A 121896-nucleotide genomic window follows, 5' to 3' on the forward strand; every position below is an offset into this window, starting at 1 on the left:
AGGAGATCAAGAGGGAAGATAATAATAGAGAACACCTTAAGGAGTTCGGGTATAGTCTTCATTAATAATAATAATAATAATTTTTATTTATATAGCGCCAACATATTCCACAGCACTTTACAATTATTAGGGTCATGTACAGACAATAAAAACAATACAATGTAACACATAGTGCAATAGTTACAGGAGGAGTGAGGGCACTGTTCACAAGCTGACAATCTATAAGGAAATATTGGGACACAATAGGTGGAACGTGCTGTTATGTACGGTCCAGCCATCATTATAATAAATAAGGGGTATTCATATAACATTTAAACTGAGGTTATTGTATTGTAGGAAATTCTATCTATCATCTATCTATTCTATCTATCTCTACCTCTAACTATCTCATACCTAGAGGCCTACATATAATTGGTTCCCCTTTCTACCTTCTACCGATCCAAAAAATATTAGTCGCTGATGGGTGTATCATTAAAGACAGAGAGAGGGAAATGTGTTGCGGCGCTTACAAAGTAATTTTGCCCTATTAAAGCTCCTTAGTGTTTCGCTCACTACAATAACCCTTATATAAATAATAATAAATAACCCCATAAAGTATGATGCCAACAAAAATGCCTGCCTCCAGGCATAGTATGATACCCCCACAGTGAATTCCTCCACAATATCCTCCATAAGTATAGTATGATGGTCCCCAGCGTCCCACAACACATTATCATGGCCCCCACAGTCCCATAACATAGTATGATAGCCCCAAAGCTCTCCACACAGTATGATGGCCCCCACAGCTCTCCACAAAGTATGATGCCCCCCCCCCCAAGTTATGATAGCCTTCATACAGCCCTCCACACAATATAATGGCCCCATATAGCCCTCCACACAGTATAATGGTCTTACACAGCCCTCCACTCAGAATAATGGCCCCCACAGCCTTCCACACAGTATAATGGCCCCACATAGCCCTCCACACAGTATAATGGTCTCACACAGCCCTCCACACAGTATAACGGTCCCACACAGCCCTCCACACAGTATAATGGCCCCACATAGCCCTCCTCACAGTATAATGGTCGAACACTGCCTTCCACACAGTATAATGGGCCCCACATAGCCTTCCACACAGTATAATGGTCCCACACAGCCCTCCACACAGTATAATGGGCCCCACATAGCCTTCCACACAGTATAATGGTCCCACACAGCCCTCCACAAAGAATAATGGCCCTCTCAGGCATTAACACTGTATAAGGCTCCCACACAGTAAAATGGCCCCCCACATACAGCATGATGCCTGCACACAGCCCTCTTCACAATATCATACTGTCCATACAGTTTGATAACCTATACACACAGATGATGGCACCCAAAGCTCTCCAAACTTTATGATGGCACTGAGACATCAGAGCTGAGACGAATAGGGAGAATGATGGAAGAGGGAGTTGATGGCTCCCTGCTGCATCATTGCTTTCAATTGTGTCTGTATACAGATACAATTGAAAGCAATGTATCTATCTATCTATTTACAAACCAGAGAAACCTGACCAGCACCTCCTAGTATGAACTGGTGCCAGCTGCCGTAACTATAAAATATATCAAAAGAATGCAGCAGCACTCCATATGGCCAAGATACGTCTTAACAATGAAAATAATGAAAATATTAGATCTAAACTGTTTTGCTTAGCAACAAGTACTTACAAACAATGAAGGTTTTTAGCGCATAAATTGGCCAATTCATGTGTGCCCATCAACCACGGCAAGGTAACCTCCCCCTGATGGGTAACTACTCTTCCTAACATGCCACTTTTGGGCTACAAGCCTATAACTAAACGGACAAACATGTCTTCTTCATAATAAATAACCCTATAAAGTATGATGCCAACAAAAACGCCTCCCCCCAAACACAGTATGATACCCCCACAGTGAATTCCTCCACAATACCCTCCATAAGTATAGTATGATGGTCCCCAGCGTCCCACAACACATTATCATGGCCCCCACAGTCCCATAACATAGTATGATAGCTCCAAAGCACTCCACACAGTATGATGGCCCCCACAGCTCTCCACAAAGTATGATGGCCCACCACAAATTATGATGGCCTTCATACAGCCGTCCACATAATATAATGGCCCCACATAGCCCTCCACACAGTATAATGGTCCTACACAGCCCTCCACTCAGAATAATGGCCCCCACAGCCCTCCACACAGTATAATGGCCCCACACAACCTCCACACAGTATAATGGTCTCACACAGCCCTTCGCACAGTATAATGGTCCCACACAGCCCTCCACACAGTATAATGGGCCCCACATAGCCCTCCACACAGTATAATGGGCCCCACACAGCCCTCCACTTAGAATAATGGCCCTCTCAGTCATTCACACAGTATAAGGCTCCCACACAAACCTCAACACAGTAAAATGGCCCCCCACATACAGCATGATGCCTGCACACAGCCCTCTTCACAATATCATACTGTCCATACAGTTTGATAACCTATACACACAGATGATGGCACCCAAAGCTCTCCAAACTTTATGATGGCACTGAGACATCAGAGCTGAGACGAATAGGGAGAATGATGGAAGAGGGAGTTAATGGCTCCCTGCGGCATCATTGCTTTCAATTGTGTCTGTATACAGATACAATTGAAAGCAATGTATCTATCTATCTATCTATCTATCTATCTATCTATCTATCTATCTATCTAGATAGTTTAAAAAGAAGGCAGCACTCCAAAACACACAAAATTTGGAAAAAAAGTCCACTTTATTAAGCCAAAATGGCAAAGTTTTGGTTCATAGAACCTTTCTCAAGCCTTGCCTTCTTTTTATACATATCTATCATGGGACACATTGGACAATTGTTTGGAGGCCTGGCACCTACTGTGAGTAAATTCTTAATGGTGCTGTTCCATAACTTTTATCTATCTATCTATCTATCTATCTATCTATCTATCTATCTATCTATCTATTATCTATCTATCTATCTATCTATCTATCTATCTATCTATTATCTATCTATCTATCTATCTATATATTTCATTTGTATCTATGTAGAAAGGAGGAACGTAATTTAAACCTATAAAAACGGTTTTCTAACCAGGTCCACCGTCCACCTTCTCTAACCCCCGACTATGATCAGTTATTGTTGTAGGAAGCTTTCAAATCCATGTAGGTATTATATGGACGTGATGGGTTCATCACAGCAGGGACTAATCTAACAGGGTACATAGAGTAGGTCTTGAGCAGGGGTCCATATACCCTAATAACATTTTAAATTGCTAACATTTTTTTTAACAAAGAGTAAAATGTAGAAAAAATACATAAAAAAATAGAATAGCTAGACCTCTTGTTTTTTTTTAAGCTGTCATGGTTCTGTGCCTATGCCATAGAAATTTCTGGCAGGGTCTGACAACAATCACATGTGTCTGCTGCTTGTCAAGCGTCCATGGCCCTCACTCTCAAGGGAAAGAAATAGATTGTTTGGGTTGGATCATTTTGCTCTGGCTGATTCCTCCCAGCATATGGGGTGCGGGAGACATCTTGCATTCATTCACTCATTTATAGGCAAGCAGGACTTGTGTCTATACACTCCACATATCTTATATCACCCCTAAACCAGAATATTCATTTCCTATCGCAATCTATAACCTATCTGTATCTATCTATAACCTATACCGTATATCTATCTATTTATCTAAAAAGGAAGAACCTCACTGGCAAGGACCAGACAATCCAGATAAACAGCAATAACTGAAGGTACAACTCCGAAATTATATGGGTCATCTGAAGAAGGTTTGAAGAAGGTTCACACATCTGAACCGAAACGTCGCCACTATGGGCTAAAAAAAACACTCTTTTTGCCACTAACTTTAGAGTGCTGCCTTCACTTGTTGCTATCTATCTACCTGCACATTCAATTCCAAAAAATTGGGGACACTATGTAAAATATAAAGAAAACAAAAATGCGATGATTTGGAAATCTCTTATAGCAGGGATGAGGAACCTTCTTTCTGCCAAGGGCCATTTGGAAATTCAAGCCATCCTTCGGGGGCAGTACAAATTGTGCGGTAACTCCACCCACAAAGTACCTCCTGACGCTGGCGCTGGTGTCAGGACGTAATCTTTCATTGCACGCCCCTCAGCGTTCAGTAGTGAAGACTATGTACGTGTGCTCACAGAGCAAGAAGAAATTAAAAAGCCTGTGGCCATCAAAACACGGCTGCCGTCCCAAGCACTGTGGTCCCCAGGAATCTGACCAGGCGGCTGGAGAAAAGGTCATCAAAGGCTGTAAATGGCCTGAGGTTCCCCATCCCTGTCTCAAAGGAATCTGTCAGCTTCCCCATATCCCCCAAACTGCCCCAAGGTCTTCATTCCACTTTTAATATAGTTTCAAATAAGCCCCTTCTCGTGGCGTCTTGCTTTGTCTATCATCCTAAAATAGTTTTGATAAGTTGGCCATTGATGTGCTAATTTGTGGGTGATTAGTCAAGGAGCGTTTTTCTCCAATGGGCTAATTGTCCCACTTATCATTTTATCATGTCCATGTGAGCGTGAGTAACATGTTTTTCAAAAGCGGCATCACCTCCGACTCTCTTCAAATCTCGTACATGCACGCAATGTTCATCCTCCTTGACAATAAACCTTCTTCTGGAATCCTTATACGTGCCTGTACAGTCGAGTTAAGCTATCTGATGAAATCACTTTGTGTGAGTACTGGTCAATACAGACATCCATAGAAATGGTGTCTCAACACCCCTACACTCGCAGCCTAGTATAGGAGTCAGAATACTAAGTATTCCTGAGCTAATTCAGTGATATGCACGACCGACAACTTACTGATTGCTGAAGGTCTGATGGTTTAGATCCCCAGTGATCCCTAGATTGAGGCTCTGGAATCCAGGAATCTGGCTCTACATAGTCCTGTCTTGAATGGTGCAGACGTGTGCATAGGTGACCTCCGCACCTTTTACTGTCAATGGGTCTACTGGAAATAGCCAAGTACTGTGCTTGGTTTTCTCTGGGGAATAGCCCTTCTTATGTTGGGAATAACCCTTCAAGGTGATGTCATTGTTCCTGTCCAGACACCTGTCTTACATACCATCCATCCAAAAGCAATAATATCGCTGAAGCAATAAGCCATCTACATATAGTAGGGCACAGTGTCAGACTGAAGAACATTGGGCCCACCAGAGGATTTGATTCTGAGGACCCACCTTTCTACTTGCTCAAGAGCCCCATACCAGCTGCAAGGTTTGCACAATGAACTCTCCTGAAAAAGAAGCCAGGGCCCACCGGAGATTCTCCGGTTCTCTGGTGGGCCAGTCCAACCCTGGTAGGGCAGCATGGCTGATTATATTGGATATACAGTACAGACCAAAAGTTTGGACACACGTTCTCATTTAAAGATTTTTCTATATTTTCATGACTATGAAAATTGTACATTCACACTGAAGGCATCAAAACTATGAATTAACACATGTGGAATTATATACTTAACAAAAAAGTGTGAAACAACTGAAAATATGTCTTATATTCTAGGTTCTTCAAAGTAGCCACCTTTTGCTTTGATGACTGCTTTGCACACTCTTGGCATTCTCTTGATGAGCTTCAAGAGGTAGTCACCTGAAATGGTCTTCCAACAGTCTTGAGGGAATTCCCAGAGATGCTTAGCACTTGTTGGCCCTTTTGCCTTCACTCTGCGGTCCAGCTCACCCCAAGCCATCTCGATTGGGTTCAGGTCTGGTGACTGTGGAGGCCTGGTCATCTGGCGTAGACCCCATCACTCTCCTTCTTGGTCAAATAGCCCTTACACAGCCTGGAGGTGTGTTTGGGGTCATTGTCCTCTTGAAAAATAAATGATAGTCCAACTAAACGCAAACCGGATGGAATAGCATGCCACTGCAAGATGCTGTGGTAGCCATGCTGGTTCAGTATGCCTTCAATTTTGAATAAATCACCAACAGTGTCACCAGCAAAGCACCCCACACCATCACACCTCCTCCTCCATGATTCACGGTGGAAACCAGGCATGTAGAGTCCATCCGTTCACCTTTTATGCGTCGCACAAAGACACGGTGGTTGGAACCAAAGATCTCAAATTTGGACTCATCAGACCAAAGCACAGATTTCCACTGGTTTAATGTCCATTCCTTGTGTTCTTTAGCCCAAACAAGTCTCTTCTGCTTGTTGCCTGTCCTTAGCAGTGGTTTCCTAGCAGCTATTTTACCATGAAGGCCTGCTGCACAAAGTCTCCTCTTAACAGTTGTTGAAGAGATGTGTCTGCTGCTAGAACTCTGTGTGGCATTGACCCGGTCTCTAATCTTAGCTGCTGTTAACCTGCGATTTCTGAGGCTGGTGACTCGGATAAACTTATCCTCAGAAGCAGAGGTGACTCTTGGGTCTTCCTTTCCTGGGGTGGTCCTCATTTGAGCCAGTTTCTTTGTAGCGCTTGATAGTTTTTGCAACTGCACTTGGGGACACTTTCAAAGTTTGCCCAATTTTTCAGACTGACTGACCTTCATTTCTTAAAGTAATGATGGCTACTCGTTTTTCTTTACTTAGCTGCTTTTTTCTTGCCATAATACAAATTCTAACAGTCTATTCAGTAGGACTATCAGCTGTGTATCCACCAGACTTCTGCACAACACAACTGATGGTCCCAACCCCATTTATAAGGCCAGAAATCCCACTTATTAAACCTGAGAGGGCACACCTGTGAAGTGAAAACCATTTCCGGTGACTACCTCTTGAAGCTAATCAAGAGAATGCCAAGAGTGTGCAAAGCAGTCATCAAAGCAAAAGGTGGCTACTTTCAAGAACCTAGAATATAAGACATATTTTCAGTTGTTTCACACTTTTTTGTTAAGTATATAATTCCACATGTGTTAATTCATAGTTTTGATGCCTTCAGTGTGAATGTACAATTTTCATAGTCATGAAAATACAGAAAAATCTTTAAATGAGAAGGTGTGTCCAAACTTTTGGTCTGTACTGTAGGTAGAAGAAATACTACACCCTCAATCCATAGCAGAAGTGATTTAGTAATTCCACGTCGATCAGGATTGGATATACCATTCGTGCAATCTGTGCAGTTGCATAGGGACCCAAGAGGTAAGGGGGCCATTATTACGTCCAAAGCAGGTGGAATTGTGCATTATGATGAGCTATTGGACTGAAAAGGGCCCACATATTTTTCTTGCACAGGGGCCCTTTCTCTCTGTGCCTTTGACATCAGGCAGGAGACTGGTACCTGGCCTGAGGCAACAAGGTGACAAGTGACGAGATTCCTACAGACAGGTGGGGTATTGGGACTTTCCTCGCTTCCTGTCAATGAATGTTACTATACACAATGGTCACTTTGTAGCAATCGGGAATGTTTTTGTACAGAACTGGGATTTTCTATAGAGCTTTCAGTCACTTTGCCACCTGCACATAAACACATAGTAAAGATAATGTCTGCATTTTGCATTAATGATATGCAAGAAGATAACATCCTAAAAGTGATCATTGCAGGTTCCAATTCCTGAAATTGCATCTACGAGTATAGATTACAAAGGGCTGAAGCATTGAAACTGTCACTGCATTGTAACAGGGAGGCAACATTTACAGGGAAGCTTTCAGGAAGTCTTTACTATTGAAAGTAGTGGTATTGGGATTGCATCAATGCGCTCTGATTGTATTGATGCACGCCCACAATGCACTTCCAGGCTAATTTACATATGACTTTAAAGCTGATTGTCCAACCCCTGTTATATGGGGATTTCTATAATGCCACACATGGGTGTCCTTCTGTATGGAATAAGCTCTAGAAGGAGCTATCTGACAGCATCTATCGCCGATGGATCACCTGCTAGGTCCACCACCATTGACAAGAACAGGAGGTTCCTGAGTACGGTGTGATAGGAGAGGTAGTGTGCCTGTGGGACCACTGCACCATTTACTTCTTGTGGTCTATGGAAGACGTAGTGTTCATGAAAGACATGTAGACAGAGAATGAAGTAGTGGTCACGCGAGGGAACAAAAGATCCCTGATCTCATCATTGGTGAGGGGCCAAGTGGTCGGACCAACCAGTGATCCTACATTTATCTTGTGGAGAGATAATGAACAATGTCTGTGGGACAAATCCCTTTAAAGCAAGCCTAAACCTAGAAATAAATTGGTGTCTTCACTAGGTAAATGTGAAATTGGCTATAATATGGTATTGCCCAATCAATGCTAAGCTTTCTTACAGGCACAGTGAGTGTTAAATTTTCATATTCAGTGGGGTAGCCTCATGAGACCTTTATGACAGCCACGTGCCCTAATACTCCATATGGGCAGAGGTTGTCAACATAGTGTTACACGCACGCCGCTAGGTTCAGATAGAGCAAGATGCGTTTCATGAATTCTTTAGAATCCTGGGGGAACCGTTACTCAGGGTGACCATAGACCATGTGCTGCAGCTTCTCTCAGGCACACAATAGATTCAGTTGCTGACCAGACACATCTGACAAGAGTCTTTTTCAACAGTTTAACAGTGGAATTTAATCTGAAGCACGGCCAGTGCAATTCACGGATGTTACAGCACAATCTTCATTACAGTACAGTCTGAGTTTCTTGAGCAACCGGCTTCAGTAACAATGCAGTAGTTTCTTCACAAGGCACAGTATTAAGTAGCATAATTCAGAATAGATTAGATCTCTTAGCAGCACACTTCTATGCATACACAACCACAGGCCTTTCCTTCACAAAGATGCAATAGTACACAGCATTCTTTATCCTGCATGGAGATGGAGGGGGGAGGGTTTGATGAGGGAGATGATCCCTGTGACACAATTCATTCCAGTCCTTATCTTCCTGCCTGATAATACTCTGCACTGCTAGTTCAGGGAGTTTATCCGAGCTGTGTTTAGTTTCTCTCCTGATCTGAATCCTGTTCAGTTGCTTTCTGTCAGATACAGATAACACACTACCTTTCTCTTCGGCTTCAGCCAGACTACAATAACAAGTTCTCCACAATCCCCCTGGGGCACTGATAAACACTCCCTGTCTCCTGTGACTGTGTTAACCCCTCTAGTTGCTGGATGCTTGCTTCTGAAGCACAACACTTCCTGTCTCCTGTGCATGTGTTATTTGTAATAGTTGCTAGATGCTTTTGAAGCAACAGCACTACTTCTGCATGACACACTCTTCCCTCCTTTTTGAATGTTGTCCTCGACATTCGTCTTAATTGGTCAATCTGAGAATTCTGAGACAGTGGTGAAAGTTGAGTAACTTTATATACAAATTGGCATTGTCAAATTGCAAAACATTTATAAACATTTATAGCAACCTATTCTACGACCTTTTTCTTGTAGTACTCCTGTAAGAAATAAACAATTAACACAATCAGCGTCTCTTCAGCTGGAGCTTTTCGTACGTCTTCAACCAGCTCTCACTCACTAGGCTTTAATAGTTCTTTGTTTCTACAAAGTCTTTTAAGGAAAATCAAAGCATGAAAACAAGTCTTTCCAGTAGGCAACATCTTCCATACTGGCTCTCGGTGGTGAATACCACTCCAGTGGGCTTACCTGGTCCGTAGGCAGAGATACCTGTTTCCAGTCGACAGTCCTTGGCACTTGACTTGGTTCACCAAGTGTCTCATACATCAACATCACGGGCCTCCTCACTTCTCGAGTCGACATCCTCCTGGTGGGTTGTTCCTCAGATACCACGGGTTCTTTGGTCATAGAAGTTTCTTCCGCCGCACTCATTTCCTATGCTTCCTCAGATGCTCTTGGAACTGCCTCTGTAAGTTCCTGTACTTCTCCTGAATCGCCCGTTTCCGCACGGTCTGGTAATTCCGCTCCTCCTGAGTGTCGATCGGTCTCTTCAGGGACCAGTGTTCGATCGTCAGATCTGAATTGGGCTTCATCTGTACTCCTTGGTACAAACTCTGGAGCCTCGGGACTTAGTTCACTCTCCTAATGATGGCACATCCCTCTCCTTGCCGGTCCGAGAAATACAACGGTGTGTTCTTCTTCATCGGAACTTTCAAGGTCACTATCCACCTCCGGAGCTTCAGTCTGTGGTGGTCACTTAGTCGATCTCGGCTGATGTCGGTCTACTTCTGGGAAGTCTTGTTGTGGTGGGAGATAATCACAGGGTAGTAGAAAATTCCAATGGGAATTTTCTTGTCTCCCGTTTCCAATCGAATTTCATGCACTGGGCTGTCATCAGCTTTCCTCCTTATGACCACATACACCTTGTCTTCCCAGTAGGTACAAAGTTTTCCTGGACCGTCTTTCTCACGTATGTTCTTGACTAGCAACCGGCTTCCCGATGCCAATTCTGCTCCATAACATTTTCGATCATAGTACGCTGTCCTTGCATAACCACTTTGTGTTGTATGCCTCTGCCATCCGTTCCTTCCATTTCCGAACGTACTCCGGATACGCTCTGTAAAAAGGGTTGTTGTCAGTGTACACCTCAAACTCTTTGCTGTAGTAGAGATAATCTCTAAATCGTTCACAGATAGCCCATTACAATGCCAGGAACTCCAATTTTCCAGAATGTAGATGGTAATTCTTCTCGGTGTCTGTGAACGTTCTAGAACCGTAACCGATGACTCTCAACTTTCCATCTTGATGCTGGTACAGGGCAGCTCCCAGTCCAACTTGAGAAGCGTCACAATGAAGAACAAATGGTAAGTTGAAATCAGGATATCCCAAGATGGGTGGTTTTACCAGGTAGTCTACTAGTGCTTCCAATACCTCCTGGTGGTCTGCTGTCCAGAGAATGGGCTGTTGGGACAAAATGGCGTTGTTTCTTTTAAGCCCGGTCCTACCCGCGTTCTTCTTTTTCTCTGTGGGTGTTGTTGACTCTGTCGTCCCCCCAAGATGAGGTATAGCGGGGCGGCGATCCTGGAGAAGTTCCGAACGTAAGTACGATAGTAGGAGACGAATCCTAAGATCTGCCTCAACTCCCCGACAGTAGAGGGCCGCTTGTCTTTTAAGGCCAGTACAGGAGCGATTTCTGCTGGGTCTATAGTATATCCTTCTCCGGACACAATTTTCCCAAGAAATCGGACATGCCTTTTGAACAGTTCACACTTCTTTGGGGTTAACTTAACTCCATGTTGTTGATACCGCTGTAATACGGTCCTCACGTGTTCAACATGCTCCTGGAAGGTTTTGCTGTGTACCACATTGTCATCCAAGTACGGCTGGCAGATATCGTCCCTCAATCCATCCAAACAGGTCTCCATGCTCCTCTGAAATTCTGCTGGAGCTGAACTGAGCCCAAACGGTGTGATGAATGCTTTCAAGGGTCTACTGGACTCTTCAACAAACCCTTGATGGTATGCTTTACACTGATCGAGGACAGAGAACCAGGTACTTCCTGATAGGCTATCCAGCATATCTTGAATCTTTGGTATCGGGTGTAGATCAGGTACCGACTTTCGGTTTAGTTCTTGGTAATCACAACAGAGTCTCAACGTACCGTCCTTCTTCCTAACACAAACAGTAGGAGAGGAATAAGACGACTGCGACTTTTGGACCCAACCTCCGTTGATTAGATCTTGTAAATACTCTTTCACTTCATGGTGTAATGGTTTCAGCACAGACATGTAACTTCTGGTTACCGGGGTCGTGTCTTTCAAATTGATTTTCAATTGCAACGACGGGATACAGCCTATATCAGAGTCATCTTTAGAGAATGAATGACACTCTTCTCTCAGCATCTGTTTTGCTATCGCTATATCTTCAGCACACAAGTGTTCCAGGGATACTCGGGGATCCCAGGACCCTGAGGTGGGTGGTGCAAATTTCCTCTCCTGGGCAACTCCTGTTTCTTGGTGGGGAGACTGAATTCACGGTAGACCCCTGGGCGGGTCTGACACTAGCTGGATATACCGTTTTAACGGTTTCAATGTGACCTAACACAGTCTTTGGATCCAGTCTAATTTTGTGTTTTGTAGTATTCATCACCGGTACTGTCATTTGAGCAAACCCACCAGTAGGAATCGTAAGCACAGTCTCACCTTGAACTAGGCCTTGCGGAAGTTCTGAGGAGTGTTTTGGCACGAACAGTCTTTTCTGGACTTTTCTTCCCGGTTCTACCCGGACTCCACACCTCACCCCCACCATTTGGTTTGCAGGGATGATGGTTGGGCGCCAGTTTACCTTGACATCTTTTAGGTTCATTGTATTCTGTGCGTTCTTTACTCTATGAATCACATTTTCTGCCACACCGTTGGGTATGGCAAGTGATGTGTCAATTGCATCCACCACCAGCGTCCCTGACTTGTGTTTCGTGATGACCTCACTGATTACATTATAACCCAGGATAGGATCCTCTGCCACGTTCTGATCACTTGTCACGAGAAAAGGTACCAAAAGCTCAATGGTGTTGCTGTTCTTCATGGCCCTCAGTTGGAAAGTCACTTCCACCCAACCTATGAAAGGGATTTCGGTCTGGTTCACAGCTTTGCCGTGGAGTTCTACTGGTCCTAAGACTTCTTTTAGCGACCGAAGGCAGGTATGTGGCAGGTAGCACCTTCTCCATTCTTCATTTAAAAGGCTCGCTTGGGCTCCTGTGTCCCACAGTGCTTTTACCACCAGTCCATGTAGCTGGCACTGTATAAAGCACCTTTCGCCGATTAGGCTGATGAGGCTATCTTTACTGACCGAGGAATCCTCCTCCCAGGAGTACATCGTTTGACCTCCGTACTGTGCATTAAGTAACAGATGCCCCTGTTGCCCTTGCAGCTGTCGTAGACGGGAACACACTTGGGGATAGTACTGACGCAGCAGTTTTACCTCATGTGCCGTTCTGGGGTTTGGTGAGATTTGGATTTGCTTCTGGGGCCTCCTCCGTGTCGCCCTGCACTGCCAACCTCCTGTCTTTTAACCCAAATGACCATGACGCTTCACAGGCCGGGTATCTTCTGTTTGGGAACCCACTCCTGGATCTGAGGGATGCAGGTTCTGGCCTGGAACAAATTAACTTTTTCACCTCAATCAACTCAGCTCGCAGTTCTCCTATTACTTCCTCCCAGTCAGCACTGGCGGTCCTCTCTTTTGTTGGTGATTTAAGGTTCCCTCTAGGAGGTGGCACTGGAGGGTCTCCAGAATGCCAGGATCTTCTAGGTACTGTTTCAGCTGCAACTTGATGTCTTTGCTGATTAACCCCGTTGCCAATGATCTCAAGAACTTCTTCTGGACTAGTCCAGCATCAAACTTCTCCTCCGCTTCTACATCTCTGGATGCAAACAACAGTCTTTATAGTGCCCTTTTAAAATCATCTACAGCTGTAGCAAGTTCAATTGACTCCTCCTTTCTGGCATACTGTGGAGGTTCAGTCCTGGGCTGATCGCTTTCACCACCCCCTCAACGATCTCATCTGGCTGGTAGCCTTTCTGTGAGCCTGCATTGATCTGGTGCAACAAGTTCATATAAGACAGTTTCTCTTTCTGTTCACATTCTCCAATCTGTCCCAGGATCTTGAATTCTTTCCTTATGGTGATTTGTGGTGTTAGAAAGGACTGTGTTCCTGATTTATCTAACCCGAGCATAGTAAAAGTTCTGTCTGAGTCTGTCACCTGTTCAGAGGTTTTGGTCGATTCCTGCAGAGCTGTTGTTATGACTTTGAATTGTTCTTTCAATCCCTGTAGTTCTGTCTGCGGACGGAGATTCCTGCTTTTGGTAATTGGTGCCGCCTCTCCATCCTCCAACTTCAACCTGGTTAGAAACTGTGTTAGCTCCTGGAGGAAAGTCCCCATGACGTCTTCAGCTTCTTTCTCCCCCAGCTCATCCATTTTAGCATTAATGGCAGCTAACAGTTGCCTGCGGTTGGGTGCTTTAGAAATCTGTACTTCTGACATCTTTATATGTTTTGCTACTGTTCTCAATTCTTCACAGGTTAACTGAAGAAGCAGCTCACTAATTCTGTCCATTTGTATTTCCACATCCATTGCGGCTATTGAGTTTTTTTTAGGGCTGGTCCTCTTTAACTGGTGTAGCAGAGTTGAATTGAGGTGCTGTGCTGCTGTGTTTTTCCGGACACTTTTCCTCTTCTCCCTCTACACGCTAATTCCCTCTCAGGATTCCCCGTATGGGCCACCAATGTTACATGCACACTGCTAGGTTCAGATAGGGCGAGATGGGTTTCATGAATTCTTTAGAATCCTGGGGGAACCGTTACTCAGGGCGACCATAGGCAGCAGCTTCTCTTAGGCACACAATAGATTCAATTACTGACCAGACACATCTGACAAGAGTCTTTTTCAACAGTTTAGCAGTGGAATTTAATCTGAAGCACGGCCAGTGCAATTCAGGGATATTACAGCACAATCTTCATTACAGTACAGTCTGAGTTTCTTGAGCAACCGGATTCAGTAACAATACAGTAGTTTTCCTTCACAAGGACATAATAGTACACAGCATTCTTTATCCTGCATGGAGATGGAAGGGGGGAGGGTTTGATGAGGGAGATGATCCCTGTGACACAATTCATTCCAGTCCTTATCTTCCTGCCCAGTAATACTCTGCACTGTTAGTTCAGGAAGTTTATCTGACCTATGTTTAGTTAGTTTCTCTCCTGATCTGAATCCTGTTCAGTTGCTTTCTGTCAGATACAGATAACACACTACCTTTCTCTTCGGCTTCAGCCAGACTACAATCACAAGTTCCCCACAATGCCCCTGGGGCTCTGATAAACACTCCTTGTCTCCTGTGACTGTGTTAACCCCTCTAGTTGCTGGATGCTTCTGAAGCATAACACTTCCTGTCTCCTGTTCTTGTGTTATTTGTAATAGCTTCTGGATGCTTTTGAAGCAACAGAACTACTTCTGCATGTCACAATAGGACAATCACTTTAAGAAAAGTAATGTACCTAGAGCTTCAGAAAGTACAAGCTGCTTTAATAAGGATGGGCAAGCATGTTTAAAAAACCCTTAATTTACCCAAGGGATTGACAGATAACTCAATAACTCACAAACTATCCTTTGCCTTGGCATTAAACTCGGCATGTTTGCATACTCTGCCAGTGAAGTAGATCACCTTTTGCCAAACTCTGTCAATCAGCTGTGATTTCCAGATTAAGGGAAACCGGTCACCTAGGTAAATGTTATTTACCTGCAGATATAGGGGTAATAATCAGCAGTTAAATAGTGTTTGAATGCTGCCCGACCGCCTTACTGAAAGTGTGGCTACTGGGGGAAAATTAACTTTTTTTTATCCCAGGGGCCGCCGGCTTTCAGTTATGGGGGCGTGACAGAGTGATTACAGTCATCACTCCAAGCACCTTCACTATACTGTGAGTGGTGCACATCTGTGCAGAGTGAGCTGTCAATCAAAGTGTCGGGGCATGTTTAGTATGCTTATAGTATGGTGAGCGGTGCTGTGAGCTGTGACTGCAGCCATGCTACATTCACGCTCCCGTGACTGAAAGCCGGCGGCAGATAAACCTTATATCTGCATTTTCCGAGGTGACAGGTTCCCTTTTTGTGATCGTGATGACATCACTGGTGCTTATTTGCAATTCACTGTTTCACCTTTTATCAAAGGCATCCACTAAGTGTCAGTGTCCACTTCTAATACAGCAGCACTGCTGTTAGCTCTTTATGATGATACAGTGCCGGCCTCTGCAGATGCTCTGCTAAAGTGTCTATATTAATTAACTCCCAATTTCCTCCCTTTTTCTTTATCTTTTTTAATTAGCATTTAGTCTTTCATGTGCTGGTCAGTTGAGGACTAAAGGTCAGATGGTCATCAGTCAATGGCCAAGACACAAGGACCTATTGATAGTTCTCTTCCATGGCTTCTAATGGGGCCAATTAACCTATTCACTGCCGGGGGCTATCAGTTTACTTAATCATAATACCTCAGAACATTGGATTTGGGGACTTTTGTTTTCACTTTCTTCCATGGACTTAAAGGGAAAAGTAAAAACATTTTTTCAGGAAATTATGATCAGATTGATTACTGCAACCAAATGGAGCGTGATATGGTTTATTATCAGCCAATTTGGGTCATTGACGTACATTATTGGCAATCAATGACAAACAGCAGTGGATTTATCTGTGACCTATACAATAGCTCGAGTGGAGATTGTGTTTCCTCCATTGCAGAGGTCTACTTAAAGACTTAAAAAAGTTATTTGGCTTCATATATGTATAGCGAAGCTGGGAAATAAGGAGATGGGATGTATCACATGTACAATATGTAGATTTGCTTCTGCGCTCTCAGGGGTCCCTGTAGTAGCAGCATGGGGTACCTGTAGAGCGTGCACCACCTGGGCATTAAACATCACTAGAATGTAGAGATGAGATAAGGAAACAACAAGAACCCAAGAGATGAGATAAGGGTACCACAAGATCCCAAGAGATGAGATAAGGAAACCACAAGAACCCAAGAGATGAGATAAGGAAACCACAAGAACCCAAGAGATGAGATAAGGAGACACAAGAACCCAAGAGATGAGTTAAGTAAACCACAGTAACCCAAGAGATGAGATAAGTAAACCACAAGAACCCAAGAGATGAGATAAGTAAACCACAAGAACCCAAGAGATGAGATAAGGAAACCACAAGAACCCAAGAAATGAGATACGGAAACCACAAGAACCCAAGAGATGAGATAAGGAAACCACAAGAACCAACACTTATTAAAGTGAAAGTATCACCAGGTTTTCCCCATATAAAGTCGGGCCAGCATCTTTCAGCCCTCTGTTAAAGTATTCTGGTATGCTGCATGTCTGTCCCCAATCCACTATACAAAGTGCAAAAAGTAGCTTTTATTATACTCGCAGACGTAACGGTTCAATCCGATCCAGCTCCTCCTCTCGTCTAGTGATCGCCGTCCTTCTTCCCTGCTTCTTGTGGATGACGCTTCCTGCTTAATCCACACAGTGCCCCCCATCGCGTTCCTGCTCAGGCGCACTTTTCTTTGCCCTGCCTTGGGCAGAAGAAAGCACTATAGTGCGCATGCGCCAGCTTCACCTACGGGTCATTGGCGGTCTTTGGCCTTTTCCGGCGCATGCGCATTACAATACTTTGCTCTACCACCAGCAGGGCAGAGAGAAGTGCCCTCGAACGATTTTTTACACGCCCGTTTAAACCTACCCTATAAGTAATAACTTGGAATTGAGAATATAGGTGATAATAGGAATTGAGTGGTGTGACATTACCTGCATTCAAAGAGGAGATGCAAGTACCCCATTCTGGAGATTGATGTGGATCTTACTACTTGGACTTTGACCAAGCTAGTAATTAACCCTGATCCTGTGGATAGGCAATAGCTAGTTAGAAGAAATTGAAAAAGTTGTAGAAATTCAAAAGAGCAGCAGTGCACATGCGAGACCATAGTTCCATTGAAACAATACCCAATTTGGTTAAACATTGGATGTCTAAGTGGTTGGACACCCACTAATCTGGTGGTGAACACCTGTCCTGTATATAGGTGACTTCTGGGCCTCCAGGGAGGTTGCAGATCTGGAATATGACAGCACTGGAGGATAATGTGTTCCCGGTCGCTTCACAGTTGATTCTTCTCAAATCTTTGGCTGTTCATGGGCATCTTTTTTTCTTAAGACATTTTTTGCGACCCCGCTGACTATTTGCAATAAAACTTCTGATGGTTCTGTGATCCAATATGTTAGCAATTTCAAGAGTGCTGCTCCCTCTGTAAAGGCTCATTTGGCATCCTTGTAAATCGGCCCAAGCACAGACCGCTAATGCACGGACTGACCATAGGTCTCCAGACCCGAGTGTGACAGCCACATAGAAATACACAAAGCTGTCATGCTCCGGCTGGGAAAGTTGCGGTCAGTCCTGGCATTGTGGTCCAGTCTCGGACCAATTTGCATGGATGCCTGCATGACCCCTAAGACTTGTCACAATTTTTGTCTTTTCAGAGTTGAGTAAGTTTCTTTTTGGCTCTTTTTTCCTGAGGAAAACAAGCTGCCTAATAATTCTGCACCCTGACAAAGGTGCGAGACACTGTGCATGCACCATACATAACTCTGTACACTGAACAGCTGTTGAAAGGCATATATATAGTAGACAGGACACATAGTGAGCTACAGCCCCCTGAGAAAGCCCTTGCAAAACGCGCGTTGGGGCTGCAGGCACAGCGGGTCCACACATGTTGAAAATGGGTAAGAGCATTTCCCCTAGCTATCCTTTGTTTTGACACTGAACAGTATTGTGGATACATTTACCTTTATGGTTAATGGGTGACTCTATACCAGTTGACTTCACTGGATAATATGAGTTTTATCAGTATGTGAATCTTAGTCCACGGCCCCACTATCAGTATTTGGTCAGTATTTGGTCAGTATTTTTTCTCAGGAGTGGGAGCCAAAACCAGGAGTGGGTGATAAATGCAGAATTGGTGACTTGTTTCTATTATACATTTTCTCTGATTGTTCCTCACCTGGTTTTGGCTCCCACTCCTGAGAAAAAATACTGACTGAATACTGACCAAATACTCATAGTGGAGCCGTGGCCTTCGGTTATGTTCCCACCATGAGTTTTTGATGAGTTTTTTTACACTGTGTATTTTTGAAAAAAAAAATGTAAGTAGCCTATTTTGCTTAATGAGTGCAGAAATGGTGCAGAAAATCTGCTACATCAAAAATTCATCAAAAGCTCATCGTGGGAACGTAGCCTAAGGCCACGGCCCCACTATCAGTATTCGGTCAGTATTTTTTCTCAGGAGTGGGAGCCAAAACCAGGTGAAGAACAATCAGAGAAAAGGTATAATAGAAACAAGTCACCAATTCCAGCTGTATATCCAACAGTATGGTAAAGACGTACCACCCGAGGCAGACCCTTCAGAGAAGTATAGTTGGCACATGTGAATATGTGCCACCAGCCCTTCTACTGTATTTACTATCTGCATGTCGTCCTTTTCTCTCGGCTGGAGATTTCTCATGCGTCTCCTAGTACCCAGTCTAGGAAAAACAGACAGCACACTAAAGCCACCTGTGTGATGACTGTATTTTACATGAACCCACTCCCTTCAATGGGACCAGAATACGATATGGCTCCATTTTTTATATATGGACCACCAGCCTACAGATAAGCAGACAGGTAATAGCCTCATAGAATAAATCGCAAATTTATCAAAACTCTCTTTGTTGCTCATGGCAACCAATCACAGCGCTGCTTTCATTTTATCAGAGCTGTTTTAAAGATGAAAGCTTAGCTCTGATTTGTTGCTATGTGCTACAAAGTCAGATTTTCTTTCAAATACATGAGGCCCATAATGTGTCTGCGGAAAAAACATGGATATGTGAATAAGGCCTTAGTCCAAGAATTATGGTGACCCCCGGGAAATCATAACAACATATAAATACCTTAAGCCACAACCAGAAGTGGGTAAAAAATACAGATGTGGTGACAAGTTTATATTATACTTATCCTCTGATTTCCTGGTTTTGGCTTCCAAATTCTGAGGTAAAAAACTCACCAAATATTTAATGTGTGCATGTGGTTTTAGGGTATGTGCCCACGATCAAGAATAGCAGCGTTTTGGACACAGCTCACCTATCCTGCGTCCAAAACGCTGTGTTGTACAGTACAAGTAGAGTGGATAGGATTTATAGAAATTCCATGCCCACTGTGCTTCCTTTTTTTAACGTTGTCTAAACTCACCCGCCGCGTGGGTTTATGAGCCGCAGCATGTCAATTTCTGCAGCGGAGACTTGACTGATTGAATGTCAGTACATGCGGTGGATCCGCATGTACTGACAAAACAAGTGCAGCATTAGAACGCAGCGCTTTGGACGCAACAAAAATATGCTGCGTCCAAAGCGCTGCTGGTTCCTGATCATGGGGACATGGCCTAAGGACTTCAATTTCTAGTTTATGACATTGGATATAGAAAAGACAAGAATCTGAAAATAATAGATTAAAGAATAATTAGGAGCAAAACCTAAAATTTGTGGTTTGCACAGACAATATTTTTTTTACCCATCTCACTACTTTACGCCGCCATCTTTATGCTGCCATTTCTCATCCTGAGATACACCAGGAGGACACAACCCAATTGTGCCTAACACAGTGCTGAAACATGTGGCATTTACTGCTTACCACACAGTATAAGGATTTGTTCACACTGAGGCCCCAATTCATTATTGCATTTGAGTCTCTTTTTTGTCTAGTTTTTTTTCATTTGCACCTAATTCTTCTTGCATTTTGCGCCTTTTTTTAAACTCTATTTTACATGTTTGCCTGCTATGTTCGCCATAATGGGCAGAGTTTGGGATTTCCAAATATCATTAGAATATATCAGAATCATAGCCTGATTCATCAATTGCAACTATTTAAAAAGTCACAAAATTTGGCTCAAATCTACTCTAGTCCTCCAGCCTCAAGTGATTTTATGCACTTCAAGAAAAAAAACAACAACCAAACAACAGCTGCAAAAAAAAAACAAAAACAAAACTTTTTGCGACCTTTTGAAAAAGATGCAACTTTTTGCAAAAATAGTTGATGACGGAAAAAAAGGCAATTTTTGACTTTGTGCGAAATCCATCAATTTGGTACAATAAAAGTCAGTGAATACTACAAGACAAAAAAAGAAAACTGATGTAAAAAAAAATGCAAATGATGAGTGTTTTTTGGTGGATTTGGAGCAAATTCTGCTTCAAAATACATATGAAAAACCACTCAATTATTCTATGATAAACTTCCTGTTCATTTCAATTATTATTATAGTGCCATTTATTCTATGGCGCTTTACATGTGCATTTTTTTCATGTGGAAAAAGTAGTACTATGTCAATTCTTGAGGCATTTTTGTGTAAAAAAAAAAAACGTATTAAAGGGATAGTCAACTTCTTGGACAATCCCTCCTTAAATGTTGTACTCCATAGTGTAAAATAAATAAAAACAAATACCTCTGGTACCAGCGCCATTCCAGCAATGTAGGTGCCAGATTTCCCAGGGCTAGATCACATTGTTATGCCATGTGAGCGCTGCAGCCAGTCAGCGGCTGAGGTTGTCACACTTTCCTTAGATGTTCGAGTTTCATCCAAGGGAAGTGTGAGCAAAGCAGCCAATTAACGTCAGCTGATTACCTACAACGCTCACGTGGCATAACGGCATAACACCAGCGCCAGCAGACTAGCCGTCAACATGGTTGGAATGGCGCAGGTGCGGAAAGTGAGTATAACATTTTTATTTTACATTGGGAAGAACTCCTTAAATCAATTGAAGCTGAGCAAAAAAAAGCCCCAACCCCAAAAAAGCACATAAAAAACAGCCAAAAACATATTTAAAAAAAAATAATTTTTTAACATGGATTTCTCAGCCAGAGTAATTGATGTAAAAATTCTCAATGTAAAGATATCTGAACACTATAAGAGAAGCAAAAGTAAAAACGCTGCAGAAATGAAAGGATAAGACGTGGTGTTAAAGCCTTCAGAGGATGGAGCAGAAGAGAAAAAAACAGGAAAGATTTTTGGGATGGATTTTGAGTAGAATTTTGCTGGATTCGCACATTTATCACTGGTCTACTTTGAAACAAAAATATCTGCTGATCTAAATATTTTTGCTGATTTTACCCGAATGAAAGGTGCTGATTCTATATATCTAGTCAGAAAATTGAATTGTAATTGTTAGGCCACGTTCACACGTTCAGTATTTGGTCAGTATTTTACATCAGTATTTGTCAAAACCAGGTGTGGGTGAAAATTATACTTTTCCTCTGATTGTTCCTCTCCTGGTTTTGGCTTACAAATACTGATGTAAAATACTGACCAAATACTGAACATGTGAACGTGGCCTTAGGGAGAAATTTTCTCTTTTTGGATTCTCTGGAATAGTTATAATTAAATTAGGGTTGTCACGCTGTAAACCCCAGCAGTAGTCAGCCATCATGTTTATGCTTCATCTGCCTCCATATCTGTCTTCTATGGTCCTGATGTTTTGGTGAAAGTGTTCTCCTTGTTCTTGCTGCCACTTGTAAGCCTCTTGAACGATTGAATGCTGCCATCAGTTTTCACGCTGCTCATATAGCCATAAAATTGTGACGTCGGCAGTTTTTAACTTCTTATTAAGCAATCTTCCTATTAGCTATAGCGATTGCATATTCAGCATTTCTTTTTTGCGAATTCAGCATATCTAAATAATATAATTATATAATGTTACGTTATTACTGTGATAGTTCTGTAATAAACAGCATTTTTCAGTAAAAAATTGACATGACGGGAGGAAACGGATCTGCTTTTTGGATTCAGCACACCAAAATTCATAAAGATTACATATTATCTTGTAGTTAGCAAAATTGATGGGTGGGGAGGGGGTCTGCAGACCTGACCAAAGTATTTGCCTATGAGGCAGTTGGTTCTGATCAGGAGACCTGCAGTCGAGCCAAGTATTGCGGTGCAGGACTGGTCCATGGGATTACAGGAAAATCCTCCGGTGGGCCACCACCCTCTTATATGAGCAGTACTTGGCACATTATACTTAAATCACTATGTACAGACAAAGGCAGCATCTTATTCATCTAACAATCTACCCAGTTTATTGCTATAGAAATTTGTGAATGAGGGTAAAGTCATACTTGCATGGAGCTGAAGTTGATGTTACTGGTGGGCCTTTGGCATCCCAGTCCAACACTGGGTCCATACACAGACTGTGAAATACAATCTCAACCACTAAATATATAATACAATGCCTTTACAACAAATGGGAATGTGCAACAAAATATTAACACATGTGCTAATAATAAACCAGCACGAAGGACGCATTTACAGCGCCCCCTAGCTATTGGTGAGGCAATTATAAGCAATACAGGCCTTTGTCTGCTATCATTTCTTGTTTAGCAACATCATTGACTCCTTTTTTAATTTTATACTAGTTTCAGGAGGCAAATGAAAGGTAAAGCGAGCCATGTTTTGGATTTCACACAAGTAGAAAAAGTTTGAGAAACCCTGGAATCTGGAATGTGATCAGACTCTTTTATGTGTATTCTTACTGCCACCTAGTGGCAGCATGGAAGGATCACATGCACAAAACAAAAAATTGATACTGTAATCTGTGACGAAGTTAGGTATATACCTTTGCACTGACAAGGGGCAGTACCCCGAAATACAGTGTCTGCAAATTGAGTTTCTAGTTCTGGGTTATATCCTAAGTCATGTGATAAGGCTCGTTAAAGGGTCACTATTGACTTTTTTGATTGCTACTTCCTGTAGGTGGCACTAGAGTTCTGGTCCTCTTCCTCTCTGAAGAGATAATTCGCATATTTCCCAGAGGAGCATTGCGGCTTTAAAAGTCTCCTCATCGTGACATGCTTAACATGTCGATCTCCGCAAGGAGAAATGTTACTCCGTATATACCCTGGGCACAATTAGCAGGGAGGGAAGAAGGGGCACTGATCAGACAGTTTGGTTCACAACAAAAGATTGCTGCAGCTTCTTGACACACGGAGCGCCTATGTCAGCAGTAATCCACTGCTTTGTTCACCTGCTGTAGGTGCTTTGTGTATCTGGCGGACTGCAGAGACCAACATTTCAACCCTTACCAATCATGGCCCTCTCCGCTTGGCCCAATAACACACAAACTCTTATGTTGGACCTTGTCTGGGAGGGACGTGCAGATAAGGATGCTGAGACTTTGAGGCTGCCACCACCCCCAATGCATAGCTCCCAACCATCCCAGATTCAGCAGGACTATCCCGACATGAGGACTCAGTCCCACTGTCCCAGCACGTCAGGGCTTTGTCCCAACTTCCATTGCTCACTTCTCTCTCCACGTGACGTCTTCTCTCCTCATTACTCCGTTGCTCTTCCTCCTGGGGGGGGCAACATCTCGGCTCTGCACACAATTGAGATATGAGAAATGAGATAAATAAACAATTATATTCACTTTTTGTGATCTGGTCTCCTCAGGAATCAAACCCACAACCTGTACCATTACAGACAGCAGCTAAAGCCATGAGCAACACTGATGGAATAATGCTTATTACTGCATATATTGCATCAACGACTATTTACTACTGTTTAATAGTGCATGAGTTTCGGTCTCAAGCATTAGTGTTATATTGCCAATAATATATTGTAAAAAAACCCAACAAAATAAACATGATGTTCCTGTTCACTCAGTGTGTGTGTGTGTGTAGCTGGAGCACACTTTACTTTCACTTTGAAAGCTGACAGACAAGATGCTAAGATCCTAAGCTATAAGAAATACCAGTTGTAAGCTGTTATCTTTTTTCATGAATAAATATATATTCGCTGTTCAACGGCTGGACAGTACAGAGATTAATCTGCTGCCAACAGCTTATGGGCCTAGAAACCCAAAGACCCAGAGAACAGCCCAGAAGAGAGAGAACAACAGTGTGCTAAGAAGAAGAAGAAGAAGCATAGAGGGCCAACAGCAGCAACTCTGTGAAGTTCAGTGCCAAATCTGACTAACCAGAGCTAACAATCCTGGAAATTCAGTGTAAAGATGCTGCTGGTAAGAGAAGGTACGTGGAAATGCACACAGGAGTCTAGACCTCCACACTGCCAGAAGATTGGGTAGAGAAGGATCAAAAAGCACAAAGCACATCTCCCTCAGTAAAGATGATCAGATTGTGCATGTAAGTAAATGTGAAAATTAAAAACAAATGTTGGGACAGCTGCAGAAAGTGCATGAAAGGATAAATCTCAGCAATAAACTCTATTTAATGAGAAAACTGCACCACTCTAAACTAAATAAGAGCCAAAATATGTTGGATTACATAAAAAATGCTTCAGAAATTGTGGAGTGCCTGTGGGGCAATGGGGAATATCTAAAGGATTTCCACATTGCTGCACTACTACTAAGCGGTCTACCAGAAAGCTATGACCAGGGTCGGACTGGGGCACCGGGACACCGTAGAATTCTCCGGTGGGCCCGGGTCCTCAGAGGGCCCCCGAGCAGAATGCACAGGGGACCCGGTGGTTAACATGGCGCCGACCTATCAGTCACCGGCGGCTGACGCAGGGGTGGACATACTGTCGGAGCTGCTGCACCGGGACCTGGAGGTGCAGGGCGGCCCTAGTAGGGCGGCTAATAATGAGGGCAATCTGGCCCGCTTCTTGGGCCCCCGGGCTCCGGGGGGCCCATGGCCAGATTGCCCTCATCATATGCGGCAGGCAGGGAGCAATCCCTCCAGCTCAGCTGCTGACAGGAGGAAAATGGAAGTGGAGCTGAGGGATCTGTCTTCTGTGCTTCCTGCTTTCTCCCTGACACCGGCACATGTGCGGCTTGATGACGTCATCATGCAGCGCGAGACTGTGTCAGGGAGAAACTTGCTGGCAATGAGGATGCTGCGGTGGAACAGGCAGAGAGGTGAGTGTTGTTTTTGTTTTGTTTTTTAATAATACACTGAGGAGAGGAACAGGACAATGAGGGGTTGTGGGGGAGACAATGATGGGGATGGGGAGAGCAGTGATGGGGATGGGGAAAGCAATGATGAGGATGGGGAGAGCAATGATGAGGATGGAGAGAACAATGATGGGGATGGGGAGTGCAATGATGGGAATGGGGAGAGCAATAATGAGGATGGGGAGAACAATGATGAGGATGGAGAGAACAATGATGGGGATGGAGAGAACAATGATGGGGATGGGGAGAGCAATGATGAGGATGGGGAGAGCAATGATGAGGATGGAGAGAATAATGATGGGGATGGGGAGAGCAATGATGGGGATGGGGAGAGCAATGATGAGGATGGGGAGAGCAATGATGGGGATGGGGAGAGAAATGATGGGGATGAGGAGAGAAATGATGGGGATAACAATGATGAGGATGAGGAGAGCAATGTAGATGGGGAGAGCAATGATGAGGATGGGGTGAGCAATGATGGGGATGAGGTGAGCAATGATGGGGATGGGGTGAGCAATGATGGGGATGGGGGAGTGCAATGATGGTGGGGGAGAGCAATGATGGTAATGGGGAGAGCAGTGATGGAGGTGGGGGAGAGCAATGATGGAGGTAGGGGAGATATGACAATAATGGAGATGGGGAGAGCAGTGATGGAGGTAGGGGAGAGCAATGATTTGGATGGGGAAAACAATGATGGAGGTGGGGAGATATGACAATGACAGAGGTGGGGGAGATATGACAATGATAGAGGTGGGGGGAGAGGACAATGATGGAGGTGGGGGAGAGGACAATGCTGAATATATTTTAATTGGTGCATGGCTAATAGTATATTAATGGTGGGGTGCATATCTGTGTACAGTGGCGCAGTGCGGGTGAGACACATGTATATATACAATATATGTGACCTTGTTTTTTTTAGGGCTGCGGTGATCATCGTGACAAGACGAGTCGTGGCTGGGAGATGTCGATATGAAGGTCTGACCAGATGGATAAGAAGCAGCAGAAAACTACTCTAATCAGATGATACGTCAGCGGTAAGTGCCTGGATGTAAATATTATTCTGTATCTGCACTGTGTGACTTGCAGTGATATTGTTATATGTAAAATCCCTTAGGCTGCATGCTCACATTTGTATGAAATGTCCGTGTGCTGCCAGATTTTTTTATCGGACGGCACACGGACTCGTAGAGTTTTCTGGGTCTATTCACACATCCGTGAAAATTACGGATCTGAGAATGAGATCTGCGAGGGTCAGAGAATGTCCTGTTCTGATCCAATTTTTAGGATCAGAATAGGACATGCTCAATGCATCTGTAAAAGCGGGCAGCACACCGACACTGCACACAGATACAGGAATGTAGCCTTATTATGCATAGCACAGTCCCTTAGTATATAGTGTACTGACTTATTATGCATAACGCCATCCTTAGTTACATAGTTTCATCTTTTATTATGTTTAACACCCTCCCTTATTACGTACCATCCTCTCGTTATATATGGTGCCTGTAACGGGTCTGGGAGGCGGAACCTCTGAGCTACTATACAAGGGGGCAGTCCTTGTAAGGGAGCGGGTGGCGACCAGGGAAGACAGGCAGGAGGTCACAGCAGGTGACCGGGACAGTCTCTGAGTGAACGGGCTGGAGGTCACGGCAAGTGACCGGGGCAGTCTCTGGATGAACGGGCTGATGATCACGGCAAGTGACCGGGGCAGTCTCTGAATGAACGGGCAGATGGTCACGGCAAGTGACCAGGGCAGTCTCTGGATGAACGGGCAGATGGTCACGGCAAGTGACCGGGGCAGTCTCTAGGTAAAGGGTTGGTACGACCTGTGGCGGCTGATGATAGACGTGAGCTCCCAGGTGAGCAGGCGAGAGTCTCTGGATGAACGGGTGGTCACAGCACGTGACGGCGGAGCCTCCAGGAAGACCAGCAGACAGGCGGCAGATGAGCGCTCCCAGGTGAGCGAGCAGGAGTCACTGGACAGGCAGGTGGTCACAGCACGTGACGGCGGAGCCTCCAGGTAGACTAGCAGGCAGGTAGCAGGTGTGTGCTCCCAGGTGAGCGGGCAAGCTGGTCCATAGACAGACTGACAGGAGTTGGAAGGCAGACCGTCGGACCTCGGGCAAGCAGGCAGGTGGCTGATGTGCGCTCCCAGGTGAGCGGGCAGACTGGTCCTTAGACAGACTGACAGGAGTAGTAAGGCAGACCGTCGGACCTCAGACTAGCAGGCAGGTAGCGGATAATCAGGCAGGAATCTGGCAGGTAACTGGCAGGTAACTGGCAGGTAACTGGCAACGGGACCTGAGGGCTGAAGCAGAGTAGTAAACAGTGCAACAACATTGCTCGGGCACCTCCATTTTGGAGGAGGTGCCTTATATATGGTGAAGTCCTCCGGCCATTGGCCGGGGACTCCTTAGGATGGCGCGCGCGGCCCCTTTAAGAGGGAGGGAGAGCGCGCGCGCCCTAAGCACAGTGGACGGGAAGGGGCGCGCGCTGCCAGCAGAGCGGGAGGAGGACGCCGGGCACGGAGCAGGGAGGTGAGGGGAACAGCGTCCCTGCCTAGCAGAGGGCAGGGACGCCGGCGCTACAGTACCCCCCCCTTTAGGCCCCCCCTTTTTTAGGCCAGACAGAAATTTAGCTAGGATAAGAGGGGCATGGATGTTCTCCCGGGGCTCCCACGTTCTCTCCTCAGGACCAAACCCCCTCCAATCTACTAGAAAAAAGGTCTTTCCTCTTACCCTTTTGGTGGCAAGAATGTTCTCTACCTCAAACTCGTCCTCAGCAGAAACCGGAGCAGGAGGCGTACCTGTAGACTTGGAAAAAGAGTTAAGTACCACAGGTTTGAGGAGAGATACATGGAAGGAGTTAGGGATCCGTAAGTTGGCCGGGAGTTTTAATTTATAGGCCACCGGGTTGATCTGACTGATGACCTCCAGAGGACCGATGAACCGAGGCCCTAACTTGTAAGAAGGTATCTTGAGTCGGACATATTTAGACAAGAGCCAGACTTTATCTCCAGGACGAAATTGTGGAGGATCCAGGCGTTTTTTGTCAGCGTGTCTTTTTATCCGTTCGGACGACTGGAGGAGTGCGGATCGGGTACTCTCCCAAATGGAGGAAAATTTGCTAACGAGAGATTCCGCAGCCGGGTTGTCCACAGAGGTGGAGACAGGGAAAGGAATCCGAGGATGCTGACCGAAGACTACAAAAAACGGGGATTTGGAGGAGGATTCGCTCTCGTGATTGTTATAGGAGAACTCGGCCCATGGTAGGAGATCCACCCAGTCAGAATGATGGGTATTAACGAAGTGCCGGAGGAAACTGGTCAGGTTCTGATTGATCCGCTCCACTTGACCATTTGACTGTGGGTGGTAAGCGGAAGAGAAGTCCAGGGTGACGTCTAGCAGTTTACAAGTGGCTCTCCAGAAACGTGAGGTGAACTGTACCCCACGATCCGACACGATGTGGAGGGGCAGGCCATGAAGACGGAAGATGTGGCGGATAAAGTCTTTAGCCAGCTCGGGTGCAGACGGAAGGCCAGGCAGGGGAATAAAGTGAGCCATCTTGGAAAAGCGGTCAGCGACCACCCAAATGACCGTACAACCGGCAGAGACGGGGAGATCAGTTATGAAGTCCATAGCAATATGCTGCCAGGGGGCAGCAGGCACAGGAAGCGGAAGAAGGCGTCCGGCTGGCAGGTGTCTCGGGACCTTGTTGCGGGCGCAGGACACACAGGCAGAAACAAAGTCTATTACGTCCTTGTGCAGGGTAGGCCACCAGTAGTGCCGGGCAATAAGCTGGAGGGTCTTTTTCTGACCGGCGTGGCCAGCTAGTTTAGACGAGTGACCCCAGTGTAGGATCTTCTCCCGATCAGGTACTGATACGAACGTCTTACCGGGAGGGAGACGATTTAGGCTCACGGGAGCCACCTGCATTACTCTGGCGGGATCGATGATATGTTTAGGTTCTTCCTCGAGATCGGACACCAGAAAGGATCGGGACAAGGCATCTGCTTTGACGTTTTTGTCAGCCGGGCGAAAATGAAGAACAAAATCAAAGCGAGCAAAAAACAAGGACCACCGGGCTTGGCGCGGGTTAAGTCTCTGGGCATGCTGGAGGTAAGCCAAGTTCTTGTGGTCAGTGTAAATTATTACCGGGTGAAGAGCCCCCTCGAGTAGGTAACGCCACTCCTCCAATGCCAGTTTGATGGCCAATAACTCTCGGTCTCCTATGGAATAGTTGCGCTCAGAAGAGGAGAAGAGTTTGGAGAAGAAGCCACAAGTTACCATTCTCCCGGAAGATGATTTTTGAGTAAGTACCGCTCCGGCTCCAGAGGAGGAGGCGTCAACTTCCAGGAAGAACTGCTTGTTGCCGTCCGGGCGATGCAGCACCGGGGCGGAAGAGAAGGCCTGTTTTAGGGAAAGAAAGGCCTCCTCTGCTTCGGGCGGCCACTCTTTGGGATTAGTACCCTTACGGGTGAGCGCGGAAATTGGGGCAGTCCGGGAAGAGAAGTGTGGTATGAAGAGGCGGTAGTAGTTGGCGAAGCCCAGGAATCGCTGAATGGCCTTCAACCCCTCCGGTCGAGGCCATTTCTCGATGGCAGACAGTTTCTCTGGATCCATTCGTAGGCCGGTCTGAGAAATAATGTAGCCCAAAAACGGAAGCGAGGACTGCTCAAAGAGGCACTTCTCGTATTTAGCGAAGAGGTGATTCTGCCTGAGCAGGACCTGACGAACGTCCCTCCGGTGAGTCTGGAGATCCGGAGAGAAGACCAAGATGTCGTCCAGGTACACCACTACGCAGGAGTAGAGAAGGTCCCGGAAGATGTCATTGACCAACTCTTGAAAGACGGCAGGAGCGTTACAGAGACCAAAGGGCATTACCAGATATTCATAGTGGCCGTCCCGGGTGTTGAATGCCGTCTTCCATTCATCCCCCTGATGGATACGAACCAGGTTGTACGCCCCACGGAGGTCCAGTTTGGTGAAGATTCTAGCCCCCCTCAGACGATCAAATAACTCCGGAATGAGCGGAAGGGGGTACTTATTCTTCACCGTGATCTGGTTAAGGCCTCTATAGTCTATACAGGGACGGAGAGAGCCGTCCTTCTTTTTGACGAAAAAGAAGCCTGCTCCCGCCGGGGAGGTAGATTTCCGGATGAATCCCCTGGCCAGATTCTCCTCAATATATTCGGACATCGACCGGGTCTCAGCAGCGGATAAAGGATAAATACGCCCACGGGGAGGAGTAGTACCAGGTAACAGGTCGATAGGGCAGTCGTATGGTCTATGAGGAGGTAGTGTCTCTGCTTCCTTTTTATTAAAGACATCAGCATAAGACCAATAAGGAATCGGAAGTCCAGGTAGATTAGCTGGGGTAGGAGAAGGACGGACGGGATGGACGGGAACCAGACAGGTCTTATGGCAGTCCTGTCCCCAGCGAAGGACTTCTCCGGTCTGCCAGTCAAGCACGGGTGCATGTCTCTGGAGCCAAGGTAGGCCTAGCAAGAGGGCGTGAGAGAGTCCAGGCAGAACATGAAAGGAGATACTCTCAGAATGCAGCATTCCCACCTGCAGAGTAATGGATTCGGTGATGAGTTGGATGGGGCGTGGTAAGAGGCCCCCATCCACGGCAGCAACAGACAAGGGTACAGCCAGAGGTTTGGTGGGGATGCGGTATTTCTCTACCAGGGACTGTGAAATAAGATTCCCGGCTGCTCCAGAGTCAAGTTGGGCTAGTTCGAAATAACGGTTCTCCCCGCAGACGATTGAGACTGACAGCAGCAGAGATGGAGAGGATTTATTCTTGTCTAGGTTGACCTCTCTGAGCGAACCTAGACACAGGCGTTTCCCGACCTCTCCGGGCAGGCACGGATCCGGTGCTCCTTACTGCCACAGTAGAAGCAGCTCCCCTCGGCACGGCGTAAGTCCTGACGGGTTTTGACCATCTTGGTTTGGTCGACCTGCATAGACTCAGGAGAGTGTACCTGGGTAGAGACGGAGGGAGTGACGGGTTTCTGAAAAGTAGGAGCTAGACATGGTAACCTCCTCTCACGGGTGACCTCTTTGGCACGCTCCTGGAACCGTAGGTCAATCCGGGTGGCAAGAGTTATTAGGTCATCGAGAGTGGTAGGAATGTCCCGACCGGCAAGTTCATCTTTAATACGGCCGGACAGACCCTCCCAGAAGACGGATACCAGAGCGTCGTTATCCCAGGCCAGCTCCGAGGCAAGAGTACGGAACCGTATGGCATATTGGCCCACGGTGAGACTTCCCTCACGGAGGCGTAGCAGTGATGATGCGGATGAGGTCTTCCGTCCGGGTTCGTCGAAGACTTTCCGGAAAGCCGTGAGAAAAGCAGGCAAGTTGGACACCAGGGGGTCTCCTCTCTCCCATAGAGGATTTAGCCAGGCCAGGGCCTCCCCGGTGAGATGGGACATAATGAATGCAATTTTGGCCCGGTCGGAGTTAAACTGGTGGGACAATAGTTCAAAGTGCAGGGTGCACTGATTTATGAAGCCCCGAGCCTGGGCGGAGTCGCCTCCGAAGCGAGGAGGTGCAGAAAGCCGGGGTCCGGGGTAGGATACCATGGTATTAGTGGGCGGCGGAGCTGCCGGATTGCGAGACATGGCACTGGCGGAGGTTGCTGGTGGAGCAGTCAGAGTGTCCAGGCGAGTATTGACATTCCGCAGGTGACCCAGGATGGACTCCTGTTGGGACCTTTGACGGGACAGTTCATGACACAGGTCCGAGAGCGAGGGAGCTTGGGTGCCACCGGGTTCCATGGCCCGAGCAAACTGTAACGGGTCTGGGAGGCGGAACCTCTGAGCTACTATACAAGGGGGCAGTCCTTGTAAGGGAGCGGGTGGCGACCAGGGAAGACGGGCAGGAGGTCACAGCAGGTGACCGGGACAGTCTCTGAGTGAACGGGCTGGAGGTCACGGCAAGTGACCGGGGCAGTCTCTGGATGAACGGGCTGATGATCACGGCAAGTGACCGGGGCAGTCTCTGAATGAACGGGCAGATGGTCACGGCAAGTGACCAGGGCAGTCTCTGGATGAACGGGCAGATGGTCACGGCAAGTGACCGGGGCAGTCTCTAGGTAAAGGGTTGGTACGACCTGTGGCGGCTGATGATAGACGTGAGCTCCCAGGTGAGCAGGCGAGAGTCTCTGGATGAACGGGTGGTCACAGCACGTGACGGCGGAGCCTCCAGGAAGACAAGCAGACAGGCGGCAGATGAGCGCTCCCAGGTGAGCGGGCAGAAGTCTCTGGACAGGCGGGTGGTCACAGCACGTGACGGCGGAGGCTCCAGGTAAACTAGCAGGCAGGTAGCAGGTGTGTGCTCCCAGGTGAGCGGGCAAGCTGGTCCATAGACAGACTGACAGGAGTTGGAAGGCAGACCGTCGGACCTCGGGCAAGCAGGCAGGTGGCTGATGTGCGCTCCCAGGTGAGCGGGCAGACTGGTCCTTAGACAGACTGACAGGAGTAGTAAGGCAGACCGTCGGACCTCAGACTAGCAGGCAGGTAGCGGATAATCAGGCAGGAATCTGGCAGGTAACTGGCAGGTAACTGGCAACGGGACCTGAGGGCTGAAGCAGAGTAGTAAACAGTGCAACAACATTGCTCGGGCACCTCCATTTTGGAGGAGGTGCCTTATATATGGTGAAATCCTCCGGCCATTGGCCGGGGACTCCTTAGGACGGCGCGCGCGGCCCCTTTAAGAAGGAGGGAGAGCGCGCGCGCCCTAAGCACAGTGGGCGGGAAGGAGCGCGCGCTGCCAGCAGAGCGGGAGGAGGACGCCGGGCACGGAGCAGGGAGGTGAGGGGAACAGCGTCCCTGCCTAGCAGAGGGCAGGGACGCCGGCGCTACAGTGCCGTCTCTTATTATATAGCTTCCTCTGCTGTTATGCACAGTGCTGTTCCTAACATAGCAAATTCTTGTTATTTTTGTCAGAAACAGAGCCCTCTTTTACTACATAGTCGCCTCTTGTTAGATATAAAATGACTGCTGATGGAGGAGCTGGTGAGGCAACATCTGACCAGAAGACCAGTCCATCAGCTCCTCCATCAGAAAAGAAGCTTTCCTATGCTCCATCAGCCATCATTGCATTATACACTGCTCAAAAAAATAAAGGGAACACTTAAACAACAGAATATAACTCCAAGTAAATCAAACTTCTGTGAAATCAAACTGTCCACTTAGGAAGAAACACTGATTGACAATCAATTTCACATGCTGTTGTGCAAATGGAATAGACAATAGATGGAAATTATTGGCAATTATCAAGACACCCTCAATAAAGGAGTGGTTCTGCAGGTAGGGACCACAGACCACATCTCAGTACCAATGCTTTCTGGCTGATGTTTTGGTCACTTTTGAATGCTGGTTGTGCTTTCACACTCGTGGTAGCAAGAGATGGACTCTACAACCCACAGACGTGGCTCAGATAGTGCAGCTCATCCAAGATGGCACATCAATGCGAGCTGTGGCAAGAAGGTTTGCTGTGTCTGTCAGCGTAGTGTCCAGAGGCTGGAGGCACTACCAGGAGACAGGCCAGTACACCAGGAGACGTGGAGGGGGCAGTAGGAGGGCAACAACCCAGCAGCAAGACCGTTACCTCCACCTTTGTGCAAGGAGGAACAGGAGGAGCACTGCCAGAGCCCTGCAAAATGACCTCCAGCAGGCCACAAATGTGCATGTGTCTGTACAAATGGTTAGAAACCGACTCCATGAGGGTGGTATGAGTGCCCGACATTCACAGATGGGGGTTGTGCTCACAGCCCAACACCGTGCAGGACGCTTGGCATTTACCACAGAACACCAGGATTGGCAAAGTCGCCACTTGCGCCCTGTGCTCTTCACAGATGAAAGCAGGTTCACACTGAGCACATGTGACAGACATGACAGAGTCTGGAGACGCCGTGGAGAGCAATCTGCTGCCTGCAACATCCTTCAGCATAATCGGTTTGGCAGTGGGTCAGTAATGGTGTGGGTGGCATTTCTTTGGAGGGCCGCACAGCCCTCCATGTGCTCGCCAGAGGTAGCCTGACTGCCATTAGGTACCGAGATGAGATCCTCAGACCCCTTGTGAGACCATATGCTGGTGCGGTTGGCCCTGGGTTCCTCCTAATGCAGGACAATGCCAGACCTCATGTGGCTGGAGTGTGTCAGCAGTTCCTGCAAGATGAAGGCATTGAAGCTATGGACTGGCCCTCCCATTCCCCAGACCTGAATCCGATTCAGCATATCTGGGACATCATGTCTCCCTCCATCCACCAACGTCACATTACACCACAGACTGTCCAGGAGTTGGCGGATGCTTTAGTCCAGGTCTGGGAGGAGATCCCACAGGAGACCATCCGCAACCTCATCAGGAGCATGCCCAGGCATTGTAGGGAGGTCATACAGGCACGTGGAGGCCACACACAATACTGAGCCTCATTTTGACTTGTTTTAAGGACATTACATCAAAGTTGGATCAGCCTGTAGTGTGTTTTTCCACTTTAATTTTAAGGGTGACTCAAAATCCAGGCCTCCATTGGTTAATAAATTTGATTTCCATTGATGATTTTTGTGTGATTTTGTTGTCAGCACATTCAACTTTGTACAGAACAATGTATTCACTGAGAATATTTCATTCATTCAGATCTAGGATGTGTTATTTGAGTGTTCCCTTTATTTTTTTGAGCAGTGAATATCTAACAAAAGAGGACGCTATGTAATAAAAAACAGGGTGCCATGTTATCCAATATGTAAGGGATGGTGCTGTACATAACAAGAGAGGGCACTGTGTAATAAGGGGCGGCAATATACATAATAAAGGAAACTATGTAAGATACATATATATGTCAGTTCCTCCTGTGGGCCCCAGACACTCCAGTCCTAAACTGGCTATGACACACTTGTAACTGCACTAGATTCACGCCCAGATTATGAGCTTACATTGAAATATGTCAAAGGAAAGCTCGTAGATGAGTATAAGCGAAAGACAGAAAGTGTAAGCAGCAATGGGGTATCCAAAGCAGAATCTGCTTTAAAAACCAAAGATCTCACAAAAATAAAAGTCATTTGAAGGAAACACATGAGTGTTTGTCTGCAAGAAATCAGGCCACCTAAAGGCTGACTGCAGACAGAAAGCTACAATGAATCAGCTGAAAAAGCAGAATAATCATCAAAGGGTAAAAAGGGTCATATATTTAAGAATATGACACTTCAGGTACTGAAGCTGTGTTTACTGTTAATGCAAGTACATCAAAGCATGCATGGTGTTAATCTCACGCCCGGACTGACTGGCGTGAGCGTGATTAGTGATCCCACTGTACCATGAGTCGAGGAGTGCCTGGAGGGGCGTAACTAAGTATCAACCTGATCCGACCAAGGTCGCACGGCGGCTCAGTCGACTCCGTGAACCAAGGAGGAACCGAGCAGAGAGACCAGGTGCTACTCCAGGTCAGACCCCGGTAACAGCTGTTGACCCACACCGGGGAATGCAGGAACAGGCAGGTTAGACTGGCATACAGACAGGTGGGTATTGGCAGGCACGGCTGGTATGCAGACAGGTGGGTGCTGGCAAGCACGGCTGGTATGCAGACAGGTGGGTACTGACAAGCATGGCTGGCATGCAGACAGGTGGGTACGGGCAAGCACGGCTGGAGTGCAGACAGGGAGATACTGGCAATCACGGCTGGAGTGCAGACAGGCAGGTACTAGCAGGTTGGAGCGCAGGCTGGATAGGGTCCAGTAAAGACTGGGCGACAGGAACAGAGCCGCAGATGCGGTAGACAAGCAGAGTAAAGCAAAACCGCCGGAGCGGAGGACAAGGCAGAGCAGAGTGGAACCGCAGGTGCGGAGGACAAGGCAGAGCAGAGCGAAACCGCCAGAGCGGTGGACAAGGCAGAGCAGAGAGGAACCGCCGGAGCGGTGGACAAGGCAGAGCAGAGCGAAACCGCAGGTGCGGTGGACAAGGCAGAGCAGAGAGGAACCGCCGGAACAGTGGGAACGCAGAGCAGAGAGAAACCGCTGGCGTGGTGAGCAAGCAGAGCAGAACAAAACCACAGGTGCGGTGGACAAGGCAGAGCAGAGTGAAACCGCTGGAGCGGTGGACAAGGCAGAACAGAGAGGAACCGCCGGAGCAGTGGACAAGGCAGAGCAGAGCGAAACCGCAGGTGCGGTGGACAAGGCAGAGCAGAGAGGAACCGCCGGAGCGGTGGGCTAGGAGAGCAGAACAGGGCAGACGGTGCAGGCAGAGAGGACAGGGCTCTGTTCACATGGAACAGACTGGAAGATACAGGAAGATGGCTAGAACACAGGAGGTAGATACAGAGGAAGGGAAAAGGGACAAGCAGAACCAGATACACACAAGGTACTAACAAAGAAGTAGCGAGTGGACACAAAACTCACAAACAGAAGTACAGAGACAACGAGTTGGAGTTAGGTGCAGGTTCAGACACTTCAGGAAAAGGGAGGGTACAGACATAGAGATAAACAGGTAACAGACTAGGAGACAGTTCAGACAGGAACTGATACTGCATTGAGATACAGGAACGAGCCTAAGTATATGACTCGCCCCCTGGGCCGTGGGGCACCCGGAACCGGGCTTCAGTGCAATGTTGGTGGCAGTAGTGGCAACCCGATCCCGTGGCTCAGGGTGGTCAGACCAAATGCTGTGGCAGTTTATTTTTAGAGCTATGAAATGTCCGACTACGCCACCCATGGATTGCGGTCAGGGATAACCACCGCTGCAAGGCAGACCGCTGAGGCTGGTGTTGGTGTGCAGCAGAGGGATAGGACAACTCCCCACGGGAAGAGTATAGCCTCAGGGCAGTGTAAGTGGATGCTGGGGGTGATGGTGCAGGCGCAGCATAAATAACACAGAGTCCAATGATGCAGTCCAGGGTCTTTTACTCACAGTTGTTATCCATGTCACTGCCCAAGCCGTGCTGCATCCACCAGGTGAGGGGCTCGGTCAACCCCCAGGCAATTCAGGAGTATGGCACAGGACCCCCTTCTGTCCTTTCTCTGGCCTCTCGTGCCCCACCAGTGACCAAACTTCTGTCCAGCTGCCGCGGATCTTTGCGGGCAAACGTTGGCCCCCGTTTCCCGCTGTCCTATATGGTGCCTTCCTAGCAGGTTTGGCGGGGGGTCGCACCAATAGATGATCATGACCTCCGGTTATTGGCTGAGGGATAATTTACCTCCACCATCTTGGGAATCCGGTACCCTTCCACGACCTGACCCTTCACCCGATATCACGCGGGTTTGCAACGGTTACTGTCCGTTCTGCTCTCTCTTAGGGTCCCTTCTGCCTCCTTGTTTCTGGAGCCTTTCTACTCCTCTGTCTCTCCTCTTTCCTTCCTTCTCCTTCTTCTCTTGTCCTCTCTGGCTCCGGCCTTCACCCCAGGCCTGCCTTCTGAGCAGAGCTCCTACAGAGCCTCTGCTCCCTGTCACTTCTCCACTGTACTTAACCGACTCTCCTCAACTAAGATGGCTCCCACCTTTTATCTGTTTCTCTGTGTATGAGCTCAGGTGACCAGCACCCAATGAGCTCCTTCCTATGCTCCAGAAACCGTCCCCTCTGCTCCTACATCACTGGGTTCTCTCCCCCCTCCCCACTCCAGCCAGAGACATGGTCAGTTGTGCCTGCAATAAATGGGAGCACCGTCGAGCTGTCCCCCGGAATGGGGAGTGTGTGTGTGTATGCAGCTAACTGAGCCCTGGTCCAAACTCCATCCTTACCTGGGAGTGGAATATCACACCTCTGGTTGAGGTGCAATACCCCTGTAGCAACTGAACCCTCGGGGCGCTACATATACAGCCCCCAGGGTGGCGTAAATGGACTAGAAGTCACAGATAACAGGCCTGGTTATACAGCCCCCAGGGTGGCAGAAACAGACTGGAAGTCAGAGATAACAGGCCTGGGTATGCAGCCCGCAGGGTGGCAGAAACAGACTAGAAGTCAGAGATAACAGGCCTGGGTATGCAGACCCCAGGGTGGCAGAAACAGACTAGATACAGGATAAGACCTGGCAACTCAGAGGTAAGGAGCACACTGATAGATAGTGTTGCTCAGGCCCCTCCTTCTGGGTGGAGGGGGTTTAAATATCCAGCGACTCACAGCAATAGGCTGGAGATGCATTAGGGGTGTGCCCACAGCAGCTATAAGAATCAGAAAGTAACCAGGCTGACACCCTAAGCAGTCAGACAAGAGACATGCTCACAGCATGAACTGGAGCAAGGTTTGCAGGCTGGACTGATGGGTAAGATTGCGGTCTTGCATGGTGGGAGGTGGTGCACTATGCAAGCACGCCGCCAGGGATGTTACACATGGTGTATAGACTCTGGCGCAACTAGTGACTAATGACAGAAGCTTCTTCTCTAACCTCGACCAAAGTAAGTCAGAAAAAGTGATCCTGGCTAATGGTCAGTTTATGAATTTAGAGGGAATAGGAGATGGTTACATTAATTGTCAAATCTCCCTAACACTGAACAGAAAGATCCCAGTAAAGGTCATGTTCTATGTCCCTAGTCTTGAAAGCAATCTGTTATCTGTGAAGAAACTCACAAGACAAGGAAATGAAGTTACATTTAAAGATTGACAGCTGTATCATCTCAAAAGAAAGTCAGATACTAGTAGAAGGAAAAATCAAAGATAAGTTGTACCAGCTAAAATGCAAGGAAAGTGTATACACTGCTAAACATGAACAACACAAGAATTGTAACTATGTATGGCACAGGCGTCTTGCACATAGAGACCCAGAAGCAATAAGAAAGTTGATCTGTGTAATCAAACAATGAAATGTACTAGCTGTCTTAAAGTGAAAATGTCAAGAAAATCCTTTACTAAGAATAGTACTACAAAATCAGAACAGCTTCTTTACTTAATACACACAGATGTTTGTGGTCCAATGAGTACTCAAACTCACATTTATCGATGATTATTTAAGACATACAGTTGTCTATTTGCTTCACAGCAAAAATGCAGTTCCAGAGAAACTTGAAATATATCTCACTGAAGTTTATAACAAATTTGGGAGAATGACAAAAATTCTGCATTTGGATAATGGAACTGAATATACCAGTAATGAGACACCAAGCATTTAAAAGAAAAATTTAATTGTGCTTCAGACCGCTGTACCATACACCCTGAACAAAATGGTGTAGCCGAAAGAAGGAACCAGACACTTTGTGAAAGTGGAAGAAGTATGCTATTTGATGCAGATTTGCCAACAACATATTGGGGTGAAGCAATCCTGACAGCTTGCTATCTTCAAAACAGACTACACGGTAAAGCTACTAAGAAAACTCCATTTGAGCAATGGAACAGCAAGAAGCCTGAACTACAACACATAAAAATAATCGGAAGTGAAGTATTTGTACATATTTCCAAGGAAAGATGTAACAAGTGGGAATCTCGTGCAAAAGAGTGTATCCTGGTGGGCTACAGAGAAAGGGTATAGAGTCCTGCACAAAGAAACAAACAAGGTCACAATAAGAAGATGTATTGATTGATGAGAACTTTGTGTCGCTGAAGTTTCATGACATCATACCAGTAGTCCAGATGAAGAAAAACAATCTCAGATGAAAGCAAATTTTGCATTTCATTTGGAAATGAAGGTCCTAGAGTCTGGAGGAAGAGTGGAGGGGCCACAATCCAAGCTGCTGGAGGTCTAGTGTGAAGTTTCCACAATCAGTGATGGTTTGGGGAGCCATGTCATCTGCTGGTGTAGGTCCACTGTGTTTTATCAAGACCAAAGTCAGCGCAGCCGTCTACCAGGACATTTTAGAGCACTTCATGCTTCCCTCTGCCGACAAGCTTTCTGGAGATGGAAATGTCATTCTCCAGCAGGACTTGGCCCCTGTCCACACTGCCAAAAGTACCAATACCAGGTTTATAAACAACAGTATCACTGTGCTTGATTGACAGCAAACTCGCCTGACCTTAACCCCATAGAGAATCTATTATAGAGAATCTATGGAGTATTGTCAAGAGGAAGATGAGAGACACCAGACCCAACAATGCAGACGAGCTGAAGGCGGCTATCAAAGCAACCTGGGCTTCCATAACACCTCAGCAGTGCCACAGGCTGATCGCCTCCATGCCGCATTGCCGCATTGATGCAGTAATTGATGCAAAAGGAGCTCCGACCAAGTATTGAGTGCATTTACTGAACAGACATTTCAGTAGCCTAACATTTTGGATTTTAAAATCATTTTTCAAGCTGTTGTTACAAAGTATTCTAATTTACTGAGATAATGACTTTTGTGTTTTCATTGGCTGTAAGCCATAATCATCAACATTAACAGAAATAAACACATGAAATAGATCACTCTGTCTGTAATGACTCTATATAATATATCAGTTTCACTTTTTGTATTGAAGAACTGAAGTAAATTAACTTTTTGATGATATTCTAATTTTGTGAGAAGCACCTGTACCTTGGAGGAGATTATATACAGTAGATAGCGGACACAGAACTTGATGAATGTTTCAGCGTCAGTTCCTTTCTCTTTACTCACTTGTTCTCTCTCTTTAACGTTCCTTTCTACTTGACCACAGCCCAGCTCAGTACTACAGTCCAGTTACAAAAGTCCTATTCTCAACCCGCGGTTCTGCATCTTTTTTCTCCTCTAGGGAACTATATTGTCAGTATGGCCGCTACTTATCTTCTCTGTCTGTGACGCTCTGGAACTCCCACCTGGGGCACTCTCTTCATCTTACGTACTCTGTCACATCTAGAACTTTTTCCTTTTATTAACATGTTAGGCTAAGGGTTGAAGTAGATGGACTTAGTCTTCCTTCAACCTTAAAAACTATGTTACTATGTTACCTTTATGAGTTATAAACTTTGGGCCATACTGCTAGGTGACCTTACCCAGGACTTGTCTCTGATCGATCCCTCTGTTCTTTCGGTCACTTCTCTCTCTTACTCTTCGCTAGGATTTTGCTATCCTCTGGCTCTGTCTCCTCTCTCGTTAGGGACAACCACATCATGCGGCACTGCTCACATCAGACATTAGGTCTTCTTTCTATGCACTCTGGGCCCTTTCTGTCTTCCTGACAGGAAACAACCTCTGTCCCTTCAGCTTAGCCCCTCCCACACTGGGCTAGTCCCAACCATTAACTCTTACTTTCCCTAATGTCAAAAAACACACATCATTATCATCATTAACGCATAGCACAATTCATATTACACGACACAACAATATGCTTGTTCTTCAATGGGGAAATGTGGGTAATATGTCCATCTCCTTATAGGCACTTCTGTAGAGGGGATGTTTGGGTGCAGGTGCTGGAGCGCCCATGATGTTAGTGCAGTTGGAAAAACCATACATGTGTGAACTTGCAAACAAAGCACTTTTTTAGGGTATGTTCACACTAGGCGTTTTTTTCAATTCATTTTTTTTTATGCAAATTTTCAGCTGCATTTTACAGTACCAGCAAAGTCTATGAGATTTCAGAAATCTCATGCACACACATTGGTTTTTGTGTCATTAGTATTTTGTGCTTTGCATAGTTTTTTACACAATAGAGCTTGTCACTTCTTTCAGCGTTTTTTCAGCGTTTTCACCCATTGAAAATAACGGGTAGTGAAAAAACGCAGAAAAAATGATTAGTGTGAACATAGCCATCAGGTTTTGCTGCATTTTTAGTGAAGAAAAGCAAGTACTGCAGTATGTGAAACTCATTATTTTTGTGATTTTCCCAAGTTTATCATCTTGCCTAGGTTACCTGAGATGGCAGTTAGGATTAGAACAGTTTAATTAAATTAGTGATGCGTACAAAGTAAACATTGGCTGACCATGTATTATTCAATCTCATACCTTGATCAGGCAGTGTTTACTTTGTACTCCTCACTAATTTAATTAAACTGTACTGTGGCTGACAAAGGTGTGAAATTGAACAATGCCTGAGCAACTCAATGGCAGACCCAATTGTGAAAGTTAAACAGTATCCTACAAACTTAATGTATTGTCATTAGTGACCTGTGTTCATGCTTCTGTGGTGGAAGCAAAACTGAACTTTGGGATCCTTAAAAACGCACCAAAAACGCACCAAAAAATGCACCAAAATGTGCGTTTTTGCCGCAGCTTCTTTCCTGCCAAGAGATCAAGTTGTGCTGCAGAAAAAAAAGTTGAAAAAATGCCTACTGTGAACATACCCTTACTGAACAAAATAACAGGTTACAGTATTTCTTAAAGGCACAGTGGATGCAGTTAACAGCGTAGGATACGTTCAGTATTTTGCGCATGAAAGGAGGTTTCGTCTCCTTGTGAAGCAGCAGGTGTAGGGCCTCTCGGGCTGGCTTCTCTACAGTTCACTTCATTTGCTATTGGAGGAATTGTTACAGGAAAGCTCAGTCCAGGTAATGCTTCACTGAAGACGGGACCTTCATGGGTTGGCTCCCCATGTCGACACACTAGTAGTATGGAGTTACTCACAGTTTTAAACTCTACTGTTCCCTATTGCAGGGGAAAGGGCAAAGTTTGTGGTGTGACATTCACGTTGCACTAGTTCCGGCTGGAGGCGCATAAAGAAAGAAACCAGTATGCAGAAGAGCCATTGTTCAGATTTATCTCTACTGACTACAGTAACTTTACTCCTTTGTGGAGGTTACTATGTGAAGAAAGATGTCCCCTCAGCATGGACTGGAATTAGATTCTGGGAGTAGTAGTGCTTCCCTTCTCTCCTTGAACTTGACAGGACTGAACTGGTTTGTATCAGCTTACAGAAAGTGTGTACTGGGACCTTCTCCCAGCCATTTTTTTGGTAGCTTGTGGTGAGGAGACTGAATACTTAACTCATGCATCAGCCAGTAGATGGCAGCAAAGTACAGAGCACATTGCACAATAATCAGTCCTCAGTGTACGCACATATAATGCATTATACATCTCCTGACTCACAGGACCAAAGTCATTCTAGAACACTGGAACAAATCTACTGTCGCAAGACAACTGTCTCATTCAGCAGTAGTAGAACAGATATTTATAATAATTAGCAATCATACTATTTCTCTGGAATTTATGTCAGAGCTGCAATAAAAGCGTCTGTCGCAATGCAATCATGAAGTGATATGTGTTGCACAAGAGCTGACACTTCACATGACGCCTGCATGTCGAGCCAGCACCTGTGTCACTTCTCATTATATACATAAACCACTCATCTGGGTAAGTTTACCTTGGACTCTCCAACACTACTGTGAAGAAACTACATAAGTCATTCCCGTGATACACTTCTACTCTCTACTTGATGGAAGTATAAAATGACTGCGTTTTGTAAGACTAAATGTTATTTTATTACCAGTTATAGGGACATGACATTGCACAAAAGTAATTTGTTTACAGTATTTTTTTAAAGGGTCAGTAACCCTCATGGGATTTAAAGGAAAAATAAAACATTTTAGGCTGTGTTCACATGTCGAGTTATTTTTTCCATTTGTCTGTTCCATTTAGGACATATGAATGGAAATGGCATCCTGTGCACTCCTGTTTCAAATGGAAGTAGAGGATCCCTTTAGTTTATTTAGTGTCCGTCTGGTTTCCGTCTGTCCTTTATTTTTAGAATGGCATGCAGAATCTTATAAACTTTTTAAATCATTTAATTTGAAAGGTGTTTACTGGTGTGCTTTGGGGGCATAACAGAGGCAGGAACAAAATTGTCTAGTGATTTGGGATATAAAATGTAAAATGATACATGTACATATGTCGTCATTGCACTTGTAATGGTGGTGGACAATGTCGCGTTCCTAGCCCTGAAGACACCAGTTGTATTGTGTGTGAATAGTGTCTTGTGTCTTGGTGGAACCTCTGTGCTGCGGTGCAAGGAGGGACTAGAGGGGCGTAACTAGGTATCAACTCGGACCGACCAAGGTCGTACGGCGGCTCAATCGACTCCGTGACCAGGGAAGGACCGAGCAGAGGGACCAGGTGCTACTCTGGGGGACGACCTTGTATGAGAGCAGGTGACTCCCATGGGTCAGAAGGCAGGGACTGACCGGTACAGCAGATGAGCACGGCAGGCAGGCTGACGGGTGATCCGGGCAGACGGACTGCCAGGCACAGCAGGTAACAAGCAGGAGCCACCAGGTAGGCGGGCTGGTAGGCTTGGCAGGTAACAGGCAGGTGCTTCTAGGTAAGCGGGCTGGCAGGCACGGCAGGTAACAAGCAGGGGCCTCCAGGTAGGCTGGCTGGTAGGCACAGCAGGTAACAGGCAGGTGCTTCTAGGTAAGCGAGCTGGCAGGCACGGCAGGTAACAGGCAGGTGCTTCCAGGTAAGCGGGCTGGCAGGCATGGCAGGTAACAAGCAGGAACCTCCAGGTAGGTTGGCTGGTAGGCACGGCAGGTAACAGACAGGTGCTACCAGGTAAGCAGGCTGGCAGGGCCCATAGACAGACTGGCAGACTGGACTGTAGACAGACTGTCGGGCTGGAGAGTAGACAAGCTGGCGGGCTGGACTGATAGTCAGGATGGCGGGCTGGACTGGTAGTCAGGCTGGCAGGCTGGACTGGTAGTCAGGCTGGCGGGCTGGACTGGTAGTCAGGCTAGCAGCGGGACCTGAGGGCTGAAGCAGAGTTTAACACACAAAGCTACAACCTTGCACGGGCACCTCCATTTTGGAGGAGGTGCCTTATATATGAGAGGTCCTCCGGCCATTGGCCGGGGACTCCTTAGGACGGCGCGCGCGACCCCTTTAAGAGGGAGGGAGCGCGCGCGCGCGCCCTAAGCACAGTGCCCGGGAAGCTGTGCGCGCCGGCAGCAGCAGAAGCAGGAGCGCCGGAGGACGCCGGGCTGGAAGCGCGGCAGTAAGAGGGACGGCGTCTCTGCCTGTCAGGGGGCAGAGACGCCGATACTACAGTCCCCCTCCCTTTACGCCCCCCCCCCCCCCTTTTAGGCCAGAAAGAAATTTTCTATGTAGAAGCGGGACGTGGATGTTCTCCCTGGGTTCCCAAGTTCTCTCCTCTGGGCCAAACCCCTTCCAATCCACCAGAAAAAAGTTTTTTCCTCTTACCCTCTTGGTGGCCAGAATGTTCTCTACCTCATAGATGTCCTCAGCGGAGACCGGAGCAGGGGAGGTACCTGGATTGTCAAAAAAAGAATTAAGCACAACTGGTTTGAGGAGAGATACATGGAAGGAGTTGGGAATCCGTAAGGTGGCCGGGAGTTTTAACTTGTAGGCTACTGGGTTGATTTGCTTGAGGACTTCAAATGGGCCGATGAACCGTGGACCCAACTTATAGGAGGGTATTTTGAGATGGACATGTTTGGAGGAGAGCCAAACCTTGCCTCCCGGACGGAATTGAGGCGGATCCAGACGTCCCTTATCAGCATGTTTCTTCATTCGCTCGGAGGATTGAAGAAGTGCGGATCTAGTGTCCTCCCAAATAGTGGAAAATTCGCTGACCAGAGACTCGGGAAACGGGAATCGGAATCCAGGGATGTTGACCGTAGACCACAAAGAACGGGGACTTGGAAGAAGATTCGCTCTCATGGTTGTTATAGGAGAACTCGGCCCATGGTAGGAGCTCCACCCAATCGGTATGGTGAGCGTTGACGAAGTGCCGGAGGAAGCTGGTAAGGATCTGGTTGATACGTTCCACTTGGCCATTGGACTGCGGATGGTAAGCAGAGGATAAATCCAGGGTGACATCCAGCAGCTTACACGTAGCTCTTCAGAAGCGCGAAGTGAACTGGACCCCTCGATCAGACATAATGTGGAGGGGTAGGCGAAAGATGTGATGGATGAAGTCCTTAGCCTGCACAGATGCAGACGGGAGACCAGGCAGAGGAATGAAGTGGGCCATTTTAGAAAAGCGGTCAGTGACCACCCAAATGACCGTGCAACCGGTCATTTGGGGCAGCAGGTACGGGAAGAGGCAGGAGACGGCCGGCAGGAAGATGTCTGGGAACCTTATTGCGAGCACAGGACGAACAGGCCGTGACGAAGTCTACCACATCCTGGCACAGGGTAGGCCACCAGTAATGCTGGGTAATGAGCAGGAAGGTCTTCTTCTGGCCAGCATGGCCAGCTAGTTTGGATGAATGACCCCAGTGGAGAACCTTCTTACTATCCGGAACCGCTACAAACGTCTTACCGGGTGGGAGACGAGACAGGTCCAAGGGGGCCACATTCATCACTTTGGAGGGATTGATGATATGCATAGGCTCCTCCTCTTGATCGGACGTCAGGTAGGATCGGGACAAGGCGTCTGCTTTAACGTTCTTGTCCGTCGGGCGGTAATGTAGGGTAAAGTTGAAGCAGGCGAAGAACAAAGACCACCAGGCCTGACGCGGATTGAGTCTTTGGGCATTCTGTAGATAAGCCAGGTTTTTATTGTCAGTATAGATGACCACCAGGTGCAGAGTCCCCTCGAGCAGGTAACGCCACTCCTCCAGTGCCAATTTGATGGCTAGCAGTTCTCGGTCTCCTATGGAGTAGTTGCGCTCAGACGAGGAGAAGAGCTTGGAGAAGAAGCTGCAGGTTACCATTCTCCCGGATGGAGATTTCTGGGTGAGCACCGCTCCGGCTCCGGAAGAGGAAGCATCAATTTCCAGAAAGAACTGTTTGTTGCTCTCCGGACGGTGCAGCAGAGGGGCGGAAGAGAAGGCTTGTTTTAAGGAGAAGAAGGCCTCCTCCGCTTCGGACGGCTATTCCTTAGGATTTGCTCCCTTTCGGGGGAGCGCAGAGATGGGAGCAGTCCGGGAAGAGAAATGTGGAATGAAGAGATGGTAATAGTTGGCGAAGCACAGGAATCGCTGAATCGCCTTCAACCCCTCCGGACGGGGCCACTTTAAGACGGCAGAGACCTTCTAGGGGTCCATCCATAGACCTGTCTTAGAGATAATATAGCCCAGGAATGGAAGAGAGGTCTGCTCGTAGAGGCATTTCTCAAATTTTGCATAAAGGTGATTCTGCCTGAGCATAAGCAGGACCTGACGAATATCCCTCCGGTGTGTGGGAAGATCCGGAGAGAAGACCAAGATGTCGTCCAGGTACACCACCACGCAAGAATATAAGAGGTCACGGAAGATGTCGTTAACTAATTCTTGGAAGACGGTGGGAGCATTACAGAGGCCGAAGGGCATCACACGGTCTTCATAGTGACAGTCCCGAGTATTGAATGCCGTCTTCCACTCGTCTCCTTGGCGGATCCGGACCAAGTTATACGCCCCACGAAGATTGAGCTTGGTGAAGATCTTCGCGCCTTTAAGGCGGTCGAACAGCTCAGAGATGAGCGGCAGGGGGTATTTGTTTTTGATAGTGATTTGGTTGAGACCTCTATAATCGATACATGGGCGAAGTGAACCGTCTTTCCTTTTTACGAAGAAAAATCCGGCTCCAGCCGGGGAGGAAGATTTCCGGATGAAACCCCTAGCCAGATTTTCTTAGATGTACTCCGACATGGCCCGGGTTTCGGCCAACGACAACGGGTAAATACGCCCACGGGGTGGAGTGACACCGGGTATCAGGTCAATAGGGCAGTCATATGGCCTATGAGGTGGCAGTGTCTCTGCCTCCTTCTTGTCGAAGACATCAGCATTGGACCAGTAGGGTGCCGGTAGACCGGGTAAATTAGTCGGAGTAGATGGAGGTCGAGCCGGGCGAACCGGAACTAGGCAGGTCTCATGGCAATCCTGCCCCCAACGGAGCACCTCACCGGATTGCCAGTTCAGAACGGGTTCATGTCTCTGTAGCCAGGGTAGACCTAGCAAAAGAGGGTGAGAGAGTCCGGAAAGCACATGGAAGGAGATCCTCTCTGAGTGCAGCATTCCCACCTGCAGGGTTACGGGCTCTGTGATGAGCAAGATGGTCACAGAAAGGAGTCTTCCATCCACGGTATCGACTGCCAATGGTTCAGCCAGAGGTTTGGTAGGAATCTGATACTTCTCTACAAGGGACTGGGAAATGAGATTCCCAGTGGCTCCGGAGTCCAGATGTGCAGTTTCAAAGAAGCGGTTCTCTCCACAGGAGATAGAGATGGTCAAAGTCAAGAACGTAGAGGATTTACTCTTGCCTAGGACGACCTCTCCGAGCAGTCCTAGACACTGGAGTTTCCCGGCTTCACCGGACAGGAACGGATCAGGTGCTCCTTACTACCACAGTAGAAACAGCTCCCCTCGGCTCGGCGTGTTTCTTGGCGAGACTTGACCATCTTGGCCTGGTCGATCTGCATAGGTTTGGGCGAGCGTGCCCGGGGAGTTGCTGATTGGGAAGCCGGTTTCTGGAAAACAGGAGCAAGATGAGGAAATCTTCTCTCCCGGGTAGTCTCCTTAGCACGTTCTAGGAAACGGATGTCAATCCGGGTTGCTAGTGACACCAGGTCATCCAGGGTGGTAGGAATGTCCTGGCCGGCTAACTCGTCCTTAATCTGACCGGAAAGGCCCTCCCAGAAGGTGGACACCAGGGCCTCGTTGTCCCAGGCACGCTCAGAAGCGAGGGTACGGAACAGTATGGCATACTGGTCCACTGTGAGACTCCCTTGGTGGAGACGGAGCAATGATGAGGCAGTAGAAATCCTTCGTCCGGGTTCATCGAAGACCCTCCGGAAGGCAGTGAGGAAAGCCGAAAGATCGGACCGCAGGGAATCCCCTCTCTCCCATAGAGGGTTTAGCCATGCCAATGCTTCCCCGGTGAGGTGAGATATGATGAATGCCACCTTGGCCCGGTCGGAGGGAAACTGATGTGCCAGAAGTTCAAAGTGCAGCATGCACTGGTTCAGAAAGCCCCGACATAAGGCAGGGTCACCTCCAAAACGAGGAGGCGCAAAAAGCCAGGGTCCTAGGCTGGATGCCGTGGTATTGGTAAGCAGTGGCGCTGCCGGAGCGGGTGTCGCTCGACTCAAGGCGGACACAGCTGGAACAGACACCGTGTCCAGGCAAGAGTTGACAGACCGCAGGTAGGTCAGGATGGTTTCCTGTTGGGATCTCTGACGAGAAACCTCCTGGTACAGGTCAGCAAGTGAAGGGGCCTGGGGCCCACCGGGTTCCATGGCCCGTGCAAACTGTTACGGATCCGGGTGGTGGAACCTCTGTGCTGCGGTGCAAGGAGGGACCAGAGGGACGTAACTAGGTATCAACTCGGACCGACCAAGGTCGTACGGCGGGTCAATCGACTCCGTGACCAGGGAAGAACCGAGCAGAGGGACCAGGTGCTACTCAGGGGACCGACCTTGTATGAGAGCAGGTGACTCCCATGGGTCAGAAGGCAGGGACTGACCGGTACAGCAGATGAGCATGGCAGGCAGGCTGATGGGTGATCCAGGCAGACGGACTGGCAGGCATGGCAGGTAACAAGCAGGAGCCTCCAGGTAGGTGGGCTGGTAGGCTCGGCAGGTAACAGGCAGGTGCTTCTAGGTAAGCGAGCTGGCAGGCATGGCAGGTAACAAGCAGGTGCTTCCAGGTAAGCGGGCTGGCAGGCACAGCAGGTAACAAGCAGGAGCCTCCAGGTAGGCTGGCTGGTAGGCACGGCAGGTAACAGACAGGTGCTACCAGGTAAGCAGGCTGGCAGGCCCCATAGACAGGCTGGCGGACTGGACTGTAGACAGACTGTCGGGCTGGAGAGTAGACAAACTGGCGGGTTGGACTGATAGTCAGGCTGGCGGGCTGGACTGGTAGTCAGGCTGGCAGGCTGGACTGGTAGTCAGGCTGGCGGGCTGGACTGGTAGTCAGGCTAGCAGCGGGACCTGAGGGCTGAAGCAGAGTTTAACACACAAAGCTACAACCTTGCACGGGCACTTCCATTTTGGAGGAGGTGCCTTATATATGAGAGGTCCTCTGGCCATTGGCCGGGAACTCCTTAGGACGGCGCGTGCGGCCCCTTTAAGAGGGAGGGAGCGCGCGTGCCCTTAGCACAGTGCCCGGGAAGCTGTGCGCGCCGGCAGCAGCAGAAGCAGGAGAGCCGGAGGACGCCGGGCGGGGAGCGCAGTGGTAAGAGGGACGGCGTCTCTGCCTGTCAGGGGTCAGAGACGCAGATACTACCAGTGGCATGTAAAAGTTTGGGCACCCCTGGTCAAAATTACTGTTATTGTGAACAGTTAAACAAATTGAAGATGAAATGATCTCTACAAGGAGTAAAGTTAAAGATGACACATTTTCTGTGTATTTTAGACAAAAAAAAAAAATAAATAAAGAATAAATATATATATATATATATATATATATATATATATATATATATATATATATATACACATATATATATATATATTGTCATTTTTTATATTTTAAAAATTACAAAAAGGCAAAGGGGCCGATGGAAAGGTTTGGGCACCTTTGAAGAGAGGATCATCTTTAGGAAAGGCCAAGTGATGCAAATATTCCAGCTTTATAAAAAATAGCCTCCTCTAACCTTGTGCCAAAAAACAGCAGTCATGGGTTCTTCTAAGCATAGGCGGATTATAATGAGGGCAATCCGGGCTACCGCCCGGGGCCCCGAGCCTGCAGGGGGCCCGCGGCTCCGGGCGGGGTGTCTAATGCCGAATTGCCCTCATTATATGTGCGGGCCGCCGCGGCACATACCGGTAGCAGTGGCGGGAGGGGGGGCCCCGGACCGCTCCCCCAGCAGCGGCCGCCGCTACTTCTTCATCGGCCGGGCCAGCACTGCAGCAGTTAACTTCCCTGTGCTGGCCCGGCCACGTCACTGCTAGGAGACACGGCCCTGTGCGCGGCCATGTCTCCTAGCTGTGATGTCACGCAGTGCGCGCCCGGCCTGCACTGCTGCAACAGAGAAGTCAGAGAAGGCAGGAGGAATGGAGCCGGGGGATGGTGAGTCTATGTGTGTGTGTGTGTATGTGTATGTGTGTGTGTGTGTGTGTGTGTGTGTGTGTGCAGGCAGATATCATTGTGTGATGTCTGTTTATATGTAATTTTGTGTTTCAAATGTGTTTATGCGTGTATGTATATGTCTGTATATGTTTGTGTGTGTGCGTGACTGCATGCGTGACTGCGTGCGGCCTCCTGCTGAGTATAGTTGGCGCCGTGCGGCCTCCTGCTGTCTCTGGGGGGGGTGCCGTGTGGCCTCCCACTATGTATAGATGGCGCCGTGCGGCCTCCTGCTGTGTATAGATGGCGCCGTGCGGCCCCCTGCTGTGTATAGATGGCGCCGTGCGGCCCCCTGCTGTGTATAGATGGCGCCGTGCGGCTCCCTGCTGTGTATAGATGGCGCCGTGCGGCCCCCTGCTGTGTATAGATGGCGCCGTGCGGCCCCCTGCTGTGTATAGATGGCGCCGTGCGGCCCCCTGCTGTGTATAGATGGCGCCGTGCGGCCCCCTGCTGTGTATAGATGTTGCCGTGCGGCCCCCTGCTGTGTATAGATGGCGCCGTGCGGCCTCCTGCTGTGTATAGATGGCGTCGTGCGGCCTCCTGCTGTGTATAGATGGCGCCGTGCGGCCTCCTGCTGTGTATAGATGGCGCCGTGCGGCCTCCTGCTGTGTATAGATGGCGCCGTGCGGCCTCCTGCTGTGTATAGATGGCGCCGTGCGGCCTCCTGCTGTGTATAGATGGCTACGTGCGGCCTCCTGCTGAGTATAGATGGCGCCGTGTGGCCTCCTGCTGTCTCTGGGGGGGCGCCGTGTGGCCTCCCGCTGTGTATAGATGGCGCCGTGTGGCCTCCTGCTGTGTATAGATGGCGCCGTGCGGCCTCCCGCTGTGTATAGATGGCTACGTGCGGTCTCCCGTTGTGTATAGATGGCTACGTGCAGCCTACCGCTGTGTATAGATGGCTACGTGCGGTCTCCCGTTGTGTATAGATTGCTACATGTGGCCTCCCGCTGTGTATAGATGGCTACGTGTGGCCTCCCGCTGTGTATAGATGGCACCGCGCAGCCTCCCGCTGTGTATAGATGGCTACGTGTGCTCAATATTGAGTCATACAATTAATGTAAGGCTATGTGCCCACGATACAGAAATGTTCCGGATTTTTTTGAGCGTTTCTGCATCTCCCTGGCAGAAAAAACGCATGCGGATTTTACATGCGGATTTTACATGCGGATTGTACATGCGTTTTTTTGCTGCCAGAGACATGCGGATGTGAAGCGTTCTTCACTTGCATTTCCGCATGCGGGTTGACAAGCGCTTTCCAAGCAATTTTAGCATCACTTGGAAAGTGCTTGACAACTTGGTTACACTATATAAATCCATGCAACCAGCATGGATTTATATAGTGTGACCGTAAAAGAATGGTAAAAAATAAAAAATATATACTTACCTTCTGATGGCCTGCTGACGTCAGCGGTCACGTGACCCGTCACATGACTAAATGACGTCACGGCAGGTCCTTTTCAGACCATCGCGAGCTGCCGGCAAGCCAGGACGCATCGGATAAAGACACCGGGGGCCATCAGAAGGTAAGTATAATATTTATTTTTTAGTTTATTCTTTTTTTACAGGTTCTATGGTCTGGGGGAGAGTTTCCTGTCCTCCAGACCAGGGTACCATCCGCACATTGAACTGCATGGATTCCGCATCTACAGATGCAGGGATGCGGATTCCATGCGTTCTAATGCAAGTCAATGGTGACGAAAACGCCGCGTTTCCGCAAAATAATTGGTAATGCTGCGGATTTTTCCGCAATGATAATCCGCAGCGGAAATTTCCGCAGCATGTACACAGCACATGCGGATCATCATTGGGGAACATGGCAGACCTTCTACCAAGCGTTTTTTAAGCGTTTCTGCAGCGGAATTGCCGCTGCGGAAACGCTTAAAAAACGCATAGTGGGCACACAGCCTAAAAAAAAATATTATAATTAATATTGTGTCAAATTAATTTCACGTGAACTATCACATGATCTATCACAGGGGATCATGTGACATGTCACGTGATAAATCAGGTGTGTGTGTGTGTGGGGGGGCCCCACGCCTTCTAAACTGCCCGGGGCCCTTGCTACTCTTAATCCACCCCTGCTTCTAAGCAACTGCCTAGCACTCTGAAAATGAAAATGGTGGAGGCCCACAAAACAGGAGAAGGTTATAAGAAGATAGCAAAGAGTTTTCAAGTTGCCCTTTCCTCAGTACAAAATGTAATTAAGAAATGGCAGTTAACAGGAACAGTGGAGGTCAAGATAAGGTGGAAGACCAAGCAAAACTTCAGTGAGAGCTGCTTGTAGGATTGCTATAGAGGCGAATCAAAATCTGCAAAATACTTTCAAAAAGATTTAGCAGACTCTGGAGTTGTGGTACATTGTTCTACTGTTCAGAGACACCTGCACAAATATGGCCTTTATGGAAGAGTCATATGAAGAAAACCTCTCCTGCATTCTCACCATAAAATTCAGCATCAGAAGTATGCAAAAGAACATCTAAACAAGTCTGATGCATTTTGGAAACAAGTCCTGTGGACCGATGAGGTTAAAATAGAAGTCTTTGGCCACAATGATCACAGGTAAGTGTGGAAAAAAAGGGCACAGAATTTCAGGTAAAATAACATCTTGCAAACCATTAAGCATGGAGGTGGACCAATCCTGCTTTGGGGCTGTGTTGCAGACAATGGCACGGGGAGCATTTCTTGGGTAGAAGGAAGAATGAATTCAATGAAATTTCAACAAATTCTTGATGTAAACATAATACCATCTGTAAAAAAAGCTGAAATTGAAAAGAGTATGGCTTCTACAAATGGATAATGATCCCAAACACACATCAAAGTCCACAATAAACTACCTCAATAGGCGCAAGCTGAAGGTTTTACAATGGCCCTCACAGTCCCCTGTTCCGAACATCATTGAAAATCTGTAGCTAGACCTCAAAATAGCAGTGTATGCAAGACGACCCAGAAATCTCACAGAACGGAAGAATGAAGAATTGGTGAAAATCCCTCAAACAAGAATTGAAAGACTATTGTCTCGCTACAAAAAGGGTTTACAAGCTGTGATACTTTCAAAAGGGGGTGCTACTAGGTTCTAACCATGCAGGATGCCCAAATTTTTGCATCGGTCCATCTTCCTTTTTGTAATTTTTAAAATGAAAAAGACGAAAATATATATATTTTTTGGCCTAAAATACAAAGGAAATGTGTCATCTTTAACTTTAGCCCCTTTAGAGATCATTTCATCTTCAACTTTCTTAACTGTTCGCAATAACAGTAATTTTGACCAGGGGTGCCCAAACTTTTACATGCCACTGTATTGCGTCATGTGAATTGTGTTGTAATGTTGTGATATGGTTATGCACAGTGTTATAGGTAATATAGGGATGTATAGTTTAGGGCTTAGAGCATAAGGTAGGTATTATAAGATAGTTGACTGTAAATTAGGTAGTGACATTAGGGTAAGTTAGAGGTAGGTTAATATTAGGACCAGACCAAAGTGGGGGTGTGGGGGGGGGGCTTAGTGTTAGGGCAAGTGACTGCTTCCTATAGTTAGGTAGTTCTAGTTCAGGTGCGAGTAGGAAGTGTAATGTGAGCAGTGCTGCTGTTGGAGTGATCTACAAGACAAGGAGACTAAAGGACAGCGGAATAGCGAGATCCTGAAGAGACCGATGAGATAAAATGGCGTTCTGGAAAAGGGTCCTTGGATAGGACAACTAGTCACGAGAACCCCAAGCTTGAAAAATGCCGAAGGTGGGGGTCCCGAGGGGTAGATCCATGGCACCAATAGTGGAATAAATAGGACAGAACCGCGGAGCGAATAGAGAGACTTGCTGATCAGGACTGTGACGACAAGATGGGTGGTAACGAAGTAGAGTGAAACAGTGTGCTTCACCGACCCTGGAGTAGACTAGAGAGGAAGAATACTGTGTGAATGAAAAGAGGAAGAATACTGTGTGAATGAAAATGCTTCTTACTGTAAGAGAAACATTCATCTGACTTTGTATCCTATATAACCTGTACATAACAGGTGGCCTGTATGGGTACACGGTCTTCACAGCATGAGTAGCAACACCCAGCCAGGACACACACTTTCATGTAGCATTCCGGGGTGTAAAAAGGGGGAGACAAGTTCTCGCCCGCGGCTACCGTTCTGCGCTGCATTACACTTGGCGTAGCTGGCAGGATCGAGTCTTGCATCTGCGAGGACTGTGCAGTGCGAAGAAGACTCAGCTAATAGGCAAGATGACGAGCAAGATGACGACCGTTAAACAGTCTAAGATGGTGCCGAAAAAGGCGCAAAGCGGAGCTCAACCCTTCATTATGCATGCCTTCCAAGGGGAAAACCGCGACTAAAAGCGCCAGCCCACAGCAGAGAGTGACTGTCGTTGCAGAATGAGGTGGAAGTAGAAGATACTCCCAGTAAGGTGTGGTCCGAGGAAACGGGCAGGGACATTTGAGAAACGGGATGGTGATTCAGGGCAGATTCCACCCAGTGATGGGTCATGACTGGCTTCAAGAAGCAGAAGAGACAACGCCATTTTTGGTTTGCAAGTCGTTGAAAGAACAGCCGAGAGCAGAGATGGTGGATTAGTAAACTGGGCTAGACTGCACCGGCCCCTGGTACAGCTTACCTAATCAGGGAAGGCCTGGATGCAGTGAGCGGTGGAGGCTCATGGCCTTGATGGAGCGAGAGGTGAAGCTAGGTGGCTTGGTGGAGCAGATCGCTAGATTTTTAGGCTCCGAAATGTGGACGGCCGAACGCCTCAAAGCCTTGTTGGCCCAGTGTCTTTTGAGTCCCCCACCCAGGCTGGAGATTTTTCTCCAATCCTGAAGGTCTCCCCTCCAACCTATAAGGCGCCTATACCAGACTCAGAGGTAATGCTCAGCCCTGAGGATATACCTTTGATTTCACTAGAGGAATGGATTGCGGTTGTATTCCAGGCTAAGAAGAAAAGAGAACAGTGGGTCCGAGCCCAATTGAACAGTTCTGATGGAAAGGAGCTTGTCTGACAGATGACCCAGGGCGTTGGGAGGTACTATGACCATGGACGGGGCTTCGGTTTCGTCATGGAGGAAGGGACTTGGCACAAGGTCTATATCCTTCAGTTCCCTCCAAAAGGGGCCAAGCCTACAAGAAAGAGAATGCGTTGGGTACCTCAAATAAGATCAAGGTGCTGGTATGCGATCGCGGTCTCCAGAATCAGGTCGGAGACAGGAGGAGTATATTTTTATATATAAAGTATAATGCACAGCCCATAGTCATCCATAAAGTGTAATGCACAGCCAATAGTCCTCCCTATAGTATAATGCACCCCTCATAGTCCTGCATGTAGTATAATGCACAGCCCATAGTCCTCCTTAAAGTATAATGCACAGTCCAGTCATCCATATAGTATAATGCACAATCCATAGTCATCCATAAAGTATAATGCACAGCCCTTAGTCATCCATAAAATATAATGCACAGCCCATAGTCATCCAAGTGGTAGTATGGTCATTGATTTAAAAAAATAAAATACATAAATACTCACCTTCCCTTCACTCCTCCGCTGCGAGGGGTCCTCTTCTGAAGCTGACTTCAGCGTGCGACAGGAGCGCATGACGTCACTGCCTCTGATTGGCCGGCAGCGTGTATTTCCGCGCATGTCTGAGGACGCACATTCAGTTGAAGTTTCTGCTGGCATCAGTGGGCTCCTGACCTGCTGGGCCTGGTTACGTCATTACGCTACTGGCAGCAGCAGCGAGAGAGGTGACTTAACCCCAATCCCCCAGCAGTCAATTTCTCGTTGTTTTGCACTTTTTTTTCCTCCCCTTCTGTCAAAAACACAACTTTTTTTTATTCCTGACACATAGCTGTATGAAATTTTTTAGTTTTATCATTCAATGTACTGAAAAGCAGGATAAAAAAAGTCTGGTGAAATTGATTTTATATTTTTGTTACACGCACGCCGTTAGGTATAGATAGGAGCGAGACAGGTTACAAGAATTCTTTGGAATCCTGGGGGAACCGTTACTCAGGGCGACCATAGACCATGTGCTGCAGCTTCTCTCAGGCACAAAGGGGTATTGACCAGCAGGCACAGACACGTAGATTGTTTCACTTGCTGACCAGACACACTTGACAAGAGTCCTCATAAACGGTAGAACAGTTGCATTTAATAAGAAGCCGCACAGCCAGTGCAAGTTAAGTCTTATCAGCAACAGGCTCCAGTGACAATCAGTACAGTTTCCTTAGCAGCACAACAGTTCACAGTCTTCCCAGTAGTACAGGACAGCACAGTTCTAATGAAAAGGCACATTAATGAACACAGCATTCTTTACAGCACAGTGAGATGGAGGAGGGGGGAGGGTTTGCTGAGGGAGATGATCCCTGTGACACCATTTCTTCCAGTCCTTATCTTTCTGCCTGACAATACTCTGCACTGTTAGTTCAGGAACTCTACCTGACCTGTGCTTAGCTTCACACCTGACTTGAATCCTTTTCACTTGCAGGGGCACTTCTGTGAGATATAGAACACACACAGCACCTTTCTCTTTGGCTCCAGCCAGACAGTAAACAAGTTCCCCACAATCCCCCTGGGGCTCTGCTAAAGGACTTCCCTTCTCCTGTGACTGTGTTAACCCCTCTAATTGCTGGATGCTTCTGGAGCACAGCAATTCCTGTCTCATGTGCTTGTGTTACTGCTAATAGTTGCTGAATGCTTTTAAAGCAACAGCGCTACTTGTGACTGTCACATTCTGCAACAGCACTACTGTCACATTTTTATCAGACTTTAATGAATGCAGAGATACCACATATCAGTATTTTTTTAAGTTACTTGCAGAAACTATTTTAATAGATTAGATGAGTGATTAGAGATTTTTATGGTGAAAAGAAACTAAGAAAAATACATTTTTTCCTCTCAAAATGCTTTCAGCAAGCTTGAAAGTTTACACAAATCTCACTCCCTAATAGGCATTTTTGGTTGGTTGGGATCTAGGTGGAACTAAAGCAACTCAAAAATGTCAAAACCAATGTTGGCCATTGCAGTTTTTTTTACTATAATTACTAAATGGCGCCAATGAAAACTCCCAAGATCCACCATAAAGTTATCTTATTTGTATTTAATGTATGTAATTTTTGCCAGACCTTGCAAGGCATTAAGGGTTAACCCTTCTGTAGTGCAGGAAGGTCTGCCGGAGATGTTTGGGAGATGTTTGCCGGGCACTTCATTAAAGGACTTATTTCTAAATCTAAGAGTGCTTGAGATAATGGTGCAGGACATCTCCTAGTGTTGTGTTCTGATGACAGAGGTTTATGTCATTGTGTGAAAAGCCAAAGTGGATACAGCAGAGAGGTGCTAGAGGATGTGAAATGCGTCAGCTGACGGCTAGGTAGAATTTGGTTTTGCCAGAATTTACTGCCCCTCCTCTCTCACCCCCAAAGGTGCCCATGTTTTCAATGGGGAGAGTGGAGTAAGCTGCTGCTGGACACTTTTGGTGATGACAGCATATATTCTATGAGAACCAAAGGATTGGGAGAGTACTCCTAAAATAGTCCACCATTCCTGCTGACATCGGTGGGTTCAGCCAACTTTGCTTTACTGTATATGGGGGTCTTTACTTTCCTCGGGCACCTGCGGGGAGCATAGTGTTATGAAATGCCCAGTATATGCGCCCTGACACTGGCAGCATAATTGTCTTTTTATGAAATTTGGCCTAGTGTGTCTGACATAGGGAGAATTGATTGTGAGATTGATAACAGAAACTGTACAGCGCTGCAGAATATTTTGGTGCTTTATTAGCAATAGAAATTAAATTAATCATAATTGTTGCACTAATATTGTGTTCACCCAAATTAACAATAGTGCCCACTGCCCTCATTTGTCTGTACCCAGTCTTTTCATTTTTAAAGAAAATCTGAAGCGTAATATGAATAGTCCTCAAATAAGAATAATGAAACCGAGTCTAATTTGATAGATATTATATATATATATATATATATATATATATATATATATATATATATATAATAGATAGGTAGATATATGGATAGATAGATAGATATGAGATATATATAATAGATAGATAGATAGATGATAGATATGAGATAGATAGATAGATAGATAGATAGATAGATAGATAGATTAATAGATATGAGATAGATAGATGATAGATGATAGATATGGATAGATAGATAGATTAATAGATATGAGATAGATAGATAGATAGATAGATAGATAGATAGATAGATAGATAGATAGCCCTAATCTCTAAGAAAAGAAGGAGTGGTGTGTTTTTTCTGGGAGTGCCATTTCCTTCTCTCACCCCTCCCGTGCAGGTATATAGGGTGAGCAGGTAAGGGACGCAGTCCATTACAGTAATGATGGAAGGACCACGCCTGAGCCTGGTATGTCTCCTGTGTCTGATCGCAGGTGAGTGGTTTCTCTGGATTATTGGAGGTCGAGGGATGGAGTTGGTAGACTTGCTGTGATAATATTAGATTGGATTCCTGAGGATTGTCTCCATGAAGGCAATGCTCTGTGATTCTCCACATGTCCTATCTTCTCTGTGGGGGTTCAGGCTCCTCTATGTAATGGTCATGTTTCCTGTGATAAGTCTGTGTTTTTTTGTGGATCATCTCCTTTTCCTTCATGATCTAGATCTTCTCGTAGAATGTCCAAAACTCTTCAGGCTGGTCCTTGTATTTGCTTCAAGGTGAAGCTCTGGCTTAGTTTGATCACTCCTGTCCTCTCCATCTCTGACCTTCAGAAGCATCATTAGCTTTCCTATCTCTCCAGATTTCACATCCACAGATGAATCTCTTACTTTGAACATTATTTTTCAAGACAATAGATAAATCACTGCATCTTGTATGTCTTGTATCCTTGTCCCAGGTTTGGCTGTATCTCTTGACTAATGGGCACATTTTCTATGTCCATATCTTCACCATCAACCCATAATAAGGTTGGATTTCATAGCGTCATTATGAGTTTTCTGAAAGTTTTTGGAACTTTTCTTTCCATCTATCTTGAATATCCACTGAATTTCCATTTGTTATCTGTAGGTGACAATTTAGGATTAGGACTAAGACACTTCAGTTTCCCTTCTGCACAGTCTAGTTATGTAATGCTAATGGCAATTGCTGTAATGCTGCCCACGTAGAGCATTTGCTAAGTCTAATATAAAATAATTAAAATAATTACAATCTGATATACGGACCATATATATATCCCTATAGGATGCTTTGTCAAGAATAACTATATTTTAAAATCCTTTCTTTTAGGCCAGATTATTACTGTCCCTTCACTGCAGCACATGGCACAACCATAGTTGACATCTGCTGTTCAGTGGTCTAAATCTTGTGGCTGCAGCTAAAAGGGAACTTGACATATCCTTAATGCTGCCCGAACCATGTTTCACTGCAACGTTTCAGAGAAAAAATAATTCTAAAAGCCGGACTCTGACTGTGTGTTCTTAAAACCTAGTCTAAGGCAGGTCCCTGGCGGCTTCTCCCCACCCCAGTACTCCTGACTGACAGGTCTCTCCTAATACATGAGCAGCATGGTGGCTCAGTGGTTAGCACTACAGCCTTGCAGCGCTGGGGTCCTGGGTTCAAATCCCAGCAAGGACAACATCTGCAAGGAGTTTATATGCTCTCCCTGTGTTTGGTGGGTTTCCTCCGGGTTCTCCAGTTTCCACCTATACTCCAAAGACCTACTGATAGGGAATGTAGATTGTGAGCCCCAATGGGGACAGTGATGATGATGTCTGTAAAGCACTGTGGAATTAATGGCACTATATAAGTGAGTAAAATAATAATAAATACACACCTATATGGACTGACCTGTTAGTCTAGGGAAGTGGGTTGGGGAGAAGCTGTCAGCGATCTGCCTCTTTGGACAGTAATTTGGAATTGCATGGTCCCCAGCCGGCTTTTAAAATTATATTTTCTCTAAAACACTGTAGCATTACCGAGTAAAACAAACCTGCCTGAAATAACGGAGTCAGACTCTGATACTTGTTATCCGTGGTTCGGGCATGAATCGGCTGTCAGATTCCACTTAACTGATTTGTGTGAATGAGGTAGAGCAAAGTTAAGCTGAAGTAACAGATAACACCGCTGCCCCTTCATTCTATTGATCCTTGTGGCCAAGCAGGGACCCTCAGGGATTACATGGGATTCAATTCTATAATCTGGAAAACTACTTGAACTTTAGAAACAACCAGTCCTGTATGTAATAGGAAGTAATGATTCTTATAATCAGTCTTACATGCTTACTGGGATATTCCCATGGTATAAAATGATGTTACATTGCTAAGTTCTACGGTCACTTTTTAAAGGGTGAGGCTCCATACTCTAGGTCCCTAATCAATTCTGTAGGCAAATTTCCTCTTCAGAGAGGAAGAGGATATGAACTCTATAGCTCCACCTGTTGGAAGCAGCCATCCTACAAGTCACTATCGACCCTTTAGCGATATGCAATTTAGCAATATGACTTAGGATAAAAGCCAAATCAGAATCTCAATTTGCAGACATGGTGTTTCGGGGTATTGCCCCTCGTCAGTGCAAAGTATGAGAACTGATTTGAATAGGTGAAAGGCTCTGGACTGAGGTCTAAGGGATAACCTTTCTCCTTATGAAGATTGACATACCGGCTCTGGCATGCCAATGTATGGAGGCTTATTCGCCATGCAATGCTCCTCTGAAAAATTTAACATGCAAATTACCTCTTCAGAGAGAAAGAGGACTTGAACTCTATAGCGCCACCTGTTGAAAGCAGCAATCCTACAAGTCACTATCGACCCTTTAACGAGCCTGAGTACTCTGGTGTAGCACTGGATTCTATGCCACGCTCCACTGGTGCTGTGTCTCCTCCATTACCAGCAAAATGCTATTATCATAGAAGATTGGAATATCTATTTAAGATAGAATTCACACTTTATACCAAGCCGTAATATAAGCTAAGGAAATTGGACGAAAAAAGTCTGCGGAAGCAGTCAGCGCATAGTGAGGGGTTTCATAGTTTTATGCCATAAGGTAGACTTAAGTCTATCGAGTTCAACCTATAGCTTCACATGTTGATCCAGAGGAAGGCAAAAACCCCATGGGGCAGACACTAATAGCTCCATATTAGAGGAAAAATTCTTTCCCAACTCCACATACAGCAATCAGACTAGTTCCCTGGATTACAGGGAAATGAGACATCACACAACCCTAGGAACCCAGGACACTTAAATGGAACCGGTCAGCCCCAAAAATGCTATTTACCTGCAGATATAGTGATAAATAGCTAAGTCATATGTGGCAGTATTCCTGGAGCAGTGGCTACTAGGAGAAAATGAAATTATATCCTCCCTGCAGCTGCTTGCTTCCAGTCATGGTGGTGCAGGGAGTGGTTGCTGTCAGTCATTGTGCACTGTAATTACTCCCTGGCACAATGATTGACAGCCTGCCGTGCTGAGTATACTACTTGCCTGGGGAAGGGCACACCGTGGCGGAAAATAAAAAACAGATCTCAGTAGGAAGAATCTCAAACTCCCCAGTTTGGTAATGAGCCCTACAATGTGAGTGGTGTGGGGCAGCCTTTCCCCTGTCCCCTCCACTACATTCACAATTGACCAAAGTGAAATCCCAAAGTGCATACAGCAGTTTATCGAGGAGGGGCTCGTCTTAGGCACACAAACAAATTCATGAACATGCTAATCATAACCGGGGCATGCAAGCTCCAAAGCATAAAATAAAGGGGCACAGAGTTAGGAAAAGCACATACTAAACCTAAAAATGAATGTTAAAATTAAACAAGACATGTAGTTTCCATCTCTCTTCTTTAGTCTGCAGTATTTTCTGCATGATCCTGAAACAGAATTGTAGAAATCCTGCAGAGACCATGGGTTAATCTGATGATCAGTTCCATTTTTGAGATGTGGCAAGTAGAAGCTGAAACGGATCTTGGTATTTTTTGTCCTGCTGAAGATAGGGCAGAGGGGAGCGGCTCCTGCTGCAGACAGTTGTCTTACAGCCACACACAGAAAATGAGAAGGATAAATAGGACATGATTGAGCTCCTGAGATTATTTCTTTGTTAATAATTGTAATATGAAGCAAGATAGGATGAAAGAAACACAGGAGATGAAGAAAGGAATTGCTCTCATATTTTTAATTTATTTTTTTGCATTTTTCTAATTTTAGTGATTTACGCTCATGCCTTCTGGAAAACCAAGTTCTGCATGTGGGTCAATTATCAATTAGGAGATAAATTTTATCATAAGTCAAACTGTGTTAGTGAAAAGTCTGGTTCTCTTGATGTAATATGACTTTTAAGGTGTCTTCTCGGTTTTTCCGCAGCTGTGTCTGGCAAAGTCCTGGTGAAGGAGGAATGTGCCCAGGGGCCAGAGTACTGGTGCCAGGATCTGGGCACAGCGGTGCATTGTGGAGCCGTGGATCACTGTAATCAGAATGTATGGAAGGAAGATGTGGTAAGATCTGAGATCATCAATGGATTCACGTGACAATCATTCCATGCAATACCAGCAGTAACATTGTATTTCGATTATTGACGACGTGAGATCTTTTGCTCTTTATTGATGATGATGATGATCTGCATGTGAAAAAGATTCTTTGAATCCATATGTTATAAAGTAACTTTACTCAAAAAGCCACAGACCATTTCTAGATGAATGAAGACACAGTGCATTCAGTTTTCCACAATGTCATCAAGGTAGCTTAGTACTGGTGGTACGGCGGTACAACATGGGTAGGAGAGCAATCAGACTGGCAATGACCAGTGCCATTTCAGTAATAAAAAAAGTGTTGTACAGGTCTGTTTGCACTACCCTCAGAGGCAAAACCAGTGCTAAATAACGTTAGAAGCCCCGACAGACCCGATGGAAACCATCATAACACAATATGGTCTGTTATAGAGGTCCATCCCAGCACTCTGTTGTTGACTTTGCTATGAATGGAAGCCACGATGCAGATCTTTACCCTTATTCTGTGGCAATTTAACCCCACATCTATAAGGGTCCAAACTATTAAAATATTTTGATAATTATGCCACATGTGGAACACTTCGCCCCCCAAAAAATAGAAAGCAATCAAATAGTCATATGGATTCCATAGTGATACTAATGAAAACTATAGCTCCTTTGATGGAAAACTAAGGGCCTGATTCAACAAAACTTTCACACCAGAATTCTGGAGTAAAAGCTTTGAAAAGTCGCAAAATTTTGTGTCGTCTTTATGCCAGTTTCCCCCAGTTCTGACAAAATGGGGTGAGATAGGGGAGGACGACCGCAGCTTGTCAAATTCATGATGAACAGCAGCGTTCACTACGACATAAGTAGGATTCATGGCAAGGCGCACACATAGCTGATTCATGAAGAGGCGTAAGCGTCTAACTCCAGCATGCCCCCTCATCATTGATGAATCGGGTCCTAAATGTTTTGGATCTCAGAACACCAGAAAAACACACTGATATTTTTTTTTTATAGCAAAAATTTTTTTAAAAAATTATGTGTAAATTTGGTTTTCCATAATCGTGTGGATTTTTTTTTTCAGACATATTTTTTTTACCATGTGAAAACAAAACCCAAAATTTTCGTTTTTTTTCCATTCCACCTCACAAAATTATTTTTTGTGTTTTTCAGTTCATTTTATCGTAAAGTGAATAGTGCCAATCAGAACTGGTGCAAATCGGTTCTCAGTAAATAGGTTACGGCAGTAATCTGTATCCCCTGGACGAGGACTGTGAGAGCCGCCTCTTACCTGTCTTTTCTTTTGATTAGCCGACTTAGCGCAACATTACATGTACATCACGATGCAACGATGATATCGCGCCAGACCGGCTAGTCAACAGAGGAGCAGCAGATACCGTCAGCTAAGAGGCGGCTTTCAGGGCTCCCGTCCAGCGGCCATAGATCACCGACGTGACCGATGGACCGAGACCTGTAAATCAATTCACACTGACTCTACTGCCAATAAAATTATAACTCGTTCAGTAAATAAGTAGTCCTCATAAAACAAAGTAAAAAAATTGTTGTTGCGGTTCTTAAAAAGTAGGGATGACAAATTGACAATAAAAAAAAAGAAAATGGCTAAGATTAAACTGCTGAACTGTATGCATACATAATCCATTTTCCTACAATAAGTGATCGCTATGATTGGATTGGGAAGAAAGGAAGCAACTAAAATGTGGTAATTAACTTGTACCTAAAATATTTCTGTTTGGCTATAGAATGACTTAATAATGATTCCGGCCTAAGAGGAGGATTATATATATTTGGAATCCAGAGGAGTAGCTAATACATACAGTAGATAACACCTAAGCTCTGGCTCCTGAAGAAGCCCTCAATGTTAGCGGCAAAGTGCGTGGGCTTGTTGCTTGAACCTCCCCCCATTTACTAGTACATTTGATTTAGGTGATATTGTATATTTTAGTGCTATGTTTATATTTTCATCCATTCAGGGGACCTATTTGATGCTGTGTTATTTAACATCCCTTTTATGATTGTTCTTATTATTATTTATATTAGTAATTATTATAGTGTATAATATATAGGCCCCATCCTGGTATAATGTCCCCCATTCTAGGTCCCATCTAGTAATAATGTCCTCCATCCTGATCCCATTCAAGTAATAATGTCCTCCATCCTGGGCTCCTTCCTGTAATAATGTCCTCCAATGCCATCCAGGTCCCTTCCTGTAATAATGTCCCCCATATTGGGCCCCTTACTGTAATAATGTCCTCCATCCTAGCCCCTTCCTGTGATAATGTCCTCTATCCTGGGCCCCTTCCTGTAATAATGTCCCCCATCCTGGGCCCCTTCCTGTCATAATGTCCTTCATCCTGGGCCCCTTCCTGATATAATGTCACCCATCATGGGCCCCTTCCAGTAAAAAATTTCCCCATCCTGTGCTTCAGCCTGTAATAATGTCCCCCATCCTGGGCCCCTACCTGGTATAATATCTCCCATCCTGGGCATTTACCAATAATAATAATGTCCCCTATTCGGCAGCTATTCTCCAATATATATAAAAAAATAAAATGAACAATTATTCTTATTTCCCCTGTTCCTACGGCACGCCACATCCTCTTTCATAGCTGTCACTGCAAGGCTCTGCCCATGATTGGTATGCCAACGTCAGCTGCCGGTTTCTGATTGTCCGGCGACGTGCATGGCAGTGCGCCGCAATACATTTCAACTGAATATGTGTCCTCGAACTCAATTGCAGTTGAAATAGACGCTGGTGTCGGCGGGCTCCCCTCCCAAATTAGTCCGGTCACGGCCGCACCTCCCCGACTACGATAATTACGTGATAATTACATCCCTGACCAGGGTCGGACTGGGGTGTCTGGGGCCCACAGGGAGAACTGACTCTAGGGGCCCACCTACAGCCATATGCAAATATCTGATATCTGCTATCCCTGTTATAGTGGAGCATTGACTGGCGGCTCCTGCACATCTACTGTGCGACACTAACTGGGATGTACAATTACGGTAGTTTGCATTAAAGGGCTTCTTTGGTTAAAACAAGTTATCACCGATCCATGGGATCCACAGGATCGGTGATCACTTATTGATCGTTTGGATCCGAACATTGGAAAACGCGCCTATCAGAAGAATGGGGAAGTTTCATCCCTGACAGGACACTGATCCCCATTTTAAAATGCAGCTTCCAAAAAAGAGCAGCGCTCACAGCCACTGAGGGAATGAATGGATGAGTGGTCGCATCTCACATGCCGCTCCAGTCTAATGGGGTGAAAAGCTCCACATTCTGCCGATTGTGTCCCAGCAGTCAGACCCCCACCAATCAATATCATCACTGATCCTGTGGAGAGGTGATTACTTGTTTTCACCAGAGAACCCCTGTAAGTGCATCTCTGCCGCTCTGGTCCAAGTATTTAATCTCTAAGGCCACGGCCCCACTATCAGTATTTGGTCAGTATTCGGTCAGTATTTTTTCTCAGGAGTAGGAGCCAAAACCAGGTGAGGAACAATCAGAGAAAAGGTATAATAGAAACAAGTCACCAATTCTGTATTTATCACCCACTCCTGGTTTTGGCAGCGACTCCTGAGAAAAAATACTAACCAAATACTAATGATGGGGCTGTGGCCTAATGGAAAAAAATCTTTTCCTAGTTAATATCAGCAAGAACAAAATGACCGCCATACACAACACAGTTCACTATATCAACACCAATAATACCACATACAAAAGGGACAAATATTGCCACACCATGACTAGATCACATATTACCACCACATAGTGACCGAATAATACCACATACAAGGAACAAATACGGCCACACCATGACCAGACCACATATTACCACCCCAAAGTGACCAAATACTACAATACTGATCATGAATACAAACCACAATACTAACAACACTGTTATTACCACCAGCGACATTACACAGGAGCTCTGTATATAGTGTCAGTGTACAGATAATACAGGGATCACCAGTGACATTATACACAGGAGCTCTGTATATAGTGTACAGTGTACAGGTAATACAGTGACCACCAGTGACATTATACACTGGAGCTCAGTATATAGTGTCAGGGTACAGGTAATACAGGGTTCACCAGTGACATTATACACAGGAGCTCTGTATATAGTGTCAGTGTACAGGTAATACAGTGATCACCAGTGACATTATACACTGGAGCTCTGTATTTAGTGTACAGGTATTACAGTGGTCACCAGTGACATTATACACAGGAGCTCTGTACATAGTGTATAGTGTACAGGTAATACAGTGATCACCAGTGACATTATACACAGGAGCTCTGTATATAGTGTATAGTGTACAGGTAATACAGTGATCACCAGTGACATTATACACAGGAGCTCTGTATATAGTGTACAGGTAATACAGTGGTCACCAGTGACATTATACACAGGAGCTCTGTATATAGTGTACAGGTAATACAGTGGTCACCAGTGACATTATACACAGGAGCTCTGTATATAGTGTACAGGTAATACAGTGGTCACCAGTGACATTATACACAGGAGCTCTGTATATAATGTACAGGTAATACAGTGGTCACCAGTGACATTATACACAGGAGCTCTGTACATAGTGTATAGTGTACAGGTAATACAGTTGTCACCAGTGACATTATACACAGGAGCTCTGTATATAGTGTACAGGTAATACAGTGGTCACCAGTGACATTATACACAGGAGCTCTGTATATAGTGTACAGGTAATACAGTGGTCACCAGTGACATTATACACAGGAGCTCTGTATATAGTGTATATTGTACAGGTAATACAGGGATCACCAGTGACATTATACACAGGAGCTCTGTATATAGTGTCAGTGTACAGGTAATACAGTGATCACCAGTGACATTATACACTGGAGCTCTGTATATAGTGTACAGGTAATACAGTGGTCACCAGTGACATTATACACAGAAGCTCTGTATATAGTGTATACATAATACAGTGATCACCAGTGACATACACAGGAGTTCTGTATATACTATATACACACGTGGTCAGAATTGTTGGTACCCCTTGTTTAATGAAAGAAAAACCCACAATGGTCACAGAAATAACTTGAATCTGACAAAAGTAATAATAAATTAAAAATCTATGAAAATGAACAAATGAAAGTCAGACATTGCTTTTCTGCTTCCACTGAATTTAAAAAAAAATTAAACTCATGAAATAGGCCTGGACGGAAATGATGGTACCCCTGAAAATAATGTGACAAAAGGGACATGTTAAATCAAGTTGTGTCAACTAATTAGCATCACAGGTGTCTACAATCTTGTAATCAGTCAGTGGGCTTGTATATAGGGCTACAGATACTCACTGTGTTGTTTGGTGACATGGTGTGTACCACACTCAACATGGACCAGAGGAAACAAAGGAAAGAGTTGTTTCAGATTAGAAAGAAAATTATAGAAAAGCATGTTAAAAGGTAAAGGTTATAAGACCATCTCCAAGCAGCTTGATGTTCCTGTGACTACAGGTGCACATATTATTCAGAAATTTAAGATCCATGGGACTGTAGCCAACCTCCCTGGACGTGGCCGCAGGAGGAAAATTGATGACAAATCAAAGAGACGGATAATATGAATGGTAACAAAAGAGTCCAGGAAAACTTCTAAAGAGATTAAAGGTGAACTTCAAGCTCAAGGAACATCAGTGTCAGATCGTACTATCCACCGTTGTTTGATCCAAAGTGAACTTCATGCAAGACGACCAAGGAGAACACCATTGTTGAAAAAAAAAATAGTAAAAAAGCCAGACTGGAATTTGCCAAACTACACGTTGACAAGCCACAAAGCTTCTGGGAGAATGTACTATGGACAGATGAGACAAAAATGGAAGTTTTTGGCAAGGCACATCAGCTCTATGTTCACAGACGGAAAAATGAAGCATATCAAGAAAAGAACACTGTCCCTACTGTGAAACATGGAGGAGGTGCTGTTATGTTCTGGGGCTGCTTTGCTGCATCTGGCACAGGGTGTCTTGAATCTGTGCAGGGTACAATGAAATCTCAAGACTATCAAGGGATTCTAGAGAGAAATGTGCTGCCCAGTGTCAGAAAGCTTGGTCTCAGTCGCAGGTCATGGGTCTTGCAACAGGATAATGACCCAAAACACACAGCTAAAAACACCCAACAATGGCTAAGAGGAAAACATTAGACTATTCTGAAGTGGCTTCTATGAGCCCTGACCTAAATCCTATGGAGCATCTTTGGAAAGAGCTGAAACATGCCGTCTGGAAAAGGCAACCTTCAAATACGAGACAACTGGAGCAGTTTACTCATGAGGAGTGGCCAAAATAGCTGTCGAGAGGCGCAGAAGTCTCATTGACAGTTACAGGAATGGTTTGATTGCAGTGATTGCCTCAAAAGGTCGTTCAACAAAGTATTAAGTTAAGAAGAACCATCATTTCTGTCCAGGCCGATTTCATGAGTTTAATTTTTTTTTAAATTCTGTGGAAGCAGAAAAGCAATGTCTGACTTTCATTTGTTCATTTTCAAAAATTTGTAATTATCAGATTCAAGTTATTTCTGTGACCATTGTGGGTTTTTCTTTCATTAAACGAGGGGTACCAACAATTTTGACCACGTGTGTAGTGTAAGTGTACATGTAATACACTGACTCACCAGTGACGTCTCTAGGTGAAGTCCTTCATCTTCGCTTTTCTTCTTCATCTGGCACAGACAGCCATCACTTCTTCCAGCCAGGAATCATCTCTGCAGAAAATAACACACAGTTATCAATAACTGATCTCTTCTAGAGAATATTCCCACTTTCCCCCCCCGACTTCTACACTACACTAGTTGAAGAAAAAAAGCAACATAGTGCCGTCCTGCACAGTAACAGGACCCCTCTTTTGTCCCATCCCATGGAAAACAATTTCCTAAAAAGTAAATTATATTACAGAAGTAATAATGTAATAATAATAATTGGAATCTAAAGTAATAATGTTCCCCACTGGTCACCATAAACTAATAAAGTATGTTCCTCAATCTGGCTCCCAAACAGTAATTAAGTCCCTTGTGTAGCCAGGCACCCCCATATGTCCCTTCTGGCCACCATTTGTCTAGTGTGACCCCTCCATATATTTATCCTAGCACACGTGTATCGAGCCTGCCCCCTCCCATATACCCATCCTAGCCCCCCCATGTGGCCAGTCTGCCCCCCCCACATATCCATCCTTGCCTCCATGTTTCCAGCCTGCGCCCCCATATATCCCCCCCATATATCCTCCATGTGTCCAGCCTGCCCTCTACATATCCATCCTGGCCTCCATGTGTCCAGCCTCCCCCCTCATATATCCATACTGCCCGTACCCCCTGCATATATCCATCCTGACACCCCCCATATATCCAGCGTGCCCCTCCATATATTTATGCTAGCCCATGTGTATCGAGCCCGCCCCCCCCACATATTCATCCTAGCCCCCCATGTGTCCAGCCTGTCCCCCCCCATATATCCATCCTGGCCTCCATGTGTTCAGCCTGCCCCCCCCATATATCCATCCTGGCCTCCATGAGTCCAGCTTGCCCCCTCCATATATCCATCCTGGCCTCCATGAGTCCAGCCTGCCCCCCCATATATCCATCCTGCCCCCCATATATCCATCCTGGCCTCCATGTGTCCAGCCTGCCCCCCCATATACCCATCCTGCCCACCCTCCTTTGCCTGGGTCCAGCCAGGGTTACCCTTTGTGTATCTAGCCAGGGCCCCCCCTTGTGTGTCCAGCCGGGCCCCCTCTTGTGTGTCCAGCCGGGCCCCCCCTTGCGTGTCCAGCCAGGGTTCCCCCTTGCGTGTCCAGCCAGGGACCCCCTTGCGTATCCAGCCAGGGCTCCCCCCTCGTGTGTCCAGCTTGGCCCCCCCTCGTGTGTCCAGCCAGAGTTCCCCCTCGTGTGTCCATCCAGGGTTCCCCCCTTGTGTGTCCAGCCAGGGTTCCCCCCTTGTGTGTCCCGCCAGGGTTCCCCCTTGTGTGTCCCGCCAGTGTTCCCCCCTTGTGTGTCCCACCAGGGTTCCCCCCTTGTGTGTCCCGCCAGGGTTCCCCCTTGTGTGTCCCGCCAGGGTTCCCCCTTGTGTGTCCAGTCAGCTACCCCCTTGTGTGTCCAGCCTGGCTACCCCCTTGTGTGTCCAGCCTGGCTACCCCCTTGTGTGTCTGTCCAGCTGGGCCCCCCCTTGTGTGTCCAGCTGGGCCCCCCCTTGTGTGTCCAGCTGGGCCCCCCTTGTGTGTTCATCCAGTGTTCCCCCTTGTGTGTACAGCCAGAGCCCCTCCTTGTGTGTCCAGTCGGCTCCCACCTTGTGTGTCCAGCTGGGCCCCCCTTGTGTGTCCAGCCAGGGTTCCCCCCTTGTGTGTCCATCCAGGACCAGCGCTTTTGTGTCCAGTTGGCTCCCCCATTGTGTGTCCAGCCAGCCTACCCCCTTGTGTGTCCAGCTGGGCACCCTTCTTGTGTGTCCAGCTGGGCCCCCTTCTTGTGTGTCCAGCTGGGCCCCCCCTTGTGTGTCCAGCTGGGCCCCCCCTTGTGTGTCCAGCTGGGCCCCCCCTTGTGTGTCCAGCTGGGCACCCCCTTGTGTGTCCTGCTGGGCCCCCCCTTGTGTGTCCATCTGGCCCCCGCCTTGTGTGTCCAGCCAGTGGGTCCAGACCAACACACACACACACACACCTCTTACCTTCCTGCGCTCCCGTGCGGTGTCCTCCTTCTCCTGAGTTGCGCGCCTCCTTCACAGCAGGCGCATGACGATGACGTCATAAGCCGCCGGCGAAGGGAGACACGCGGCTTCAGCTGCTTCACTGGGACGTGCGCCGCGGTGGTTCAGGTAATGAACGCTGCGTGTGCGCGTCCCTGCATACACTGTGCCTGCGCTTTTAAAGGGCCCGTGCCCCTTAAAACCGCAGGATTTTTTTTTTGTTCTCTTCTCCCCCCTCTACTCTGCAGCAGGTGGCGGGGCCCACCGGGAAATTTCCCGGTATCCCGCCAGCCCAGACCGACCCTGTCCCTGACTATACATATTAGACTGTCTGCTGAACACTTTGTTTCTGCTAATGTTAGTCTAATGTGTACTTATTCTAAATGGCATTGGTTCATGTTTTTTTATTGTGCCAAAAAAATTATGATTGCAATATATTCGGTGTGTGCCGCTATTCTGCTCTCATGCTGTTTCTCCTTGAAGGCAGCCCTGTATTTTCCATTTATGTGGTGCCCTTCTGTTTTGCTAGTGAATTTCCCTGTGCCACATAAGAAGACACCAGTAGTATACAGTGGGGGAAAAAAGTATTTAGTCAGCCACCAATTGTGCAAGTTCTCCCACTTAAAAAACATGAGATCGGCCTGTAATTGACATCATAGGCAGACCTCAACTATGAGAGACAAAATGAGAAAACAAATCCTGAAAATCACATTGTCTGATTTGGAAAGAACTTTTTTTTCAAATTTTGGTGTAAAATAAGTATTTGGTCAATTACAAAAGTTCATCTCAATACTTTGTTATACTATATATCCTTTGCTGGCAATGACAGAGGTCAAACGTTTTCTGTAAGTCTTCACAAGGTTGGCACACACTGTTGCTGGTATGTTGGCCCATTCCTCCATGCAGATCTCCTCTAGAGCAGTGATGCTTTGGGGCTGTCGCTGGGCAACACGGACTTTCAACTCCCTCCCAAGGTTTTCTATAGGGTTTAGATCTGGAGACTGGCTAGGCCACTCCAGGACCTTGAAATGCTTCTTACGAAGTCGCTCCTTCGTTGCCCTGGCGGTGTGCTTGGGATCATTGTCATGCTGAAAGACCCAGCCACGTTTCATCTTCAATGCCCTTGCTGATGGAAGGAGGTTTGCACTCAAAATCTCATGATATATGGCCCCATTCATTCTTTCATGTACACAGATCAGTCGTCCTGGTCCCTTGGCAGAGAAACAGCCCCAAAGCATGATGTTGCTACCCCAATGCTTCACAGTAGGTATGGTGTTCTTTGGATGCAACTCAGCATTCTTTCTCCTCCAAACACGCCGAGTAGTGTTTCTACCAAACAGTTCTACTTTGGTTTCATCTGACCATATGACCTTCTCCCAATACTCTTCTGGATCATCCAAATGCTCTCTAGCAAACTTCAGACGGGCCTGGACATGTAATGGCTTAAGCAGGGGGACACGTCTGGCACTGCAGGATCTGAGTCCCTGGCGGCGTAGTGTGTTACTGATGGTAGCCTGTGTAACATTGGTTCCAGCTCTCGACAGGTCATTCACTAGGCCCCCCCGTGTTGTTCTGGGATTTTTGCTCACCATTCTTGAGATCATTTTGACCCCACGGAGTGAGATCTTGTGTGGGGCCCCAGATCGAGGGAGATTATCAGTGGTCTTGTATGTCTTCCATTTTCTAATTATTGCTCCCACAGTTGATTTCTTCACACCAAGCTGCTTGCCTATTGCAGATTCAGTCTTCCCAGCCTGGTGCAGGGCTACAATTTTGTTTCTGGTGTCCTTCGACAGCTCTTTCGTCTTCACCATAGTGGAGTTTGGAGTGTGACTGTTTGACGTTGTGGACAGGTGTCATTAAAACTGATAACAAGTTCAAACAGGTGACAGTACTGCAGGTAATGAGTGGAGGACAGAGGAGCCTCTCAAAGAAGAAGTTACAGATCTGTGAGAGCCAGAAATCTTGCTTGTTTGTAATTGACCAAATACTTATTTTCCAAAATTTGAAAAAAAAATTCTTTCCAAATCAGACAATGTGATTTTCAGGATTTGTTTTCTCATTTTGTCTCTCATAGTTGATGTCTACCTATGATGTCAAATACAGGCCTCTCTCATCTTTTTAAGTGGGAGAACTTGCACAATTGGTGGCTGACTAAATACTTTTTTCCCCCACTGTAAATGGCACATGGTAGGTGTGAGCTCTGTTATATATTTTGCATTGCCATGTTAGAACCTTCAAGTTACACTTCTGGCTCTTCCCGGAGAGGGGTGTTTATTTGAAAAAAAAAAAAAATTCCTTCATGAATATTCGATTGAGTCTACATATGTTTGGGTCAGTACAGATTCCGTAACCTGATGATGACTCTCGATTTCCACATTGCCGGTGCATCATTGTATTATGCACCACCAGCAAGTCCGCACCTTACATGGCACAGGTCAGGGTGGCAGCTGGTCTGCAGGTTTGACTACTATGTCAGTGCTCGTAATGTAGCTATGAAGCATGACCAGATGCCTACTGCAGTTTGTGCCGGGTTATGATGCCGTTATATAAATGACCAGGTCACTGACCATCCTACTATTCAATGATTTGTCTTTTCCATCGAACAGGATGTCCTGTGTTTGCAGTGTAAGCAGATTGTCACCATCCTCATTGACATGGCAAAGTCATCCTCAATCCAGGTATCACGTATATTGACCGATCGGACCACCATATGTTAGAGCTTGTAGAAATCAATGCCGATTTCGTCATCTAAGCTTTTGAAGGAACCTAACCAATGAAAATCCATCTAAAGGGGTTATCCTGGGAGATTTATGTCACATCCATAAGACAGACAGATCTGGCTCCAAATGTTGGGGAGTTAAAAATTGCAAAGTGTGCTTGCTCGCTAATTTTTGGAACTTCTATAATAATGAATTGGGAGAGCTGCGAGTGTGCAGCCAACCCTCCATTTTCAGCAAGACCCATGTATGTGAAGTAATTCATGATAATACTTATATTGAGAATATTAGAGTAAGGAAGGGTTTAAAGGGAATCTGTCAGTAGGATCATCCCTCCTAAGCCATCTATATGGACATGTAGGTCATAGGAAGCTGAATAAAATGATATCTGCCATCCTATGTCTTATTCCAGAGGAATCCACGCTTTTCTTAATATGTAAATGAGCTGTTAAGATCTACGGCCGGACATAGATCTCCCTGAGAATCTGCCTCCAGAGATTATTGTAACTGATAGGGGGTGTTACCAGTGTGAAACATGTAATGACTGCTCTCCGGCTCTACATGTCTCTCACTGGTAACTTCTCCTTTCATATAAAATAATCTCTGGAGGCAGATTCTCAGGAGGATCTATGTCCAGCCCATAGATCTTAACAGCTCATTTACATATTAAGAAAAATGAGGATTGCTCTGGAATAAGACATCAGATCGCAGATATCAATGTATAGTTTTATTAAGCTTTCTATGACCTACGTGCCCATGTATGATGCAAAACTCGGCACTCAAGGTACATTTTCAAAAATTTTATTAGCCAGTAAATTAAAAGTGTTTAAACAGCAACGTTTCGGACATATAGACCTTCATCAGTACACTCTACAATGATAGAACCAAAAGAAAAAAAAGAAAAAAATCAAAAATACATTACAGTCATGCAAATTTTGATACAGCAAAAATATGTTTGTAAAATCGAAGCACATAAAGTACACATGAGCTTGATCCATAGAGGTCAAAGTAACAAAGCTATAGTAAACTCCCATAGTGAAACTTTTCATAGCAAAGAAAGAAGGAGGAGTAGGAGGGACAAAAAGAAAAAGGGAGATACAGGAGATGTAGGAGAGGGAGGAGCATACATGTGTGGCTGGGTGTTTAGAGGAATAGGTGTGGGACTCAGTGTCTCACAAAAGAGAACTAAATCTGCAAGAAAAGGTGATGCCAGGTAAGTATCCACGGTGTTATAGACAGCCCCAGAGAAGTGAAAGGTACCTACCATAAAGTATGGGTCAAGATGCTTTTTAGATATCCGGCGTCCTAACGCGGTATCCAGCGCTTGTTAGCCTGTGGCGTCGATAGTTGGGAGTACCCGGAAGTCCTATAAGCAGGTCAAAGAGTGGGCGTGTGCGGATCAAGGCCAATTGTAAAATTGGAGCCCGCGGCAGAAGTGACGCAGTTAGTTGCTGGGTGAATCGATTTCCGGGCAGGTGACCGCTATGCTGCGTTCCACGCATGCGGAAGTGAGCGCTCCAAGCCTGTATGCGTACCACCGATGTAAGAACCTGCGTTCCAAAACTGAATATAACTAGTGATGTATATATAAGTGGATATAGGAGGCGGAATGAGGTGGAGGGGAGATGATAAGGCATTCCATATCAATAGGACCACCAGGCAGAACGTGTAATGATCCCTAAAGGTGGGGGGGGGGGAGGGAGGAGAGCAATAGGACATTAATTCTGAGTCTACAAGAAAAAAGAAAATGTCAATGTATCTTCAATAAATACATAATACATAGACAATTCGTATAAGATCCAAAGAATTTTGGGAAATTTACACTCAGAAGCCAAAATTATGATTTCAGCTCTGGACTATTGTATAAGCTGTAATGAAAGATCAATACAAAAGACGTTACTCAATTTTATATGCAAATTGTAAAATGTTCAGAAGTGATCATGCAATTAAAGGGACAGAGACAAGTTATTTTTACAATTATGTTACTATGCCTGACATTGAATACACCATGTAGCTCCTCTAATCTTATGCTATGTCCTCGGCTTACAGTCCTGTATCAAAAATTTTCTACATGAGCAATGTTCCAGAATCCCTCCATTCCAGACAGAATGCATTAAGATGGTGGACGAGTATGAAGATGTCTTAATAAAAGTTCTGGAAAAGCAGATTGTAAGTAACTAGCTGCCTAATGCAACACCCCATAATCCATTTATCATTATCATTAATAATACACAGGGGCCAGACCTACCTATAGGCACAGTAGGCATTGCCTATAGGTGGCCCTGAAGGAAGGCTGCAGAGGGCCGCATGGGACACCACATGCCTTGTACCGTACGCTTTTAATGAAAATGTTCAATATGTGGTTGACATGCTTTATCTACCTTTTTACATGGCACCATTTCTATCCTGAACTGCCACTAAAAAAGGGAAAGTGACCTCACTTAAAAAAAATGCAAAATGTCATATTGCCATGTATTATGTAGTGACTCTTTCATATAAAGTGACGGTATACCTAGACTACTCTTTCTTAGCTGGCTGACATGGCTGGGAGAATTGGGCCTGATTCCGCATTGTTGGGGCTACTGTCTCTGACTCTTTAGGATGGTGCACTGGTCTAATAGGACGTTGTGACACGATGACAAGCATTACAGCATGGGGCATTATATGTGTCTATTGTGACAAAGTCACTGGCAAAGTGCTGGAGGGGAGGTATGTTTCACTGAGGCTATTAGCTTCAGTGATTTGAAGCCCAGAAGTTTTGCCTCAGCACACTAAGTGCTGAGAGGGGTTAAGCAGCCATTTTAAGGGCTTGGTTTTTGAGAACAACCAGAGAGCGGGTAGGAGGTTGTTCTCCATAACTCCACCCCAGGGTGTGGTCTGGGGTTTAAATCGACAGCTTGCTGAGGCATTCAGTGTTCAGTGTATATGGAGAGGCTAGCTTCAGAGAGAAGGGCTTGTGTTTGTGCTAACCTGAGCCATGTGCTTTTTGCAGTACATTTGTTTTGCTGTTATGCCAGAAGGGCCGTGGTTATTTTGATGAACACTGTATTGGTTTGTGCCGCATTTTTAATAAACCAATAAGCAATTTAAAGAGACAGCGTTCCTGTATCTACCAGCAGCTGAGTGAGCCGATCTACCACAGGTGGTGGAGAATGCGGGCATTGTTCCAGGAACACGTATAACGGCTGTAAACAAACCACATGTTCAGGATAAAGGGGGCCATAAGCCACAAACCAACGTTTAACAACATGGAGGATCTGATTAAGCACCTTGTGATAGCCCTGCAGGAGACAAGTAAGCTGCTCATGCAACAGATCCAACAACAGCAGCAGCAACAAGACCAGCTCCAACAACAGCAGTAGCAGATGGAGTTGCTCACAGAGGTGGTTTGAGGAAGGCTTATTATGACCTGGCCTTACAGGATGCCCAGGAATATTCAAAGTTAAAAACTGAGATACTGGCACACTCAGGGGTGACTATGTCTGTCCGAGCTCAAAGGGTCCACCACTGGGCATATTCCGGTGATAAACCGTCTCGCTCCCAAATGTTCGATCTCCTGCATCTGGCACAGAAGTGGTTGCAGTCGGAGGCGGAAGAATTCTCTCTATGTGTCCTTGCCAGTGACGAGGATGAGACCGGGACCCATGAGTCTGAGATTCCTGAATTGGGGGTTTCTGGGGGGAATTTTGGTACAGCTCAAATGCAGGGTCTTACGTTGAAAGGTGCATACAATAATGTGACTGTGATAAATGGGGTTGCTCAAGAGCCAGGGGCTGACACCAGATTCCCATATTTCACATTAAATGAGGAGCTAATTTATTGGGGCACTAAACCAAGAGGAGAAGAGATAGAGCAGTTGTTGGTGCCTGGTCCCTATAGGCATAGGGTATTAGATTTGGCCCACTTTCATGTCTTGGGTGGGCATCTGGGAATAGACAAAAACCCAAAAGCGTTTCCTGCAGAGGTTCTACTACCCTGGATATCACCGAGACATTGTTTATTTCTGCCGGTCTTGCCCTACCTATCAGCTAACTGCTCCAGTATCCCACTTCCGCAGTCCCCTAGTGCCACTCCCCATTATAGAGGTCCCATTTCACCAGATTGCCATGGACCTTGTCGGGCCCCTGGTTAAATCAGTCAGGGGGCACCAATACATTCTAGTGGTGATGGACTACGCGATACGGTACCTGGAGGCGGTACCACTGAGAAACTCCTCTGCCAGGAGTATAGCCTGAGAGCTAGTACATATTTTCTCCCAGACGGGCCTGCCAAAGGAGACCTTAACTGACAAGGAACTCCTTTTCTGTCCAAAGTGATGAGGGAGTTGTGTAAGGCTCTCCAGATTACACAACTCAGAAAGTCAGTGTACTAACCGCAGACAGAAGGCCTGGTGGAGAGGTTCAATAAGACCCTAAAGTCCATGTTTAAGAAGATCGTGAAGAAGGATGGGCGAGACTGGGGTTGCCTTCTTCCCTACCTGCTATTCTTGATTAGGGAAGTTCCCTAGGCCTCTACAGGGGTTCTCGCCGTTCGAGCTGCTATATGGATGGCACCCTCGGGGACTTCTGGACATTGCAAAGGAGACCTAGGAAGCCGAGGTAACACCCCACTGAAGCGTCATCGAGCATGTGGCCCAGATGCAGGACAAGATCGCAAAGGTGATGCCGATTGTGAGGGAGAGGCTCCTTCAGTCCCAAGAGGCCCAAACAAGGGTCCACAATCGGTCGGAGAGACTGAGACATTTAGCCCTAGAGACCGGGTGTTGGTGTTGATCTCCACGGTGAAAATTAAGTTCCTAGCCAACAAACAAGTGTCATACGAGGTGGTCGAAAAGTTGAGTGACGTCAACTACAAGGTCCACCAACCAGGGAGAAGAAAGCCATACTAGGTGTACCACAGTAACCTGCTCAAACCATGGCGAGACAGGGAACCGGTGGAAGCTACGTGCCTGGGGACCCATCCTGAAGTCAGGGTCAAGGATGTCACCGTGGCAGAAACACTGTCACCGGCCCAAAAGCATCAATGCCGAGAGCTGCTTCAGCGGAACCGGGACCTGTTTTCGGAGCTGTCAGGTTGTATGCAGGTTGTGAAGCATGAAATCCTGACGGAACCGCATGTGAGGGTAAACCAAAAGCCGTATTGGATTCCTGAAGCCCGCCGCGGGGTGATCTCCAAGGAGGTGAGGAGAATGTTGAGCCTGGGTGTCATCGAGGAATCACAGAGCAGCTGGTCTAGCCCCATTATCATTGTGCCGAAGCCAAATGGAGAGTGGTGTTTCTGTAATGACTACAGGAAGCTAAATGAGGTTTCCAAGTTCGACGCATATCCCATGCCCCGGGTAGATGAGCTCATTGAGAGGAAAGGGTCAGCCATATATATCACTACCCTGGACCTAACGAAAGGGTATTGGCAAATTCTCCTGTCCCCAAGTGCCAAGGAGAAGACAACCTTCTCTACACCTGACGGGTGCTTTCAGTACATCGGGATGCAGTTTGGTCTGCAGGGAGCCCCAGCTACCTTCCAGAGGGTCATGGACCGGGTCCTAGCAGCTCACAAAATGTACGCAGAAGCTTATCTGGACGACATTGTGATCTTCAGCTCGGACTGGAAAGTCACCTGCAGAAGGTTCAGGTGGTACTGGATGTGCTGAGGAAGGCAGGGTTTACTATAAACTTGAAAAAGTGTGCCATAGTAAAGGAAGAAGCAAAATACTTGAGCTATATAGTCGGAAGGGGCGAAATCAAGCCACAAGTAAATAAGGTAGAGGCAATTCAAAATTGGCCGCAACTGGTCTGCAAGAAGCAGGTTCGGGCGTTTCTGGGAATTGTGGGAAACTATCAGAGATTTATCCCAATTATCGCCATAATAGCTGCCCCCTGACTGATCTTCTTAGGGGCATGAAGACATTGATGGCCAAAGGGTCCTCTGAAGCAGAGATGGCGTTCCAGGAGTTGAAGTTTGCCTGATGTAAACAGCTGGTTTTGGTCACACCTGACTTCTCTAAGGAGTCTGTGGTCCAGACAGACGCCTCTGAGGTCGGTTTGGGAGCTGTGTTGTCCCAGGAAATAGATGGGGACGAACATCCAGTCCTATTCCTGAGTAGGAAACTCTCCTCCTGCGAAAAGAACTATGCTATTGAAGAGAAAGAGTGCTTGGCCATCAAATGGGCAATTGAGATGGATGAGGGAAACGAACTGGAAGAATGCCCGGGTGACTAAGTGGTTTCTAGTGCTCGGGAACTTTAGTTTTCATGTGGAGAACAGACCCGAGACACTACATGGTAAAGCAGATGCCCTGTCCAGACTTCCCTACTTAGCAAGTGAAGGTGCCTAAATCCCCGGCTTTGGGCAGATGGGGGGGGGGGGGGGGATGTGATAAAGTCACTGGCAAAGTGCTGGAGGGGAGATATGTTTCACTGAGGCTATTAGCTTCAGTGATTTAAAAGCCAGAAGTTTTTCTCCAGCACACCAAGTGCTGAGAGAGGTTAAGCAGCCATTTTAAGGGATTGGTTTTTAAGAACGACGTTAGAGGGTGTGGTCTGGGGTTTAAACAGATGGCTTGCTGTGGTATTCAGTGTATATGGAGAGGCTAGCTCCAGAGAGAAGAGCTTGTGTTTGTGCTAACCTGAGCCGTGTGCTTTTTGCTAACCCTGAGCGACCGGAATCCGGCAGATATAAGGACTATGCTGCACATTTGTTTTGTTCTGCTGTTATGCCAGAAGGCTGGGTTTATTTTGATTAACTCTTCTATATTGGTTTATGCCGCATTTTTAATAAACCAATAAGAAATTTAAAGAGACAGCGTTCCTGTGCCTACCTCCGTGTGCAGCTGAGAGAGCCGATCTAACACACTATATTCAACTGTGGTCAACGTTATCCGCATCCTTAGATATTAAAGGATAGGTCTTCAATATCAGATATGTGGAGGTCCATCTCCTGGCACCTCCACCGATCAGCTGTTCTTGTTGCTGGTGGAGGCCAGATAGCAGATGGGGATATGAACAGTACAGATGTGTAGTACGCGGGTCATCAATGTAAAAGTAAAGGAACAACCCTTTAAGTACTCCTTGATTAGTTTGAAAAACAAAAAAGGACTTAATCAGACTAGACTGTGATTAATTAGACATACCTGTCCAGACCTTGTCAGTGCTCACATTACATGAATTAGCCTAGTACTGGTGGCTTCAATGCTCAAAAAGGCTAGATGTATTCCCAGTTTATTTTTCACAAATAGCAAAGAGAGTTGGATGAAAAGACCAAAAATGCTATTATTACTATGCACAAGCAGTCTAAAGAGTCCAAGAATATCTCAAAAGACCTTGGCATCCAATGAAGGTGCCTTTAATCCTGTCCATGTCATATACTATGTTTCTTCTTTCTTAAAACGACTGCATGCATGCAGGCCAACTTTCTTCTTGAAGGTGTTTGTAAATGCAATTAAAATATTCTAATGATCCACAGTTGGTACATATTTCTGAAGATATTAGCATTTTTATGAAAAAAAAAAAAAATCAGTGGTGTCAATAGCGTTAGCCAGAACCGTAAGTGACAGAATTTTGGTGTCAGTATCAGAGAGTCGGAGATTGGCATCAAGTGAAAAATGACCCCCTTGTTGTTTGGAGTCCGCAGCAGATGAACTAGGCCAATATTGATGTCTTCGACTGACATTTTAAAGTGTATGGGGGACACCCAACAGATGATTGTAAAGATCTAGCATGTCCGATTTTGGACTACCAATCCTTTTGTTCTGAAAGAGAGAACCCGCCACTATGGAAGCCTGGACCGCAGCTCTCATAGAGAACACAGGAGTGGTCGGCAAAGCGAGTGTTCCTGTGTATAGGAAAGCCGGGCAAGATAGCTGCCAGCCGAAACATTGTCCGAACTGTTGTTGGCACAGTTGTATGGAGCTTGAGAAGGCAAACTGTGCCCCAGTCCCATGTAATGTAAATCCAGTACAGATAATGTCTTATTAGTCTTATTAAAATTATCCATTGTCTTACAGAATCCGACTTCAATCTGCACTAAACTAAGATTATGTCATTCCGACGAATCCCTTCACTGGGACCCAGATCTTCTCATCCAACCATCGCAGGAGAATATCTTACCTCTCATCCAGGAGACTATACAGACCATGCATGCCAAGGCGACACTGGTAAGAGGAGGTCTTGGCACTGTGTCTGGAGAAATCACAGACCCTTATTTACCTGACGTAGGCTACACCCACTTCTGATGGGCACCTGTTCCCGAACCCTTTGCTATTTTGATTACTCTGTGTATTATTGAGTTTGCCAATCTGTATTGATGATTCACAGGACATAAAAGAGGAATGGCCGATCCCCATGCCACTTTGCTGGATGTGTAAATCATTTGTGCAGAAATTCGAAGCAGCGATCCCAAAGGTAAATTCATTAATCCCTTTACCGAATACACTGCATATATATTGCCAGGAATAGAAGAGCACATATGTATATATACCCGCCTGCTGATAGGTATCTCATGTATACAGGAAGCCATTGCAAAGGGAGCATCTAAGCTTTGTCTTGCACTGCCACTGAAGCTGAGCGGGGTGTGCCAGTGCGTGGTCGAGAAGTATATTGTTATCATATTGGACATTATATTGGGAAAACTGGGACCAAAACTGGTGTGCGGACTGTTATTCATGTGTGTTTCAGAAGAAAACTGTGGGCCAGGTGAGTGCTTTCTAGACATTTCTATATTTCAGAAGATATGATGATCCTCCCCTCTGTAAATGCCAATTTAAAGTACAGTGCAGACCAAAAGTTTGGACACACCTTCTCATCTAAAGATTTTTCTGTATTTTCATGACTATGAAAATTGTACATTCACACTGAAGGCATCAAAACTATGAATTAACACATGTGGAATTATATACTTAACAAAAAAGTATAAGCATCTCTGGGAACTCCTTCAAGATTGAAGCTCATCAAGAGAATGCCAAGAGTGTGCAAAGCAGTCATCAAAGCAAAAGGTGGCTACTTTGAAGAACCTAGAATATAAGACATATTTTCAGTTGTTTCACACTTTTTTGTTAAGTATATAATTCCACATGTGTTAATTCATAGTTTTGATGCCTTCAGTGTGAATGTACAATTTACATAGTCATGAAAATACAGAAAAATCTTTAAATGAGAAGGTGTGTCCAAACTTTTGGTCTGTACTGTATGTTACCTACGGATCCATATGTAATTTATTAGATAATTACCCTGCGGTAATGCCAGTGCTGGAATCTGATATCACCTGCGACACTTGCCTGGCCATCACCTCCATTGTGAAGAGTACGCATGGTGCCAACATGACCCAAGAAGGAATCAGTGCGGCTCTCTCCAGAGTGTGCACCTCCGCAAAGGACTGGAAGGAGGTAAGAAAGCAGCGGTGTAACCAAAGAAGCTGCAGATGAAGCTAATAGGTCCAGACTATGAGAAGCCACCACCTCCTGCCTTCCCTACTATCCATCTGCTAATCTCATCCAGCAAAGACGAGGTGGCCAGACACACATGCATGACTCTTACGTTAGACATCTAGGACCATCTTCCCATTTCTCTGCATTTTTTCCTGTATGTTTTTTTCCGCACCAAAATCCACATTAGCAATCTGCTCAAATTACTGCATTTTAATGTCTTTTTTTTGCTTTATTTTGCCCTTTTTTTTTGCGTTGGATTTGACATGACGTGTTTTTAGTGCATTTTTTTGTGCAGAAACCCAAGAATTCTGAACCTATATAGATAATTGTGTCTTTTAGGGCGTAGTAAGACGGCCGTATAAATCTGACCAAGATCGGACCACAATGCTCGGACTGGCCAGCGGCTCTCCAGACCCAAGCTTGACAACTTCATATATTGTTATGCAGGCCAGCTGGCACACTCGGGTCAGGAGAGCCGCGGCCAGTCCGACCAGAGAGTGATAGCTTCATATATTTCTATAATAATTCTTCCACTCTCTTACACTGTGCCCAATGCATGAACCATGATGCCAGTGAAGACTAAATACGACTAATCTCATTTCTTTTTAAAATGACACACCCAGCAGCCTAATATACACAATACGGGTAAATGCACACATTGAGGATTTGATGCAGATTTTCCTGTTTTCACAGCAAAATCCACAAGTTACTATGTAAAGTGTGAGGTCCACGATAATTTCCGCACAAAGAATTGACACGCTGTGGATTGTATAATTCACTCCTCGGGTCAATTCACATGTGGAAAATTTCCACAACGTGTGGATGATATTTTACATTTTCCGGAAGTTTCTTTCATTTCCTTGTATTTTATTAGAGGGGGATCTTACACAACTTTTCATTAGGAACAGATAATTGGATGGCCTCGTTCTCTGGATCAGTAGCAGTGTCCACAGCCAAACCAATACTGATTAATCCTTTATTATATCTGAAAGCATATAAAACATTTTTTTCTTACTGGAATTTATCAAAATGCTGCCACCTGGTGGTCATATTTCAATGCAAAACATAAACTGAGTAATTGCCTATATGTTTACCATTACACATCAATTCTGGAGGGTTCCTTCAATGTGAATGAAAGTTTTTTTTCCTATGTTCTCAGTGTTACGCATTCATCCAAGAACACCAGACAGAACTATCAGATCTTCTCCAGAAACCTTGGGATCACAAGATCACCTGCCAGGTTTGTAACACTAAATAATACTGCAAATTACATCACTTAAAGGGAATCACTCGCCAGGTTTTTGCCATGTAATCTGAGAGCAGCATAATGTAGAGACTCAGACCCCGATTCCAATGATGTGTCACTTACTGGGCTGCTTGCAGTAGCTTTGATAAAATCACTGTTTTATCAGTAGGAGATTATCACTAAGTAAACCTGCTGCTGTGTAGTCCTCCTTATTATTGGTTCTGTATAACCCCGCCCCCACCACTGACTGGAAGCTTTCTGCCTATGCACAGTGTACACTGAAAGCAGCCAATCAGTGGTGTGGGCGGGGTTATACACAGCTCAGCATTCAGAGAACTGGTAGATCTGCATCAGATAAAACAGGGATTTTCTCAAAACTAGAGCAAACAGCTTGGTAAGTGATGCATCACTGGAATAAGGGTGTCTGGCCCTCCATCATGCTGCTCTGAGATGGAATAGCAAAAACTTGGTGACAGATTCCCTTTAAGTCATAGTAACCAAAGGGGCTGAGGCCATCGACTGACTCTGAATGGATTGGGTTTAATTATACTGCTGTAGCATATATTATAAAATCCCTATCTTGTCCCTATAGACACTGGGCGCCTGTCCAGCTCCTTCTAAGACCATTACTGAGAACACTGCCTGTGTAGCTGGACCCTCATACTGGTGCCACAGCCTGGACAATGCAAGAGAATGTAAGGTACGTGATGACTGAGGCTGAGAAAAGACCAAGATTGTCCAAAGCAGCCTCAAACACGTTCTTCACAGTCCCAATATCAGAATCCCAATCTATATGGCAACCGTAAGGGCTTATTCACTTTGGATGAATTTGCAGCAGATTTCTGTATGGAATGTCCACTCTGTTTTACAGTATTAGTTTTCAGCCAAATTCAGATATCCATGAAACACAGGCTATGTACACAGACCAGCTGGGGGTCTACCTATTCCCAAGTCAACAACCTCAGGCATTTATGAGGCTCAGTTTGGGTCTGAAGACCAACAGCCACTCCATACATCACAGTCTGTATAGAAAATGTCGTCTCATAATTGTCTAAATTTGGCCAAAAGTTAAGTTTATCCAAATTTTTGGTTTGTGTGAACAATGGACCATACATGGACCAACGGACCATACATGGACCAACGTTAGCCTGTTAGTGCACGTGGGCTACAGCTGACATGGAAGTCCATGTGAAGAAATGTCCTAATGGGCTAGTCTGGTCTGACTTATTTATGTAAACGCAGAAAGGTCCTGCACGCGTCCGCTATGCCGAAAAGCAGATGGAGCGAGTCACGTCAGAAGGGTCTGAGAAGTTCAAGGCCCATGACAACTTCGCCTTAGTTTAGGAGGTGCCTTTGGTTAGTGGGTTAAAAAAGGCCCGATTTAGATAGGTGAACAAGCACCAAGATTGATGTTGCCTGCACAGAAATGCTGATTTTCTTGATCTCGTAATAAATCCGTTTTATTTTCCAGGCCATCGGGCATTGTCTGGCACATGTTTGGCACTGAAGTCCATCCTGCTTTCAAATCATTTTTACCCAAACCTTTGTGAGAACGGCTCCAACTGATAACTCAATAAACGACTAATCTCTTCAATACGATCAGTCTCCTCTCTGATGTCTTCATAGTAATCAGATCACACTTCTTTTATAGGTTTAGGACATGGTCTTTACTTAAATACATTGGGTTTTTTTTTTAAGCTAAAAATGTATTTTTGCAATAGATTTACATGAACAATTTTGGACTATATAAACTTCCACAGCCTTAGTGTATCACAGCACATGTCCGGCTGGAGGATGAGTTAGCAGTGAGCAGTCCTGACCTTCGCTCTCTTCTCCGCACCAACATCTGACTCATGACCCTCATGCACCAACATCTGACTCATGACCCTCATGCACCAACATCTGACTCATGACCCTCATGCACATTGGCTGTCGGCCAAATGATCGTTCAGAAGACAGCCATCTCTCCCATCCTCAGGAAAGCTTAGCCTCGCACTTGTGTTCTCAGAGTCGCTGCAAGAGTCCTCAGCTTATCTCCTCAACAAATAAAAGGATCAGCCACTGAAGAACGTCTGGATCTTTCTCTCCCCCAACATCACCAGTCATGGTAGAAGCAAGGGGTTCCCATATACATTCTAACAGTCGGCTGATCCCACTTAGTCTAATATGTAAGGGTTCTTAAAGGGAACCGGTCAGCTCAGAAAACACCATTTACCTGCAGATATGGGGTTAATCTGCATTACAATACTGCCTGGCCGCCTTACTGAAAGAGCAGCCACCGGGAGAAAATAGAAAAGTAAAAAGAATCGTTTCTTTTTAAAAAAAAGTCTGGAGACGAATAGAAGGGGCACATGATGGGGGGCGTTGTTATAGTATAAGGCTCAGAATGAAGGACATAAATACTGGAAGGGGCAGAGAATGAAGGACATAAATACTGGAAGGGGAACATTATTTTATTAGTACAGGAAAAAGCCAGGACAGAGAACATTATTACATGGGGGGGTGGACACACATGTCTTTATAGGATCTAGAATGCTACATGGGCCCTAATTAAAATGCAGGGGGGGCCCAGGTCTAAATTTTACAAAGAGGCCAATCGAACTCTAGTTACGTCACTGATGTAACCGATCCATGCATTCGCCCATGACTGAAAGCCGGTGCCTCCCAGGAAGAAATAAGTTCACTTTCTCCTGGCAGTCGCACTTTCAGTAAGGTGGCCGACTAGCATTGGAACGCTGTTTATCTGCAGGTGACAGGTTCCCTTTAAGTCAGATGCCTTCCTCTCTCACAGCTTCCTAGGCATATATGAGACTAAGTTTGGGTCAGGATGCCCGCGGCCGGACCGCAGCACCCGGATGTTTAAATCCTTTACCTTGTGCAGTACTGCATAAAATCAGAGTAACAATAATCCTGCATCTTTCGGGCCTCTTTTCTAGCATATCCTTTCTATGGAGCCAATATAAGAAAATGCAGCTACTCGTTTTTTCATTTTTACAGGGTGCAATTTGGTCTTGTAAGATCAGTGCTGTGTGTAGCGTACTTGGTAGGGGCTCGGAGACCCACCTGATCTAATAGTATGGGTGTCAGTAATGGGATGTGCGCCGCCATGGTGCATGATATATAGCAGCACACTGCAGAAGCCTCATCTACATGTGCATCTCACTAAATTAGAATATCATCAAAAAGTTAATTTATTTCAGTTTTTCAATACAAAAAGTGAAACTCATATATTATATAGAGTTATTACACACAGACTGATCTATTTCAAGTGTTTATTTCTGTTAATGTTTATGATTATGGCTTACAGCCAATGAACACACAAAAGTCATTATCTCAGTAAATTACAATTAACAAAAAACACCTGCAAAGGCTTCCTAAGTGTTTTAAAAAATCCCTTAGTCTGTTTCAGTAGGCTCCACAATCATGGAGAATACTGCTGACTTGACAGATGTCCAGAAGGCAGTCATTGACACACTCCACAAGGTCCCAGAGTCTGGAGGAAGAGTGGAGAGGCCACAATCCAAGCTGCTGGAGGTCTAGTGTGAAGTTTCCACAAAAAGTGATGGTTTGGGGAGCCATGTCATCTGCTGGTGTAGGTCCACTGTGTTTTATCAAGACCAAAGCGCAGCCGTCTACCAGGACATTTTAGAGCACTTCATGCTTCCCTCTGCCGACAAGCTTTTTGGAGATGGAAATGTCATTCTCCAGCAGGACTTGGCTCCTGTCCACACTGCCAAAAGTACCAATACCAGGTTTATAAACAACAGTATCACTGTGCTTGATTGGCAGCAAACTCGCCTGACCTTAACTCCATGGAGAATCTATTATAGAGAATCTATGGGGTATTGTCAAGAGGAAGATGAGAGACACCAGACCCAACAATGCAGACGAGCTGAAGGCTGCTATCAAAGCAACCTGGACTTCCATAACACCTCAGCAGTGCCACAGGCTGATCGCCTCCATGCCACGCCGCATTGATGCAGTAATTGATGCAAAAGGAGCCCGACCAAGTATTGAGGGCATTTACTGAACAGACATTTCAGTAGGACATTTCGGATTTTATAAACATTTTTCAAGCTGTTATAACGTATTCTAATTTACTGAGATAATGACTTTTGTGTTTTCACTGGCTGTAAGCCATAATCATCAACATTAACAGAAATAAACACTTGAAATAGATCACTCTGTTTGTAATGACTCTATGAATTTCACTTTTTGTATTGAAAAACTGAAATAAATTAACTTTTTTGATGATATTCTAATTTAGTGAGAAGCACCTGTATGTGCAAGTACAATACCAAGCATCCCCACACCGTGGATGACAGGGGTGCGTGCATTTGTATCCTCACCTCTCCCATGCTGCTGAGAATCGGTGTGTGAGCCCTGCCCTAGTATTATTAGTAATTATGACTTCTTTTTGTGATTTTATACAGATATGATCCCATTTCTTGTTATTCACATACCTAAACTACAACAGAAAGAACAGCTATAAGGAGGGTAAATTCATATTGTGCCTGTAGATCATCCATTAATTATTCTCTTAATCCAGTCAGGTTAGAATTAAAAGGGAGTCTGTGCTTGGTTTGAACAGTCATTTTGAGCTGACAAAACGCTTGCTCGGTGCACCCCAAAACATGGCTAAAACAGCTCATTGCACCTTTTAACCTACTTGTTTTCCATCTATCTTCTCACTCCTCTAAAGCCAGAGCTGTCAATCAAGGAAGAGGGAGGCGGGCATAGAGGGAAAGCAAGAACCGGAAGGAAAGAAGAGGGATTACACGACAAAAAAAAAAAAGACTGGAAGAAAACAGGTTTAATGTTCAAAACAACAAAAAATATAACGTGACCATGTCTCCTCCTAGACACTTAATATAAATATATACAGTCACACGGTGCACGGGAATCACCTCGGCTCATCTATGGTGGGACAATAAGGACAGCGCACCCCTCCTCCATTATCCAAAGAGATGAATTCAGGCGTTTCCTACTGTATTAACTCATTAGGGAATAGTTTAGATTCCTTGATGAATAATATTTCAGCCACGCCACTGGAAACCAAGCAGCGTCCTGAAGATGTTCCCGCTTCCGCTCAACAGCAAGTAACGCAAGTGCTGAGAGACAACCCGGAGGTCATGAGGAGGTCCGCCACATCCAGCACTGAAAATTGGTTCATTTCTTTCTTTAAACCCCTGGCAGCAGAGGAGAGGTGGATGTGTAGGGGAAGGGGGTGCACCTGACAGAATATTTCAGCTTCTCGCTCTTCCTCTCCTTACACCTCCATAGTTGTACAGTAGATGTGCACGTTTTACGCTCCGTCCTGGTTCTGTTCACCATCTTCACGTCGCTTCCAGATCTGTAGATGAGAAATGACTGTTCTTTAACAAGGAGCCGTCTGTGACAGCAGAACAGTGTACGATTTCCATCTGATGAAGCGGGATCGAGGACAGGGACTTACAACCTTTAACACTCCAGCTGCTGTGAAACTACAACTTACATCATGCTCTGGCAGCCTATGGCCATCATGGAAAGCTGGGAGTTGTAGTCTGACAACAGGCCAGTGCTGAAGATTGCTGATGCCTGGATTTGTACATTTCAATGGTTTAAAGGGGTTGTCTGGCCATGGGGTACAAGTTCTGCAGTCACTAAGTGACTGCAGGTCTTCACAGCGCGTGGTCAGGATTCTCAGATTTTGGGAGAAGGCAGTCACATGACTGCAGGTATGTGATTTGCATACTTATAGCCATAGTCTGACTAGACGTGTCCAGCCTTGCTCAATGCGTACGTCTAGTCGGCATGTGACTGCACGTATGCAAGTCACAAACTTGCAGTCACGCGCCCATCTTCTTTCAGCACAGACACTAAGGATGCACAAGTCTGCAATAATATAGACTAACTGCAGACTTGTACTCCAAGGCTGGACAACCTCTTTAAAGCATGCGAAAGTCCAGAAAAATAAAAATGGGGCACGCTTCATTAAAGGGAACGTCTCAAGTTTGTTATTCAGGCGCGCACCGCTTTTCTGCCTCCCAGGGAATGGTACGCTCTTGAAGATCGATAGTAAGGGCCGACGGCATGGCCGAGCCACTGATCCAAAATGCAAGCTATTCAATGTAGCGTCAAAAGGAGCACGGAGAATGGCACTTGCAAGTTGTATAGGCACGTCTAACCCAGAAAACTGGATACTAAGGATGGATGGTGACCTACACAATGAGCAATAAACTCTAAAATTAAATATCCCACAATTCTAGAGGAAGTTGATTTTTAATAAGAGGTAAATTGCAAAAAGTGACCTGTTTTTACAAGCACTTTGCAAAGACCTATTACTCAACTATTTGCGCTATTGATATAGAAAAGGACCAAACTCAAACATCTCAGCCTGAAGTACCGATTCCTCAAGTCTCTTCAGATAACGGAGTCACATTCCGCCGACATAACTCAGACACAAGGCGACCTCTCCACATCTGAAGGACACGACCTCGTCAATGTGACCGCGCACAAATGTAAAACACATACCTGTATGTAGGCCTCTGACAGGGTGATCATCTGCGGCAGGATGTCTGTGACTTGCAAGTCCTGCAGTTCATACCATTTCCCGGTGCCCTAAACACAGAGGATGGAATAAGTTATCCAGATACTGAATAACCGTACGGTTCACTCTAATTAACGCTACGCAACAAAGCTGAATAAAGGGCAGAGGGGCATCTTACAAGATAACTGTCACCTGGCAGCTAAAAATACACTCTATATCAATATGGAATATTAATTAATCTTTACCATAAACCGTGTAAAAAAATAAAAGACAAATTGCCGGTTTTTGTTAGTCCCATCTTCTTCCAAAAAGTTGTACATAGCCCAAAAACATCTGCTCGGCACACAAAAAGCAAGTGCTTACACAGGTCCACGGAAAAATAACAACTATAGGTCTCAGAATATTGCAACTTAAGCCAATTTTTGTTTAAATATTTTAAAACCACTTATATATAATTCTTCTGACACCAAGGATCATATTATTAAGTAGTTTTCACTCACTGCACAAAACCCCCAAAAAGCTATGGTAGAATTTTTTTTCCACCATACTTGGAATTTTTTTCTTAAAGTGAATCTGTCAGCAGTTTTTGTTATGTAATATGAGAGCAACATGATGTTGGAGCAAAGACCCTGATTCCAGAGATGTGCCACTTATGCGGCTGTGTTTTACGGTTTCAATACAACCATTGTTTAATCAGCAGGAGAATATCACTTGAGGACTAGGTGTCTTGTGCCTCCTGGTACAACCCTGCCCCCAACACTGATTGGCTGCTTTCTTTGTACACTGTATGTTGACAGAAAGAAGCCAATCAGTGGTGTGGGCGGGATTATATACAGCTCAGCATTCCGAGCTCCGCTAGAGCTACAGCAGAGAAAACTGGGATCCTATCACAACTGTTGCACCCAGTAAACTAAGTGATACATTGCTGGAATCAGGGTCTCAGCCCCTACATTATGCTGCGCTCAGATTACATAGCAAAAACCTGCTGACAGATTCCCTTTAATGTTTTTCTATGGAAGTTTAATCTGTTGTGGTGACCTCTATGGAAACCTTGGTTGCACAAGCCGTGGTGCTAATAAGGTATGTCTTTTACAAATGATGACAATATGACACTGTGAACGTGATAGTCACAGTATACGCACATGGTGGAGAACATGGATCCGGTATGAGCCTTCGTTGGGTTTCCCATCATGCACTATGTTTGCTATAAGATCATAAGTCGTGTTCTTGTGCTGAGTCTGACATTCGTCTGCCAGATACTCCCGTAGATCCACGTTCCTAGGAAAACAAAACAAAGGCGTAAAATAAAGCCAAATCCAACATTGGAAATCACCAAAACCCAGAAATATCCTTTTTACATTGAGATTCCTAATAAAACGGCAGCAGTGATTCAATGGAGATATTCCTTGTGGTATAATATACACACAAGACCCCAATATGGTCTGCGGTGATCAATCAGAGTCCACCTGTGCAATGAATGAGCAATCACCCAATCATTAGTAAAAGACCACCCCACCATATGGTGCGATGTACTCACGTGATGGGGAAATTCACTATAGTTGGGTTTTTCTCCACAAAAAAGTTGTTCTTGGTAAAACGCTTTATACAGAATATCAGGTATGGAGGCAGCTTGGTGAGCTGGAAACGCTTCAGGAAGTTCTCCTTGTAGGTCTTGTACTCCTGCAAAGACATGCTGGATTATTAAGCGACCGTCCAGGATTTAAAGGAACAACATACAAGAGTAGAGAATGAAGAAATATATAACACTGCTCAAAAAGCAAGCAAGGTGTTTGCTCCTCTGTAAACACATTGCTGACACGTTATCATCTCCTGATAATAGCACTGACCATTTAAGAAAGTCTGAAGTTGGGCTCTGCTGTGTTCCTTCTGAGCTGGAGGATACAACTCTCTAATGGGGGGGCAGGGAGTGGTAGTGTGCAGTATGGAAATACAGGGAAGATGTGTGTTGCCGTCTCTTACTTCACACCTAATATTATAAAGAGGCAATGTAAGATGGATCCCTGTGTATTATGGAGCGGAAGGAAGAGAAGACCTGAAACAGCAATTGAGGTCAATTTTGTCACAGCCACCCTTGTGTGTATGTAGTGAGACACTCGGGTTAACCCTCGATTACTTCTTTTGCAGAATAACCCTTTAGAGGCAGCTATGTCCTCCTCCTTAGAAGCAGCTATGTCCTCCTCCTTAGAAGCAGCTATGTCCTCCTCCTTAGAAGCAGCTCTACTCTACCCCTTTACAAAGACACATCTTATTACATGGCTGATCAACAACAATATTCTGTATCAGGCTCCCTTTTGGAGAAAATGTTTTGTCCAATTTACATTTTCCTGATTTGCTGCACTTTGAGATGCAATAGTTAATTAATAATTCACCTTGTTTGCGATTCTCTCTTATAAATCTATGAGAAAATAGATAAATTGATTTTCCCATTATATTTTATGGGCCAAAGGGTCAACAAAACAGTAAAACTGCCTAATTGCTACCAGATCTGAGCAAAGGGCCCCATTTACCATTCAGATGCTGTATAGAATCAGCTCCCCCCTCACAGTTGGTATCTCCCAGGGCAGAGAATCTCACCAGATTTTGTACTCTGTTAAAGTGAAAGTAAAACCTACATCCCTGTAATACTGAGGGAAATTCTCTGATTTGCTAATGACATGTCTTGGAGAAAAGTCTTAGAATTTCATCTACTTTCACTTTTTATGTTTTTCTCTTAACCTATATGGCCCCTTTAAGAGTGACCAGTGTTGTGGAAGCAGGGTGTCTGTGTAATCATGACCTCTGTTGCTCCGGCTGCTGATTGACAGCCTACAAACAATAGAGTAAGTCGCCAGTTGTTGCTGTACCTTTTCTGTGATGCCATTAAACTTGGCCAGAATACTGAAGAGCGGCACTTGGGGGATGATGAGCTGCTCCTTCTCATCCTTGTAGAGAGGGGCAGTGGGAAGGTCCAGAGTCAGGTACATAAAGGGCGACTCCAACGTTTTCTCCTGGTACTCCTCGTTTTCTAGTAGCGCCTCCTTCTCCTCTGATGGCTGCGGGCAGAAGACACCAGTTATGGAAGCTAATGGGGCTGGTCTCCTCACTGACGGCCCCTCCGCAAACAACCAAAGACAGAAGGGAGCACAAGTTGCCCACATTATATCTTTATTATAATGCAACGTATAAGAAAAAAAGGAAGGCAAACGGGTCACCCATTATATTAGGTAGACCCCAAACCCCTACCCAGGCACAAATAGCAAACCAAGCGCAAAATATTAGAATAGTAGCGTAAAATGATCACAGCACCTAATACAATACAACAGTTTACTACGGTAAAGGTGGTATTGAAAAAAAAACACCAAAATATAACCCCCCCGTGGGACTATAATATCTAATAACCACTTTGCTCATCCAAAAAAGTGCAATAATTAAAATATATCATCCATCAAAGTGCAAACACCAGGATTCGACTAATAGCCTACCACGAGGATGCACCTTACTGACGGACGAGATACTTATTGCACCTTATTTGTTGCACTTTTTTTGGATGAGTAAAGTGGTTATTGTATATTTTACTCCCATGGGGCTATATTTTTTTCATACCACCTCTTATGTAGGGGACCGGTATATTGTATTAGGTGCTGTGATCATTTCACTTTACCATTATAATATTTTACGCTTAGTTTGCCACTTATCTGGGTAGGTGGTCTGGGGTGACCCCTTTGGATGTGAATATACACTTTCTGCACATGTGTTTTTAATTTTCTTTCCTTGTTATAATGTTCTTTGTTCTATAATAAAGGTGTAATTGTATAGTGTGCACCTCGTTATGCCCCCCTTGTATAATGGAGCATGTCCCAGACAAGATGATTATCACACATTCCCCCAGGAAATAGCTGATTTTCCCAGACAGCTCCCCTGCAGGGTAAATGTAGAACAGCATGGAAGCCATTAATCTACGTGGCTGTCGATCTCATATATGAATGACCCACGTGTCATTCTGGCTGACAGGGAGAGGGTCTGCAGCAGGGGACCCTCACACTTTGACATCCTCGTGCCCTGCTGCTCCACCAAACGCCTCTTTGATGATTATGCCGCTAGGGGAATAAGAGGGTATTCTGGTGATCGTAGTGGGACGCACACAGATCTAATAGTTATCACCACTGGATAAGTGGTCACTAGTTTGATAAATTAAAGGGTTTTTCCAGCCCAGACAGTGGTATAATTATGCAAGATGGAAAAAGTCCTGTGTGAATGGCAGCCAGAGCTTCTTTCTATCACCTTCACTTAGATTCTGGGTTGCGTTTCTATGATCCTTATATACAATACTCAATTTTTTTTAACTCTCACAAGATCAGGATGTGGCAGCTTCTTGGTGAAAATCCGCATCGATCCCTGGAATACGTCCGTCACAATGGCTGTAAAAATTAGAAATACATACAGAATTGAGTACATTTAGTGAGTGAAAGCAATATAAAACTAAAGCATCATTGCATTCTAGGTCGTCGTAAGATACTAGAACAACATGACCGCTTTCTTCTAACGTCCACCGTTTTGTCTTTGAACTTATTTTAAAAGGTGTATCTTAAACTGAACGTATCATAAACTTTATTAAAGGCGCATTCCCAGCTTCATAAATGGGCATTGTTGGATAATGCTTGTAAATAGAAGTCTTTTTGCAATTTACCGTTTGTTAAAATTCTTAGCCGTTGTCGAAATATGAACACTTTTGATTACAGCTCGCTGCCTTGGAGACCGACCACCTTACATGCGCAGTGCTTACAAACTCTTTTCTATTGACCTTGTAAGCAGTTTTGAAACTAGACAGTGTCTTTGGAGTGAGCAGTTACCTCCTAATCTAGGCCAGCTACAAAGCAGTGCTTACAAGCTAGTCAGAAGGAGTGGTCGGTCTCCAAGGCAACAAGCTAAAAACAAAAAAGAAAAATGTTAATATCTTAAGAATGGTTACAAATTTTGACAAGCAGTAAATTGCAAAAGTGCATTTTTTTTCAAGCACTATTCATCTACGAAGATGAGAATAACCCTTTAATAAAGTTTATGTCGTGTTGTGGCATCAGTCCTCAGCTCGTGACTAGCACACTTACTCGTCATCGGACGACAAACCAGTTTGCATCCGAGATAAAGAGGAAAATGTCCTTCTCTGCTCAATCACTCATTTGTAAGATAACCTGCGGTCTGAAGGGCCACGAAGTGTGCAAAAAAAAATGGCTGCGTCTCACTGGGCCGGGGATGGATGTCAGCATGAAGTCTCCCGACAAGAGTCCTAATCACCCGGGTAATATGAATGTAAGGGGAAGTGATGGTGGACGCGAGAATGATCCGAGACCCCCACAGCGGGGGGTGTAATGTGAGGAGGAAGAAGTCACAGAGTCTGATGATCCCTGCCAGCAGCAGTTATTAGATGTAGGAAGAATCCACCATCATGCGGGTCATAAAATACTACTTTGGAAAATGAGGATCATATTGAACGACGCACATTTCTGCCATATTTTAAGAGAAAAAAATTGTTACAAGATTCACCAACAAATCAATATGTGGTTTAGTTCTCTCTAGTTACAAGATAGGTGCCGGGCAGGGTTGTCAGAATATACTACAGTACTTGTACTGCACAAAGAGTCCATACGACAACCCCTATGGATCACCAGATGTTCGCTTTTGGCCAGGGATGGACAATAATAGCCTTTTTTTCACTAGTCAGATAACAGGAACCTTCATATTTATTAAAGGGAACTGGTCATGTCCTGAAAGAGTATTTTGCTGCAGATATAGGGTTACTCTGCAGGTATGTAGCTTTAAATCCCTCGGCAAACAAGGAGAAAATTATATTATATCCTCCCTGCAGCCGCTCGCATCCAGGCACTGTACAGTGTTTAGTCTCCGCCTGCTATACAGTGAGAACGTTGTATTCTGTCCCCGGTATATTGATTGACAGCCAGCTCTGCACACAGTCACACGCACTGCAGAGCAAAATGTCAATCAATGTGCTGGGGAGTGATAACAGTGCGCTCACTGTGTAGAGAGCACCGCCTCGATGACTGGAAGCAAGCAGCTGCAGGGAGGATACAAGCTTGTTTTCTCCCTGTAGCCGCTGCTAAAGTAAAGCAGGCAGAATTATAACCCTAAATCTACAGGTAAATAAGATTTTTGGATATGACAGGTTCTCTTTAACCCATTCAAGACATCCGCCGTACATGTACAGTGCAAGTCGGAAGTGAGTGTATGGAGCGGGCTCATCCCATATGCGGCAGGTCATGGCTGTGTGTTACAGACAGGACCAGCCTATAACAATCACAGGTGGAGTGGAGCCTGTGATTGTTAACCTGTTAAATGCCGTTGTCAAACTTAAAACGTGGCGGCATGGAGGTGTTTCATTCCATGCGCCCATCGTGACACGATCGCGGGTAGACGATGGGTTATCATATCAGCCGGCGGTCCGCTGAAGACCCCTGTGCTTGTCATTACGGAGCTCCTTTGATACCCAGCCTGTGGCCGGGCTTCAAAGGAGACCGTGATTTCTTCTATATGCAGCAATACTGCAGCTTCAAGTCCCCTACGGGGACTAACAAGAACAGTGATAAGTATACATAAAGAAAAAGTTTTAAAAAATAAGAAAATTTTCCTTAAAAAAAAACAAAAACATGAAAGTTTAAATCACCGTACTTTTCCCCCATTAAAAATAAATGTATGAAAAAAATACATGTGATATCGCTGCGTTCAGGAAAGTCCAATCTATCAAAATATAAAAATAATTAGCCTGATCAGTAAACACCGTAAATGGGAAAAAAAAAATAATATCAATAACATCAAAATTATGGGGATTTTTTGGTCGCCGCGATCCCACAAAAACACTCTAACAAGCAATCTAACGTCATATCTATCTCAAAATGCCATCAATAAAAACGTTGTCTTGTCCTGTAAAAAAAAAATAAGCCCTCACACAGCTCCATCGGTAGAAAAATAAAATCGTTACGGATCTCGGAAGTGGTGACACAACCCACAAAATGTTTTTTTGATAAAAAAAAACAAAACTGGACAACGCAATCATACTGATGAGCAGAATCATATTATGAGGTCACTTTTGCCACAAAATGTACACCGTAAAAACAATTCACAAAAAACAATGTCAGAAGTGTGCATTATTTGCCACAATTTTTCCCCACTTGAATTTTTTTTTCCCCGTTTTCCAGTACACTACGTGGTAAAATGAATGGTGCATACAACTCATCCCGCAAAAAACAAGCCCTCCCAATGGCTATATGAAAATAAAAATAGTAAAGCGTTATGGCTCTGGGAAGAAGGGGAGGAAAAAACTAAAATGCAACAACAGAAATTGGCCATGTCATGAAGGGGTTAATAAACACCACAAAAAAATTATTGCCACCAGGTGGTCCATCTGGATCCTGGGATGTGTCCTCCAGCCAAATTACATTCCCTTCCCAATTGTACGAAGGGTATTTACTTACTTCTCTTTTTTTTGGTGCCACCGAGAGCAGAGTTCAAAGCATTTAGGAACCAGGAAAGAAAGTCGACGCCATCACCTAGAAAACACAGAAACAATAAGTAAGGAGACATGTAAGACTCAGATTGCAAAGGCTGAACACTAAAGGCTCCGGAGCCCGGGCACAGCCCGAACCATCCTGTGTTACATTTAATGTAGAGGACAGGAGCGTCTTAGGGTGCTGTGCAGTCTACACACCGTTCAAGAATAATAAAATGATGGCACCCACGCAGGTGCCCTCAAAAGTGTCAGAGCGCACATGGCACAGTGGCGCGGTGCAAGTTACTCAGAGCGGCACATGTTGCCTAGGCACACAGCGGACGCACATAGCTCTGTTCTGATGAGATTAGCCGGCGCTCCAGACCCACAGCCACTTTGGACCCACAGCAGCCGCCGCAAGCGCTCCGGACCCACAGCCGCTCCCGACCCACAGCAGCCGCCGCCTCAGGCGCTCCCGACCCACAGCAGCCGCCGCCTCAGGCGCTCCCGACCCACAGCAGCCGCCGCCTCAGGCGCTCCCGACCAACAACAGCCGCCGCCTCAGGCGCTCCCGACCCACAGCAGCCGCCGCCTCGGTGCTCCAGACCCACAGCAGCCGCCGCCTCGGCGCTCCCGACCCACAGCAGCCGCCGCCTCAGGCGCTCCCGACCCACAGCAGCCGCCGCCTCAGGCGCTCCCGACCCACAGCAGCCGCCGCCTCAGGCGCTCCCGACCCACAGCAGCCGCCGCCTCAGGCGCTCCCGACTCACAGCAGCCGCCGCCTCAGGCGCTCCCGACCCACAGCAGCCGCCGCCTCAGGCGCTCCCGACCCACAGCAGCCGCCGCCTCAGGCGCTCCCGACCAACAACAGCCGCCGCCTCAGGCGCTCCCGACCAACAACAGCTGCCGCCTCGGCGCTCCCGACCCACAGCAGCCGCCGCCTCGGCGCTCCCGACCCACAGCAGCCGCCGCCTCAGGCGCTCCCGACCCACAGCAGCCGCCGCCTCAGGCGCTCCCGACCCACAGAAGCCGCCGCCTCAGGCGCTCCGGACCCACCCTGCTTAGTGATCTGAAAGTTCTTCTTGCTACAGAGGACCACGGCCTGCAGCATCTCATGTGGGGACACGTGCGCCTTAAAGTTTCTGGGGTTCCACAATTTACGCATCAGCTCTCCGAACCTCTGCACCAAGAGGAACATTATGTCCCCTGGAGGGCGATGAATTCCACGGTAGTTTTCTTCCTCCAAAAAGTAGTTCCTCAGCGGGGGAACATTGGATAATGCCTAGAATAGATATACAAAACATAAATTAAAAAGGGTCAAAAAAAGTGGCAGCTGATGTAACAGTGACCAGAGCATCAACTGTGACAGCCATTTATGTATTTTTTTAGTGGAAAAATGGAGGGGAGCTGGATAACTCCTGTGGAGGGGTCTCCTTTATCACTCACTGATCCTGATAACAGGCTCCTTCTTCATTTGATAACTCTATACCAAGGTCTAGAAATGTTGGCTCTCCTGTTCTTTCATAACTACAACTCCCAGCATGCCCTAACAAGCGTTAGCTCATCAGTCATGATGTCACAGACTCACCTGCAGTACGGCATTGGCGTAGTCATTAGCTTTGATGTTGTTGAGCCCCACAATGCCCGGTAGGTAGGTGGTGCCATCGTACGCCCGGGACAACTTGGCTTGTTTGTCCAGATGACTGATTTGAGCTTTGGTGAATGTTGGCTTCAATACGTACTGAGGAAGAAAGGAAAAAGTGATGCACAGATCATGGAGGAGTGGGAGCCAAGGGCTTTGGCAAAAGATCACTTCTGGTCATCTAGGAGTCAAGGTAAAATGGTAGCATGAGGATAGGCAGTAAATAAATGTATGATCACTAGGGGAAGGGGTGGTGGATTAGCTGGGACCACCAATGATCACGAGAACAAGGATCTCCGATTGCAGTGTGAATGGAGCAGCAAAGCACATGCATACTTCTATGGGTGTAAGGTAAAGGTGGACAGCGTGTCTGACCTCAGCTTCCATAGGTTGATTAAGCGAGGTCACACATGGAGAGATGGGACCCTCGTTCTTGTGACCCAGTTATCATACATTTGTCATCTATCCTGTTGATAAATGTTGTCCGCGGCTTATCCATTTTACTCTATTGTAGTGCTCCTCAAACTGTGAAACACCCCCTGGTTATAGGAGTGTTGGAGGTGGGGAGGTCAGGTGCTGTAAACCTACGGCTCAGGGGGTTAAAGTGCCTGCAATCTAGAAGGAGCAGGTGATGTGCCTGGCTGTCAGAGCTACTTGGTCCTATCAACTCTGTCAGTGACGTGGGGCACAGCAGGGGGTGGTATTCCCCTGTGACTGGGGCTCCTACGACTACTTCAGTATTCCCCTGTGACTGGGGCTCCTACGGCTACTTCAGTACTCCCCTGTAACTGGGGCTCCTACGGCTACTTCAGTATTCCCCTGTAACTGGGGCTCCTACGGCTACTTCAGTATTCCCCCGTGCCTGGGGCTCCTACAGCTACTTCAGTATTCCCCCGTGCCTGGGGCTCCTACAGCTACTTCAGTATTCCCCTGTGACTGGGGCTCCTACAGCTACTTCAGTATTCCCCTGTGACTGGGGCTCCTACAGCTACTTCAGTATTCCCCTGTGACTGGGGCTCCTACAGCTACTTCAGTATTCCCCTGTGACTGGGGCTCCTACAGCTACTTCAGTATTCCCCCGTGCCTGGGCCTCCTACAGCTACTTCAGTATTCCCCCGTGACTGGGGCTCCTACGGCTGCTACAGTATCCCCCCGTGACTGGGGCTCCTACGGCTGCTTCAGTATCCCCCCGGTGACTGGGGCTCCTACGGCTGCTTCAGTATCCCCCCCGTGACTGGGGCTCCTACGGCTGCTTCAGTATCCCCCCCGTGACTGGGGCTCCTACGGCTGCTTCAGTATCCCCCCGTGACTGGGGCTCCTACAGCTGCTTCAGTATCCCCCCGTGACTGGGGCTCCTACGGCTGCTTCAGTATCCCCCCGTGACTGGGGCTCCTACGGCTGCTTCAGTATCCCCCCGTGACTGGGGCTCCTACGGCTGCTTCAGTATCCCCCCGTGACTGGGGCTCCTACGGCTGCTTCAGTATCCCCCCGTGACTGGGGCTCCTACGGCTGCTTCAGTATCCCCCCGTGACTGGGGCTCCTACGGCTGCTTCAGTATCCCCCCGTGACTGGGGCTCCTACGGCTGCTTCAGTATCCCCCCGTGACTGGGGCTCCTACGGCTGCTTCAGTATCCCCCCGTGACTGGGGTCCTACGGCTGCTTCAGTATTCCCCCGTGACTGGGGCTCCTACGGCTGCTTCAGTATCCCCCATGTGACTGGGGCTCCTACGGCTGCTTCAGTATCCCCCATGTGACTGGGGCTCCTACGGCTGCTTCAGTATCCCCCCCGTGACTGGGGCTCCTACGGCTGCTTCAGTATACCCCTGTAACTGGGGCTCCTACGGCTGCTTCAGTATTCCCCTGTAACAGGGGCTCCTATGGCTGCTTCAGTATCCCCCTGTAACTGGGCCTCCGACAGCTGCTTCAGTATTCCCCTGTAACAGGGGCTCCTACGGCTGCTTCAGTATCCCCCTGTAACTGGGCCTCCTACAGCTGCTTCAGTATTCCCCCGTGCCTGGGGCTCCTACAGCTACTTCAGTATTCCCCTGTGACTGGGGCTTCTACGGCTGCTTCAGTATCCCCCCGTGACTGGGGCTCCTACGGCTGCTTCAGTATCCCCCCCGTGACTGGGGCTCCTACGGCTGCTTCAGTATCCCCCCGTGACTGGGGCTCCTACGGCTGCTTCAGTATCCCCCCCGTGACTGGGGCTCCTACGGCTGCTTCAGTATCCCCCATGTGACTGGGGCTCCTACGGCTGCTTCAGTATCCCCCCCCGTGACTGGGGCTCCTACAGCTGCTTCAGTATTCCCCTGTAACAGGGGCTCCTACAGCTGCTTCAGTATTCCCCTGTAACAGGGGCTCCTACGGCTGCTTCAGTATCCCCCTGTAACTGGGCCTCCTACAGCTGCTTCAGTATTCCCCTGTAACAGGGGCTCCTACGGCTGCTTCAGTATCCCCCTGTAACTGGGCCTCCTACGGCTGCTTCAGTATTCCCCTGTAACTGGGCCTCCTACGGCTGCTTCAGTATCCCCCTGTAACAGGGGCTCCTACGGCTGCTTCAGTATCCCCCTGTAACAGGGGCTCCTACAGCTGCTTCAGTATTACCCTGTAACTGGGGCTCCTACGGCTGCTTCAGTATTCCCCTGTAACAGGGGCTCCTACGGCTGCTTCAGTATTCCCCTGTAACTGGGGCTAATATGGATGCTTTAGTTACAAAGGAAAAATGCACAATAAAGAAAAAAAAATAATAATAAATTATTGTTATTAATATACACATATTAATTAGGTATCCAATAACCTGAACAATTTATTGAGCAGGTTATTTGGTGTGAAATGTGAACAGTAAAGGATGTAAATAAGTAAAATACAAAAATATATGTTTCTATATTAGCATCACAAAAAAAAAAAAAAAAAATTATCTGTACCTCAAAACAACACTAATAAAAATGAATATGATTTGTCCCACACAAAACCTCTTGTAGCCATGTCAGTGACAAAATAAAAAAAAAAGTTATGGCTGCTGAAAAGCAGAGAAGCAGAAATAGAAAATATTCACTGATCATTAGGGCACTTTCGGGCCTGGTCATTATGGAGTTAAAGGGGCATTCCCATCTCCAAGATCGTATACCAATATGTAGTAGGTGTAATAATATTATTAGTATTATTATTAATAATAATAATAAATATTCGAAAATCCCTCCAATTAGAAATGTAGTATAGTTCTTCTGATTCGCTATGTCCATGGTTCCGACCACTAATACAGTGATAGTCAGTTAAATGGTCGTAACCATGGATACCTAAGCTTCTGCAATTGCCTGCACATGGGGTAAGCGACATAGCGAATCGGAAGAACTATACTACGTTTCTAATTGGAAGGATTTGTTAATATTATTATTATTATTATACCTACTATATAATGGGCTATGATCTTGGAGATGGGAACACCCCTGTAATATAACTGACTAATGCGGAGTGTTAAACTGGGTTCAGGAGCCAAATAGAAGGAACACCAGCAGATATTTTTAATTTTAACATGACCATTCATCCAGTACAGTTGATGAGGCCAAAACAGAAAAAGTTTGGGAAACCCTTTCCTATATTATTCTTGGGTGTATGCATTATATTTCGATGCAATGTTTTTTTTTTATTAAAATGTTTTTTTTTATGTTTCCTTTTTTTCATAAAGTCAATCTTACTTGCAAATTCATTTTACAATTTTCTATCAGAAAGCATTACAATTCTGTAATATTTGACACCAAAAAAACCTAATAGGCATCGTCCTACCCTGGGGGCTGCACTGCTTAACCCCTTCTTGCACCCCCCCCCCCTCTCCTTTCTTCCAAGTCCTGTGACTTTTTACTATTATTTCTCAGTAGGCGGCGGAGCCGTATGAGGGCATTTTTTTCCTTTTGTGGGATGAGTTGTACTTTTGAATGAAACCATTAATTTTACCATATAATGTTCTGATAAATGGGAAAAAAATCCCAAGTCTGATGAATTGGGGGGAAAAAAATACGCAGAATTCTGCCATTGTTTTTCTTTTTTACAGCATTCATTGTGCGGTAAAAATTATTATTCTTTTTTTCTTATCGTGAGGGCTTATTACTTTTATAGCTTGATAGGACTTTTCTAGACACGGCGATATCAGATATACAGTACAGACCAAAAGTTTGGACACACCTTCTCATTTAAAGATTTTTCTGTCTTTTCATGACTTTGAAAATTGTACATTCACACTGAAGGCATCAAAACTATGAATTAACACATGTGGAATTATATACTTAACAAAAAAGTGTGAAACAACTGAAAATATGTCTTATATTCTAGGTTCTTCAAAGTAGCCACCTTTTGCTTTGATGACTGCTTTGCACACTCTTGGCATTCTCTTGATGAGCTTCAAGAGGTAGTCACCGGAAATGTCTTCCAACAATCTTGAAGGAGTTCCCAGAGATGCTTAGCACTTGTTGGCCCTTTTGCCTTCACTCTGCGGTCCAGCTCACCCCAAACCATCTCGATTGGGTTCAGGTCTGGTGACTGTGGAGGCCAGGTCATCTGGCGTAGCACCCCATCACTCTCCTTCGTCAAATAGCCCTTACACAGCCTGGAGGTGTGTTTGGGGTCATTGTTCTGTTGAAAAATAAATGATGGTCCAACTAAACGCAAACCGGATGGAATAGCATGCCGCTGCAAGATGCTGTGGTAGCCATGCTGGTTCAGTATGCCTTCAATTTTGAATAAATCCCCAACAGTGTCACCAGCAAAGCACCCCCACACCATCACACCTCCTCCTCCATGCTTCACGGTGGGAACCAGGCATGTAGAGTCCATCCGTTCACCTTTTCTGCGTCGCACAAAGACACGGTGGTTGGAACCAAAGATCTCAGATTTGGACTCATCAGACCAAAGCACAGATTTCCACTGGTCTAATGTCCATTTCTTGTGTTCTTTAGCCCAAACAAGTCTCTTCTGCTTGTTGTCTGTCCTTAGCAGTGGTTTCCTAGCAGCTATTTTACCATGAAGGCCTGCTGCACAAAGTCTCCTCTTAACAGTTGCTGTAGAGATGTGTCTGCTGCTAGAACTCTGTGTGGCATTGACCTGGTCTCTAATCTGAACTGCTGTTAACATGAGATTTCTGAGGCTGGTGACTCAGATAAACTCATCCTCAGAAGCAGAGGGGACTCTTGGTCTTCCTTTCCTGGGGCGGTCCTCATGTGAGCCAGTTTCTTTGTAGCGCTTGATGGTTTTTGCAACTGCACTTGGGGACACTTTCAAAGTTTGCCCAATTTTTCACACTGACTGACGTTCATTTCTTAAAGTAATGATGGCCACTCGTTTTTCTTTACTTAGCTGCTTTTTTCTTGCCATAATACAAATTCTAACAGTGTATTCAGTAGGACAATCAGCTGTGTATCCACCAGACTTCTGCACAACACAACTGATGGTCACAACCCCATTTATAAGGCAAGAAATCCCACTTATTAAACCTGACAGGGCACACCTGTGAAGTGAAAACCATTTCCGGTGACTACCTCTTGAAGCTCATCAAGAGAATGCCAAGAGTGTGCAAAGCAGTCATCAAAGCAAAAGGTGGCTACTTTGAAGAACCTAGAATATAAGACATATTTTCTGTTGTTTCACACTTTTTTGTTAAGTATATAATTCCACATGTGTTAATTCATAGTTTTGATGCCTTCAGTGTGAATGTACAATTTTCATAGTCATGAAAATACAGAAAAATCTTTAAATGAGAAGGTGTGTCCAAACTTTTGGTCTGTACTGTATATGTATATATTTTTTATTCTTAATTTTTAAATTGGGAAAAGATAATGGGGGGGGTGGAGTAACACGAATTTATTTTTATTTTATAGGATTTTTAGAGGAGTTGAACTTGCGATTTTTTGATCGGTTGTTCTACTGCATATATAGCAATACAGAAATCACTGTTCCCCTATAAAGCCGAGTCACAGACTGGACGTAACAGGAGGACTAACATGGCAGCCATGGGGGTCTTCAGCAGGCTACCATGATGATTCTTTGCAATCATGCCATGGGGTGGTCGGGCTGTTGGGACCCAGAGGCAATTACATATTTAAACAGCAAGTTCCGGTCATCGCCATTCCCGCTATCTCCCGGGTATGGTGCAGGCTCGACTCCTGAGACAGCTCCATAAATTGGCACCCAATGTGAAAGGTTAAAAGGATAGAAAGGAGGAAAATACAAGAAAAAATAATGCAATAAAATTATTTAATGTGTGTTCTTGTGCCGGATAAGCCTGCCAGTCATCCTCTGAATGGTTCAGGCTTCCATAGGAAGGAGGACGCTCAATGGAAATGGCCCATTGTGCTTGGGGCACAAAATAATCCAGACTGGACGTGGACTATAAAAGTTGCTAAAGCACCAACTTGCTTATGTTTTTATAAGATACCCCAAATTAAATGAGCCTATCCATGAGACAAACTCCCCCCCCAACATTGCAGCCACGTACCGTAATGTCTTCCAGTGATGAATCGATGATTTTGTAGTTGTCGGGCAGACAGTAAAACATTAGGGTGTGCAGATTTAGGAAAACGTGGTGGCTAAACTGAACGCTGTGGATGTATGCATGAGACTTCAGCCCCCGACCTGCAGACAGAGAAGAGAGAGCAGTCAGGGGGTCGCACTCTGCCCCCCACAGGTCAGATACTAATCATCCGCAGCCGGTCACTTACCCTGGAAGTATTTCCCGCAAACCAGGCAGGCGTAGGCATTAATGTGGGACAGGGAAATAGAGCACAACTTCTCAAAGTCAAAATCCAAGACACTCCTGTAGGAAGAGCCAGAGAGTAAGGTGGTACGGGAGACGTCTAGAGCATTTCTACCAGTCCACTCATCTCATTGTTAGGCGCCAGTCACACATCGCACGTGTCTTATTATATGAGAGAAATTAAATTATTTCTTTTATTGGGTGACATCTTAGTTGCATAAGTTTTTTTTTTTCTTTACTTAACGGCTGTGTTTGCTTCCAAGACCCCAAGAAAAGACCCCTGGAAGGTCACAAGATATCATTCACATTGATAAAAGGAACCATGAGACATCAGAAACCTTCTGACTAGTATCTGTGTCTTGAGGATCCCTATAGACTTTAAAGGCCGATCCTGACCAACAAAATGGGATCAGAGTAGGACCTGCTGTGAGTGTCCCGGGCCTCAGTCCTGGGCCTTTGAATACATCTAATCTACCGTAAGAAAAATTAATTGACAAAAAAATAAATGAATGAAAAATCGAACCGCACTGGGATGTGCAGCCTAATACTGACCTGTTGATGGTGTCCAGATACGGGCAATGCCTGCTGCGCCGATCCTTGGCCTCATTACGACTGTACTTGGGTTTAACTGAAAGATATAATGCACAGGGATTTACTGTTCATGTCCAGAACAAAGTATTAGAGAAATCAAAGACGATCTCTGAGGAATCTGTACAGGGAAACTTTATATACAGAATGCTCAAAAAAATAAAGGGAACACTCAAATAACACATCCTAGATCTGAATGAATGAAATATTCTCATTGAATACTTTGTTCTGTACAAAGTTGAATGTGCTGACAACAAAATCACCAAAAATCATCAATGGAAATGAAATTTATTAACCAATGGAGGCCTGGATTTGGAGTCACCCCCAAAATTAAAGGGGAAGAACACACTACAGGCTGATCCAACTTTGATGTAATGTCCTTAAAACAAGTCAAAATGAGGCTCAGTATTGTGTGTGGCCTCCACGTGCCTGTATGACCTCCCTACAACTCCTGGGCATGCTCCTGATGAGGTTGCGGATGGTCTCCTGTGGGATCTCCTCCCAGACCTGGACTAAAGCATCCGCCAACTCCTGGACAGTGTGTGGTGCAACGTGACGTTGGTGGATGGAGCGAGACATGATGTCCCAGATGAGCTCAATCGGATTCAGGTCTGGGGAACGGGCGGGCCAGTCCATAGCTTCAATGCCTTCATCTTGCAGGAACTGCTGACACACTCTAGCCACATGAGGTTTGGCATTGTCCTGCATTAGGAGGAACCCAGGGCCAACCACAACAGCGTATGGTCTCACAAGGGGTCTGAGGATCTCATCTCAGTACCTAATGGCAGTCAGGCTACCCCTGGCGAGCACATGGAGGGCTGTGCGGCCCTCCAAAGAAATGCCAACCCCACACCATTACTGACCCACTGCCAAACCGGTCATGCTGAAGGATGTTGCAGGCAGCAGATCGCTCTCCACAGCGTCTCCAGACTCTGTCACGTCTGTCACATGTGCTCAGTGTGAACCTGCTTTCATCTGTGAAGAGCACAGGGCGCCAGTGGCGACTTTGCCAATCCTGGTGTTCTGTGGAAAATGCCAAGCGTCCTGCACGGTGTTGGGCTGTGAGCACAACCCCCATCTGTGGACGTCGGGCCCTCATACCACCCTCATTGAATCGGTTTCTAACCATTTGTGCAGACACATGCACATTTGTGGCCTGCTGCAGGTCATTTTGCAGGGCTCTGGCAGTGCTCCTCCTGTTCCTCCTTGCACAAAGGCGGAGGTAGTGGTCCTGCTGCTGGGTTGTTGCCCTCCTACGGCCCCCTCCACATCTCCTGGTGTACTGGCCTGTCTCCTGGTAGCGTCTCCAGCCTCTGGACACTACGCTGACAGACACAGCAAACCTTCTTGCCACAGCTCGCATTGATGTGCCATCCTGGATGAGCTGCACTACCTGAGCAACTTCTGTGGGTTGTAGAGTCCGTCTCATGCTACCACGAGTGTGAAAGCACAACCAACATTCAAAAGTGACCAAAACATCAGCCAGAAAGCATTGGTACTGAGATGTGGTCTGTGGTCCCCACCTGCAGAACCACTCCTTTATTGAGGGTGTCTTGATAATTGCCAATAATTTCCATCTATTGTCTATTCCATTTGCACAACAGCATGTGAAATTGATTGTCAATCAGTGTTGCTTCCTAAGTGGACAGTTTGATTTCACAGAAGCTTGATTTAATTGGAGTTATATTCTGTTGTTTAAGTGTTCCCTTTATTTTTTGGAGCAGTATATATCTCTATAGCCATCCATTACTTTCTGGAAATTAGTGATGGTCCAAGTTTACAGACCTCACCAATGTCATCTACACACATGTATCTATGACACATCACAAGATTATTTTAACTGGATTTTCCCCTTTAAATTAAAGGGGATGTTTCATCTCAAACAACCCGTATTTAAAAGTCACCACTAATGTTCTGAGCGACCTGGCAATCAGCAGATTCTTCCTGCCTGGCATTTTCCCTGCAGGGCTGGTAAGTGGCTGTCCAGCTCTCCAATCTGGCTTGTAAACCACCATGACCCCCTAAGATATTCTTAAGCCCCAAGTGCTTATTAACAGAGATGCCTCATAAAGATATAATATTTCTCCAAGTTCCTAGAGCAGCTAATACTAGAAACATAATTAACGTCCCCAATGCTACTTTAAAGTTTATTAATAGGAAAAAAATACACTGCAAAAAAATTGTCACGTTGGAATTTTTCATTTATTTATTTCTTACAACAGTGAATGGTAAGACTGAAGTCACGCCGCTGTGTGTACAGGGGCCGCCACACCGGCATCAGCTCTTGTGGAGTGTGTCAATGACTGCCTTCAGGACATTTGTCAAGTCAGCAGTCTTCCCCATAATTGTGGAGACTACTGAAACAGACTAAGGGCCCTTTTTAAACCCTTAGGAAGCCTTTGCAGGTGTTTTTTGTTAATTATTCTAATTTACTGAGATAATGACTTATGTTTTCATTGGCTGTAAGCTATAATCATCAACATTAACAGAAATAAACACTTGAAATAGATCACTCTGTTTGTAATGACTCTATATAATATATGAGTTTCACTTTTTGTATTGAAGAACTGAAATAAGTTAACTTTTTTGATGATATTGTAATTTAGTGAGAAGCTCTTGTAGAGGACGCTTGTTGAGAGTCTAAAAGCCTGATGACTGTCCCTTTAAAACCAAACACAAAAAAACAACAGGTAAACAGGTATGTAAATAGGGGAGCAGATTGGATTGCTTGGATGGAATAGAGCAATCTACAAAAGAGAAAAAAACAACAACAAAATAACTGTGTAGAACAGTAACTTGAGAACCTATTGAACATAGAAGCCATTCTTTGTCAATAGATATTCACTCTTAAAGGGGTTGTCCAGGCATCTAATATGCATGATTTATCCTAAGAATATAAATATGAAAGACTGACCGTCACTTCCAAACAGAAAACTGATGTGAACAGTTCTAACTAACAAATAAAGTTGCACAATGTCACGCTATAATATGTAAACATGAAATATATAAAATTGGAATTAAATTGCTGCTCTAGGAAAAAAAAAAAGGTAAAATGAAGATACTTCGTGCATAAATTGGTCAATTCATGTGTGCCAAATAGCCAATGACAAGGCGACCTATCCTAATTTGAATCCTCTCTTGGGCTGAAAGCTTACAATTTTTCTGTTTGGAAGAGACGGTCAGCCTTTGATATTTGTATACACAGGCTCTCTGACCGAGCACTCCACCCATCAACCTATAGCGGCTTTAATCACAGCAGGATCCTATCTTCCCATATAAATGTAGGCTTCAACCTCGGAGAGGAATCATATTACGATAGGTCCCAGCAAAAAAGGTCGCATTGTCTCTGGCTATTGGGCTCACATGAATTGACCAATTTATGCGCCAAGTATCTTCGTTTTAACTTTTTTTCTAGAGCAGCAATGCTGTTCCAAGTTGATATATTCCATGTTTGCATATTATAGCGTTACAGAGTGCAGCTTTAATGTGTTAGTTAGCCTGAGGATAGGTCATTAGTAACAGAGTGTTGGGGGGTGAAAAGCCCCTGGCGGCTGGATGTAGACATTGCACAGAGATTGAATAGGGGCTGGTCAGCATCGTTCAATGTTTATATCTAGTGATGTTGGAGATTTAGGTGGGCGAGTGTCAGCCCCCCACAGATCTGAGACTGACGGTTTAAGGGAACCCGGCAGGTAAATCAAGCTCCATTATCAAAGGCCTAGAATATAATGGGCTTTTTAAAGTGACCAGAAATTATGGCCAGAATAGTAGTGGTCTTCACTTAGAAGGGTTATGGGGGCTCTCATTACTCAGCTCCTAAAGTCCGCAGTAGGTTTCCCACCTGTAGCCCACGTTGCCCCCACAGTAAAGGGTGACAGTGTAAGCAGCCATGCTGTTTATCACATCAGAGGTCATGAGGTCCAGAACAACCAATCACAGGTCAGCTTACATATGTACAGAACAGTATAGAAAAATGAAAGCTGATTGCTTATTGGCTGATTTAATTTAGATAAGATAGATGTCAGGGACCCGCACGTAACTACAGCCCGGTTCACAATCTCAGCGTACACACCTACAGCAACCGTCACCTCCTCCTCCACGTTATCCTCCGCTTCACGTTTAAGCCGTTTCTCCACGTTCATTCTGCTTACACCGCCACCTTTGCGTACCGAGCCTCGAATCTGCTAAACGCCCCGCCCCCTTAGTACAGAGATCATTAATTGGTAGATGCAGAATTAGAACGAGGTTTGAGACGCAGACGAGTTCGGGGCTCTCATTGGTTCGCTCTGTGTAACTTTTGACCCAGTCACCAATCAGCTTTGAGTTCGGCTGGGTCAGCCAGCCAATCAGCAAGAAGGAGGTATAAACCGCACAGAAAGGGATTTGGGGTCTCCGGGACAGCCAGTGAGTGGGGGGCATGGAGGACGAAGCGGAGTCGCGGGTGAGAGCGGGGCCCGGCGGACGGCTGGACATGAATCATGGGTTCGTTCATCATATCCGGCGGAACCAGAAAGCTCGGTGAGCGGCTCGGTGTCATTGTGTTTAAGCTATTGGCGGCGGGGCATGCTGGGAGTTGTAGTCCTCTCACTACACATCATACAGATATTCCAGTGAGGTGCAAGATTTTGCAGTTTTCAGACCTTGCTGCATTTTTAAGCTGATCTGGTCCCATCTGCCGGGTTTGGTCGCAGTTTTCTCTTTTTTGAAAAGGCGGTGACATCTTTTGCCATCATGACAACGAGTGTCTGGTGAGGACACCGCTGACCTCTAGGGGCAGGAGCGGAGACGGACAGAAGAGACTCCTGTGTAAGAGCAGTATGTGGGGGGCCCCCGTGTGAGAGCGGTGTATGTGGGGGGGGGGCCCCCGTGTGAGCGCGGTGTATGTGGGGGGGGGCCCCCCGTGTGAGCGCGGTGTATGTGGGGGGGGGGCCCCCGTGTGAGCGCGGTGTATGTGGGGGGGGGGCCCCCCGTGTGAGCGCGGTGTATGTGGGGGGGGGGCCCCCGTGTGAGCGCGGTGTATGTGGGGGGGGGGGCCCCCGTGTGAGCGCGGTGTATGTGGGGGGGGGGGGCCCCCGTGTGAGCGCGGTGTATGTGGGGGGGGGGCCCCCGTGTGAGCGCGGTGTATGTGGGGGGGGGGGGCCCCCGTGTGAGCGCGGTGTATGTGGGGGGGGGGCCCCCGTGTGAGCGCGGTGTATGTGGGGGGGGGGGGCCCCCGTGTGAGCGCGGTGTATGTGGGGGCCCCCCACCCCCGTGTGAGAGCCGTGTATGTGGGTGGCCCCCCCCGTGTGAGAGCTGTGTATGTGGGGCCCCTGCGCAGCCCAATATCTCACAATGCACAATTCATCCTGCTTTGGAGGTAGAGGTGGGCTCCTTACCTCTTAAGGGAGAATACTGCGCGTACACAGGGCCAGGAACACACAATACATGATCAGAGAGAATACTGCCCGTATGCTTGGTTAGGTATATGACCAGGGAGAATAATGTGTGTACATTAGGTAGGGGCACAATATTTCAGTGCCTGTCAGAATGGAGGCGCTATGAGCGAAGGCCAGTTCCGAGTTTATACTGAGCGGCTGGAGATGCTCCTCTGTATAAGTACATACAACCTATTGCTATTTGTGTTGTTTTCTTATCACCTTGGACCAGTGTGGCCATTTATCTCTGACCTCCACTTGAGTGGGTGGATTCTTATTCCCACTTTAAGGTGGCAGCTGGACAGGTCCTGTACTGGAGGCATGATGTGTCCCCGAGGTGCCAAGACTCGGTGATGTAGGGCCTGGTAAAACAGGCTCCAGCATGTATAGTGCTGAAGTGTTTTTCAATGAGTCCAGGTTAGAGGAATGGCCATAGAGAAGGGTGGGACTGGCCGTTCCATTACCTCCAGTTGCAGGATTTGGATCGGGCTATATAAGGCAGTTCAGCGGCCTCAGTTCAGTGTCTGGGAGTAGAGGTGGATGTTAGTCAAAGCCTGACAAGCTGTGAGTGTGTCTGAAGGGGTGAACCCGCACCTCTAAATTATCCCTTTGTGCCGGATAAGCCTGTTTTGTTTTGTTAACCTGGACATTTAATAATCCGCTCATTTGTTTTGATCCAAAGAACCGGATCCTTGTGTGTGCACCAGCGTCTACCAGAGAGCTGATCCCTTACACCATGTATTTGGCCCTTGGTTACGGGGGGTTCTTATATAATGTGATATCTGATTACTCGCCCTGCCCGCCCCATGCAAGCTATCGTACATTTTTAATAAGATTGTGTTTTGTTTTTTTACTTTTTATTAGAGATGATTATGATAAGGAGGTGAAACAAGCTAAAGAGAAGCAAAGGAAAAGGTACACCCCAGGACCATCCCGACCCCGGAAACCAGACCTACAGGTCTACCACCCCCGTCCACGAGGTGAGTACTGTGTGTATGTGGGAGCGCAGAGATTTTCTGGGGGCTTCATTATTAATGCATACCTATCATTTGAAATTATTTTTGCCATGTTATACACAGCTCAAAAAAATAAAGGGAACACTTAAACAACAAAATATAGCTCCAAGTAAATCAAACTTCTGTGAAATCAAACTGTCCACTTAGGAAGCGACACTGATTGACAATCAATTCCACATGCTGTTGTGCAAATGGAATAGACAATAGATGGAAATTATTGGCAATTATCAAGACTCCCTCAATAAAGGAGTGGTTCTGCAGGTGGGGACCACAGACCGCATCTCAGTACCAATGCTTTCTGGCTGATGATTTGGTCACGTGAATGTTGGTTGTGCTTTCACACTCGTGGTAGCATGAGATGGACTCTACAACCCACAGAAGTTGCTCAGGTAGTGCAGCTCATCCAAGATGGCGCATCAATGTGAGCTGTGGCAAGAAGGTTTGCTGTGTCTGTCAGCATAGTGTCCAGAGGCTGGAGGCGCTACCAGGAGACAGGCCAGTACACCAGGAGACGTGGAGGGGGGCCGTAGGAGGGCAACAACCCAGCAGGCCACAAATGTGCATGTGTCTGCAAAAACGGTTAGAAACCGACTCCATGAGGGTGGTATGAGGGCCCGACGTCCACATATGGGGGTTGTACTCACAGTCCAACACCGTGCAGGATGCTTGGCATTTGCCACAGAACACCAGGATTGGCAAAGTTGCCACTGGCGCCCTGTGCTCTTCACAGATTCAAGCAGGTTCACACTGAGCACATGTGACAGACGTGACAGAGTCTGGAGACGCCGTGGAGAGTGATCTGCTGCCGGCAACATCCTTCAGCATGACCGGTTTGGCAGTGGGTCAGTAATGGTGTGGGGTGGCATTTCTTTGGAGGGCCGCACAGCCCTCCATGTGCTCGTCAGAGGTAGCCTGACTGCCATTAGGTACCGAGATGAGATCCTCAGACCCCTTGTGAGACCATATGCTGGTGCGGTTGGCCCTGGGTTCCTCCTAATGCAGGACAATGCCAGACCTCATGTGGCTGGAGTGTGTCAGCAGTTCCTGCAAGATGAAGGCATTGAAGCTATGGACTGGCCTTCCCGTTCCCCAGACCTGAATCCAATTGAGCACATCTGGGACATCATGTCTCGCTCCATCCACCAACATCACGTTGCACCACAGACTGTCCAGGAGTTGGCGGATGCTTTAGTCCAGGTCTGGGAGAAGATCCCACAGGAGACCATCCGCAACCTCATCAGGAGCATGCCCAGGCGTTGTAGGGAGGTCATACAGGCACATGGAGGCCACACACAATACTGAGCCTCATTTTGACTTGTTTTAAGGACATTACATCAAAGTAGGATCAGCCTGTAGTGTGTTTTTCCACTTTAATTTTGGGGGTGACTCCACATCCAGGCCTCCATTGGTTAATAAATTTGATTTCCATTGATGATTTTTGTATGATTTTGTTGTCAGCACATTCAACTTTGTACAGAACAAAGTATTAAATGAGAATATTTCATTCATTCAGATCTAGGATGTGTTATTTGAGTGTTCCCATTATTTTTTTGAGTGTATATAAACGAGGGGTCTTGGGTCGCTGCTCTGAAGCTGTCACTTCTGCAAGCAACACGACCAGATCCTGCAGCAGTATGCACACAGTGATGTACGGACCCATAGTGGTTTTATTGGACTGCACTATTGCCAATTTTAGTGCAGCACAGGGCCAGTTACCACCGACCCTAAATTCTGGTGATCAGTGATGGCCCTTGGGGTTATAAATTATTGGCCCATCCTAAAGGTTTGTGATCAGTATTTAAATTGACCTTTAAGAGTTTCTCGTGTTCCTATCTTCAGGAGTGCACCACTTCCTTTCCTGCTTGCCTAAGGGAGGCGCACTCATGAGGATTGACAGTTCGGGCCGGCAGCATGGCTTAGCCGCTGGGCCGAACTTTGCTCTCCATCATTATGCATGCGGGGGCATCTTTGCCTGTGCAGCAGGGGAGAAGCGATGGGACACTGTGGCTGGCCGGATCCAGGGCAGCACACACAAGCTGTAAAGCAAACAGTTTGTAAGCGCTGACTGTTTGCCTAGGAGACCTTGGCGATGAGCTGTGCACTGTAAATTTAAAATCCCTCCGTTCTTCAGAATAGAGGGGATTTTTTATGAAAAGGTAAATTGCAAAGTTTCTTGTTTTTACAGAGTTTGCAATTTTACTAAGATGAGATGACCCCTTTAAATAGATGGAGATAAGTGTTCATTAGCATTGTTTGGTACCGCTAATCTCACATGAAACAAAGGGCTAGTACATCTGATAGAGGTCTCATAACCCAGCCATTTTTTGGAGTTACACTGAAATTGGTAAGATCAGCCAGGAGAACCGCTATTTTAAGGGATTATCCATTCAGAGGCTATTGATGACTTATCCCTGGGATAGGTCATCAGTATTAGATCTGTGGGGCTCATAAACCCGGCTGTAAATTTTCTATGGAAGCTGGATGTAAACACATGAAAAGTAGCTGCAGAATCGCCACCAAGTACAGCAGAACAGCTTTTATTCTTATAGGAGCCGCTCTGCAGTACTTGGCAGCAGACGCTACACATTGATTGACGCTGCACTGAGCAGCTCCGTCCCATGTGCTTACATCTGGCAGTTGGCTGATCAGTTAGCGATGCCAATCTGAGATTTTTCACTCCTCCTAGGAGTAGGTCATCACTGTCATCTGACTGGACAACCCCTTTAACTACGCTTTATAGAAGAAATAATAAATCAATAGTACAAGTAAAGATAAGTAACTTTTGTAATCTATATCTTACGAAGCAGTATGGTTCTTTTTCACATTATCAATCACTTTTTTTGTTTCCTGCTCTCAAAAACTGCTCAAATCTGTCTACAAATCTGCCTGCAGTGAGGGATCAGATTACTGCCTGTAGAAAATGGAAGAAGCCAGTGGGAGAGAGCCTGCAGCCTCTGGTGCCTAAAGAGGGGAAAACCTTTTAATAAAGTCCTAGAATGGCTTGGAAACGCGTTCTCTCTCGTGTGCGCACATGGCCGCTTATTCTGGATGTTACACTTCAGATTTGGGCTTATGTACTAAAGACGGAGCGAACCTAGACTAGACAGTCTTAAAATGCACCAGTTTTATTACATTGGTATTACAAGACCGTTCTTGGTGCCAATTAGGCCAGAATTTCGGTGCATTTCTCTTAGTAAATCAGGACATTTTTCCTGAACCTACACTGCCCCCTATGTTTTGGTGGCCATCACTGCAGACCATTTAGGAAATCTCCTTGCTGATAATTTTGCAGTAATGTGTATCCTCCTGTCCCTTCTCAGAGAGGCCGAGCCGCACTACCGATCGGGCGGATGATGACCTGAGTGACACTGACTCCAGTACTGACCCCGAGACGTCTGCAAATCAGCTCTTCTGCTTGGAGTTTGAGGCGGACGGAGGCGAAGTCACATCTCTTGTTGTATATGAGGTGGGTGTCATATGAAGTATCCAGGGGTGTAACCACAGGGGTTGCAATCACACCCGGGCCATGGAGCCTAGGAGGGCCCAAAAGGTCCAGTACTAATAAAGGTACATGACCGTTTCAAGTCCCGTTAGGGATTTTGCATTGGGGCCTATAAACTTTACGTATCTGATTTATTATGTGCTGATTGGTGTAGACCTATATACATATTATTGCCGTATGTGTCCACATGCTGCACTCCATAAAACAAGTACAGCAGGAATATATTGGCCAACTTCATGAATACTAGGATCAACTATCCTACTCTTGAAAACCTAAGGGGTAACCATTCCCATTGTGGAGAAGACCCTCCATTTCCTTTCTCAATTTTTTCCCCGTACGGTATCACTCTGGGGCTGCCCAGTGGTGCCAGGAAGTGCGGACTGCCCCTATTAGCTTGAGAAATGAAACTTTTTTTTTTTTTTTTTGTGTGTGCCTTGCATTACATTTATTTCATTTATTTTGTTATTGCAGGTAATTTCTACAGCACATTGAGCTCCATAAAGTAAAAAAAAACAATGGCGGTGTTGTGTTCTTATTTCACCGCACTTGCAATTTTTCGTTCCATATAGACTTGTCTGGCAGGCCTTTAACAAGCCTTACCATATGGCTTAGGATAAAAGCCAAACCAGAGTCTAAGTTTGCAGACTAGTGTTTCGGGGTGTTGCCCCTCATCAGTGCAAAGCATCAGACCTGATTTGGCTGGGTGAGAGTTCTCGGACTGGGGTCTATATGAAGAATAAAACTATTTCTGGCCATTATAAATGAAAAAGTGTCAGATATGTAAACAGAGAAGAATAATTTGGAAAGTTATCTGCACTGATTGAGTCCTGTCTGCGGGGGGCGCCTGCACATCATCAGCGCTGCTTATCTCCTGTTACAAGTAAGCAGCATTGGACAACCCCTTTTAAAGGGTCCCAGTATCCCACTCAGTGTGAATGTGGCCAAGGATCGCTCTTAAAGGAGAAATTCATGTTCTGTGATGTATAAAAAGATGCTTTATGTAGGAGTCTGAGCCTGGATATCCAATAATCACTTCCGGTCCTTGCTCTACTCTCATAGAATATTCTATATATTTCTTCTGAGAGCTGAGCCCTGCTACATTACTGCACAGACACAGGAGATCATACATCTATACACTTTCCATTTTTTTCTGATGCAGGATGATGACGCTGAACAGATTGCGACAAAAATCTCAGTAGAGAACCAACTGGAGTCCAAAATGAAGGAGGCTCTGAAAAGACGGATCCAAGAGGAAATCGCCAAAAGAAGTGTGCATCGCTGAATCCCCTCCTCCATCATAGGAGGACTGGTTATTCCTGTGTGGACACCGCCGTATTCTCCAGAGTTGGATACAGCGAGGAGCCGGAGAACCTGTGTGAGCTGCGCCGCCGTGCCAGTAATGAGGGGGCGCCCGTGTTATGGGTCATTTACTGCTCTGGGCGCAAGACTTCCGTTCTTTTGGAGTGCAGGGGAATCGGCACAGTAGTGCCTTAAATAATCCGCCGGTTTCCTGAAGAGTAATAAATTGGTTTGTTTTTGTTTTATTATTCTGTTTCTAAAATTACTCAGCTATAAGACCCACAACTATTGGGCATATATGACATGTCACAAAAAATAAAAACTTTCCCAATGCTATTTACCTTTTAATTTCCTTTTTATAATTTTTATCTCATGTTACAATTTAAAACTGGGAAATATATATGAAAGTGTGTTTCCGGAGCTCGGCCATGTTCTCTCTCTGTCCTGTGTGTAGCTGTTGGACAACTACCTGCAGCAGGAGCCCCCTCCCCCCCCCATTTGCCCTGTCTACAGTAAGACAAAATGCCAACATAGAGGCCATAAAGGGGGATGTTCTTCAGCCGGAGATGGAAATGATCAGTACAAGATTAAAGAGGTTGCCCATTTCATAGAAGAAAGTTTTATTTGCGCCGGTAGTCATAAAACCTAAACCAAGTATTACTAACCCTCCAAAGGTGGTCCGCTGTGTTTTTGTCACTGCTCCGGTCTCTCTTGTTTGCAGTGCTGATATCACGGTTACAGCGCTGCAGCCAATCAGTGGCTCTGCCAGTGTAGATGGCGCAAGCCTCTTAGTGAAAAAAAGTAAAATAAAAGTTCAAAAACTTGTAAAAAAAAAAAACAAAAACAAACCAAAACTACTTTTTCTATTCTGTAAAAACATGTAAAAGCGTCCAGAGCGACTCAAGCTATAGTATGATTAAACCCTTATGGTGAACACCATAAAATAAACGTAAATGTAGAAATTTCAACATATTGATGCACAAAAGATTTAATAAAAAGTAATCAAAAAGCTTTATGTAATAAAAACGGTACCACTGAAAACATCAACTCGTTCAGTAAAAAACAAGCCTTTATACTACTCTGTCGGTGACAAAATAAAAAAGTTACAGCACTAAGAATATGGCGATGCAAAAACAAATTGTAAAAAAAAAAAAGTTTTTAGTGCCCAAAAGTAAAAAAAACAAAACTTATATAAATCACTGTTAATGTACTGTCCCAAAGAATAAAATTGTCTTATCACTTTTATTCTGTACAGTGGACAGTGTAAAAAAACAACCATCAATTAATGCTGATTTTTATTAAAATTACTGATTTTTATTTACTTTGCCACCCATAAATTTGATCAAATTTTGCCACCCATAAAGCGATCATAATAAGTTATGCAGTCGAAAATAGAATGGAATGAAATCTTCAATACAAAAAATAACTTTTTGAAAACAATAAGTATTTTCAGTATAAAAGTAGGAAAACATCATAAAAAAAAAAAGAATAAATAAGAAAACAGCAATTCAGGAATTTTATTTCTTTAGCCTCCCAAAAACGCATAATAAAAAGCCACTAAAAATATAATGTTCCCCAAAGTGGGAAAGTAAAAAATAATGTAATTTTTCATTTTCATGGCCGAATGTTATACAATTCACCACCTGTGGGTTCAAAATGCTCATCACACCCCTAGATGAATTCCTTGAGAGGTGTAGTTTTCAAAATGGGGTAATTTGGGGGACATGACGTACTCCATGAAATCTTGCCAAACTTGCACTCTAAGGGTATGTACACACAATGTATTTTACAGGCAGAGTTAGCCTGGAAAATATATTTAAAAAGCGCTAAAAAAACACCAAAAAGAATGAGTATAATGCACATCAATGTCAGAACGACTTGCTGTGCACATGTTCCATCTTTTGTAACTTTTTTTTTTTACCGCTTTAAGCCATAAAGTGGAAAAAAAAAAAAGACAGCGGCCGCAAAAGACATCAGA

At 45.7% G+C, this 121896-nt stretch overlaps 3 protein-coding genes across 5 annotated transcripts; 2 read left to right on the forward strand and 1 right to left on the reverse strand.

Moving 5' to 3' along the window:
- The first annotated feature begins 59492 nt into the window (after window positions 1-59492).
- Window positions 59493-87195, forward strand: SFTPB (surfactant protein B). Its single transcript, XM_073650890.1, has 11 exons — window positions 59493-59541; window positions 63455-63585; window positions 74912-74983; window positions 77072-77191; window positions 83024-83173; window positions 83334-83420; window positions 83528-83711; window positions 84237-84400; window positions 85602-85682; window positions 86281-86388; window positions 87160-87195. The coding sequence occupies exons 1-11, from the start codon at window positions 59493-59495 to the stop codon at window positions 87193-87195; spliced, it is 1182 nt and encodes a 393-aa protein (XP_073506991.1).
- A 3291-nt stretch (window positions 87196-90486) lies between these two features.
- On the reverse strand, window positions 90487-112915 carry USP39 (ubiquitin specific peptidase 39). Its single transcript, XM_073653820.1, has 13 exons — window positions 112760-112915; window positions 108652-108727; window positions 108065-108159; window positions 107842-107978; window positions 101304-101456; window positions 100772-100997; window positions 99702-99776; window positions 96568-96635; window positions 95082-95270; window positions 93755-93897; window positions 93360-93495; window positions 92202-92288; window positions 90487-91041 (listed from the first exon to the last, which is right to left on the reverse strand). The coding sequence occupies exons 1-13, from the start codon at window positions 112827-112829 to the stop codon at window positions 90994-90996; spliced, it is 1503 nt and encodes a 500-aa protein (XP_073509921.1). The 5' UTR covers window positions 112830-112915; the 3' UTR covers window positions 90487-90993.
- A 77-nt stretch (window positions 112916-112992) lies between these two features.
- On the forward strand, window positions 112993-120254 carry CUNH2orf68 (chromosome unknown C2orf68 homolog). 3 transcript variants are annotated; one of them, XM_073653822.1, is made up of 4 exons: window positions 112993-113205; window positions 114966-115081; window positions 118438-118583; window positions 119779-120254. In XM_073653822.1, the coding sequence occupies exons 1-4, from the start codon at window positions 113105-113107 to the stop codon at window positions 119899-119901; spliced, it is 486 nt and encodes a 161-aa protein (XP_073509923.1). In that variant the 5' UTR covers window positions 112993-113104; the 3' UTR covers window positions 119902-120254. The 3 variants fall into 3 exon arrangements, with proteins under 3 accessions (XP_073509923.1, XP_073509924.1, XP_073509922.1); XM_073653823.1 differs by lacking the exon at window positions 119779-120254 and adding an exon at window positions 119091-119135 and having other exon boundaries at window positions 113006-113302; XM_073653821.1 differs by having other exon boundaries at window positions 113007-113302.
- Window positions 120255-121896: the final 1642 nt, after the last annotated feature.

This window comes from Phyllobates terribilis, unplaced genomic scaffold (assembly GCF_046119375.1).
Source record: "Phyllobates terribilis strain yellow unplaced genomic scaffold, ASM4611937v1 Scaffold_11__3_contigs__length_659146591, whole genome shotgun sequence".
Classification (NCBI taxonomy): domain Eukaryota; kingdom Metazoa; phylum Chordata; class Amphibia; order Anura; family Dendrobatidae; genus Phyllobates; species Phyllobates terribilis.

What these genes read in the sequence shown, in the direction of transcription:
- SFTPB (XM_073650890.1), top strand. Translation starts at nt 59,493, where the DNA reads ATGGAAGGACCACGCCTGAGCCTGGTATGTCTCCTGTGTCTGATCGCA. An exon ending in AAGTTCTGGAAAAGCAGATT is followed by an intron (nt 77,192 to 83,023) that starts GTAAGTAACTAG and finishes ATTGTCTTACAG; the next exon opens with AATCCGACTTCAATCTGCAC. An exon ending in TGCATGCCAAGGCGACACTG is followed by an intron (nt 83,174 to 83,333) that starts GTAAGAGGAGGT and finishes GATGATTCACAG; the next exon opens with GACATAAAAGAGGAATGGCC.
- USP39 (XM_073653820.1), bottom strand. Translation starts at nt 112,829, where the DNA reads ATGAACGTGGAGAAACGGCTTAAACGTGAAGCGGAGGATAACGTGGAG. An exon ending in CTTTCAGATCACTAAGCAGG is followed by an intron (nt 99,777 to 100,771) that starts GTGGGTCCGGAG and finishes TGTGTTTTCTAG; the next exon opens with GTGATGGCGTCGACTTTCTT. An exon ending in ATAGTGAATTTCCCCATCAC is followed by an intron (nt 93,496 to 93,754) that starts GTGAGTACATCG and finishes TTGTTTTCCTAG; the next exon opens with GAACGTGGATCTACGGGAGT.
- CUNH2orf68 (XM_073653821.1), top strand. Translation starts at nt 113,166, where the DNA reads ATGGGTTCGTTCATCATATCCGGCGGAACCAGAAAGCTCGGTGAGCGG. An exon ending in CTACCACCCCCGTCCACGAG is followed by an intron (nt 115,082 to 118,437) that starts GTGAGTACTGTG and finishes GTCCCTTCTCAG; the next exon opens with AGAGGCCGAGCCGCACTACC. An exon ending in CATCTCTTGTTGTATATGAG is followed by an intron (nt 118,584 to 119,778) that starts GTGGGTGTCATA and finishes TTTCTGATGCAG; the next exon opens with GATGATGACGCTGAACAGAT.